Source organism: Cibotium barometz, chromosome 32 (genome assembly GCF_041138505.1).
Source record: "Cibotium barometz isolate CiBa-2024 chromosome 32, ASM4113850v1, whole genome shotgun sequence".
Lineage (NCBI taxonomy): Eukaryota > Viridiplantae > Streptophyta > Polypodiopsida > Cyatheales > Cibotiaceae > Cibotium > Cibotium barometz.
In genome coordinates, this window is record NC_141077.1 from 43,477,568 (window position 1) to 43,621,746 (window position 144,179).

At 42.4% G+C, this 144,179-nt stretch overlaps 1 protein-coding gene across 3 annotated transcripts; it reads right to left on the reverse strand.

Moving 5' to 3' along the window:
• Positions 1-30,782: 30,782 nt before the first annotated feature.
• On the reverse strand, positions 30,783-101,462 carry LOC147620227 (RAD3-like DNA-binding helicase protein). Of its 3 annotated transcripts, none has more exons than XM_086772422.1 (26): positions 101,306-101,462; positions 100,984-101,222; positions 100,681-100,820; positions 81,716-81,797; positions 81,361-81,511; positions 81,039-81,201; positions 80,763-80,936; positions 80,557-80,681; positions 80,417-80,471; positions 80,109-80,250; positions 79,863-80,017; positions 79,656-79,747; positions 79,301-79,405; positions 78,985-79,053; positions 78,811-78,897; positions 78,675-78,734; positions 78,463-78,578; positions 69,931-69,988; positions 66,835-66,931; positions 38,412-38,510; positions 33,178-33,254; positions 32,094-32,636; positions 31,819-31,964; positions 31,601-31,686; positions 31,207-31,513; positions 30,783-31,113 (listed from the first exon to the last, which is right to left on the reverse strand). In XM_086772422.1, the coding sequence occupies exons 1-25, from the start codon at positions 101,405-101,407 to the stop codon at positions 31,395-31,397; spliced, it is 3,282 nt and encodes a 1,093-aa protein (XP_086628548.1). In that variant the 5' UTR covers positions 101,408-101,462; the 3' UTR covers positions 30,783-31,113; positions 31,207-31,394. The 3 variants fall into 3 exon arrangements, with proteins under 3 accessions (XP_086628548.1, XP_086628546.1, XP_086628549.1); XM_086772420.1 differs by having other exon boundaries at positions 66,835-66,964; XM_086772423.1 differs by having other exon boundaries at positions 66,835-66,964; positions 100,681-100,848; positions 101,306-101,428.
• Between the last annotated feature and the right edge of the window lie 42,717 nt (positions 101,463-144,179).

Sequence of the window (144,179 nt, forward strand, 5' to 3'; positions counted from 1 at the left end):
ATGTGTAGATAGATTCCATCTACCTCAGCTCATGCACACATTAGGCACCAATGTAAGAGTCCTTCTTTTGTTTTCTAAAGCTTATCTTGATACTTTTCCTCCTACAAATACATTAAAGACATATTTATCTTCCCAATCGAACCCTTGTATAGTTTGTTTGATGATGTTGTCTTTCTTTCTAATCAGCATAGTTGCAATAGTTATTCCGATTGTTGCATCGAAACAAATTCCATGATTACAAATTTGAGCGCTGAAGTAGAAGTAATGCTCATTAGTCTAGTTAGTAGTCTTTAAAGTTCTCACAATTATAGCTTATGTTCTGTGCTCCATGTTGCATCCACAACCACAAGGCCAATTACCATGGGTTCTTGTTGATAGATAGACATTATAAATGAAATCTATGACCTCCATGTTAAGCCCCACCTAATCGACACTCCATGGATAGCTCCCATAGCATTGGCTTGTGCATTCTTTCTAACCCATTATCCACTTAATGTTTTACAACAATGGATCCTATCTCTTTATGTGCAAGTTTTTTCTTTATCCATATTTCATAGCAACCAAAAATCTTTTGACATATAAATTTGGTGTGATGTGGTATTATTCTTCACACGATTTCCAAGTCTTATTCTCTCCATCATTTGAATTGGCATCAATAAATTGCTAAAACTCTTCTTGCAACACTTTGTCTTCTTTAATTTGTTTTGCCTTTTCTACCATGTCAAAGTTATCATGGTCCATCTTATGTTTCATCAACATAAGATGTACCCTTTTATAGCAATGGACCCTATGTCTTTGTGTGCAAGTTTTTTCTTTATCCATATTTCATAGCAACCAACAATCTTCTAATATAAATTTGGTGTGATGTGGTGGTATTCTTCACATTATTTCTAAGTCTCATCTTCTCCATCATTTGATTTGGCATTGATAAATTGTTGAAGCTCTTCTTACAACACCTTGTCTTCCTTAATTTGTTTTTCCTTGTCTACCGCGTCAAAGTTACTGTCCGGACCTTAAGACACTTGGGGAAACTCTAATTTCTCAACACAAAAATTAGAGCATAACATATACTTGCACTTATTTCAAAATATCTTTTCTTTAATCATGCGGGACCTTGAGGTTAAAATAGAATAATTCTAAGTAAAACTTGCCCACCGTCTCCACCAAAAGATGTGACACAAAGTTAGGGTTTTGACTTCGGTCACTTCTTAGAATCAAAACACACTTGTATGAAACCTCACAGCCTCCTCACCTCCCTTTCTCTCCCTAAGTTAAGATAAAGATATACACATCAAAGGTGAGATCATAATTCATGGAAGGAAAGATGAAAGGCTACGGAGAAGTAAGAATTTCTGCCAGTCTTGCAGCTCCAAACAAGAGGGCAATTCTTTGTTGGAAGAAAATCTTTCGACTCAGAATTATGTGAACGAAAACATACGGGGAATGTTGGTAAGGTTCATCCGTTCGAATTGGGCGATTTGGACGGAACATATTAAAGCAAAAGAATATAGCAATCACTTGTAAGAGGAGAAGACACATGGGATTCGCTTTTTGATAAGAGATTAAGAGGAATTAATCATTATTAAGAAGAAAGAATGGCCACCAAAAGTCTATAAAAATAGAGATACACAGAGAATTACAGTTTTAAATCCATATAGACTGTGCAAAATAGGATTACATAGGTGCGTAGAGCTTGAAGAGAGCTTCACGTCTATATAAAAACTTTCAAAAACGGGCAACCGAGCGAAAAGTTATGAGCATTTTACTACAAGACTATAAAACTGCCAAAATTCGCCTAAAAGTTAGCAACTTTGGGAGAACTTCTGATCATCAATGAAGTAAAGGATTAAGAAATTAGTTACATGATTAGAAAGAGCAGATAAAGATCTTCCTAGACATATGATCAATTTTAGAAACCAATACCCGAGTGATGAGTAATTACCGATTGAAATTTGGATATTGGACCACAAAAACTGCACTTCCCTCTCTTTGCATGAAACCTCAATTTTCACATAGCCTCTTGCCTCTCATCTCCTTCATGATTCAAGCTAGAGGGTAAGGGTTAACATTGCTCACAGACAATCGTAAAGATTTACCTATGGTCCCCGAAGTCTTTCCACATGCTCATTACCGCTAAAACCATTGGTACCTCCAAAGGAGGGCGGCAATAAGGCAAGGGCTACCTTGAGAAGTCACAGGCCCGCCAAGATAATAACTCCTTATCCCACTTATCATGAATCATCAAAGAGGTCCAAAATTGGGTTAAACGCATGAGGAGCTAATGCTAAATGAGACATTCACATGTAAAGAGAGTGTTTGAATAGGGGTTTGAAAGATAAGAGAATGGCAATGACATAAAATGCTCAATTGAGGAGGCTCATTTCTTGATTTGAAAGGGAGAGGAGGGCTCCTTTTATAGGTGGAGAATCACCCTCTCTTCCATTGTTACAAATGACAACATAAAAATCTTCAACCCTTCAATGACATAAGGGTAGATGTCACCATCAATTGTCCTCTTAGGCCAAGTCTTCTAGTGATTATTAAATTAAAGACTTTTTGACTTTGAAAAGTGTGATGAGATAATAGCCAAGTCTAAGTGGCATGTAGGTGGAGATCCCACTTACACATGGCAGAATTCTCCTCTTCCATGTAGGCATTCTAGAAGAATCTTTCCCAATTATGCACCTACACACACTCCTCCACATGCCTTCCACACTCCCCAACTTGTAGCCTTATGGTGAATACTATATTAATAATATAATTAAAATCCATGTGAGCATGAAGGCCCACTTTTATTTTCCACATCACTAGCCTATCTACCATACCAAAGTATTTATGAAGAATACTTGACACATTTACAATGTGTGCACCCTAAATCAAGTAAAACCATTATATTTGAAGATAGAATGCTGTTATCGGGGTAGCTGCCAAGCCGCCGCATCACCACACCGTTATTCCATTGTGGGCGCCGCAATCTTCTTGGACAAGCTTCCACCTTATTACCATTGAGAAATCGTCAAAATACGTACAAAATTGAAAATGAAAGATATCAATTTTTCATGTCACAGTAGCGTTCATAGCATCTCCTTCTTCATAGTACTTCCTAACCACACTAGACTGGTATATCCTTAAATGTTTGTCATGGGTTATCTTTTTCATCTTGGTCGATCTCCTCAATTTCTTTGACTAGTTTAAGCTTTTCTTTCATCCATTGATGGACTTCATCCCAAGCTTCCAATTTGCATGCCAAGTATTTGGCCATGGTTAAGTAACTAGGGATGAGGATTACTCTCAAGGCTCCCATTTCTCATTTTGGTACAAGTCTTAGAGATGGGAACCATCATCGACTTACCATCCATACCCATGTAAGATGGTGTAGTTGGTAATGACCTAGGCTTAGATTTATGAGATACTACCCATTCCCATTCTAATGGTTGTCTTTCGGTGTATCCTCCCATTATAGGGATTATATTACGGCATATTGTCTCTCTTAGTTGAGCCTTTCTTTTATGATGTTCTCATGGAGAAACCTCATATTCGCTATTTACAGTTGTAGGTTTATGCAGGCACTGATTAAGTGATCTATGCTACATGTAATACACCATCTATCCAAAGGTGGCAGATTTGTTCATGGTACATTCTACTACTCTGTGGGGTCCTTGACATCTAAAACAAGCAAGAGTATCTCTTTTTGATCCATGGCCTACTGATGCTATTTGCATTAAGGTAGTCAAATATTGCATATCCCACATCATTGGTCCTGTTATCCTAAATGGTTTTTACTTTTGGATGGGCTCCCTAGGATTGAATCTAGAAAGTCAACTTAGAATTATGGCATGCTATAGGGGGTTCATCTAGAATGTGTTTAGTATCAATAACTAGTCTCGTCGGCATAATTTTTGGTAGCATTTAGCTATAAGGGTTTCTTATGAATGTAGGTTTTATTTCTACATGAGTAGAATTTGAGCTAACTACAGGTGGGGCTAGTAAAGCTAATGGCTACCACCATTCATTGTACATGGTAGAAAAGGTAGATGATTCATGATTTCCATGCCTCTTGTAATACCCACACCATTGGTTCCCTCTTGCTCTCCAAACTTGGAACTCATGCATTGTGTGATTGCATTTGCAAACTACACACCAAGCCAATTTTTTGTCCTAGAGATAAATGAAGATGTCATGTCTTCCTAGGAGAGGCTTTCCACACTTCTTCTAACACTTTCATCACTACCTTAGCAATGTATTTTGCTCTCTTGGGCTCTTCCATTTTTTTAGTGTCCTGGCTTTTGACACTAGGTTCCATTTTGAATAATGTGTTTGGTCTTCTACACTCTGTCCTGTTAAAGGAATTCTGTAAAGTTATCGTCAAAATCTATCGCATCTCGACAACACTCCAGTAACATCGTCTACCTTCTATATACATGCATCACACAATTGGTTGCTTCTTAAAACCTATAAGAACAATGCAATTAGCCTAGTTTGGTCTGGTGTTTCCTCAATAGGGCATCTACTATTCAAGTTCATAAGGCGGTTGTGATAAAATATCTTGCCAACTCGTGTTCAAGATACTTGATACAATTGTGTAACAAAACTGTGCTTGACACCAGTCTTCAAAGAAACCCATACTAAATGCTAGCTCGAGATCTTCCATGGTTTCCTTTTGTAAATCTTCCATATTTGAAACCATAACAAAACATTACCTTATAAGGTCAATCCGAAGGCATTGATCTTAGTTCTGGGATTAGTTACTCTCTTTGCCGTACAAATTTGTCTAAATGCAGGTAGGTGACTCTAGGGATCCCTTAATCTATCAAACTTTGACACTAGCTTAGATATATGTGAGGGTGGTATAATCCTTGGATGGCATATTTGTCTCTCATTCTTGTAGGTGGTTTGACCATCATGGAACAACATCTAGTGCTCTTCTCATTTTGTTGGGAAACCAAGATTGCCTTACATGCCATTAACCATGGAATTTAGAGGAGAAGCTTCCCTTTCAATGCCTCACACCAGACCTTACCAAATTCTGCCAAACTCTCCAGCCTTGACGCATGGACAAGAAATAGGTCATGGGCAAGAAATGGGTACAAAACCCTTGTCAAAGAGGGGTGCCACATAAGCATCTTGATCTTGATTCCCTAAGAAGAGGGTACAAAACTATGTGAGCATCTTGATCTTGGTTCTCCAAGAAATGGATGATGGGAAAAAGGTCAATTAAAGAGATAAGAGAGTCGACGAAAGAAAGAGTGTTATGAGAAATTATTAAAAGAAAACAATTGTGCAAAAGAATGTGCTCGAGAAGTCCACAGGTCAAGAGAAAATATTCCCCCTCCAATGGTGGATAAAGGGATAATATAAATATTGAGAAACTAAGGAAGAGAGTCATTCAAGAGGAAATTATCATTGTACAATGAATTTTGTGTGTAAAGTATAATGAGCCTTGGCCACGACTCAAACAGCATGCCATTTATTATCCCCACTAGTTTTGTTGTGTTGAGAGTCTCAGTCTTGAGACCAGACTTGTTTCCATCTCTTCTATAAGAGGAATTCTCATTGTATCATGAGTTATGGTAACCACATATTGGTTAACACATTCCTATGACAACTATGTCTACACACTTATGTAACGGGTGCCCGTGCTATATTATAAATCCTGTCATTTGATGAGGGAAATGCCCTAAAGACACTCCCAAGTATTGAGATTCAAAGGACAGACAAGGGGATCTTGGTCAGTTAGCCAAACCATAGAGAAAATCCTTGTAACTATGTTTTGGGCACCCCAGGTCACTTATTCTCGAGCACGGCCTAGTGGGAAAAGTCTTGGAACTGTAAAAGCCAATTTCTCTTGTTTGTAACTCATTCTCCCATTTGTGCAATAGAAGTGGAGTGTTCTCTCTCTCCCTCTCTCTTGCAACTCTAATCTAGCGTGTGTGGTATGCTTAGGGTTAGGGTTTGGGAGTGATTAGTGCTAATCACTTGTTCTCTCTCTCTCTCTCTCTCTCTCTCTCTCTCTCTCTCTCTCTCTCTCTCTCTCTCTCTCTCTCTCTCTCTCTCTCTCGTGAATAGACTAACCAATGCGATCCTCTTTCGTAGAGTCCCACATGATCTTTGCGAGATAGCTTGCATCACCCATTGGATTAGAGTAACCGCCTTGGTGTGACAATGAGTGCGGGAGGACGGCGATGGTGACAAGTGGCTATGGTGGAGCTCTTGAGCCATGCTCGAGCTCGGCGGCGGATAGGAAACTTCCCACGATACGGTTAGGGTATGGTTTCCTTAACATCTTTGGCACCACTACCGGGGAGCACCATCTGCTACTTGTCTATGCCATTTTTGATTCAAATCTGATGGAGCCTCCATAGCCCGGTTGGCATGTTTTTTCTTTGTATTTCCATGTTTTTCTTGGTTGTTTTAGATGTTTTTGTGAACATTCATGTATAGCTTTATATTTAGAGTAGGATTACTACTTGTTTGAGTAAAAAAACTTGTGATTTGGTTGATTAGAGAGCCTAATCTCAAGAGGGTTTTGCTTAAACCTAAACTATTTTTCTTAATTTTTAGCTCAATCCTTTTTCTTTTGCTTAATCTCTTTACATAGGTAGGTTAGCATCACTAGATAGAACACTAATCAAACAAAAAAAAACCAAAAAAAAACCATAAACTATATCTTAATTTTTGCTAATTATCACTAACCTACTGTGGTTAGTGTGATTAGTGAACTTAAAGAGAGCAAAAAACTAAAAAATTGAGCCTAATTTCTTGTAATTAGACTAATTAGATGGCATTAGTGTGCTAAACACTTGCCTTGACTCAAATCTTTGCTTAGTTCACTCCAATTAGGCCTTAATTAGCAAGAATTAGCACTAATTTAGTCTCTTTTGTCTATTTTTTCCTCTTTTGAGTTGATTTAATTAGTGAAATTATTTTGGGATAATCACATCTTTGGATTAGCATAAACATTACTAATCCACTTATCAAATCCCCATGCTTAAACTCATCACCAAATTAGAAGTAATTTAAGGACAAAGAAAAGGATTAAGGAGTGATTAACAATGAGATTAAGAGAATTAATCTTTAGTTAAGCTATAGTGCCTTTAAATTAGTCAAATTCCACTAATTTAGAGATAGCCTCTAACTTTAGCCCTTTCCCACCTACCTAGCATTAATGAGGGGGTCTTAGTTGTCTCCCACTCACTTCCCTCCAATTTGAAATTGAAATGCAAATTCCAAATTTCAAATTCAAACTCAAATTCCAACTTGCCACGGCCATTCCACATTTGCCCACGGCTGTTCCACCCTAAAGCCACGGGCGTACGCTTATAAGCGTATGGCCGTATACCAAAAAAAATTCAAAAAAATTACGTATGGCCGTTCCACACTTGCCACCCACCGTTCCATACTAGCGGGCACACATATAAGCGTACGGTCATACCAAAAAAAAACTTTTCTTAAAAATAATTTACAAAAAATTCCGTACGGTCATTCCATACTTGCCGCTAGCCGTTCCATACTAAATTCACTGTTAATCCAATTCTAGGATTAACAAAAGCTACCACCATTATTTTACATCAAGGAGTCATAGTAGATACACCAAAGGGTCATACATTCAAGATATGAAGCAATAGTGTCCAAAGATACAACTTGGATGGGCGCCCGTAAAATGGTGTGATGGAGTATTTATGGTGATTCCCGCTTCAAGAGCATGGGGTAGCAAGTTAGTCATTGTAATAGCATTAGGCCTCTTATGAGACTAAAGTGCCCGACCGGCCACAATGAACACTTATGGCCATGTATATAAGTGAATTTCTCTCATAATACAACATACTCTCCCATTGTGCAATTGAGTCTTGCTCTTGCTAATCTCTCTCCCTAATGCATGCTAGTGAGTGTGTGTGAGTGAAGTGAGGTGAGAGGAGAGACGAGGACCCATAGTGTAACGTGGCGGTGTGACAACACTCGCAGCGAGAGACGTGATGGAATTGCTTCTCAAGAAGTTGTAGAGCTTGGAGACCTCAAGGGTTACGAGCTCAGCCATTGGAAAGATCATCACGATAGTTGTGGTTCACCAAGTAACCTCTTTTTGGATGTGTTTCAAGGAGGGTTAGGGTGAGCCATAACATTTTTGGTGCCGCTGCTGGGGGAGCCATCCCCTGGCTTTTTCCATCGTTTTGCCTCTAATCTACGCATAACCCATTGCCATTATTGAGTCTAATTAATCTCTTATTTTAGATTAATTTAGACAATTATTGATGCACAAAGATTACCATTTCCTTGCTCTATCCAATGATGTGCTCAATTGTGTGAATTAATTAGAGATTAGTGGTTAATTAGAGTCCTTGATTAGTGTAAAAAAATAGAAAAAGATTAGTGAAAGAATTAATCTTGGATTAATCCTTAATCACTTTTTTACATAACTCATTAAGGCTAATGAGTAGATACTCATGAGTTGTTAAAATTGTCCATTTTGGGGGTCATTTATGAAGCATGTAAGGGGTGTCATTAAAAAGGTGGACTTTTTTGATTCCCACTTACCTTTTTAAGAAAATGCCCATACCCCTTTCATTTTAAATTCAAAAAATATTCCCCCCCAAAAAGGGAAATTCGTATTTCCCACTAGACTATAAATATATATAAAACCGGCCGCGTGAAAGAAATTCTGGCAAAAAAAATTCGGCCATCAAAGAAATTTCGGTGAAAAAAATCCGACCGTAAAAGAAATTTCGACGAAAAAAATTCCGATCGCTCGTGAAAGAAATTCGGACGAAAACATTCTAGCCAAGAAAGACATTCCAGCGAAAAAATATCGGCTGTTAAAAGAAATTCTGATGAAAAAATTCTGGTTGTGAAAGAAAATTCCAGCAAAACATTTTTAGTCGTGAGAAATTTCGATGAAAAATTATGGCTGTGAAAGAAATTCCGGCGAAAAACAATCCAGCCGTAAAAGAAATTCTGTCGAAAAAATTACGCTCGTGAAAGAAAATTCGGACCGTGAAATTCCAATGAAAAAAATCCGACCGTGAAAGAAAATTCCGGCCGTAAAAAAATTCCAACCATGAAAATTTTTTTCCAGCCGTGAAAAATCAGGCATGAAAAAAAATTGAATTTTACATGAAGTCAGTTCACAACGTGAAAATTTAAAGTTTCACCACGTCAAACTTTGGAGGCTCGTATCTCCTAAACCGTATATCCAATGAAGGCGCTCAAGGACTCATCGAAAAGCTGACATCGAGCTCTTCGACTTTGGACCCGGTCGTCCAAAGTCAAAATCGACCATTTTGGTCTTCGACTCAAAAATCAAGGCAAAAAATGGACCAAAAACCACAAAAATCGTAAAAAATAGTGCGAAAACAACAACGAGCCATATTAGGGCTAATTTTTGAGGGTCTAAACGATAACATTACGGATGACTCAGGGAAACAAAGTTGCAGTACTCCAAAAATCCTATAACTCCCTCACACAGTACACCCTCAAAAACATACTGCGAAATAGGAAAAATTTCTCCAAAAAAAATTCGTCTTGAGATAGTGATGGAAAATAGGTTTTAGGACCTCCTCTTCCATCTAGGAAGTTCCTAGCATACGCTTGTTCCGAAAAAATATCTCTAAGAGGTTCACATGCGTATAGCGCCTAAGCTAATTAGAGCAAACGAACACCCGTTTGATCCAATGAAGAGTACGCCAAGCCTCTTGAGGCTGTAACGAGTTGTGGGAAAGTATAAAAAATAAAAAAAAATGTGATTGCTCATTAAGGAGCATTTAAGCACTTTGACATGGCCACGATAGAGGGATTGCTAGGGATCACACAAGAACTCAACCCAATGGTTGACATCTTCGAGCCATTGAGATCTATGCCACAAATTCACCTCCCAATGCCATTGGCCATGCCTATAACAAGCATGTCATCGGGTTTTACACCCCCTATCACCTCCATCCCACCAAGCTTTGGCCCCTTGCCTAACATTCCTGTAAATCCTATAAGTACCAACCCTTTCCTGGATGCCCACACCTTGGACATATTGATGAGTCTAGGAAGGGGGTGGCCCAAGGACTTACTGAGTCTCTTCCAACAAGAGCACTCATATACGGCCTCAGACTCATACAGAAATATGGCCGTACAAATTTCTAAAATTATAGGCAAATATGACGAAACAACAGACCCTGTTCAATTTATTCAAATGTTTGAACAGAGATGTGAAGCCTTTGGAAATCCCAATTGCCCCACAAAGGTACATGCATTGAACTTATGCTTAGAGGGAAAAGCTAGTCGATGGTTCATCGCATTGATGCTGATAATCAAGACCAACTTCAAAACCTTGAAATCATCCTTTATACATGGCTTTTCCAGACAAGGTGATCGATGGAGTGCAATAACATAACTCTATTCAATCGAGCGTCAACCAAATGAATCCATTAGAGATTTTATCCTTAGGATAAAACTCTTCGTTGTGAGTCATGGGAAAAATTAAACAATGTTTAATTGAAGAGATGTTTCATGATGGGCTTGAAGAATAATAGCTTACACAACTTGATCATTATATCCAATATGGAAACATTCGATCAATGTTGCAAAGAAGAAATACGTTTAGATAACATGCTAGAAGATGATCATGCTACGAGGTGTTCCTCATCTAAACCAAGTGAAGCAATGGCAAAAGAAAGATCGATCTCGGAATTGACATTATGAGAATTTTATGCAGCCTTGCTTAAAACCTTACGGCCAACATCTCTATAAGAGGATGAAAACCTTCAAAACCAGACATCCTTGATGCCTCTAAAAGTTAGGAACAAAATGCCTTATGTTAAGTTATCACTACGACCATCCCAATCCTCATTGTGCATATAAGGCACTTGTTATTCTATACTGCATATATTGTAAAACCTTTGACCATGATACTAAAAAATGTCCCGCTTCATCCACAATGTACTCAAAACCTCTATCTCTCGTGCACCAAACAGAAATAGTCCAAAGGGTAGAAACTACTCATGAGGCAGTTAATCGAACACTTCAGTGTTTCTATTGCCGTGGACCTCACAAGGTGGGAGACTGCACAGTTTGAAATACTTCCATGCCCATAGTCACTGACACCTTGCAACCAATGTGTGAACGATGTGGCATTGATCACATGTTCCAAGATTGCCCAAGACGAGTTGCTTCAATGCAACTTGTCTCACAAAATACAACTCTTAACATCTTAAGTGTACAAAACGGGCAATTGTCCATGATGCCCTTGAATGTGCTTACACGCTTACAAGCCAAGGCACGAGAAACACTCAAAAGAGATGCAAATGACAATACCTCAACATGGGTAGAAGAACATGCTTCAGAATAGAACCCAAAAGATAAAACACAATCTTCTAAAACCAAGAAAAATAAAGGACAACAAACCATCGAAACCAAGGTCGAATTAAAAAACATTGGAAAGGAGCCTGTAGAGGACATAAACACAAAAGAGCCAAAAGCTATACATGATGCAGAAGCATTCACCTCAAAGACCACCACATAAACCTCGACACCCATACGTGCGACACAGGATACAAAAACCCAAAAGAAAATTCAATCTCGTTGCATGGGTAAACATAATGAAAAACTGACAAACCAAAGGAAGTTAGAGAATGAAACAAGTTCTAGAACATCACTAAGTGAGGATGAAACAAGTTCTTACTCCTTCACTCATCAGTGCACCACATAGACCAATCAAGAAACTAGAACCCACCCAACCACCCCAAATGGATAATAATGATCACATGACATATGCAAAACGCAAAAAGCAAGCTCAGGCAAGCATGCTTAGCTTGGTTGAATGTCTTACAGGGTCACCGATTGTGATTGAGCCTCATAATGCCAAACCTAAAACAACAACCAAGATACAAAGCCTAGAGGAGTACCACTTTCCCTTTCAAAAGAAAGACATACTCTCTACAGAAGAGTCATTTGGAACAGATTGTACAAACTATACGCTTGAGAAAGCACGTGAGGAATTCGATAGTTCCCTTACAAGATTAATACAGTCTCTCAAAATCTCATTTGGAGGAATGCTCTTCCCTCATGATAAAGCCAGCACTTGCACCTTTAAGGGCTCAACCTAAGTTATACAAGGACATAACGAACTCCATAAAACAAGACTATGAGAATTCGGCAAGTTTCCAAACAGACCTCATTTAAGAATTATCAAAGGGCCAAGTGTGCTAGTGTACGCAGCATTGGCTACTCTTGAAAAAATAGAAAGCAAAAAAGAGGAGGATGAAAGTGAATGGGAGTATGAAACAGAAACGGGATCTGAAGCCAAAACAATAATCGAAACACCCATGGTTACTTTGGAAGATTCTATCGTGGTATGGTTGGATTTTCCTACAGGCAATGATGTTAAGCGCAAACGCATATTGATTAGCCCTCGAGCTAGTCACATGACATCATGACAATAGACACTTGGGTGTCATTGTGGGACAACCTAAACTCATCCCTACAAGCAATAGTCTTGCAAAAGGAGCCAATGGATAAAATATTGAAGTTCCATGTTACTTTAGATACACTACTCAAACAATCGATGGCGATATGGAATTTACATTCCATGTTACCCTAGATTTCCTTGAGTATGATGTTGTCCTTTGGCGGAACTTGGATGATAGGTGAATCGTTGTATTCAATAGATGAATCCTTGCAAACAGTCACCTTGAACACTCTTGTAAACAATGTAAAATTACTATTACGGGAGGAAAAGACCTTGCAAGAGCTTGAACTTCCAAAATATCTTATTGAAAAGATCCCTAGGATTTTGGTGGGATTGGAAATTTCAAATAAAATCACCACAGCTCAAGCACAGCTTTATCCAACACGAGAACATAATCTCATGGCTCTCGATCTATGGGATTTATTAGGTCAACTAACACTCACGACACATCTTGAAAGGAATACCTTTATACAAGACTTCAACATGCCATGTTTGGGGTACTTTGAACATACAATGTATATTGAAACTAACCCCCTCACTTGCAAGTTTTGTGGTTGAGTATGTGTTAGAAGTAGATTTGATCTTGGGGCATAAATGGACTATTGTTGCCCAAGCACCATTGTGCTTAGCTAGCAATAGAGTCATCATGATGGTCAAAGATAAAAAGTTGACAATACCATACTGCAAGGAAGAGGATCCAACCTTAATGGATATCTATGATGCTGAACGCAAAAGGATACAAGCCTCTTCCACAAAAATCCCCTCTACACAATGACCTACCATCTGCGTCAATGACCGACTCCAATAAAGCCTCTACTCCTTCAACCCCATCCTCAACTACGAAGTTCGATGCCAAAACCTCGCAATCAGCCTATTCCTGAAGAAGTTCCCACAGCCAAACCAGCTCTCTCTAACAAGGAACTCAAAGGAAAAACCCCGGAGCCTATACATCTTCATCGACAAACCTCAACAAAGGAGACAACCACATGCTCAAAGGCCTCGTCTCATCGACAACCACTCCACAAGAGACTCTGGCCTCATCATCAACAACAATGCCATGAGTCTCACACCTATACAGCCTCTGCGCTAAGCAACCAAAGTCAAGGAGAGCACAACACCTTCCACATCAACCCAAATGAGCAAATACAAGGGTTTAAATGTCAAACAATCCTTACCTTCCTACCCTGCACATTAAAGCAAGCATTATTGATTCCCTCAAATCCCAAAATGGGTAGGTGATCACGGACGTTCAAAAGGCTCCAATGCTGACTTTCTTGGACAATCTCTACCCCCACATTAGGTAGGCCGATGGAGAGATATATAGGCTCTACAACCTCCTCTTGAGCTTGTAAGGGTATCCATGAACCATTCTTCCTCATTCACCACTCGTAAGAGAAACGAGTACACAAAGTGGTACGAACTCAAGAATCTAAAGGAGACACTAGAATGCACTACATTGCCCCTGAAATTCTCTCCTTTGTGCTCCCCCTCCACAATGTCCCACCCTTGGCCCAAGAAAATTGACAATCTCTTCAAAGTCTATCACCTTGCACATGTACATATTTGGTGTTCGTGTGCAAGTAATGGCCCGAAACATGTGGGCAAACACATGCATAGGGCATGCCCAGCTAAGACTAGCCCGATCTTGAGACCTTTGTGTACTTCAAGAAGAATGTATATCATTGGTGGCCATCTTTGCTTTAAGAGCAACAATAGTCCAAACATCAGGCATTGGCCATTCAGCACTAGAGAGGGAAGGAGAAGGGACTTCTTCAAGCTGACCAAACCCATTGACCTGTGTCGGGACTACATATTTGTGGGTGTAGAAAAAAATCTTTCGATTAACAAGGTTTAAAGGGGCGTTGTCATAGAATACACCATCCCCAATGTGCGCGTGTACAACATCGAATGTTCCTATTAGGCTCCTTATGGACTGCTCCTCAATGATGTTGGAAGGGAAAATATCTGGAAATGAGGAAACTGTCAAATAAAGTTGAAAAGAACAGTTCACATACCATGTACACTAATGTACTAAAGTGAAATCATACAGTTGCAAGGAAAACGAGGACTATGATGATGTAGGCTCAAAGAAATTTCCGATGGTGGTGAATACACATGTTGCACTAGGGACACCAATCCATCATGCTTTGTTTCCTTGAATCCTAGTAGACGCCCCTTCCAATGGTATTGTGACGTGAAAAATTGATATCTTTCATTGTCAATTTTGTGCATATTTTGATGGTTTCTCAATGGTAATAAGGTGGAAGCTTGTCCAAGAAGATTGCGGTGCCCACAATGGAATAACGGCGTGGTGATGCGGCGGCTTGGTGGCTACCCTGATAACAGCATTCTACTTTCAAATATAATGGTTTTACTTGATTTAGGGTGCACACATTATAAATGCCACAAGTATGCTTGATAAATACTTTGGTATGGTAGATAGGCTAGTGATTTGGAAAATAAAAGTGGGCCTTCATGCTCACATGGATTTTTATTGTATTATTAATATGGTATTCACCATAAGGCTACAAGTTGGGGAGTATGGAAGGCATGTGGAGGAGTGTGTGTAGGTGCATAATTGGGAAAGATTCTTCTAGAATGCCTACATGGAAGAGGAGAATTCCGCCATATGTAAGTGGGATCTCCACCTACATGCCACTTAGGCTTGGCTATTATCTCATCACACTCTCAAAGTCAAAAAGTCTTCAATTTAATAATCAATAGAAGACTTAGCCTAAGAGGACAATTGATGGTGACATCTACCCTTATGTCACTGAAGGGTTAAAGATTTTTATGTTGTAATTTGTAACAATGGAAGAGAGGGTGATTCTCCACCTATAAAAGGAGCCCTCCTCTCCCTTTCAAATCAAGGAATGAGCCTCCTCAATTGAGCATTTTGTGTCATTGCCATTCTCTTATCTTCAAACCCTTATTCAAACACTCTCTTTACATGTGAATGTCTCATTTAGCATTAGCTCCTCTCATGCTTAACCCAATTTTGGACCTCTTTGATGATTCATGATAAGTGGGATAAGGAGTTATTATCTTGGCGGGCCTGTGACTTCTCAAGGTAGCCCTTGCCTTATTGCCGCCCTCCTTTGGAGGTACCAATGGTTTTAGCGGTAATGAGCATGTGGAAAGACTTTGGGAACCATAGGTAAATCTTTACGATTGTCCGCTGAGCAATGTTAACCCTTACCTTCTAGCTTGAATCATGAAGGAGATGAGAAGCAAGAGGCTATGTGAAAATTGAGGTTTCATGCAAAGAGAGGGAAGTGCAGTTTTGTGGTCCAATATCCAAATTTGAATCGGTAATTACTCATCACTCGGGTGTTGGTTTCTTAAATTGATCATATGCCTAGGAAGCTCTTTCTAGGCTCTTTCCACTCATATAACTAATTTCTTAATCCCTTACTTCATTGATGATTAGAATTTCTCCCAAAGTTGCTAATTTTTAGGCGAATTTTGGCAGTTTTATAATCTTGTAGTAAAATGCTCATAACTTTTCGCTCGATTGTCCGTTTTTGAAAGTTTTTATATGGGCACGAAGCTCTCTTCAAGCTCTACGCAACTATCTAATCCTCTCTTGCACAGCCTATATGGATTTAAAACTGCAATTCTCTGTGTATCTCTGTTTTTATAGAATTTTTATAGTTTTATAGTCTTGTAGTAAAATGCTCATAACTTTTCGCTCGGTTGCCCGTTTTTGAAAGTTTTTATATAGGCGCGAAGCTCTCTTCAAGCTCTACGCATCTATATAATCCTCTTTTACACAGCCTATATGGATTTAAAACTGTAATTCTCTGTGTTTCTCTGTTTTTTTTTTAAACTTTTGGCCATTCTTTCTTCTTAATAATGATTAATTCCTCTTAATCTCTTATCAAAGGCCAATCCCATGTGTCTTATCCTCTTGTAAGTGATTGCTATATTCATTTGTTGTAATATGTTCCGACCAAATCGTCCAATTTCGAATGGATGAACCTTACCAATATTCTCCGTATGTTTCCATTCACATAATCTTGAGTCGGAAGGTTTTCTTCCAACAAAGAATTGCCCTCTTATTTGGAGCTGCAAGACTGGCTGAAATTCTTGCTTCTCCGAAGCCTTCATCTTTCCTTCCATGAATTATGATCTCACCTTTGATGTGTACATCTTTATCTTAATCTAGGGAGAGAAAGGGAGGTGAGGAGACTGTGAGGTTTTATACAAGTGTGTTTTGATTCTGAGGAGTGACCGAAGTCCAAACCCCAACTTCGTGTCACATCTTTTGGTGGAGACAGCGGGCAGGTTTTACTTAGAATTATTCTATTTCAACCTCAAGGTCCCGCATGATTAAAGAAAAGTTATTTTGAAACAAGTAAATTTTCCTTGTTGCTACTCATCTTTTGGTGCAAGATGTTCAACATTCCGGTGTTCCAAGGATCGGAAGGAGAAGACCCGGGGAGTTATCTCCGAGAGTTTAACCGAGCATGCCGCTTGACGGGTTGGTCTATGAAGGAGAGGGCAGAAATACTCCCAGATTTCTTGGAGGGTGTAGCCTTAACTTGGCATGAGGCTTTGCCAGAGGAGTCCAAGAATGATTGAGAAAGGTTGACCAAAGCAATGAAGGAGAGATTTGGGACAGTGGAATCGCCAAATGCTTTACTATTGCAATTGGATCAAATTTTCCAAAAGGATGGAGAGTCAGTTTCTGCCTTTTCAGTGAGGTATGAAGCCTTATTCATCAAATATCAACAAGCTGCTTTACATGTTGTTGCTTCTTCTTCTTCACCTTCTATGGAAGATTCAAAGAGTTATTTAGCAATGGAGCACCTTAAGATGAGCAAGTTTATCAGGGCTTTGGATCCCCGCTTACATGGAAAAGTTCTTAGCAAAGATCCCACTAATTTTAAAGAGGCTCTTCATATAGCTTTGAAGAAGGAGGCCACTCTTCATATTGAGTCCACATTCCAATCTTCTCCAAGTGTGCCAACCCTACCACGAGTAAAGATAGCCTCAACATCTCAGGTACAAGCTCCATCCTTGGATCATAACATTGCACAACTTATGGCAGAATTTGCTGATTTGAAGTTACACTTAGTTAATGCAAGGCCACCTAGGGTTCCACAAGCTGAGGATAAACCTAGGGATAGAAGTAGTGTCACATGCTATGAATGTCAAGAGAAGGGGCACTATCGCACTGAGTGTCCAAAGTTGAGAAAAAGTGAGGATAAAAGTTTAGCACTTTTAGAGGAAATATGCTCAGAAGAAGAGGAAACATTGATGCCATTAATGGCAAAAAGGGGGTCGTAAAACTAGAAGCCAAGAAGAAGAAGAACAAGAAGATAAATCTGAAGAAGAGGAGAAAAATAAGAAGAAGAAGAAGTCGTCTAGGAGAAAAATTAGACAATCTGATTTTCCTCTTGGACAAGGATCTCTTAGTTATGACCTCTTGACAGATCTTAGGGAGAAAACGGCACAAATCACATTTGGACAGCTTTTGGCACTCTCTCCAAAGCTTAGAAAGGAATGGGGTAAGCTGGCTAGCACAAGGGAATCTAAGAAAAAGAAGAAGAGGGATAATGGGACTCCTATGGTTCAAAAAGTGGATATTGATGTAGAAGATGATGTGCCTGTGATGATTGATGTCATCATTGAGGGGCAGACAATTTCTAATGCATACATTGATGGAGGTGCATCAATCAATGTCATGAGTGAAAAAACAATGAAAGATGCTGATTTAAAGTTGTCTTCTACCAACTCTCTCTATCGCATCAAACTTGCTGATAATACTAGGGTGAAAACCTTAGGAATTGTCAAGAATTTGGGAGTGGATGTATGTGGTATTTCTGTGCCTACAACTTTCCAGGTCATTCCTACAAAGCCTGATGCTAGGGCTTACCCATTGATATTGGGTAGGCCATGGCTTCGCCAAGTGAAGGCAATTCAAAAGTGGGAGACAGGTGATCTTATTCTACAAGGTGAGAATAAGAAGGTCCACTACAACATCAAGAGTCGTCGCAAGAAGGTGGTAAGAGGTGAACCTTCAACTTCCGAAAGTTCAGAGTCAGAGTCATCCGATGAAGAAGAGACAAGTGGTAGCTCCGAGGATTCCATCTCAAAAGGAGAGATGGAGGGAGTTGCATTTGGTCTTTCCCTAGGAAGGAATCGAGGGGATGCTGAAGACAATGGAGCCTTGGAAGGGGAAGCTTCTTCAAACATGTGCAAGAAAGGAGATGTGGACCTCACTAGTCTTCACCAACAAAATGAACTTCTTCTTGATGAGTCCATAGCGGGTACTGAAAGGGAGAATTACTTAAAAATGTTGGATGGATTTCCTAACCTTTTTGCAAACAGCTACTCACAAGTACGCCAAGTTACCCTAGTAGAGCACAAGATTGATCTCAAGCCCCAAAGTAAGCCAGTGGTGCAGCGGCTAAGGCGTTTGGGAGTAGTGCAAGCAGAGGTGCTTAAGAAGGAGGTAACTAATTTACTGGAAGCTGGATTTATTTTTCCGGTAGAGAATTCAGAGTGGATTTCCCCAGTTGTAGTCACTCCCAAAAAGGGTGGAAAATGGCGTGTGTGTGTGGACTTTCGCCCTCTGAATGCATGCACAAAGAGGGATTATTATCCTCTACCCTTTCAGGATGAGATTTTGGATCAAGTTGCAGGTCATGAATTGTATTCAGTGTGTGATGGATACTCTGGATACTTTCAAATCCGGATTTGTGAAGAAGATCAAAGGAAAACCTCATTTATCACCGCTTGGGGAGTGTATGCCTATAGGGTGATGCCATTTGGCTTGACCAATACACCAGCAACTTTTCAACGCTTCATGAGTCAGGTATTTGCACCTTACTTGGGAAAGTTTATAAGGGTCTTTCTGGATGATTTTTGCATTTACTCAAGCCGCATGGATCACTTGGAAAAGTTGAGGTTGGCCTTGCAAAGTATTGATGATGCAAAAGGGTGTCTTAATCCTGGAAAATGCCGCTTGGCACGAAGGAAGGTGGTTCTCTTGGGACATGTTATCTCAGAAGAAGGCATAGAGATGGATCCTGAGAAGGTGCAGGCAATTGTGGCCCTCCCACCACCTACCAATGTACAGGAGGTAAGGAGGATTTTGGGTAAAACAAAGTATTACCAACGCTTTGTTAACATGTTCTCTGAGAAGATGTATCCTATAAATCTATTAACAAAGAAGAATGTTTCTTTCCAATGGGGACCCGATCAAATTCAATCTTTTTGTTTGCTCAAGGAATGCATGAGTCAAAGTCCAATTGTGCAGCCTCCTAGGTGGGGGGAGGACTTTTATGTGAACCCAAGTGTCTCATCACATTCAGTGGGTGCTATACTCTTGCAAAAGGGAGAGCAAGGGCGTATGCAACCAGTGTATTATGCAAGCGGACAACTCACTGATGCCGAGGAGAGGTATGGTGAAATGGAGAAAGGTGGTTTGTCTCTTTTTTTTTGCAGTAAAGAAGTTCAGGTTATACTTGTTACCTCGCCCTTTTTTCTTCCTCACATCTCAACCTTATTTACAATTCTTGGTCCGTAAGCCCAATCCTGCAGGAGGGAAGTTTGCAAAGTGGATTTATGAGCTTCAAGAATTCTCTTTCACTTTTATTATAGAAAACACCACTAGGGCCTCTCTTGCAGATTTGCTTACCCAGGAAGGAAGAGGAAGAAGTACATGAAGATTTGGAGACACCACCAACTGCTTTCACTATGCATTTTGATGGAGCCTTTAGCCCTTCCAGGCAATGTGGGGCTGGGGGGATAGTTGTATTTGATCCAGAAGGAAAAGAGGTATGGGCCAAGGGCAGGGAATTTCCAAAGGCTATATCAAATAATGTGGCTGAGTACAATGCATTAATTTGGGGATTAGAAGATTGCATAAAAGATGGAATTGAAGAGGTAGAGGTTAAAGGGGATTCACAATTGGTCATCCGACAAATGAAAGGAGAGTATAAGGCAAGGAGTGCTTACCAGGAAAGCTCATCCTTACACAATTCTAGGGGATGTTCTTTACAAGCAAGGTAAGGATAAGATTCTTAGGAGGGTGGTGAGCCTAGAGGAGTCTAAAAGGATTATGGAATTATGTCATGAATGTTCAGGTCACTTTGCCTCAGCCAGCACAACTCGGAGGATCCTTAACACAGGGTATTATTGGCCTCGACTCAGCAAAGATGTCCATGAGTGGTGCAGAAGCTGTGAAGTATGCCAGGCATATAGGCATAAGCAATTGGTTCCCGGACCCTTAAACCCTATCCCAACATATGGTCCATTTGAAAGGTGGGGATTAGATTTTGCGGGTCCACTTCCTCGTTTCTCACATGGAAAGTATTACATATTGGTAGCCACAGATTATGCAACAAGGTGGGTAGAAGCAAAGACAATGGTCAATAATAAAGCAGTGGCTGTGGCATCCTTTCTTAGGGAATACATATGTGCCCGATTCAGGTGTCCATTGGAAATCCTTACAGATGGGGGGAGGTCTTTCAGGAATGACTTGATTGAAGCTTTGGTGCAGAAATTAACAATAAAGCATGCTATGTCAACTCCCTATTATCCCCAATGTAATGGTTTAGTAGAAAAAACTAATGGACTGCTTTGTGGATCTTTGTCTAAGCTAGTGGATACTATGAAGAGAAAGTGGGATGTGCATTTTCCAGAGGTCCTATGGGCCTATAGGACAACTCACAAACTCTCTCTTGGTTTCACACCTTTTCAGTTAGTTTATGGAATGGAGGCTATTTTGCCAATAGAATTGGAAATCACAAGTCTTCGCACATCTTTTGCACGCTTGAATAATGAAGAAGAAACACATACCCAACGCCTACCACAACTGGAGATCTTGGATGAGAGGCGACTTCAGGCACTTCAAAATTTGGAGGCTGCACAACAACGGCGCAAGGCAAGGCATGACACTCTCACAAAGAAGAAGAAGAAACCAGAACTCAAGCAAGGAAGCTTAGTCATGAGGTATGATGGCCGTGTGGAGAAACGGGTAGATAAGAAGCTTCTTCGACGCTGGGAGGGCCCCTTCAGAATAAAGCAAAAGTTCAAAAATAACACCTATCTTCTAGAGGATGCAAGTGGCCAGGAGGTTCCCGGACGTGCCAATGAGTACCGGCTAAAGATATTCTACCCTCGAGCACCATGGCCAGCAGACCCCCCAGACAAGCATGCAGGATCTGCTGGGGGAGGGAAGATGTGACGTGAAAAATTGATATCTTTCATTGTCAATTTTGTGCATATTTTGATGGTTTCTCAATGGTAATAAGGTGGAAGCTTGTCCAACAAGATTGCGGCGCCCACAATGGAATAACGGCGTGGTGATGCGGCGGCTTGGCGGCTACCCCGATAACAGCATTCTACTTTCAAATATAATGGTTTTACTTGATTTAGGGTGCACACATTATAAATGCCACAAGTATGCTTGATAAATACTTTGGTATGGTAGATAGGCTAGTGATGTGGAAAATAAAAGTGGGCCTTCATGCTCACATGGATTTTTATTGTATTATTAATATGGTATTCACCATAAGGCTACAAGTTGGGGAGTATGGAAGGCATGTGGAGGAGTGTGTGTAGCTGCATAATTGGGAAAGATTCATCTAGAATGCCTACATGGAAGAGGAGAATTCCGCCATGTGTAAGTGGGATCTCCACCTACATGCCACTTAGGCTTGGCTATTATCTCATCACACTCTCAAAGTCAAAAAGTCTTCAATAATAGAAGACAGCCTAAGAGGACAATTGATGGTGACATCTTCTCTTATGTCACTGAAGGGTTGAAGATTTTTATGTTGTAATTTGTAACAATGGAAGAGAGGGTGATTCTCCACCTATAAAAGGAGCCCTCCTCTCCCTTTCAAATCAAGGAATGAGCCTCCTCCATTGAGCATTTTGTATCATTGCCATTCTCTTATCTTCAAACCCTTATTCAAACACTCTCTTTACATGTGAATGTCTCATTTAGCATTAGCTCCTCTCATGCTTAACCCAATTTTGGACCTCTTTGATGATTCATGATAAGTGGGATAAAGAGTTATTATCTTGGTGTGCCTGTGACTTCTCAAGGTAGCCCTTGCCTTATTGCCGCCCTCCTTTGGAGGTACCAATGGTTTTAGCGGTAATGAGCATGTGGAAAGACTTTGGGAACCATAGGTAAATCTTTACGCAATGTTAACCCTTACCTTCTAGCTTGAATCATGAAGGAGATAAGAAGCAAGAGGCTATGTGAAAATTGAGGTTTCATGCAAAGAGAGAGAAGTGCAGTTTTGTGGTCCAATACCCAAATTTGAATCGGTAATTACTCATCCCTCGGGTGTTGGTTTCTTAAATTGATCATATGGCTAGGAAGCTCTTTCTATGCTCTTTCCACTCATATAACTAATTTCTTAATCCCTTACTTCATTGATGATTAGAATTTCTCCCAAAGTTGCTAATTTTTAGGTGAATTTTGGCAGTTTTATAGTCTTGTAGTAAAATGCTCATAACTTTTCGCTCGGTTGTCCGTTTTTGAAAGTTTTTATATGGGCGCGAAGCTCTCTTCAAGGTCTACGCATCTATCTAATCCTCTCTTGCACAGCCTATATGGATTTAAAACTGCAATTCTCTGTGTATCTCTGTTTTTACAGAATTTTTACAGTTTTATAGTCTTGTAGTAAAATGCTCATAACTTTTCGCTCGGTTGCCCGTTTTTGAAAGTTTTTATATAGGCGCGAAGCTCTCTTCAAGCTCTACGCATCTATATAATCCTCTCTTGCATAGCCTATATGGATTTAAAACTGCAATTCTCTGTGTTTCTCTGTTTTTTTTAACTTTTGGCCATTCTTTCTTCTTAATAATGATTAATTTCTCTTAATCTCTTATCAAAGGCCAATCCCATGTGTCTTATCCTCTTGTAAGTGATTGCTATATTCATTTACTTTAATATGTTCCGACCAAATCGTCCAATTCGAACGGATGAACCTTACCAATATTCTCCGTATGTTTCCGTTCACATAATCTTGAGTCGGAAGGTTTTCTTCCAACAAAGAATTGCCCTCTTATTTGGAGCTGCAAGACTGGCTGAAATTCTTGCTTCTCCGGAGCCTTTCATCTTTCCTTCCATGAATTATGATCTCACCTTTGATGTGTATATCTTTATCTTAATCTAGGGAGAGAAAGGGAGGTGAGGAGGCTGAGGTTTTATACAAGTGTGTTTTGATTCTGAGGAGTGACCGAAGTCCAAACCCCAACTTCGTGTCACAGTACTCAACCACATCTCGACGCCGAACTCGATGCAGTCCAGTGGCACTGGGTTGCAAATACACCCAATATCCCTTTTGAAATTGTTTTTCAACCCAAGCACCGTGTTCATCCCTAGTATTGTGCATGAGCAAATCCCCAACCTCATCCCTTGGCCTCGACAAAGATGCACTACCCTCCATGGTGTGTTCTGCTAGAAAGGTTTTAGGAGAGAGAGAGAGAGAGAGAGAGAGAGAGAGAGAGAGAGAGAGAGAGAGAGAGAGAGAGAAGTCTGCACAATACACATTAGAGGTTGTTGGGGAGAGGGAGGTAGATGTGGATGTGAGGAGATTTGAATGTGTGCACGTATTCGTGATAGAGATAGAGAAGGCTGCAAATCTAAGCACAGTAGAGAGAGAGAGAGAGAGAGAGAGAGAGGGAGGGAGGGAGGGTTGCACAGTAGAGAGATAGGTTGAAGATCTACTCACAGTATAGAGAGAGTGAGTGTGTGTGTGTGTGTGTGTGTGTGTGTGTGTGTGTGTGTGTGTGTGTGAGAGAGAGAGAGAGAGAGAGAGAGAGAGAGAGAGAGAAGGTTGCACAGTAGAGAGAGAGAGAGAGAGAGAACCCACAAGATTGATGGGGCTGAAATTGGTGGAGCCTTCTACTTTTTAGAAGCTACCCCCTGCTTTATGGCACCCTCCTACTTTTTGCACTCCACCTCCCTAATTTATGAAGGCCACTCCCTACTTTTTGAACCCCACAAATGTAGTAATGAGGGAGAAAAGCCTAGTTGCCCCCTACTTTTGGAGGAGACCAAATGTACACACTCCTCTCTTCCTATTGGTCCATTGCTAATGAAGGTCATTAGCAAAGGGCCCAAAAGATGTCCAAAGTTTTCCTAATGTCCATAGAGAGATGGAGAACTACTTAAAGTCACACCAATCAAAGGTGTGCAATCCCTATTTGCTAACCAAGGTACTCGGTCATGCAGCTAACCTCCCAATTCCCGATAGCATGTTGAAAGAACAGGTATAACAAGCTGCAGTGCCGCTAGAGCCACCAACCATCACTTCTGAAGAGTTGCAGAAAGGCCAAGCACTCTTAAAGGAGACAAAGGAGATAATGCAGGAGATGAAGAAGGGACAGCGCAAAAAGAGAGACAAAAAGATAAGGGGCATAATATCAACAGTTGCTCTGAGGAGTCCCAGAGCTTGGAAGCAGAACTAGCCAAAGACATTGCATCATATCAACAAGTGGTGGAGTAACAAGAGGCAAGGGGAATAAGCTTTTCTGATGTACTAGTAAGCACAGCTTCGGAATTACCTCTACAAACACCCCCTCCAAGCCCAACACATATGGCATTCAAGAACCTCTCCCCACTCCATGATTATGTTCTTTCAAATCCGCAAACTTCAACGAAGATTGGTGAAGAGAGGGTTCCAATAGAAGTTGTGCCTCAAGAAACTCTTGACAAAAGAAATGAAGAAGCTATATCTGTACGTCCAGAGGCTCCAAAGGAAGGCCAAGAAGCTGAGAAAAAGAAGAGAGTTGATGAACTTCCAAGCCCAAGCAAGAGACAAAGACTGGAAGATGAAGGCCCAGTCACTACAAAATCTTTTTTGCATAACATAGATGCCAACCGGTTCCTACAAGAGACAATGGAAGGTCTTGATAGCCTGCTGCAATTGCCATTCCGCAGATTAGAAGGGCCAGCCTCTACAAGCACTTCTATTTTGGAACAAGAACAAAGGGTTTGGTAATGTCATTTACTTACCACACTCAGTTGCTACATGATAGAAATGCAACCCTATGGAAGCAACTACAGGAAGCGTCAGACCAAGTACAAATGCTCAAGGAACAAATGGTTGCGTTGACGCTACACATAGAGAGGTCATACTCAAAGGTTTGAAGGCTGCAGAAGAACAAGAGGCGAGATACCACGTGTTGGAAGGAAACAACCAAGTACTTAACAAAACCATAGTGCAACGGATCAAAGAGAACACGGAGCTGACAGCACAAGTCGAACAAACTAAAGAGCAGCTTCAAAAGGAGGTGGCAAATGCTCGAGAAAAAGAAGAACAACATACAGAGCAGCTCAAGGAGGCTCATGCACTGTTCCAGGTCAAAGAAGAAGGGTTAAACTAGCAAATCGCCAACCTCACTGAATCCGTCATTGCAGCTCAACAGAAAGTGGTCAATCTTCAAGTCGAAAGGGAACAATTAAACAAAGCACATGCTGAGAAAATTAAAGATTTGAATGAAGTAATCACTGCCAAATCTTTGAAAATAGATCAGATGCTGGCCAGCCATAAAAAAGTGCTTGATCATGTCAATGAGCAGCTAAGAAGCAGTCAATTATTAGCCGAAGAGAAACTAAAGAGTATTGAAGATGCTAATGCATTGAAAGCGTCGGCAAGAAGGACACAAGAAGCAGCTACACGAAGATATGAAGAGTTGGATGCTACACGAATGGTGCGTGAGGCTGCAATATCTGATCTTCTGTCAAAAAAAGACTCAAGGATATAGGAATTGGAGCGCTTGCTGGCAAACAAGGCAACAAACTGAAAGAACGGAGTCTACCAATGAATTGAGACTACTCATTGAACGAGCCTTGGAGATAGGTTTATTGCCGGTAACTTATCGGGCCCCTCCTCGAACCTTAACCCTGTTTTTCTCTACACTAACCCTCTCCCTTCTTTAGTATGAGATAAACTTAACTGACGACCTTAGTTTAGGAGATTTAACACCAAAATACAGAGAGATGCTGACCCAACTATCATTATGGGTATCTTTAGGGGGGACTTAGTACCAACAGATCCAGCTGGTATATTTTTCTATCCTTTACATCCAATCGTGCTTAACCTCCATTGTGTTGGTGCTGGGTGTTACAACAATTTGACATCTTGGATAACAGTGTCGACAAACTTGACATGTTTATGTCAGATGATATACCCACAACACCGGCCAACTACAAGGTGGTTACACATAGTTATCAATGGATCATTAGTCACGGGTGGTTAGAGGTTTATAATACACACCAACATTTAAATCTCTCAGAGTCTACCCTCTATCATCGGTTTGGTATTATAAATCTCTACCATAATATAAATAAACATTTGGAGGCCATGACGACTAATGTGGAATATAACGTTTGATAAAGTACATATAGAATACCATAAAAGATCTCACATAACTCCAAGAGTTCATGAAAATTAACCAACCCACCCATGCCCCCTAGTTCAGGTGAGGGCCAAGGCTAGGCAACAAATGCTGACCTGGATACAAGCATGGCACCATATTCCAAATCTTGCTATCGTGGCAATGGCCAGGTTTCTAAAGTTGATCATTGTGCTTATCGATCAACCAATGGAGCAATATGATGGCTTTGGTGCAGAGCAACTCCTCTTTGACATGAACACAGGGCCTAATGAGAGGGGAATGATGTTGTACTATCATCGCCTCAAGTGTCTTCCAGGATACATGCATATCACCTTTGAAGATATGGTTGACACACAATTCTAGACATTTCACTCAGCATTTAGAAGAACCCTAAAAAAGCTTCAGTCACGCCGCAACTTCTATAAGCATGAGTTCGGGGACTAGGTCTTTAGACCTGGGTAACAAGTTCGGAGGACAGAACTTACACCAACTATAGGAAGGGATGTTAATCCTGTTTTGGATTAATAAATATGCTCCTCCATTTGAAAACATTAATAAGTGTCATGCAAAGGCACTATAAAAGTTGTACATTATGAGATATTGGCTACCCAAGGCCTTAGTAAGTTTTGGGCGTCTAAGTGTGAATAACGACTAATTTTATATAAGGTATTTTCTCATAATGGAAAGACACAATCCCTCTTTGTGCTATGAGAGCTCTTGCTTTGTCTTCTGTGTGTGTGTGTGTGTGTGTGTTTGTGTGTGTGTGTGTGAGAGAGAGAGAGAGAGAGTGTGTGTGTGTGTACTCTACTATATGTTCCTTTTCTATGCATGTATGTGTGGAAGAGTGAGGTAGATTGCCTTGTGTTGTGGTGTGAGCGACTTTACAGTGACAACGTGGAGGTGGAGCTTGGTGGAGTGAAGCTTCCAAAAGCGAGCTTGGAGACCTCAAGGGACGTGAGCTTAAAGCATGGGTAAGTACCCAATGATCGTTGTTGTCTATTGCTTCTTTCGATTATGAATGGTTAGAGTTCTCTCTTGAGAGGTGCGGTAGCCCATAACATGGAAGGAAGAACAAGCTCTCCCAAGTGTGAGTGAGGTTAACTATCTCTCCTTTTAGTTACTTTCATCATTACCATAAGCGTTAGCTTAGATTAATTAGCTAAATTAGTGTATACATGAGGATTTTTTATATTGTTGACCATATTTAGCTTAATTTAGCCATTAATCTTTATACTTGTTATTTTTAGAAACATTGAGTGTAAAATCATATGGCATTAGTGTATTGCTATGCATTACTACTATGGAAAACTCAAAAACACATAGAAAAACCCTTTAAAAAAAGCCAAAATCCTCAAAAAACTATGTTTTTTACTCTCTAAAATTTTCAACACCTCAACCAGATTTCAACTTGTCTAAATCATTGATTTAAACTTCAAATCATTAACCAGAATTGAAAGTGGATACTAAGACAATCTGAGATAAATGATCTTCGTTTCCACACACTTGAGCTTTAATAAAGGAGATTGTCAACGATATAAATTAAGTATTCTCTTATAAAATGTCTAAAGACTCGTTATATTTGGAAAGTGCACAGAGAATGGCACCAAAACTATTATCTTAAATGCACTTTTGGATTGCCTCGATCCTAAATCTGGATCACCGATTTCTCAACTCACAAGTTTGGATCGTCAATTTGACTTTCAAATTATACATATCCAAATCACATGATTCCAAATCTATATCATTTTCTAATTCTGATCGTCAATCCAACTCTTAGATTGTTGTTTAATTATGATCATCAATCCAACTCTAAAGATCGGTTTCGCCCCACTTTTTGGGTTGTCTTTGTTTCAGATTGTTGCAAGTTTATGATGCACCTAAGACTTTTTGTGAATGACGGTGGTCTCACAATAAAACTTGATAAAATCCCCAACTTTCAGATCGTCTATGATTCGATAATGAAAAATAAAAATCATATTTACATTATTTATATGCACCTTGTATATTTCTATTTATTTATCTATGTGTTTAATGTTTTGCAACTGGAAAAATACAAAACAAAACATCAAAAACCATACATACCCATAAAAACTTCAAAAAAAAACCTCATAAAAAGAACCTCAACTGGCAATTCTAGCGCTAGATCAAGTGCTTATACATTTGCGGACAAGCTAAATCATTGTTCAGACCTATTCTAGCCCAACCTACAAATATGGGACTTTGTCTCATGCTCCAACATTAGGGAGTGATACAGGACCAAGCTTAGAGTTGACCTTCCTAATTGCACCAGACTCTCTGAGCTTGGTGTCCATAACTCTACAAGGTTTATAGCCCATAGCACTGATCTAGTCTCTTCTGTTGTGTGAAGGACACCAAGCATATGAGGATGTCCATGGCAACCTCTTCACCATCACCATTATACAGAGGAAACCACAAGTTTATAGACGCACCCTCAGTCACAACAGGTGTTATGATCAAACTACGTATGCCGTTGAGGATACATCCCAAGAATGGACGAAAAAGTGAGGGGTGCAGAAAGGCCTACCCGATTGAGAGTCTACTCATCCAATACAATAGAGCATAGAACTTCGGGGCCAAGAGACTTCTCTTTATGAAATCATTTCAAGACCAAGAAACTCTACAACAGAAGGAAAAAAAAATTTCTATCCCACAAGGAAAACTACCCACAAACCAGAAGCCAAAGTCGAGCTTCCCTCTACATTAGGCCTTGCGATGGAGGTTCATTTAGCTTCCATTGGTATAAGAAATGTTAGGCAAGAAACTACACCTTCAGAAAGAACTACATTGGTCACCCCAGTCAAACCATTAATATCAAGCCATTTAGGATGAGGAGCTGCACAAGTTGAGAGCTAAGAATATAGAGCCTGAAGTGTACCGGTAACTCCTGGAGTACTGGTATATGGATACCTAATGCTACATTCAAGCTTCATACCTCTTGAGCGACCAAGAGAAGCATCTTTTGGAGCACGAGACTATGTTTATGCGAGACCATGCTATACTCAGGTACCTCGTAGAGTTGAACCTAGGCACATGGCAACAATGGCTCCAAAGAACAAAACCAACAAAAAACAGCTCAAATAGCCCATGAAATGAGACGAAATATAGATGTCGTTTCAACATATCAAACCCACAAGGGGGATGAGAGTGAAAGTGGAGTATAGCCATTCTAGGATAAGACCCTCTCATAGCCAAGGTAGTTTCCAAGTTCAACAAAATGGGAGATCCCTGTAACCATTTGACTACTTTCAAGCAAGTCTATGCAGCAAAAAGTGTGACCAATCCTAAAACGAACATAGTTGCTTGTCGCTTGACCTTGGAAAGCTACGCTTTAATTTGGTTTCAAATGCTAGTAGACTCACAGAGAGAAACTATGGAAGACTTAGAGATAACTTTCATCATGGGTTTCTCCAATACAGCTGTTAAGCATAGCTTGAAAATGAAATTGTGAGAGACTGCATAAATCATCTAGAGAACTTGAAGAAAAACCAAGCCAAACTAGGCTAATTTCTTTGTTCTTGGAACAATTGAGAAGCAAGCAACTATATGCTGCATTATATAATAAGAGGCAAGTAAGTGTTGCTTGGATGGATGATTTTATAGACTTGGACTATAACTTTACTGGCATCCCCTCTACAGATAGTCTAAGGTCAAACCCATTAGCCAAAATCAAGCCCAACATTAAAAGCCAAGATTACGATAAGGTTATTGCAGGAACCAAGAGTGCAGAAGACATAGCTGTGATCAAAGGACTTGAAGGTTGGCCATCCTCTAGGCTAATTTATTTATTCTTGGAAGGATTGAGAAGCAAGCAACTACATATGCCAAGAGGCATCGATGATATTTCTCATTTTAACTCCTAAAAGTTATTTTCCAAATTCAAAAAAATCTGCAAAATTTAAGGCATTTTAGAAATTTACAAATTTTCAAGATAATTTCAGTCATAAGTTTTATAATCTGTTGAGAAATATGTTTTTTTGTGAACATTTACATGGCGCATATACAAGAGAAAAAAACGCCAAAACTATATAATCGCGCGGAGGAAGCCAAAACTAATCGTTCTTGTCTATATGATGGTGCATTGTAAAGATCAGTCCCCAAACCTCTAACAAAAACTCCCCCTCTTTCTGCTATATCTTTGCACATTAGTTAGCATTGAGGGATGTCCTGCTGTATAAGCTTATCTGCAACTTTCCTTCAGTTTGTTCTACTACAGTGTTGCATGCAAGTCCGTATGCAATGGCTTTTAATGTTTTGACATGCAAAAGAAACTGCAAACACCAATACAAGACAAAAGCATATTATCAGAGATGTCTGCAGATCAAGACTTAGTCTTTCATCCAGCATGCAGATTGTCTGAATACCTGTTATTCTTGGTGGAGCTACGATGGAGACAGTAAGAGCCAAGACGGCCGAAACATGTACTGGAGCGTCAGCGGCTCTAGATGATTGATTCTGCAGGTAGAGCACCCAGATGTAGATTTTTCAAAGAACTGTCTGATGATGGCTCACACATAAGAAGGCGTCTATGGAATGTTTGGGTTGTGAAAGATCAACAGTTGGAGGCTCCAGGTCTTTTCCGACTTCTAGATGGAAAGCTGTGTAGCCCCCCTGGGCATTGCTGAGGCTCAGCTGCTACATAGGGGACTTTGTCGCCAGCGAATTGTCGACCTGGAACACACACCAGATCTCAAAATCAATCAAAGGACTTGATGATTCCTGCACACTCAAAAATCATCTTCAAAAACTTTCCCGCACCTGACAATTCCTCCACGGCAGCAGATTTTGCAGCCAAGCACGTTTCATAGAGCTCCCGGTGTTGCACAGGAACAAACTCGCCAAACCTACATCAGCTCCCACTTCAATCCCATCTCATGCATCACCTCTCTAGCGCCAGCAGCCTAGTTGCTACACTACAGAGAAATTGCTAGCTTAACTGAGTAGCACGGAAAAACTATCATTGATTGTTACATCACCTGCGTAGCAAGAAGATGCGTTCAGGAGCTGAAAATAAATTTGCAATAGCTTCAACTACTGTCTTGATGTTCATGACTTGCTGTCTCAAGCCTTTCATGCATTCCACAAATCCTTTGTATTCTGGAGCACTCAGACGTGCCTTCACCTGAGAGAAGTACGAATTATCAGTATGTAACAGACACCTAAAGGCAACTGTCAGTGCTCATTATGGAGAACACAGTGCATTGTTATAAGAGCATGTGATTCTGAATAACTCAGATAAGCTGGGATATACCTCTTTTAAAAAGTCTGCTGCATTCCTGCTCTTCTTGTCATCCTTACAAGTGAGATAAGCATTCTTTGAGCTATCTTCAGCTTTCAAAACCTGACCACAGGTTATGTCTGTTTTTCTACTAATATGTGCAGCAATTCCCTGGTCATTGGCATGCTTAATTTTGATGACACCAAAAGCAGAATCCTGCTGACTTTTGCCATTTCCTACAGCTGTCGAAGCCATACTCTTATCAAGATCATTGCCATGTATGTGTTGTTGAAAACGTCCCTGCTTGGTAGATGGAGAGGGAGAAGCAAGGTCAACAACATCACAATCAGAAGCTTCAACAACTTCATGAACTTCCAAACCTCCCTTTCTTTTCAAAGTGGCGTCACAATGGGCTGCACAAACAGTTCCAACTTCACTGCCTATTGCACGATTAGCCCGAGTAATCGCAACTGTAGGTATTTGTTTGCTTGTTGAATCTCCACGGGAGCCGGCAAGAATTGTAGATAAGGACTTGCCTGAAGATACTGCACCTGAAGCGGGACCACAATGCAGGCCCTAAACAAATCTCACCAAAATCAAACACTGCCCAGCATAACTTACCACAATCAATGTATGCTATGTGAAGTCTGGATAAAAGTAAATAATTCAGATCAAATGAGTGTTCTGTCTGTCTTTCTCTAGGAGAATAAAAATCTCATTAAAAAACCCCCCAGAAAGTTACAGAAATCATCACACAAAACAAGGCACATCTAGACTTGAGGTATTTCAACCCAAACCCTCCATGGTACACAATTTCCAGATTGTGATGAGACCAGAGGCAACATTCAGCCAATGCTCATAGAGTCAGGTTCCTCAAAAAGAGATCAAGAACTCGGTACAAAAAGGTCACAGCACAGTGGCAGGCAGAGCCATGACAATGACAGGATTATCCAGTTGCCTAATGAAGTTTTGAAGTTATAAAAACGATTCAATTCAAAAGCAGGACTTGTGCACTAAGACGAGCTGTTATGAAAAAGCTAGTGGAAGCAATGCATACAGAAGCATGCCAGGGCATCTCCTGCATTAATGAAGGTAATAGATGCACAACAGCACTTACAGAAGGTCTGGTGAATTTCTGACCCAATATTCCCAAATTGTGTATGTTCTTGTCTACTTCTGCAGTAGTCCCTTGAGCTGCAGCATAAATTACAAAGAAAAGTTTGAAAAGCATCCTATCAAAGAGAAACAATTATAAAACCAGCACTCAACTCACTCACTGGCAACCATGCAGCAGACTTCCACTAGTGAAGAAAATATGCATCTGATGGCAACCCTCAAAAAAGATAACAAGGTTGCTCCTTTTACAGCTCCTGGAAAGACTACATATGTGGGGGACGTGAAGCCACATCGATGTCCATCCTCGCGTCTGGACAGGAAGGCTCCAATGTTCCAGATGCATGGAACAGCTGCCTGACATTCCTGCATGTGGCCAGGGAGGGTATAGATAAGGCCTGTCTCTTCCTTCACAAGTACACCCACAGACCTCTCATCTTATAAAGCATTGTATTCACTTGCCCATTCACAAGCATTTCCCATTTGCATGTGTTTGGGTTGCCCATTTGGTATGCTCGTCCCAAAATTCGCACCCAGGCCAAAAATCAATCTTGACCATTCCACATGGATACGATCCACCAAACATTCGAACAAGAGGTCATGTCCTGTAGTGTCCCTGCTGGTGACACTTCTTGAGTCAATGAACCTACACATGCCACATCTTCATAGCTGCCCTCGAGTTGGGGGGGCAGCCATCTCTGCACGGATAATATCATGTGGTACAGAGGCCTTGGCCCTAATCATCCGGGAAATCATAGAAACCAAGGGCCTCTCCATATGTCTCCATCCATCAGTGCTACCAGCTCGGCTGTGGTGATCCACCGAGGGTCCCCATATCTCCACTCCATACAGCATGGCTGAAGTGACCAAAGTGTCAATGAGCCAGAGCTTTGTTCGAGGTTCCTGAAACTGAACCTGCGAACACATCCTCTCTAGTCTCCCCAATGCTGCATAAGCTCTGGTCAATCTGGTCTCTGCTGCTCTCCTCAAGGAAAATAGTGGGCCACTGAAAACCACACCAAGGTAAGTATATGCATCTGTATACTCCACTGTCTCCTGACCATATGTAAAGGTGGGTACTGACCTCCTAACCCACTGTGCTGTGGTGTTAAACACCATCACCTTGGTTTTACCAAGGTTAACAGACGATCCACTGTCCTGTACAAACGTGTGCAATGCATCCAAATGACGCTGCATCCCCTCTGGAGAATCTGAGATCAGCACAATATCATCAGCATACAATAACAGCGCAATCCATGTCCTTGCTAGCTGTGCTCCTCTGTCACCCTCCCGCTCTACATAGTCTGAAACCTCATCCACGTACATCCCAAATAAGGTGGGAGAAAGGGGGCAGCCCTGTTTCACCCCAATAGTGGAGTGAACCATCTCAGATATACCCTGAGTAGTACGTACCTGCCCCACAATTGTCCTGTATAAAGCCATGATTCCCCAAATCAGCTCTGTGGGAACTCCCATCTCCTGTAGTCTGCGCATCAGTCTGGCTCTCGGTACTGTGTCAAAAGCTTTGCGGAAATCCACAAAGCAACAATAAATCCTCCTGCCATATAATCTGCCCTCCTCAATAATAGCTCTGAGTGTCAAGATATGGTCAAGAGTGGAGAAACCTCTCCTGAACCCTGCCTGCCCTGATGCACGTATGCCCTCTCTCTCTGCCCATCTACTCAACTCCTGCTCAAGAATAGATGCATATAATCTAGCCAATGTGTGACCAATCATGATGGTACGATAATTCCCAGGAAGCATGGGATCCCCTGACTTGAAGATAGGCACAATCGTGGACATATTCCAAGTCTCACGAAAACCCTCAGACATGGCTCGGTTAAACATCATAGCAATAAGCTCTGCAAGCATATCTCTGGCATGGATAAAGTGCTCTGCTACCAAACCATCATGATCATATGCTCTCCCAGTCCTCATCCTGTCAATAGCTTTCCTTACCATCTCAGCAGTAAAGAAAGCACATGTCTCTGGGCATGGCTCCGATGGGTCTGGCAGGGGCGGCCGTCCTGCTGCTGTGTACAGGGATGCTGCATACTCACCCCAAATCTCTGTGGAGGTAATGGCTAGTGATGGTGAATGCTCATGGAATAGTCTCCATGCCTCGCCTGAGTCCTGACTCATAAATAACTGATACAAATCCCTCTCTAACTGAGCAAGATAAGCCCTCTTCTTCCGTCGCACTAGGTGCCGGAAGGTAATCCGTGACTGTCTGTGAGTGGTAACACCCATGAGCACCTCTCTCTGTAATCTGATCCTCATCTCTCTGCACTCCTCATCATACCAACTGTTCTGGGGCATGTTCCCAGATCGTCTCCGTGTAGGCTGACTATGGGGATATGCCTCTGATGCTGCAGCATGAAGCGTATCTATCAATATCTGAGTGAGCTCATCTAATGGCCGTCCCGACTCCTCGGCACATAAGCGTCTGTATATCTCATCCGTATACATGGTGTCAGTCTCCCTCGTAAAGGTATAACGAGTGCGTGTGGAGACCTGTCCCAATGGAGCGGTGCTGAACTGAAATGTGAAGAGTGAAGGACAAGATAGCATGATCCACTGCTATTCCAACCGGCCTAGTGCCTACCATAAAATCCTGAAAAAGGGAATGAGACTGGGCTGAGCCATAACATAGTCCACTGTACTAGCACCATGCCTATGTGGAAAGCAAGTGAAACCGCCCGATGTCGGGAATCTCTGTAGGCCATTCAAGATGGCCAATCCATGTGCAGTCCCCATGTCTATCAAATACCGATGTCGGGAATCTCTGTAGGCTATTCAGGATGGCGCAGTCCCCATGTCTATCAAATACCGCCCATACACTGTAGGTTCCTCATCCTGTGAGAGTCTAGATAGGCCCATATCCCTAACATCAAGCTCCCTCAACATCTCTGAGGTATCATAAAATACTGTCTGGTTATGGGGGGTCCTGGCATTGAAGTCCCCCAGGAGAATGATGTCACCATCCCTGGAGAACTCCCAAATGTCATCATCCAAAATAGAAAAGGGAGACTGCCCGCTAGGTGATGCATACACTGATGTACTAGGAGCAAAATAGCATATAGCAATGTAGAGATATCTGCCCGTCTCTGCCCTCAGTCTAACCCACATGTACCTAGCCTGCTCATCTCTGCGGACTATATGTATCAGTGGCTGTAGCTCCTCTCTAAACAATACTGCCACTCCTCCTGAGCCCCGTCCTCTATGCTCTGAACGAGTCTCCTGTCTACAAGCTGTCTCCCATCGGTATCCACTAACATGTGGCATGGACTGTCCAGGAGCCTGATGCGTCTCACAGTAGAAGATGATGTCCCTCCCAGTGAAACTATCCTCAAAAGCCCCTGCATCAAGACGTAGAGATCCATTAAAATTCCAAGTAGCAACTTTGAGTGTAGTCCCATAGGCCTTGCGCCATCATGAAGAGCGCCTCTCCATAATCACCACTCTACCATCTCTATAGAAGGCCACTTTCCCTTTCTCTCGGGCTGCCCTTATCTCTGGCATAACTTCTTTCATGTGGGCAAGTTGCGAGAGTGTGAGGTCATCTCCAAGAAATATTCCCGTCTTCTTGAGTGTAGGACGTCTCTTCAAGAAGTCCTTCGCTTCCATGGAAGTGGTTAATCTCTCTTCCTTCCCTACAACTCGAGGGCTGGAAATCTTTCCCCAAGAGATTCCCTGTGACCAGGGAATTTTACCCATATAGAAATCTTTTTGGGCCAAGGTTTCTCAACGTCTAACCCAAGAAACCATTGAAAAACAGAAACAGGTTGGTGGGATCTATCCCGACAGCAAGAGAGAGAGAGCTCCATGCGCCTGCTGCCCAGCTCCTTCGATCTTTGTCCCGCCCCGCCCCATGAAACCCACCCCCCCCCACACCTTGCACCTCCTGCAGCCCCCATCCTCATGCCCTCCTGCCCGCCTCCCCCCCTCCTGTATGCTCCTCCCTGTGGCACCCATCCTGCTGGCACGTCTCCTCGCCCTTCTCAGGGTGCGAGACCCCCCACAAGGCTGCTTCATACATCAACGCTTCGGTCACAAGGGTATCAGAAAGCCAACCCTCCGTCTTGGGCTCCTAGAAATGTGCCTAGAAGCACTTCCACTCAAGTAAGCTCAAGGCTGCATATCACCGCGTCACTCTAGCATGTGCTATGGGTCTAACCCAAGAAACCATTGAAAAACAGATGCAGGTTGGTAGGATCTATCCCGACAGCAAGAGAGAGAGGGAAAATAAAGTGGGAGGGTGGAGAACTCGGGAAAAGGGGAAACGCAGGAGAAAAAGATAAGGGGAGGAAGAAAGAAAGATATATTAAGCATCTAGTAAAGACCCAATGGGCCTATGAACCAAGTGGAAACTCGAATATACCATACTCCAGGTTGGCCCTCAAGTGCTAGTTGTCTCGAGGACTCCAAGGCAAGCCTCGGGTACCTGTGGAGATCTATGTGACTCATGCGATGGAGGTCTGTGACTGTCTCGAAAGAGTGCATCCACCAACATCGGGGCTGCAGCAAACTCTGCCTAGATAATCTAGTGTGGGAAGATGGGATCAAAGGAGGTTTGGGTGTGAGAGATTTTTTAGCTGAGATGAGGAGACAAATTGCAATGAGGAAGATGAGGGTGGGAGTGTTTCAATTTCTTCCTCGAAGTGGGAGTGTTTCCCCGCTCTAATTGGTTACTATTTTACAATCTCCTTCCCATCAAAGATGGGATCAAAGGAGGTTTGGGTGTGAGAGATTTTTTAGCTGAGATGAGGAGACAAATTGCAATGAGGAAGATGAGGGTGGGAGTGTTTCAATTTCTTCCTCGGAGTGGGAGTGTTTCCCCGCTCTAATTGGTTACTATTTTACAATCTCCTTCCCATCAAACGTTGTAATTCACCTCTGCAGCTCTCTACTTTCATGCATCCATTCCAGCTGTCCTGGAATGGAAGGTCTGTAATTCTTATAAATACTTTGCCCCTGGGGCCTGAAAATCAAACCTGTTGCAGAACACACGAAGCAAACCTACTCACCATAAAGGCAAGCCAAATGTATGTAAATTCCATACCCTGCATTGTTAGACCATTCACATTGTTTGCACCCCTTACACATTCATGTAGCCAAAATTCTACTCATGTAAAGTTCAACGCTTATGCAGAGTATTTGAATAACATTGTACCCATGATTTTTATTCCCTATATCAACTTTAAACAAATAAGAAGCCTAGGTGGAAACCAAACTTGCCTTGAATGCTCAAATAAATCGTTCCTAAACTCTTCTCACCACACAAACTTGTAGAAGCCCCCCCCATAACTGACTCTCTAGATGGTTCATTCGTAACTCCTGTAAAATTTGAAGGCACAACACATTAGAAATGATAAAGCAATAACATTAACTCGATAAAAGACAGCAACTTGGAACAACCACCTACAAGCAAGACCATGCCATTATGGGATCATGTACTACACAATTACAGCCTACAGGCAACAAAATGTATTTCAAAAAAAGGGATCACGTAGCCCACCAGACTGCCCTGCCAAGGTTCAGCTGACAAGTGTTCGGCTGACAAGTGTCCAGCTAACAGGTGTTCAGATGACAAGTCAAAGTGGCATCCAGCACCCACTTGCAGCCCTGCTACCTACTTTTGGTACTTTTACTGGGATCAGCAGCGCATTCCAGCAATTTACGTGGATGGTGCCACCAGATTGGCAATAAGCGGCAACCGTGCAGTAACCATGCCTTACTCCTTGCCGAATGGTGCACCTACCATGGGATGACTACTTGTATAAACATGTAACTCGGGGATTGCCAGAGATACTTTTTAAATGAAAGTTTTAGTGTTTCGCACTGCATGTTCTGTACTATCTCTTGAGTCATCTTGCTGATTGTCTATCTCTGATGTCACTGTCTAGTATTGGGCACATGATAAGCATAGTGTCTTGTCAAATCTGTGAGTGCGTAGTGGAGCGGGGCAGTGTAGCTGCACGTTTCCCTTGTCAAGTAGCAACTCCTGAAGGCATACTGCTGTAGAGTGAACCCATACCACAGACTAGTGTCACAAACCCTAGTGTGCCTGGCAGCAAGGTCTGCTCTACATGTACGCTAAAATGCCCATGGTTATTTGCATGTGGCGGTGTGCAAAAGCGAAGGGCTGGATAGGATGTGGTACTCTTCCCTTCCATCTTGCAAGGGTCGGCCGACAAATGGTTCAATCAGGTTCAGGTGAACCATTTTGCCAACTGGACAATCCTGTGTGACACCTTCTCCGAGACATTCCGTCCAAGTAATCCTGAGGAGAAGGTGTTGCACAAACTCCACGACTTGAAGCAGCTTCCCAGTGAAACAGTCTCAGAGCTCATGACACGGGCGACTGTCCTGGTGGCCCTTTTGCCCACCCATCCAAGTGATTTCATGGTGCACCAGTGGGTGGACCACACACTTCCACAAACCACTCAACAAAAGATCCTAGAGAGTATCAGGCCAGGTGCAACCTTGCATGAGTTTCAAGAACTTGCCGATCAACTTGAAACTGCAAGCCTCTTGTTCAACAGCGATGGCAACATGAGGGCCGAGCACTCTGAGGTCCACTGCGATTGCCAATGACCTGGTGACCAAACTCAAAATGGACTTAGAAGCGCGTAGGCCCACAATTAAGAAGATCATCTCAAGGAGCTAGAAGCTCTTAAGCTCCAAAAGCTCAGCAAGAAGAAGGTAGTCTTGCCCAGCTCAAGACCGAGATGGAAGAGCTCAAGGCTCAACGGGAAACCAAAAGAACAGTTTGGTGTGCCATCCGTCAAGTCGCCGACCACACTCCACAGGAGTATCAAAAGAAGGAGATAACTGCAACTCCTGTGAGAGTGTGTCATGAGGACAAAGACTCCTATTACTTGAAGGGGTTTTCAATTACATCAACAACAGCCGTTTTCACCAACAATCACAACTGGTCAGCTAGCTGTCAGTCACTTGGCAGGCCCCAAGCCCCTCCCTCACTATCAACTCTTCCACCAGCTGCCAATTACATCAACAACAGCCGTTTTCACCAACAACCACAACTGGTCAGCTAGCTGTCAGTCACTTGGCAGGCCCCAAGCCCCTCCCTCACTATCAACTCTTCCACCAGCTGCCACCCTGGCCGGAACCCCCATAGCTCAACCACCTCGTCTGCTTATGGTAGCAACAGTGCGGGGATGGGCCAACATAGTAAAACAGGAAGCGGAGAAGGAGTAGACAGCAGTGGTCAAGAAACATCAAGCCTCCACCCCACCCATCATCGTGGAAGAGAAGAGGAACATTATGCGCAAGACACTCGAAAAAGAGAAGCGGAGGAAGACTAAGGCCTTACACATTCGCGTCACAGGAATAGCAGAGAGTAGCTTACCCAAGGCAGATATGCCTTGGAGCTATGCAAGAAGCTGAAGGTGGAAAGTTCCCCATTTGTGGACAGTGGATGTATGGAGAGCAGGAAAGGATACAACCCAACCACGGCCACTTGTCCTCTGTTTCCCGGACTTAGGGAGTACCAGGGTAGCCTTGAAGGGGAGAAAATCTACTTGGACGTGGCACACAGGAAGGCCTCAATGGAGAAGGTCGTAGCAGCCTGTAAGGAAGGGAAGTGGGCAGTATATCAAGATGGGAAAGTCATCATTACAGAGAGGCGCCCCACCCCTAAATAGGGGCAAGGAGTCTATGATAATACACGCATCAAGATGGCAGCCTGGAACTGTAATGGGACTCTGTGGTCAAATGTGGGAGGCTTCCGGGAGACATTTACACGACGAGATATTGTCTTCTATACGGAGACACACCAAAGCTCGGAGAGGGGATTGCCTCATGTCGCCGGATACCAGTGGGAGTCGGCTTACCATGGGCATACCCAACAGGACAGGTGGAGTACGGGGGTCATGAGAAGTAGCAGTCCTATTTAGGTCGCACCTTCAAGGTCTGATCAGCATAGTCAGGTGGGATGAGGATGCCAGATACATGTGGCGGTTTGCTACTTGGCACCAGATACATACATGTGGCGGTTTGCTACTTGGCACCAGATACTTCGCGATATGCTATACAGGATAGTCAGGACAGCCTAACTACTCAGCCAGAGGAGAGGAAGGAGTCCCCTTGTGCATCACTGTCTGATGAGATCTCAGCAATGTTGGGACTAGGTGATGTTCTCCTCATTGGGGACTTCAACACTAGGACCTAAAGTGAGCAGTCTCAGTTATATAGCTTTGAGGACCCTATCAGACTACATGCACTTGACCAAGACGGCACAGGATTGCAGCGGGCTTCTCAGGACCTTGGAACTATCACTAGATAGGGACTAGGTGATGTTCTCCTCATTGGGGACTTCAACACTAGAACCAAAAGTGAGCAGTCTCAGTTATATAGCTTTGAGGACCCTATCAGACTACAGGCACTTGACCAAGAGGGCACAGGATTGCAGCGGGCTTCTCAGGACCTTGAAGCTATCACTAGTTATGGGAGGCACCTCCTGGAGTTGGGTTCTCGGCATGGTCTCGTTATTTATAACAGGATGGCACAGCGGCCTCTATCCGGCAGACTCACAAGCTTTCCATATAGTGGAGGATCGAGCACAGTGGATTATATTATGGGACCCCCTGAGCTTGCTTCACTCATCTCCAAGTTCACTATCCCTGCATGCCCTCTTGGAGCCAACCACACCTACCTCTCCTCCTCCATTGCTTGTACACCACCCAGCCCACCGCCGGCCCCATCCAACTCCCACTATACCAAAATCCACTTCACACTCGAATGTGACCACAAATATGCCAACATTGATCGTGGTTTGGTAGATATGGACCCATCAGTTGAATTCAGTTCACCTTACCACCCTCACCGACACCATACATTCCGCAGACATAGCCAACTTTCCATACACCCCCCGCTCCAATGCTAAGCCTTGGACAAGTACCATGCCCCAAAGTGGTTAGTATGATGACGAGTGCCGCACCACACATGCTCATCTCAAACGAAAGGAGGTAGTGACTGGTCAAATCCTCAAGCGTGATGCTCAAAGGATTAACCGCTCTCTCACTCGCCCGCAAAAAATGAGCATATTTGCTTCAGCAATACTGGGAGATATACCAACTCTTCTTGAGCGGCAACTCTGAGGAGGCCTAGCATAGGTTGAGGGAACGATGCCCACCCACAACCATCACAGATCCTCGCATCTGGCACTCATGCACACTCAATTTACCATGTTCCCAATCAGCCTCCACTCCCACACCCACCCAAACCTTGCCCCACTACATCCACTTTCTTCACATGAACCATGGTGGAAAAGGCCATCCGGAAACTCCAAAACGGCCGCTCCCAAAATCATGAGGGGATTAGATCGGAGCATCTATCACATGCAGCTGATACCCTTGCACCCCTCTTGGCTTACATGTTTAACAGGGCACTGGCGGAAGGCTTTCCCCACACTTGGTCATCACACATCATCTCACCCATACACAAATCTAGGGACACTATGGAGCCCAATAACTACAGGGTCATCTCGATCGGCCATACCTTGGCCAAGCTATATCGATCCGTGCTGGAGACAGAGCTCAGCTCATTGGCAGAGAGAGAGGAGCATAGAGCATGAGCCCACGCAAGGTTCAGGCGGACCTTCTCCACCCTGGATCACATCTTCACACTCAAGAGCCTCATTGAGCAGGCCAAGGCTGATGGCCCCCACGCCTCTACTATTGCTTTATGAAATTCTGCAAAGCCTTTGATACGGTGCCACATGATCACCTACTACAGCACCTACAGATCCTTGGGGTTCCATCAGACATGATTTGGGGCATTATTACTTTATATGAGTCAGTGGTTGGGAGGGTGAGATGCCCTGGAGGACTCTCAGAGGAGGTATCTAGTACTATTGGGGTGAAACAGGGCTGCCCATTATCCCCCACCCTCTTCGGGCACTATACATTGACGAGATCTTAGACTTTATTGACATAGCGGGAGGTGGAGAGACATCCCTACTAGTAGGCATAATTGTGTCTATTGTCTTATATCCTAATGATATAGTGCTTGTTGCAGACTCACAAGAGGGACTACAAAAGCAGATGGATGCCCTACAGGACTTCTGTTTGCAGAGGGGCTTGTCAGTTAACCTTGGGAAGACCAAGGTCATGGTCTTCTATACTTCCCCTAGTGTGAGGAAACATACAGAGATCACCAACATGGGCAGCCGGGTGGAGGTAGCAAACTCATGTCTACTTGGGGGTCACTTTCACGATGCTTCTCCATGAGACAGGCATCATAGGATAGATTGACTAGGGGATACGCTGCAATTGCCCTCCTAGAAAGACAGTGCCACTCGACACACTTCCAGGAGCCCAGGGCAAAGCGCTGGCTTTACAACACAATAGTGACTCCCGCAGTGATGTATGCATCCCAATTCTAGGCACCAACCTTATCAGCAGCAGATTGGCAGCGCATAGAGCGTCCACAGATTTTGATAGTGTTGTCTTGGACTCTTCCTTTTGGAGATCCAATGACACAGACAGTTACTATTCAGAGATACTCGACCCCAGCACCCATCTCAATCTACCATCACCAGTTTTTTCCGCCCACAAGAGGACACTCGGGCGGATGAGGCCACCACGGTACCGAAGAGGGGCCCACCACTTTGCTCCTCGACTGGAGTCACCCTGCCTCATGCCACGGCACTTCAGAGAACCAGATGGCCTCACCCTCCTGGACCTCGAGCACCCCAAGCACACCAACCCCAGATTGATGAGATCCTCACCCGCCACCACCAAGCATCTGTAGCTGCTACCTTATCGCAACTTCACCTCGGCCTTGCAGATCTAGGGGCCCTCCACACCCCCTTGCCGATGCTGGACATCCTTTATGGACCCCTACCACACATCAATGGATAGCTCCCTCTCCACACTCACCCCCCCATATAATCAACACCCACTTTGTATCCACGATAATGAGGATGGTGATCCTCCATGATGAGGATGACGATGATGATCCATACATATCTACATTTACAGAGGGATTAGCGTTAGTTCTTTTTGTTATGTTGTCTTTTTTTCCATGATGAGATTCCATGGACACATTGTACACCTTTTGTCTTATAGACCCATTGGGTCTTTTGCAAGACGTTAATATATCTTCTTCTTCTTCTTTTGATACCTTGTTGCTTTATCCATGATGAGATTCCATGGACACATTGTACACCTTTTGTCTTATAGACCCATTGGGTCTTTTGCAAGACGTTAATATATCTTCTTCTTCTTCTTTTGATACCTTGTTGTTTTAGTATTTGTCAAATTTCCATAACATATACTCTCCTCCATATCACTTCTCAAGATTTTGATCTTGATACCACTTTGCTTTTCCACTTATGCTTTGAATTGTTGAAACTTATTAAAAGCTTTGCTTTTATCTTTCAAAAAATATATCCAAACATTCCTTGAATAGTCATCAATGAAGGTTATGTAAAATCTTGTTCCTCCAATGCTTTGTGTTTGTGTTAGACTCCATAGATCCATGTGTATAAGCTCCAAAGGCTTTTGATTAATATATCCTTCTTTGTTGCAGGGCTTTCTTGATGACTTTGCTTTTTCAAATGGTTCACATAATCCAAACAATGATTGTCCTTTGAAGTGGCAATCCCTTTACCAAACTTTTGTAAACTATCTCCTTCAATCGAGAGATACTTATGTGACCAAGTCTCTTGTGCCAAAGCTCAACCTTTGACATAGATGAGCTTCTTGTATATGCACATGCCTTTGACGTAGGCATGGCATCCAAAATAAACATCCTTCCAAATTTTTCACCTCCTTCGGGAATCCCCAAACGTATACTCCCAATGTGAATGGCAAGATGTGGTGTATCATCTCTAGTGGATACACTTGTCTTCTTAGTGACTTCTCGTTTTGATGCAAACAAGTCTTCTCTTCTAGACATGTGATTTGTATATGCGGAATCTATGTACCATTTGTCTTTCTCCAAAGACTCTACCACTAACTGATGATGCAAACAAGTTATGTTTGTCTTCTTCTTTTCTCTCTCCTTTTGCCGAGGCATAATTCCCTTGCTTCAAAGTGCCATTCCTAGTACCTCTATGCGTTCAATAGCAATCTCGAGCCCAATGTCTCATCTTGCCACAATAGTTGCAAGCATCTTTGTTGTTTTGTCGTCTTCTGCCATTATAGCCTCCTCAATTTGAGGATTGTCTTCCAGCTCGTACACTTTGAGTGTAGCCCCATTAAAGGTTTCCTACTAGGCACTGAGCCTTGGAGAGGTTGTCCAGATTTTTGGGTCTCAGTGCATTAGTACTATATGGGGTGATATCATCCATACTCTTATGGCTACTTGGGCTCGCATTCAAGGGCCCTCTCGTTCTGCGCAAGCGAAGCATGTGATATTTATGCGGGAGGACCATGGCATCTTCTTTTCCTCTAGTACAACAAGTCTTACATGGCATCATGATGCTCCTCAGTGGTTGAAATCACCTTACATATTGGGGTGATTCTATTCTTTTCCGGCTTAATAGATTGTATGTTTTTTTCATACTTAATAGAAGTCTCTTTCTTTTAAAAAAAATAATAAAAATAAAAATAAAATAAAAAAACCTCGTCCACCCCTACCTCTTCCTCCCCTATCACCAAATACCTCATCTTTTTCTGCATCTCACAATCCCATGTCCCAAGCGGCTGGCCAACCTGAGGCCCTGGCCACTATGTTGGGCAGAGTCAATGTCAAACTACCCACCTTCAAAGGGTCCTCCACAAAAGATGCTGATGATCACATCCAACGATTTCTCGCGATGTGTCGGAGCAGAGGTTTAGTCCAAGAGGATGCCTACTTGGCCCTATTCCCGTCTACTCTCGAAGGCTCCGCCGACAACTGGTATAGCCAATTCGAGGCCGACCATTTTCTGACATGGGCAGCCCTTCGCACCAACTTCTGCACCATGTTCCAACCCAGCAGAGCTCATGACACGCACCCAAGTGCTTGTCAGTCGTCTCACAGCATCTCCAAGTGACTTCATGATCCGGAAATGGGTCGAGAAGGCACTTCCTCGCACTACCCAACAGAAGCTGCGAGAAAGCCTTAAACCAAATGCCACCTTGGAAGAGTTCAAAGCTATGGCCACTCAATTAGAAGATGCTCGCCTACTCTTTGTAGAGAGTGGTGATAGCCCTGCTAACCCCATCCAGCCTGATGATCCAGTTGCCTCCCTCAAGAAAGAGCTGGATGCCCTCAAAAGTCCGGAGGGCTGCTACGAGGAGGCGCAACTCAAGGAGGAGCTAGAACCCCTCAAACTTAACAAGCCTAGCCCAGAGGTCGACACCTTTTCTCAGCTTCACAAAGAAATCAACAATCTAAAAGCTACCCAAGACGCCAGACGGCACCTTTGGTGTAGTCTTTGTCAATCTGCAGGCCACACGGCTCCCACATGCCCTCAGCGAAACTACTGTAGCTTCTGTCAACAAGCCGGCCACGCTGATGCAGATTGCTACTATTTGAAGGGCTTTCGGAAACTACACCAACAGCAGCAGCAAGCTGGCCACACTTCAGCTCCCACCTCATCCCACTCGGCTTCACCTTGTCTTTCCCCTACAGGGTACACCTTGAGCCAGTCCCAATCCTTTCCCCCTCTCATCTCCACACCACCCGGGAATCCTCTCACCTTCTTAGCCAGCCCCTCCTCCACAAACCCACACCCCAATAGACCCCCTCTCAATCAACCCAATCGGCCTATCATGTGCTATCGTTGTGACAAATATGGCCATTTCCAAGGCAGATGCTCACCTCCATGCCGTCACTGCCCTGAGGCTAAGGACCACTATAGCAGAGACTGTTCTAAGCAAAGGGCCAGCACCTCGGCTAATCCGGTCTCCGACTTCACCTTCCCCACCACCAACTTCATCTCGGTGAAGCTTCCTCAAGCTCCCTCCCCCTCTTCCAATACAGTGATTCCAAAAGTGGCTTCCTCGCCCAATCCCACTGGGCGTCCTTACTCGCGCCCAACGTGCCACCTCCAATCTACCTTTGGGTCCCATTCCATCCCCTGTAGAGGATTCTGTACCAACTTCACCCTCTGCTATTGACCAGGCTTTCCAAGATGCCGTCGCAGAGCTCCAACGCCAAGCTCCAGCCCATCCCAATACCCCTGGGGGTTCTCATCTGTCCATGAAGGCTCTCCTACAAACCACTCATTACAACATCTCTCTCTATGATCTACTCTCTTAGCCCCCAGGCCAGAGCTGAGACTGAAGCTCTTCTGCATTCTTTACCCCCCCGTGCTAGCTGGCGGTGGTCGGTCCCTCCAACATCCACTAGCCAGCGATGACCAACCACTCTAGGGTCTAGCTACTCCATCTGCATGTCTGGAGATTCAGGCCACCTCTTCCTTAACTGCCAACAAGAGCACTCACCTTACTGTAAAAATCAAAGGAACCTCTCTCTGTGGTGTTATCGTCGACGGTGGCTCAAGTGCCAACATCATGCCGGAGTACACTCTGCAAGCTCTAGGCCTCCACCTGAGCAGACCAGCCAACTACTCCATCACCTTGGCCGACCAACGAGCTGTGACTCTCCTCAGGATTGTGGAAGGAGTCTTGGTCGAAATGCAAGATCTGCTTCAAAATGGATTTCGTGGTCATTCGCCTTCCAGAGACTCAAGGCAGCTATTCCCTTCTCATCGGCCAGCCATTGTTAAGGTATGCACGTGTTGTTCATGATTGGGGTTCTGGTACACTTTGGCTTTCTCTTCCTGAACAGGCCAAGAGGGAACTCATTCTCGAAGCTGGGCCTGACCAAAATGCGGGCTCCTCATTCACCATCTCGTCTCTCTCTCATACCCTCACTATAGCGTTCTCTCACACTGAAGATGCCGACGTCCTGGATTGCATAGACACCACAGCTACCCTCTCTTGCTACATGGTAGTGCTCTCAAAGGTCGCTCAAATTGAAAGTAGAGAGTCAACCCTTCCAGATGACACTATCCAGGTCATCAGTCTCGGAGAACCTATCAAAGATCGTCGCCGTTGGATTTAGGGACTACTCCCTTCTCCAACTTCATCTCAGCATCAGGAGTCTTCGGTCGCAGTTCAGCGGCCACCTCCTTTGCCAAAGGCTAAGCACACCTTTGGCAACCCGGCATTGCCTCTGGATGATTTTCCCTCTGGATGGTGGGATGAGAAATATGGGGACTTTCCCATTGCTCAAAAGCCCACTCATGATCCATCTACCCTCCAACACTCAGCCAGCACTTGCGATCCCATTACCCTTCCCTCCTATTACCCTTGCCTCCTGCCAAGACCCTGTCCGTGAGGTGCCTCTAGGGGACCCAGATGATCCTCAACCCATCCCTATTGCTTCCTCGCTCTGGGATCACCCTTCTCTCCTCAAGCAGACCATTTCATTCTTCCGCTCCTATCGTGACGTGTTCGCCGTTTCAAAGAAACAAAGACACACACACACACACACACAAAGATGGTAGACAGCAGCAAGCTCTCAAGAGAGTCAAAGAGATGGTGATTGCTACTCAAAGTAGATAGATACAAGATGTGTGGAGCAAGGGAGTTGACTTCACAATATCATAATACAATAAAATAAGTGTGGTGTCCTTTCACACCTAATATCCAAGGGGAAAAACCCAAAGGGAGAAAAGTGCCTTGGTTCGCCCATGTTCACATGTGGCACTACTCATAGCATATATGCCAATAAACCACCCCTTAGAAGAGTAAGCCTAAAGCTTTGCGAAAAGCTTCAAACTTCTCTCGAGGCAACGACTTCATGAATAGATCTCCAACATTGTCCTGTGTAGAGCAATAACATAATGTGATCTACCTTGCATGAATCCTCTCTCTGACATACTGATAATGAATCTCTATGTGCTTAGTGCGCTGGGTTTTGTGCCACGGCTATAGCACTCTGAGTGTCAATGAGTATGCTGGTGGGTGTCTGCTGACACTCACGAAGATCAGTCATCAATCTCCTCAGCCATACACAATCTACTGTGGCTGTAAAGGCTGCCCTGTACTTAGCCTCACAAGTAGATGTGGCAACACTGGGCTACTTTTTGCTCAGCCATGATATGCATGAATGCCCCAAAAAGAAACAATTCCCACTAGTGGACCGCCGTGTATCATTGTCACCAGCCCAGTCTGAATCACTGTAAGCATGTAACTGCAAGCTGCCTCCCCGAGATATACCAACGCAAGATCCAAGGAGCCCTGAAGATAGCGGAAGATCCGCTTCACTCCTTGCCAATGCTTTGTACCTCGGCTGTGCATAAATTTGCTATAGTGGGAAACCCCAAACTGAATATCTAGGCGTGTGTTGCATAAATATATGAGGCAGCCAACTGTGTATGACTCGCGCTCGCTGAAGCTCTCGCCTCCCCCCCTGCTCGCGCCTTCGTCCTGCCTGCTCGCGCCGTCGTCCCCGTGCTTGAGACTGGTCCCACAACAGCTTCAGTGGTGGCTAGAGCAGCGGGCCTGCCTTCGACCAGAGTTTTGGTTCCTGACATCTCCTCCCTTCCGAAGGTCATTCAGTTACCTAGGATGGGGGGGGGGGGGGATGGATCGATCAAAGAGTGGAGTTTTCAGGGCTCCCGAACCAGTGTTTTATATGCAGGCAGGTCGGCCACCTGGCCAAAGCCTGCCCTCGCAGGAGACCCCGACCTTCACCGCAGCAGCAGACCTCCGATGGCCTGTCCACAGATGCGGCTCGGCAGGCAGCCTCTGGGACACCTGCTCAGCCCACAGAGACCTCTGATTGGCAGCCTGGACAGGGGCGCCGTAGAGGGAGACAGCCATAGCAGCATGCCCCGAGACCGACGCAGCAGCAGACACAACCTCAGCATCATTGGGTTCCAGTGAGGAACAGCTTTGCTCCCCTCCAGGAGGAGACCCCAACGCAGACTGAGGATCAGGAGATGCCAGCGCCCTCCGCTTCACCTCCACCCCCCCCCCTCCCCCGTCCCCCCCTCCCGCCTCGCTTCCACCCTCGCCTCCTCCCGTTCCTGCTCCCGCATTTTCAAGGTCTCCTTCCCCACCACCTCCTCCCCCCCTCCTCCCCCTCCGCTCGCCTCAGCTCCCCGGGAGGCACTGGCAGTGCCCTGGCGCTCACCTGCAGTCCGGCGAGCACTGAGCACCAACCTTGCTCGTGTACCGCAGAGGAGACCTACCATGCCGATTCGTGCTTCACGGATATCCTCTATCCACAGTCGGCTGAGTAGTCTCGACACTAAACAGCGCTCGGAGGCTTTCGACTACTCCTTTACACGCCTATTTGGAGCGGAGGGCCCCCATGAGCCACCACCTATCAAAGTTCATGTGGTGATACTTCCGGCCCGAGGGGAGGAGGCACTTGATTAGGCGGTGGCCTTCTCCTTCCCTCTTTGCGGCACTAGCGACGGAGAGTGGACTCTGGATCTTGCGATTAGTATTTTGCAGACACAAGCAATTGAGTTTTCTCACCATGTGAGCGATTTGGAGATTATAGACATGGTAGGCCGACTCTGGGAATTGGCACATTTCTTTGATACCGGAAGTGCGGATGCCTCCAGGAATCGACACTTGGTGGTTCGCATAGTGGCAGACCTAGCGCGAGACCTTGGCTATGTATGCATACATGAGGATTCTTTCTCCGAGCAAGAGGCAGTCGCTATGGGACACAGCCACTGGTGCCTAGTCCGAGACTCTTGTAGCACACCGGGTGGGCAGATTCGTAGTCGCTCGGATGGGGATTACTCCCCATCCAAGCCGCTTGCGAAGGCCCGTCGTATGGCTGAGACAGCCTCCACCTCAACAGGTCATCCATGAGGATCATCTCATGGAATGTACAGGGCCTTGGCGGCGCACACTAGGTACGTTATCGTGGTTGCTTGAGGCAGGAGCTTCAAAGATGCCTGGTTGGGGGCAGTATTGATATTTTGATGATGCAGGAGCACCATTTGAGTGAGAGCAGAATTCGGAGATATGGTTCGGTGATGCCTAGTAGATGGGACAATTTTTGGTCTGCAGGTTTTGGCCCCTTGGGAGGGCAGCAGGGCAGGGAGGAGTATGTATGGTCATTGCGGATGCATGGCGGCAGGCCATTGTGGATCGCGGGGTCATTGTGCCTGGTAGAGCGTAGTATGTTATTCTGAGGATGCACGATGAGCACATCGGTGTGCTCAATGTCTATGCGCCCAATCATGCTAGTGCCAGAGCAGAGTTGTGGACCCTTGTTACAGATGCATTGCCCGAGGCCGCACATTGGTGTGTTGGGGGAGACTTCAACATGCTTGAGGACCTGGCCGATAGGGTGGGAGGCAGTCATGTTATAGTGCACGGCACGCAGCTTGCAGCTTGGGAGCGATTTTGTATGACACTGCGGATCACTGATGCATGGCAACATGAGGCTTTCTCCCGTTCTCAGGACAGTCTTAGTTTTTCTCGGTCGGATCGCCGACAAGGAGGGACTAATTTATCACGGATTGATCGCTTCTATGTGGACGACAGGGTCGGGGAGCGTGGTGGCTCCGTTGGCATTCTCGCTGAGACCTCTTTCACAGACCATGCGCCAATTATTTTGACTCTTGAGGAGAGGACACGGGAGACCAGCTTGCAGTTGAGGATCCCAGAGAGGAAACTTACAGACCCAGTCTTTTTGAGGACATTGAGAGGATATGGCACGATAGCCAGAGCTCTGACCTGGATGCAGCACGTCAGTGTGCCTAGGGGCTCATCGAGCTCAGCTCTTTTTTGCACGCCACAGCCTTGACACGGCTAGGAGAGACACGAGAGCGGGAGCACCGCTTGAGACGTAGCCTTGCTTTGCTCCAACGCCTTCAGGAGTAGCAGCCCACATGTGAGTGGGTGGCGTCCCAGCTGAGCTAGGCACGTCAGGAGGTTCGAGAGGCAGAGGAGCAGAGACACGAGTTTTACTATCATCGCCAGGCCTCTCAGTGGACTCAGCTTGGTGATAGAGTGACTGGGGAGTTTTTTGAGATCACCGGACCCCGCCATGCTCAAGCAGGAGTACGCTAGCTTAGGAGGCAGGACGGATCGTTAGCCACTGAGCCCGAGGAGAATAGAGCTATTGCCACTGAGTTCTACAGAGGCCTGCTTTCAGCGGAGCCAACCACAGAGGCACGTGATGCTTGCAGACAGACTGTGTGGACCCATGTGCAGAGGAGGGTCACAAATCGTATGCGCATAGCTTTGGGTGCACCCCTTTCAGAGGATGAGCTTGTTGAGGCTTTGAGGGCCCTCCCGCGTCATAGTTGCCCTGGGGAGGACAGTTTGACGCCTGCCTTTTTTATGCGCTATTGGGACCTTTTGGGGCCAGGCCTCCGCAGGGGTTTTCAGCATGTTTTGGACACTGGGGTGATGCCACAAAGTTTTTCAGAGGGCTTGATCTTTCTTATCCCCAAGCGGGAGGGAGTGTCAGATGATATTCGGCAGTGGAGGCCTATTACGATCCTCAATACTGTTTACAAGGTCCTAGCCAAGGCCTTGAGTTTGAGGATCCAGCCCTTCCTTGGGGATTTGATTCATGCTACCCAGACAGGCTTTGTCAGGCTTTGTCATGCTACCCAGACAGGCTTTGTCAAGGTGGCTTTTTGGATCAGTAGCGCTCCCACTCCGGCATGGAGCCCAGACCCGGGTTTTAGATGGATTCCTCCTGGCACATCAATGCGGTATCTGGGATGCCAGATTGGACTTGATTTGTCACCTGAGCAGCAGATCGCCCCGCTTCTTCTGAGCATTCGAAAGAAGCTTCTATATTGGAGTACAGCTCGGCTTTCCTTGGCTGGGAGGGTGGTGGTGACAAATCAGGTGCTTTTAGCGACTATGTGGTATATCACTTATTGCTAGATTTTCTCGAGCTCTTGCATCAGCCAGGTACAGAGGCTAATCAGGAACTTTCTTTGGTCAGGGCGAGATGGTCAACCGGCCCGAGCAAAGGTTGCTTGGGCAGTTATTACTCTTCCGCTGGCCCAAGGGAGCTTGGGCATTATAGATCCAGCTGATCAGAGTAGAGCCTTGTTGGGGAAGCTTATTGTTCGGGGGCTGCTTCCAGGCGTTGAGCCTTGGAAGGAGCTTCTTTTTCAACCGCTGCAGGCTAGAGCTCCCCCAGCAAGGGGCACTTGGGCACCAGAGATACGGTGGATCTTCATAGAGATGAGGAGGACAGGTCTCAGTAGAGGATGGGAGGACAGATTTGCCTTGAGCATCCTGCGAGCTTGGGAGTTGCTGAGATCGGGGCTTTCTCAGAGACCTCCCACTTGTGATGAGGAGCGGGCCAGACAGCCGCTCATCTGGAGCCCCGCGGTACGCACAGAGCAGGGTCATATGCTGGGTTCTCGGCCTCGTCTAGCCCGGGGACCATTTGGCGGCAAGCCCAGCATGCAGTTTTGGAGATTGGCAGGCCTTTTGCAGTCTCCCGAAGGAGATCCAGGCAAAGAGGCTGAGTCACTTCAGAGGGGGGCTGATTATGAGGGATGACATTCAGGAGGCACTCACTGAGGAGTGGTTCACGCCTTTCAAGCCAACAGCCCCACGGTGGATGGGAGCCTTTACATAGTTGGAGATCCTGATTGCTGTCAGAGCTTGCACTGAGGATGGTAGATGCCTCTACTATGAAATACAGGATGAGGGCAGACTTCAGAGAGTGGAGGCGGAGTCGCCTTTGGTTGCAGAGTGCATCTTTCAGAGGATACGGGTAGTGGCCGCCGCTTCTCGGAAGTGGCATATTGACCCAGACCCTGCAGATGTGGACTCTGATTGGCGCATATGGGCATATGCTGCGCGCCCCTTGGCCCGGCTCCACCAGTGGGACCCTGGCGAGTACGAGTGGCATGAGACTTATGCGTCCCCCGAGGCCACAGAGGGGAGGCATATTTTGACTGCATCGGAGCATTGGCGGCTACAGGGACTCTCACAGGAGTTCCTGGAGGATTTTTGGACCAGGCTCTGGGCTAGCAGACAGGCACGCAGGATCTCGGCTTTCCAGTGGTGGCTGGTTGCCCACAGGGGCTCTGCAGTTGGCACCTGGCTTGTCTACAGTGGCCTTCCGTCGGCCTGTGTCCGATACGGCCACCCATTGGAGACACAGCGACATTGCCTATGGGACTGTCCACACAGGCGCAGCAGATTTGGTTGAGGATTCTGCGCATTTTGGCCCCCCTCTCTCCAGAGGGAATGTATACGTGGGGAGCCGCTGCTTGGTCGACCTTGTCAGGGCTAGCTATGGGATACGAGACGGAGCAAGCCAGCCATGCCATCAGATTCATTGGGGGCCAGCCTCGCCTTGTTCCTTCACCGGATTTCTCGACAACCGGCTGGACACAGGAGAGGGATTTACGATGGGAGCTCCTCAGCAGCCTCACCATATGGTTCACCTGGAGAGCCCGTTGTTTCGGGGCTTTTGAGGGGAGACTGGAGCCACCAGCAGAGACTGTTCGGGCTATCTGGCAGGAGTTGATTCACACCCTGCGAGTACAGTATGACCGCATCTGGGGCAACTCGGATCGAGCGATCTTGCAACGCCAGGCTTTCTACACCACTTGGCGCAGCGGCCCTTTCTATCCTCTACACGCGGGTACCCCCGCTGGCACTACAGGCCACCTCTTTGGATTTTCCCCCCTCCTATTGTATGATATAGCCTCTCAGTTTATTTGTACCTTTCTGCACCTAGGGAGAGTCTCCCTAGCTGCCTTGATTGGTCTCTGCTCTGCCTTCTTATGAGCAAGAGAGGGTTTGTAGTCCATTGGGCTTTTTTATAACTAATGAAAGGATCTTTTCATGGAAAAAAATATATATATGAGGCAGCCCACTGCTTGGCTATAAACACTCATATCAAAAGGCTCTCCAACATCATACATGCTCAATTTCAACCCTGGCTCCATCGGAGTAGAGATGGACTTACAATCTTGAAACCCAAATTTATGCAATAGCTTTTGAATGTACTTTGATTGGTGCACATAAATCCCAACATTTGTCAACACAAATTGTATGGCCAAATAATAATGCAACAATCCCAAATCTGTCATCTCAAATGATGATTGCAATTCAGCTTTGAATGCTGAAATTTTATCCTTATCATTCCCAGTTAGCAACATGTCATCCAAATAAAGAATGAGCATAATCAAAGTGTCATGATCCTCTTTCACATAGAGAGTACTCTCCATTGGACTATTGCAAAATCCATGCGTGGTCAAGTAAGTATGTATCTTCTCATACCAAGCTCGAGGAGCTTGTTTGCGACCATAAAGTGCTTTTCGAAGCTTGCATACTTTGTTTTCTTGACCATGCAACACAAAACCAATGGGCTGATTTACACACTCTTCTTTCTGCAAATCTCCATTGAGAAAAGCTGATTTTATGTCCAATTAATGCACTTTCCATCCATGATGGACAACCAATGCAACAACACATCTAACTGTGGCCATACACATGGTTGCATTCCATACCCGTACTCATCCGATGAGTACCTTCAATACTTTCCGTACCACTCCCCTCGTATGGATAAGGTCTTCGTACCAAATATGAGGTTCAATGTACAACACTTATTTCGCCCGTTTTTTTAACTATTTTAGTCAGTGGTCATTTGCTTAGTAGTTAATAGATTAGTTTTCATTGCAGTATCACCATTGTCTTTCATGCTATTTTTGTGTGGATGCTAGATATTTCTTATTTTACATACATACATAGTAAAAAACGTGAACGTACTTAAAGTACTTATCTTGATGCGTACTTTACGTACTCATACCGTACACGTAACATACCGCACCGTACCTAAAGTACTCAACCACTATGGCCATACGAGAAGTGGGTGCGAAAGTCTCATCATAATCAATGCCATTTTGCTTGGCATATCCTTTGGCTACTAGCCTAGCCTTGTACCTATCAATGGTACCATCATACTTTCTTTTTAACTTGTAAACCCACTTTGTGCCAATGGACTTCTTGCCAGCAAGCAAGTCTACCAAATCCCAAGTGCTGTTTTTATGGATAGAATCCATCTCATTTTGCATAGCTTGCATCCGATGCTCATCCTTATGAGCCTCTTCAAATGAATCTGGCTCATCTGCAACACAAAGTGAGCAACATCTACGTGTTCTCTTGCATTACGTGAACCAGCCCATGTCCTGCTACCAAGTGGAGCTGAAAGTTTGCTCTCCTCTAAAGTACAGAGCAGCCAACGAGGCACAACTCTAGCCTCCTCCGTTGCTGTCCGCTCTTGCTCCACTGCTTCCTCCACATTTTGAGGTGTATTGAGCTCATTCATGGGCTGATTTGGAGCACCCAAATGCTGTCCGTTGGGCAAAGTTGATGGCTGATCTGTAGAGCCATCAATTCCCAAAAAGAGAAATCCTTCAAACATGTTATGTGGGCCCGAAGGTGGCTGTCCAAAAAATTCAGGCAATGGCCAGTCTGAATTTTCAACAAATACATCTCTGCTGCCCAAAATCCTTTGTGTGGAAGGATTAAACAGACGGTAGCCTTTACTGCCATTGCTACAACCCACAAATATGCACTTAGTAGCTTTGTCATCAAGCTTACCTGTCAACTGCTGAGGTACATGTGCATATGCTATACATCCAAAAACTCTAAAGTGATCAACTTTAGGTTTCCTTTCATGCCAGGCCTCATATGGAGTGATGGTTTTCAATGCTTTGGTAGGGCATCTATTCAACACATGTGTAACACACATTATTGCCTCCATCCAGAATTTGTGAGGCAATCCTTTGCCTCTAACCATGCATCTAGCCATTTCCATCAAAGACCTACTCTTTCTCTCAGCAACACCATTTTACTGAGGAGAATATAGCATCGTGTGTTGATGCTTTATGCCTTTCTCTGCCATAGATGGAGCAAGGAAGAAAAGGATTCGTACAACAAAGTAAGTAACATAAACTTTCATTATGCACTCAGTTATTTAAACAAAATAGTTATGATTTGTGTTCTGCCAGGAATTTTTTGCAAGAGGTGTGTGGTTCTAACAAGGATTTAGTCAAAGCCATTTTGAATACCAAGGATATTCTCTCAATTATTACTGACCCTCATCATCCTAAAATACACCAAGCTGTTGTCATCAATGTGGTGAGCGAAATTACCACCTCCATCGATTCTTCATTAATTCAACATGCTTGTGATGCGGTTGGAATCATGAAAGGGTACCAAGCAATCCGTCAGGTTGTAAAAGATGCATAGCTAAGACAAGGAATCACTGGCACTTTATTTCCTACACTCAAGGTGATTCACAATGTCAAGCGTATCAATAAATGCTTTGAAAGCAATGGACATGTATTCCCCCCTTGATTTGTATGGAGGGTCTGCACTTTGCAACCAGTTTGATTTTCAGCTTGTGCCACAAAATGTTGAAAACATGCAAATACTTCAGATTGGGCCTTCAAGGGATACACCCATGCAAATCTAGAGCAGTCATCGATAAAGGTTACAAAGTATAGATGCTTTCCAAAAGACGGTGTGCGCATAGTACCATACACATCACTGTGCACAAGCTGTAATTTCCGGACAGCCCTTGTTGATCCATCTTTCGGGAATGCATTTCTATGCATCTTACCCAATATGCACCCTTCACATACATGTTTTGGTGGCAACTCTACATGAGGCATATCTTGTACCATATTATGACTTTGCAATAGCATCAGATTGCCATAATTCACATGCCCAAGCCTAGCATGCCACAATTCTACCTCGTGCATGGCAGGTGTCAAAGTGGTAACCGCATGAACATCACGCTCTCTCTTGTCAAACCTGTCAAGATGATATAATCCATGGTACAACGTGCAGGAAGTGACCAATGCATAGCCACCTTCACGGTCTTTCACTGTGCATCTGTCGTCCTCAAAGTTCACTACATATCCTCTTTTAGCAAAAGAGGAGACGGACAGCAAGTTCTTTATTCCTGGCACATACAATACATCTGGAAGACATAAGTCTACACTATCTGCTGTTGTGAGGATCACCTGCTTGCCTTCTAGGGAGCAACCATAAGCTTCATAAACAAATCCCTCGGTGAGGTGATGTGTTTAGAAGCACCACTGTCAAAATACCATGTGTCGTGTGTTTCATTGACACTAAGAGACATATACTCCAAAGATGCATCATAACTGCAAGCGATGAAAGTCCACTCATCCTACACAAGATTTACTGATGCATCATCTTTCCCTGCAAGTGATGAAGAAGAATCTACAACCATGTCGCTTTCCTTTTTCTTCTCCTTTGCAAGCCTCTTTCTACACTCTTTCAAGTAATGACCTGGCTTCTTGCAGTACTGACATTTGCCCTTCTTTTTGGGCTTGCCTGCATCATTTTTAGCCTTTTGTGAAGGCTGTCCTAAATCAGCCTTTGGCTGAAAACTGTGTTTGGCTTTTCCTTTGCCCTTGTCTTGGGCACAAAAAGCTCCATCACCACGCATATTGAAAGATTTGTTCTTCCGATTCTACTCCTCCTGTAGCAACAAACCAACCAAGTCTTCAAACAAGATTGCTTCAGGGTTACCCCGCATAGATAGAGTGAACGATGTGTGCAAATTCAAGTAGGTTTCTGGCAAAGATGATAGTGTCCTGGAAACCAACTCCTTTTCGAAAATGACCTCATCAATGTTGCGCAACTGCTCCCGAAGATCCTAGATCTTCGTAAGATGATCAACCATACTATCACCTTCATTCATGTCCAAGTTCTCAAGCTCTTTCTTGAGAAATGCAACCATGGCCTCATTCTTTGCCTAATACATGGTTTCAAGTGCATCCCAAGCTCGCCGTGAGGTCCTGCAAGATCGAATATGCGGTATGATTTATCGCTTCACTGACAAAGCAACCAAAGCCATCGCTTGGGCATCTCGAATATCCCATCTTTTCTGCTCCTGTAAAGGAGGAGTGGGTACTGCTACTTGTTGAGCACCATGGCCAAGCGTGTTAGGTGCTATGTCAACAGGACGTACATCTTCACCTGACACATAACCCCATAATCCTTTGGCCACAAGAAGGTTTCGGACCATGAAACTCCACAAGGAGTAATTACAACCATCCAGTTTGTCCTCTTGGGACAATACCCCTAATATATCGATCGTATTTCCAGCCATTTGCTCAATAATCTTCACCAAGAGCAACCAAATATGCTGTAAAAAGCACCTGTAGGCAAAATCCAAAATGCACTGGAGTGCAATGCAAGGCAACCACAATGTCTTGTGCAAACGCTTAGTCCCAAATTTCAGGCTGCAATGCTAAAAATCCCAATATTTCTGAGCACCAATGGGCTAATTTATGTGTCAATTGCCCATAATTGACAAAAGGCCCAAAAATATGTACCAATGAGCTTCAATTTTGTGAATAAGCAATGTCTTCACAAAAGCCCTAATTTTCTCTGCAAGGCAACCACAATGTCTTGTGCAAACGCTTAGTCCCAAATTTCAGGCTGCAATGCTAAAAATCCCAATATTTATGAGCACCAATGGGCTAATTTATGTGTCAATTGCACATAATTGACAAAAGGCCCAAAAATATGTACCAATGAGCTTCAATTTTGTGAATAAGCAATGTCTTCACAAAAGCCCCAATTTTCTATGCAAGGCAACCACAATGTCTTGTCCCAAATTTCAGGCTGCAGTGCTAAAAATCCCAATATTTATGAGCACCAATGGGCTAATTTATGTGTCGATTGCACATAATTGACAAAAGGCCCAAAAATATGTACCAATGACAAAAGCCCCAATTTTCTCTGTGTCCTGTAAATGCAATTGTGCAATTTCTGAAAAAATCCTGAAATTCTGAAAATCCCCAGAATCTGACAAATCCCAAATTTTTCTTGAATCTTGCACGCTAATGCTGCCTTGTACTGATTTTGAGAGGTTGTTGCAGGCTGTGCAGACGGACTGCTTTGTGGACTGCAGCTGGCAGGAGCTTCTACACACAGAAGCTTGTGGGCTGGTTCGCCTGTCTACACACAGAAGGTGGAGGTGGACAGGATGGCATGTTGCTGGAGGGGACCACGACGAGAGTTGCTGCTGGAGGCAACCAAGATGCAAGCGCAAGTGACGGGAGCGAGACAGGCGCATGGGAAAGCACCGGATGGAATGAAGCGACGACGGCCACGGGCACGTCACGGATGGGCGACGAAAAACCGACCCTACTTTTGGTCAAAAGCCGGGATTTGCCACGTAAGGCCAAAAGAGGGCTGAGCTCCGCCTTGGGCAGCCTCAGGAGCTTCGAGCGCCGCCAACGGGCAGGACGGTGGTGGAGCCCTCCCCACTAGCTCCGCCGCTTTTGGAGGCTAAAGCGGGTGGCGGCAGGGAAAAGGCCGGAAAGTCAGATGTGATGACGAAACTGCGGACAGACTGAAATGTGCAAGCGGCCAACGGAGCGCGCAAGAGTCGCCCAAAATTCACAAGAAGTCGGGGGACAAGAACTGCACCAGCAGGGGGCTGCAATCTGGCTCTGATACCATTGTTGGGGATTAGGGTTTCAGAGAAACAAAGACGCATACACACACAAAGATGGTACACAGTAGCAAGCTCTCAAGAGAGTGAGAGAGATGGTGATTGCTACTCAAAGTAGATAGATACAAGATGTGTGGAGCAAGGGAGTTGACTCCACAATATCATAATACAATAAAATAAGTGTGGTGTCCTTTCACACCTAATATACAAGGGGAAAAACCCAAAGGGAGAAAAGTGGCCTTGGTTAGCCCATGTTCACATGTGGCACTACTCATAGCATATATGCCAATATGGTTCCCTTCCACCTCCAATGCCTTTTCTTATCTCAAACGTCGTCTCACAGAAGCCCCTATCCTAGTGTCCCCAGATTGGTCCCTCATTTTTTATGTACACACCGATGCTAGCCTAACAGCTTTGGGTGCTATACTCGCTCAGCCAGACAAGGAGCACAATTTGGATCGCCCCATCTACTATGCTAGTCGCCTTCTCACTTCAGTAGAACAAAACTACAGCACTACAAAGAGAGGACTAACAATAGTCTATGCGCTTCAAAAGTTTCGCCATTATCTCTTGGGCGTCCATTTCATTGTCATCACTGACCACCATGCCCGGAGGTATCTCCTCAACAAACCTCAAGTCGTTGGCAACGTATGGTGTTGGCCCCTTCTCTTCCAGGAGTTCGACTTCAACATCCTTCTGCGCCGCCTGGGGAAACATCATGTCATGGCTGACTATCTTTCACGCATCAACTCCGGTGAACCTACTTCAGGTATTTTTGATGATCTTCGAGATAGTGTCTTATTTAAGGTAGATGCTGCCCCCAATTGGTATGGGGATGTTCTTCAATTGGTAGCTATAGGCTCCTACCTATCCATGGCTAAACAGCGAGATAAACGCCACCTCCTGATCAAGAGTAGGTCCTTTCAACTCATAAGAGGACAACTCTACAAAGCCGGCGCAAACAGTGTTCTGAGACGCTGTGTTAGTCCACATGAAGTTCCCTCCATCTTGGAGGATGCACATGCAAGCCCATCTAGCGGTCACTATCTTGGTCACATCACTACACACCGAATCTTCCAAAGCGGCCTCTGGTAGCCATTTATGTTCAGAGATGCCAATCTACATGTCCAACACTGTGACATTTGCCAAAGGTGTGGCCAAAAACCCTCTCGCCAAGTGAATCGACCCCTCCACGTCTCATTAGCCTGGCTTCCCTTCAAGCAGTGGGGCATCAATTTTGTGGGGCCTATAGAGCCAATGGCACGTCCCTCTCAAGCAAAATATCTCCTAGTCCCCTCTCAAGCAAAATATCTCCTAGTCGCCACAGACTACGTCACCAAGTGGGCTGAGGTCCAAGCAACTAGGGACAACATAACAGCTACAATGGCCAAATTTCTCTATGAGCACATCTTCAGCAAGTACAGGTGTCCTCTTGAAATCACCAGCGATCGGGGTTCCCACTTCGTCAACGAAATGCTCTCTCATCTCTTCACTCACTACAAAGTCTTTCACTAGAAATCTTGTGCTTACTACCCTAGGGCCAATGGAAGGCCGAAAGCACCAACAAGGTCTTGGGCACTCTTCTCCGAAAAACTTGTCACTCTCACCCGCACACATGGGGCCAAGCGATCTATGGCACTCTGGGCTTATCGCCTGCTTTCAAGGCTACAATACAACACACCCCTTTCCAGCTAGCTTATGGTCTCGAAGCAATCTCACCATTCGAATTTAACACAAGCTCTACTCGTGTTGGCATCACAAAGCTCCCTGGCTTTGCTGCCGCATGTACTACTGCAGTATCCCGCTTAACACGCCTAGAAGAGACTAGACTCTTGGCAGCCCAAGCTCTCAGTGCTAAGTAACATCACCGCAAAGCCTGGGATGATCATAACCTTCACAGACCGCAGTTCCAAGAGAGATACCAAGTACTCCTGTACCAGGCCAAGTTTCTAAAAAGGGCCAAGAAGCTAGTTCCGGCTTGGCGAGGGCCATACATTGTCAAAGAGATTCTTCCACAAGGTGCTGTTCAACTCACCCATCTTGATGGAAACCTGCTCCCTTTGATCAACGGCTCCCGCATCAAGAAGTATGGTTCTCACCCCAATTAATCCTTTTCTTTTCTCTGCTTTTCTCTATCTCTATCAATTTGCACAAATATATAATTTCTCTATTCTTACTTTTTCTATTCTTTACGGTCACCGAAGCCTCTCTTGGTCGCTCGTTCAAACTCCACCGCCTGCCATTGCCAAGTCTATCACCTGCACACGTATTGCCCTCTCTTCTCTTATTGCAGCTCTTCCACACAACTTATTGCCTCCCACTCCATGTGTCGTCCCCTCCTACCACCTATCCTCCCACGCCCAGCCCACTACCCAACTAACTGGGTTTTTCCTGCTCACCTCCACCCTTTATGCGCATCGCCCGCCCCCTTCCTCGCCAATAAAAGCTTTACAACCACTTTAGTTTAAGTTTTCTCGATCCTCATCGTACGCGCCCCTGGAAAAACACAGCTGCCCAGGCGTGAACACAACTCATGGCTTCCTCGTCAGCACAACCTCCTTCTGCTAGCCATTCCTCCTCAACCTCCGACTCTTACCTCCTCCTCTGGCGATTGTTTCTCCTCCGACGAGGCCTATCACCCAAGTCATGGAGGCCGCTCCAGTTCTTCATCAACATCCAATTCATCTGCACCTGAGAAGGCTCCCTCCGAGAGCCAACCCAAATCTCCTAGTAAGTTTTCTTGAATCACTTTCGCATCTCCGTCTCTTCTACGCACATCCGTTCCCACGTTCACAATTCAAATTTCAGACCTTTCTCCCCGTCCCTCGTTCACTTCTATATTTTCTCCTCTTGAAACCACTACCCTAAATTGTCAAGCCCTTGCCTCTCTAGCCTTTCCTACCGCTAATGAACCCCTTCTCTATGCCTATATTCATCAGTTTCCTCCCCTCTCTGTGGACCGTCAGTTACATTACCCCTGATAGTCTTGCTCATGCTTTACACTTTCCCTCTGTTCCTCAACCTATGACACCTTCCTTATGTGGTTTACCATTGACTACCTTGATGGATCAGTGCAAGGCTTACCTTGATCCCCGACGTTAAAAATATTCTCGCTTTCATCAAATCTTCCGTCTTTTTCATTATTTCTTTCTTCATAGAGAACCATCCATCCCCAACCCCATTCTCGCTGATGCTTTTCTATGCCTTTGCCTAGTCAAACCCTATCCCTTTCCCAAACTCATATACACCAACCTTCAGGATCGAAGCAAGCGCTTCACTACCCAATTCAAAAAGTCGGCCGCTTCTCACTTTACGCTCCGTTCTGCTCTATTCATCACCTTTCTCCTTTGTCTTCCCGGAGCTTCGGCACCGCAGGGCACACTCTTATCGCACCCACCCCCCCACCACTTCTACACACTCTCACCCGGCTTTGTCAGCACCCACTCCCCCAGCTTCGTCAGCACCCCCTTCCCCGGCTTCTTCGTCAGCACCCTCCACCCACCCTGCCACCACTGCTACACCGTCTACACCAGCTTCTTCATCAGCACCCACTTCTACACCCTCTGCACCAGCCTCTTCGTCAGCATCCTCTGCCCGTCACAACAAGTGCTCCAGGGTGGTTCAGGACACCCCTCAACGGCTCGCCCAACTCCCTCTATACGAGCGCCATTTTCATCTCATCGGGAGGAGGTCCGCACCTTTGCCCCCCTCCTATCTCTGCTCCAAACCTCTCCTATGCTACAGCTCCTATCCCATCCGCCTTGACGACTACGCCACCCACTGCCCCAGTATCTTTTGCAAGCTCTCCACCTTCGTCTCTTCATCCCTCTTCGTCAGCACCCCACCCTCGCCCTCGGTCCACCGTCTTGATAGGGCCACCTGGGTCTCCTGATTCAAACCGCGGGTTTCCATGAGCTGAGATGGCAGCTACCAAATTCAATGCAGCTATTACCAACCTGGTTCAGGGTTTTCTTAGGCTCACCAAATCCTACAACACAACCATTCAAGCCCTCCGCGACCTTCACAAGAATCTTCGCCTCGCTCTTGTCGACATCGACTCCCAAGACACTATCATCCGTTCACAGATTGCTTCCATGACCACTCAACAGCATGACGCAGCTGCTAGTGAAGCTACCATCTCTGAGCTTCGCTCTCATATCACTACTTCGGAAGCACGACTTCAAGTAGCAGAAGCCACTGTTACCAGGAAAGAGCCGAAGCTGATCAACTTCGCCAGTGGAAAGACAGCTCGGCCGCTCTACTTCAACCTCTCCCACCAACCTCCTTGAGCACCTTCTACCTCTGCTGACCTACACCATCCTCCACCAATCATCACTCCACTCCCACCACCACTCCTCCCCCTTGACCTCTCATCATCCACCACTTTTTCCCATTGTATATACCATCTTTTCAAATTACTTCAATTTCTTTTGTCTTTTACATATCAGCATGTTTTTTCTCATTGCTCTCACCGTGGACGGTGAGTTCTCTAGTTGCGGGCGACCTGTAGTCAGCACCCTTATCATGGGAAGGGCTCCAGATGACATGGCAAAAAGGGGAGGTGACTTGAAGTGACGTGGACTTGGTGATAGCCGGCCATGGGACAGCTGGCAGATGCCGACTTGGACTTGGCAGGTAGTCGGCCATTGATGGCGATAGTAAGTTGGCCATTGATGGCGTTAGACCATCTACCCATGGACTACTGGCGTGGGTTACCCACCTACCATAGGCTATTTTGATCGACCTCTACCAAGGGCTACTACACGGCTACTGCACGCGTTCTTGGTGGAGGCAGCTATATAGCACATCCTCATCATCAGTTTTGTATCTCATCCTGGAGCACTTAGCCCCTTCGTTTTCCTCTGTAGCTGCACTGTTTTCTCTTACAGTAGTCTAGCTTGGTGCACTCCCTATGCATCCCTTGGTTTCACCTCGGCCACTGGTCTAGATGCTGGTTTGGGAGACAATGGCCACTCCTGTACTCTTCGGGATATATAGTGGATTGTCCTGGCTTGGCTATTCTCACTTCTTGCTACTCTTCATGGTTGTTTGAATTCACTGTTGTTTTAGTACTTGTGCACTTATGTTCACTCGTGTTCACTGAGCACTTGCACGTGAGCACCTTGTATCTCTCTCTTCATCACAGGCTTCTTAGCACTTTGTAGGTATTTGAGCAGTTCTGGTGAGTAGACTCCCTGGCTCGACATACTGTCATCTGAGAGAGAGTCCACCGTCAGTAGGGGACCTAAACCACACAGGCTGGCTACAAATACTCTAATCTTCTTCTGATGAGCTTCCCCTATGTATTCGTTCCTCAAGAATCATATTTGCCACATGTTCCTCAAAGTTTGGCAACCAATCTTGAGACAAGATAGATGTTATGAACATCTTGAAGTCTCTTCCAAGACCTCTAATGCCTATCTCTACCATCTCTTCGTCTTCAACTGGCTCACCAATCATGGCCAATTGATCACAAATACCTCTAATTTTTACAACATAGTCAAACACTAACAAATTCTTCTCGTCAATCGTATGCAACTCTCCTTTGAGTTGTATCTTGCGAGACTTTCACACACCTTCAAACATGCTAGTGTCTCCCACATATCAATAGATGATTCACAATGTTCGATGTGTGGAATCATTGCTTGACTCACTATCTGAGCAATAATACTCATCACCTTCTTCTCCTTGCTTTGACATCAATTTCATATTGCCTTCATGGATTTTGTTGAGTCGCATGAAATTGATCATCTCTTTCTTCAGCTTCTCTTCTACTACCTTCTAGTAGCTCTAGAGGCATGTTTGACGTTGCGTCGGCTCCAAATGGGCTAGCCAAGCTGATCAAGCCTTGAAAGCTTGTCAACATAGCCACACAAAGTGCTTACACGCAGAATATCAAGCATGCAGCACTGCATCACAGTACGCTGCACACATAGTACTTCCCCTGTGGTTGTCGACCCCGTCCAACAATGTAAAGGCCATATCTTGCACATCGGAGCTGCAATTGAGATGCCATCTTGACCACCGGGCTTGTCCTTCCGTCGTTCACCTAATCCACCCTCGTATGACACCAAACAAAGGTGCGATTCCTGCTCATTAGTCCACACCCCCTTCCATAGCAAAAAGTTCACACACTACTATTACATGTCCACAGCTTAAGGCAAACTTAAAGAGTGGGAAGAGGAGGAAGAAATTTGAAGAATGAATTCAAAAAGAGACTAATCATTCTTACTTTGCTCCACAATCTTCCTTGTGGCAGACTTGGAACTGGTTTTGTCTCGAAAAAATCTCATCAGAGTGAATGTAGCATCGCCAAACTTTGAGTAACACTGATCCAAGACATTTGCAAAAAAATAAGATCCCTACAGAGTGCAGGAGAAGCATGTAGCCATGCATCAGATCATAACAAATAAAGTTCCTGCCATATTGTGAAACACAAGCAACATTCATAGAGTAACAAATGTAGATCATGCTCCTGCCTTTCAACATCATCCATATGATGCATGCAAAAAACATGAGATGAACAGCTAGCAGGCAGGGTGCGATCATGTGGTAAACCATGATCCAATTTGTGAGCTTAGGGTGGGTTCCAGACTTCCAGTCTCTACCAGAAAGATTTACATAGCCAAGAAACTGAATCTGAAATTAGGCATGACTAGGCAAAAGAGGAAAAATCGTTGTTACAAAAGAGCTGGTCCCAAAACACCCCCCCCCCCCCCCGCCCATGCGGGGGCCCCCAGGAGGGATTTTCTTCACACTTCTTCTATGTTGCTCGCTAAGTTAGAATTGTACTTCACTAGGAAGCTGTAGGTGATTTCTAATTCCCCCTGTTTCTGGAGGACTCCATAGCAGATGCTCCACTTTCCCTGAACGAGGCCACCGAGGAATTGTTGATTTTCTGAAATGGACCTCTACTTCCTGTCCACCTCCATGGCCCCATTGGAAGCCAACAAATTGGTTTGCAAATTTGTCCACTGCAAACCTCCACGCAAACAGATTTGAAACCTCCTGCAAGCCGCTCTTGTTGGCGACAGGATAGACACATCATCAACATCCAGTTCCTAGGGAACAGTTGAACCCACATCATAGTCACATGAAATGCATTTTGTCCCTTCGAAATGGGACAAAACGTTTCTATCATGAAACGTTCCGAAACATCACGAAACTTCGTGGCCAAAACAGTGTATAGCCCAAAAGTCATTTTTTTGGGGGTTTTAAGGTTTTTTTCCCGAAACTTTAGGTTTGAAGCTTGCATACACATACATAAATGTAGACACACATATACATGTTTGAAATTGAACTCAAATTATGACCATTTCACTTCCAATTATCCTGAGTTCCTCATTTAGCTTTTCAATTTCAAGAATTGCACCCCCAATTGCTGAAATTCTTCACTAGGAGCCTAACTTCTTACCTTTCTCCAATTTTCCACCTCCCAAGTACATGGTCTACGTATTGTGATGGGAATCTGTTGCAGAACTCTTTGCTTTGCTGGCCACGTTGAACCTGGTCGTAGTCACAAGAAATGTTTGGCCGTTCCATCATTTTGAGAGGTTTTGTTTCATTTCGTTTCATCTCTTTGGAAGAAACGGTCAGGTTTCGAATTGACACTTGTTATATAAGCATATTGGTAAGTGGTTGTAGTCACATATAAGTCTATAACATAGAAAGAGAAACATCCAAGACACATTCTCCACAGAATTTGCAGACAATACATTTTATGTCGGAACCGAATCCCATGTTGATTAGGGGAATTGCAAGGAGGCATGATGGAAGAGGGGTTGGGATTTTCTTGTAGAAACGACTCCCTTCCCACTTACAGTCTACCTCCCAGTATCCGCCCCAGGAGTATCACAAGCTTCTCACGGTGATTGGGAGCCCTCTTGGCCAAGTGCTTGATTGAGACCCCCAAGATGGTGGTGGTGATTGAAGCTTAGCCAGAGGAAGGGGGAAAAGAAGGGATAGGGGACGCCACGGAGGGAGGAGGGGGGGGGGGGGGGGGGGGGCGAAGTATTTTGAGTCAACAGGGGCAGTGAGAGGATGCCCGAAGCAGGGCGTAAATTTAAGTGTGCAGACAAGGGAGAGGTTTTAAATTTTAACAAGGGTGGAAGGCATGTGTGTATGAGAGTGTTTGTGTGTGTATGCGTGTGAGTGTATCTCCAAGATTGCATGAGAAACGGTGCCTCATTTGCTTTGGCACTGTCCGTCTTCCCGTGCTCTTCTTGATAGGCTTCTGAATATTTGAAGCCTTGTTTTCCTCGGGGTATCATTTCTCCAAGCAATTCTGCAGACACCCAAATGAATTATCAGACTACTCACAGTTTCTTGCGTGGACAAGATTCTGGGCACTATGGACTCTTTGGCATGATAGAAATCGACGAGTCTTTACCGACTGATCAGTTGATACTTATATCTATTTCAGACTCTCTTTGTGCAAATCTCTCCAGGACTCTTATGCCTCAGGTGAGATCACTACTAGACAATTAGATGTGTTTTTCCACTGTTTCTAGCTTGTCCTTTCTTACAAGCACCTATGCTTGTACCATACCTTGAGTGGTTCAAAGAACAAAAAGAGTGTATCTCTAGGATGGGATGGTCTTACTGTAGATGCCTCTTAGGGCTGGTGGGACACCCAAAGATAAATGCCTTTGGGATTCCCAAAGGCAGAGCAGGTTTAGTGGCCCTATTCACTTTGGACTCATGAACATTCTTAGTTGTCAATTGGGGACCATCGCGGCACTCCTCTACGAGAAGGAAGGTGAGGGATCTCATGCAACAGCTCACTTGCTTCTGGATCACAGCTGCTATCAGTGTCACCGTAGCCCCAATGGTAACATGAACCCCCCAAACCCACATTGACCAGCAGTGCGAGCTCATTTGTAGCATCGCAACCTTGCACATCCGGCGAGCGCTGTGTAATAGAGGGCCATGGAGGACACATTCACCCTGCCAACGGAGACCATCCGCTCTGTCTGGACAAACTTCATTCACACATGCCGCAGACGATTGGAGCCCCTAACGGATGATTCGGAAAGCATGCACCAGGGAGCCTTCTTTCACACTTGATGCATGTGTCCCTTCCTTACTCAAGAGGATGGTAGCACCACTTGGCACATTAGAAGCCCCCTCTTCCCTGCCCCCAAAAAAACCCAACCTCCCCCCTATTCTTCTACTTTGTGGATTTTACATTGTGGATTGTAGTCTCCTTCCAAGTGGAAATTCTGGTTTCTACTAATAGATGGATCTTTTCCTGGAAAGAAAATCCATAAAATCAACAATGAATCCAGAAATTTTGTGATAAAGACATTCAAAAATGGAACTTTCGTACCTTTATATGGGGTCGAAGCCAAAGTGACATCTGATTTTGTGCACTTCCTTGAGCAAACCTGCAACATATCATACTGTTACTTTTTTCCCTTACCAACAAAACAATTCAAGCCTTAAACCGTGGAATCTACTGAACATACTCACTTGGTGTAATCTCTACATCACCCTGCCCCACTACGTGTATTGCACACGCAAAGTTGATGTGCAACTAAAGTTTCATAAAATACATACTGAGCTACGACAGAGGCTTAAATAAAGAACCAAGATTATCAAGAGCATTCATGTCAATTCCCCTTCCATCACAACACTTGTGAAGGAAGACACATGCAATTCAAACAATTTACCATGCTCCATAACAAGTTTTGGTTATTCACAGAGGGAAACTGGCATACTTAAGAAGTATCGTGTCTTGCAATTAAAAACGCATATTCAAAAATGAAAGACCAACGTTAGTCTTTCATCTAGCCCGTTGGTAATATCAAAGCCCTGATTATCTCTCTTGTTTGTATAACCTTCCTTGCAGAAATTTGTGTGGTTGTCAGATTGGTCACGACCAACCCTTCAGCAGATGCTGGCACAGCAAAGGTACAACTCTTGTGCATTTTTTTTGAAATCCACTGTTGTTATCTAAGATGGCAAGTTTATTTTTCTTGAAAGAACTTCTTATGATCATATATTATATGAAAAAGGAAATTACATAGTCTTTCTGAGCATCTGAGTATAATGCTGCCAACCTTCATGAAATCTCATTCAAGCAATCCCCAGGTGATAGTAGTAATTTGCGACCCGCATGTTCCAAAAATGTTTTGTGGACTTCTACTTCTGTTTGCTTCAAGGGCAAGCAAGCAACCACATCACGGCCTCCAACCACTTCTGCCCTCGCTTCCCTCCAAACCCCCATCCTCCCCCGACTCTCCCCATCACACTGGATGTTACTCCTTCTAGAGGAGACAAGCATTGCCTCTTCCTAAGTCTCTAAGCTCAACTCCCGATGCAGCCGGCACCCCCCTCCCCAGCTCATGGGGCATCCAATAGACCACGCCTTCTTCAAGTGGCTCTCTCTTCATGCTAGATCATTTGCGAAGTCTTTTTTTACATTCCCATGCTCTCAAACGTTAGTGTACGACTCTTTTGGTCTCATAGACCCATTGAGTCCTTAGTTGATGTATAATAACCTTTCTTTCTTTCTTTCTCCAAGTTTGTGTCGCCATGCACCACTCCCGCCCTACGCCCATCAATAGATGAGCAACAATGTTCTCTTTCTTTTTAGCATGGTCTCCAAGAGGGAGTGGGATAGCTGGACAACACTCCAAAAACCAGGCCATTGGTTTCTCCAAGCTTCTTAGTGACTTGCAGATCATGGATGCCATTAGCCACACTTCACCAATGGCACAGATGGAGCTCACGGCATTTGACAAGGAGGTGAGGGAGGTGCACCTCTTCATAGGAGAGGATAATCACACAGGTGCCACCAAGGAACGGAACAATGCCAGTGACCCCATCTCACAGTGCGTATTTGTGCCCACCTGGAGCATTTGAGGTTTTGGACGGATTATCGCTATTTCCCATCCAAGCCAGCACCAAAAACCTTCCGAGCCGAGAGGAGCCTTCTAGAGTCGGCAATTTCTTCCTGGCTTGACATGTCACATGCACTCTGCACTCAGTGCATGGTGACAAACCGGCTCATCATCAGTAGTGCAACATTTGTACATTATTAGAACCCAGTAAGATGATATTTGTCGTACGCCGTGACCCCATTGTACATCCTCAGTCCAGGATAAGTCAGGCACGAGCTACGTAGGAGATCATTGAGTTAGTCAAGGACCGCTTGACCAAAGCTCAGGAAGCATATAGCCGACATGCAAATAAGTCTAGACGAGATGTCCACTTCAAGGAAGTGGATTGGGTCTATTTGCGTATCATGAAACAGAGATTGAAACAAGTGGGCAAACGTTGTCCCAAGCTTTCATTATGTAGTTTTGGCCCTTTTCCAATAGTCAAAAAGTTAAGTGATGTCTCCATGAAGTTAAAGTTGCCTACCAGTTGGACAATGCATGATGTTTTCCATGTTTCTTGGCTAAAACCATATGTTGGTCCAAAAGTGTTTGATGTTTCAGATGAACAGCAACCAGACGTGGTAGACGAAGCAGAAGTTATTGAGCCCGAGCAGATCCTTCTTCATTGATGGAAGCATGGTTCCGATCGACGAATACGTCAGTTCTATACGAAATTCCGAGATCGAGGTAGCCACGAAGCCGTATGGCTAGACGAGGAGTTCTTCCAAGATTACCCCCAATTGTTGGCGGACTACTTGGAAGCCATGAGCCTGCCGCCAAGCTAAGCAGGAGGGAATGTCACATGCACTGTGCACTCAGTGCATGGTGACAAACTGGCTCATCATCAGAGCAGTGCAACATTTGTACATTATTAGAACCCAGTAGGATGATATTTGTCGTACGCCGTGACCCCATTGTACATCCTCAGTCCAGGATAAGTCATGCACGAGCTACGTAGGTCATTCCTCAGCCTTGGCAGTCAATCAATCAGTCAAGTCCCTTAACCCACTTGGAGAGAATCATTCATGCATGTAGAGTCAGTAGAAGCCTTAGCGTTTGCATCAGAAAGCACTCTGCATCCTACATAATATGCATTCATATGCCTGTGCATCATTTAGAACATCCCAAAAACCTTAGGGAATTTACTAGGATTTATCTGGTATTTTTTCCATATTTTATGGTATTTAGTTAGCATTTATTGACATTTATAAATATAAACTTTATTAAATAAATGACCAGCCAACTTGACCAGCCCCTATCTAGTATAAATAGGCTTGCATAGGGCTTAGTTCTTCATTCAGTCTTCAGTGTGCTAAGAGCTTTCCTCCTCAGCCCTAGGAGTACCCTTGCCTTCAGCACTAGACTAGTCTCATCCAACCCTTGGAGTACTTCAGTTTTTGCTTCAACCAGCCCTGGTTCTCCAACGCATGCAATTCAGCAATCCGTACAGCCATAGGCGCAGCCATATAGTACATCCACAGGCCCAAATCAACAAACACACCTGCGTTTTTTGCACATAAACCAGCCGCCTGCAATTCAGTCCTCTACAGCCCTGCATTTACAGATCTACAGCAACCCTACAGTCTGCGTTTCAGTCCAGCATCAGCCCTACAGTCTGCGTTTCAGTCCAGCATCAGTCCTACACCAATAATCAGCCCTACAGACCTGCATTTGCAGATTCCCAACAGTTTCTGCCTTGATTCATCAGTCTACATCAGTATCCAGCATTCACTGCATCATCCAGGCATACACCACTCATCTGGTAAAGGTATTCTATCATTCATAAGCATTTACAGCATTCCAACATAGCTTAGAACAGTCCACCGCCTTCTTTTCTCAATCTCTCTCTCATCTCTTTAAAGTTTGAAGTATTAAAGTGGATTGCTAAACTCACAAAACTCAGGATACAGAAGACGGTGTGAGCATTTGTGTGACAGGATCTTCCAATACAAAGACTTCCGCTGCATATCACGTGACATTCCTTGGGCAATCTTCGGCATTTGGAAGGACGACTCCTGTTAGATTTTATAGCTGGTAGCCATGGACAGCTAGATCCCAGCACTGCACTCTCAGAGAAGGACTATCCAGCCCCCCTTAGCGGGTGAGGATAATTGGCTTCTATGACTGCAGGTGGCACATTGATCTCTCCCTTGTTGAGGTTGCAGATGACCCATCCTGAAGTCTCTCGTCTGGCTATGAGAGAACTGCCCTCTTACCTAGCTATAGTGGGATCTAGGAGAGTGGTGTAACTTGGTTGAACACAATGCTAATCAATACACTTAAATACACTAAGATTTGATGGACACTTGTTCAAATACAAGAAGTAATTTGCTGAATTGACAAGAGACATACAATGAGCCGGAACGGCCGACCCCTCCCTCAAATAAAGTATATTGATCTTGGGAGAATCAAGTACATAGTGTCATGGGCATTTCTGACTAGATTTCCATACCAATACATATGACTACAGTATTGCAAACAAGAGGTTGTCAATGTAGACTTGCAATCCACACTACCCTCTCAAGTGCCCATGTTCCCTACCATCTGCTCTCTATTGTTCCACCAACACATGGTAGCAACAATCTGCAAGAGAGCACCTAGGACAAGAGAACACTACACAAGGTATGTGATCTTATAATCCGGTTCCTCCCTCCTGCTACTTGCTTCCATATTTAAGCTTTAAAGCTTACCAATTGCAAGTAGAGTCGATGACAGCGGAAGTCTTCGCGATGGAAGTCCTTGGAGTGAAGAGATCTTCGATTTGTCGCATTTCTTCGTGACAAAAGTCTTCAATAGGATGAAGGGAACCTTGAGAAAGCTTCCCCTATGGTTCAACTTGAGAAAGGAGGGCTGAAATTAGGGTTTTCAGCAAAAAGACCAAAAATTACAGCAATAAAGAGAGCTATTGAATTTCAATCATTGGGAGTGTGTAGGAGGGTAATTAGCATCCGGAAACACTCTTGGAAGCTTGAGAAACACCTAGCAAGCTTGGAAATAGAGTTGGGAAAGAGAAAGTGCAGAAAATGCAGCCCAACAGTCCTCATGAAGGAGGCGCCAATCTCTAGAGAGAGGAGGAGTGAAGTGGTGAGTTGTCCGTGTAGGTGGCAGGCAGGTGCTTTGTGGAGCAAGCTAGAGTGGACACATGGCTGGTTACTCCCTTTGTACAAAGGGGATAAGGTCTGGGTGGTGAACATTGGGTTATGTCCACCTCGGGACCTCAGTGTGTGTGAACACCAAGCTGGTCATAATTTATAAGTGAGTTTTGGTCGCCCAAAACTTAATGAAGTGTGTACACACTCAATTATAAATTAGTGCTAACTCCTAAGGCTAGGTTTATGACCAATACTTACCACCTGTCACATGCCACATAACCATGTCAGCAAACAGTTTCACACGCACTGTTCGCGAGCGGGCGTCCCCTTTCCCGAAACTACACATTGGTCAAGCAAGCATGAAAACAGCATGCAATTTCAATTGCAAGCAAGCACATAAAGATGCTATGCAATGCAGCATTGGTATGGACAATCCCCGTTCATGAGACTATACCAAAATAGACGTGCTCCAAGCAAGTACACGAGGTACCAGACCTAATGGAACACCAATCCACCAAGCATTTCCGGGCATGTACACAGAGGCACAAGTCCCAACAGAAAGCCAAGTCCAGAGTATCACATGAGTGGCATCAATCCCCGGCATATACAACTGCCATGGACACCAGTCCAATGCACATACATATGATGAGAAAGCACGGGTGGACCAATTGGGTGGCCAAATGGTGACAAGTGGCAATGGACGGGGCCCACCATCAATCTGGAGCCCCCAAGCATCCACTCCTTCCAATACTCGGCCCATTTGGGGCGTTGGAGCAATGTAGGCCTCATTTGCAGCTTGGAAGCGCCAAGGGTTCTTGTAATTCCCTCCGCATAGGCTCCACCACCATTGGCAAACGCTAAGTCCAGCGCCTCTCCATGTCCACAAGAGGCAAGCAGAGACCTTTTCATGTGAGCTATTAATCGAGTTAGCAATCTCAGCTGAAGGCAAAGAAAGACACTTTGTTAAGATATTATAAGCCCTGCCCAGGAGAGTAATGGGTCATTAGTGGCAAATCTGATGACAATGTCCTCCCAACTTCAAGATACGGTGAATAACCCCCTTGACAACCGCTACGGCATCACTCCCATCTGCTTGAAGATCCAAGGAAGCCCGTAGGCCAACCCAACTCACTCCTAGTATTTGTGAAAGAAGACCACTGATAAGCTATACTCTCTTGGCCACTTGCCTTTTGAGAGTGCATAGAACAGCTCAGCTAACTAATCCTCCTAAAACAGCAGGGTGCAGGGAATTTTTAGGGACACATGAACAACTACTATTTATGCAGGTAAGCTGCTACATCTATTGTGTGCTGAGTGCCTGATGTCAAAGTCAGGTTTTGAATTGAGTGTCCTACAGAAATCTGAAGCAATCTCCCTCAGTCTAAGTATTCCAACTCAAGGATTCCCTCCGAAACCTTGGGTGGTAGCAAAGACACCATTGGTGAGTCCATCCCCTGCCTGTGTCCCAAAAGACACACCAGCATGATAGCAAACTCAGCTTGGGACTCCTCAAATGAATCCCAGGCACCAAACCATGTAATATTGTGCCTCCACCTCTGGAGACTGCTCTGGCAAGCATTATAATGAAAAATCAGCTTATGTTGTGCTTCTTTTCTTTATAGGTGGTTAGACAGGCCGCCATGGCTGCCTCCTAAAGGAAACCGCTAATAATTGAAAGAGGCTCATCCAAAGGACAAATGCATAGGACAGAAGGCGTCAATCGCACGTCAGTATGCGAGTCAGCTCCTCAGGCTACTGTGCCATGGAATATCTAGGCAGAACATCTCAGGCCCATGATCATAGAAGGTGGTGCCAGCTAGCATGGAATAGCTGGCACAATGTTGATGGCCCACTAACCAACACAGAATCTGTAAATCCTGGAGAGGTTCAGCTGAGGCATCTGTGTGATAAAGGCAGGTGCCAAAATTTCTCCAGGTGTCAAGCATCTTGTGAAATGTCTTGCACAAGCACATCAACTCCAAATAATGTGAGGCTTACGCAGGATCTTAAGAACTGCCACATCAAGACCCAAGAACACACACTTCTTATTTGCTCCGAAAACACACCATCAGACAGTAAATTCAACACATTTTGGAGAGGTTTGTTATGTAGGAGGATACAACACACGGTATATACAAGAGAGAACACTCACAGAAAGGAGGATCTTTCACAGCACAAAACTTTTGCACAATAATAGAGATAGAGAGGAAAACTGTGCACGATAATAGAGATAGAGAAGAATACTATATTACTGAAGTGATACAAGAGATGGCAACGCCCCACATCCGTGTGCTCTTGTAAAGGGAGCTTTGATGGCTGATATGGAACGTCTAAGACGGAGGTTGTATGCTAGTAGAAGCTAGGTAGTAAACTCACAGTGATGATTGATGAACTATGTGGAGAAGGGGTTGGCTGTGTATTTATATAAGCCTGTATACGCAGGACGGCCATGACATGATTGTCTACACTCATAGTGGGTGCCACCACCGCCCGCAGCCCATTAAAATGAGCTACAAAATGCTACACAAATTCCCCACCTCACGGCCAACCGGGCTCATCTTGGGCCCCGCAATGTCATGACAGGGTGTCCAAGAGTAAAGTCCACCTACTTGATGTGTGGACCATGATGAGATAACAGTCTAGTGTAGCATGTAGCCTATTTGGCAGTGTTCCAAATCTAATCCAAGCCAAGTGTCCAAAGAGTAAAGTCTACCTACTCTATGTCTCGAGACCGTAATGAGATAACGGTCTAGTGTAGCATGTAGCCTATTTTGCAGTGTGCCAAATCTAACCCAAGCCGTCTCTAAACCATATGGCCTCCTAGGCCAACTTCCCATGTGAATACGGGGATGCCAGGTGCCCGGGCTGCTCAACAATGGCTACTCTTCAGAATGGGGGCCGTACAAACATGAGCTAACCTAGTTGGTGCCTGGGCACTACAATATGAAGGTGAAGCATTGATATCCAACATGTTAGTCCGCCAAATTAGCTTCGTCCCAAACAAAACATGACATCTATGATCCTTGTTCACATGTTTGATCATTAAGACTGCTTAGCCACAGCTTAGAACAGTTGGGACACTTGATTAGCCACGCATACAAACACATAGCTTGTGCACACTACACGCCATGTGCATTGCACTTCTTTTATCCTTTTTAAGATGCTGCACAGATTTCATACACCATGGTTTGGTCTCTAGAGTACAATAACACAATCATAACATCATCAGTCGAGACGTGATAATAAAAAGAGGAAAAAAAACATCCAGCCTCTACCTACACTAATAGTGCCATTTTTGTGTCACCGTATGCTTTTTGAAATGCATCACATTTCCTTTCTCCTTCGTCAAGTCCCTTTTCTCAAGACAATTCAGCAATATTGGATAGTTCATGGGTAGTGACCTCGAATAGGGGACCACTAGGAATGGGCTCCTTCCATAATACGATCATCATCGTCATCACTGTCTTGTCTCTGCAATACTAGGAATGGGCTCCTTTGAAGGAGCCGCACTCTAGCCCCTGTAAAGGAGCAGACTCCTAGGGCGCCTCAATCGTATTAAAGTCACCACCTACAAACCAAGAGTCTACCTGCAGTAGACCATAGTGAACTCGCCAGTGTTTCTTCAGCCTTACCTCTACATAAGCCCCTGGGTTGGAAGACATGACAAAACTCCACACCAGAACTGATGCTGATCAAAAGTTAGAAGTTGTAGTTCAAATCTACTCTAAGACGTGATGTTTTTAGTCTTGAAAATCGTGTATAATGGATGTGTACACTGGATCTCACTTTAACACATGGGCTTTAAAATTATTTCACTGCACTGGAGTAGATTAAGAAAAATAGGGTTCCAAAGCAAACCGTTGCCTTAGATGAGGGATAGCATACCTTTCATCACAAAGTATGATTGCACCATAATCATCTCTATGGCGTATGACACGACCAACAGCCTGATTCACAGCCCTGGATGCTTGTTGCACATACCATTCCTCCCCTGTTAAAGCCTGCCATGATTCGTATAAATTTCCCATCAACCATACGTTGGAGTAAATGATATCACAACAAACTCAAGAAAAATCATTAATGAGGCCTCAAGGTACCTTCCTTTTGTTAGTCTGAAGTCGAGATTGCTCATCCAAATATTCACGTTTCAGTCTGACCTGCAAAAGAAGAATTCTCTTCATTTTATTTTTCTGAGAAGTTGCGTGTTTACTTGCTTCAAGTATAATTAAGCACCTTGGGATCGGTCTTCATTGCATATGGTATTCCAGTTATTACAACAGCCCGCCCAGCTTTGTCAGCAAAGTCCAGGCCCTCACTAACCTGAAAAACTTTCATGTTATACCTCACGGTTATCGAATATGATATTTTTGTTTATTTTTAGTGGCTTCTAGTTACATGAATACTGACCTTGCCTCTGCAGACTGCAAAGAAAACAGCACCAGTGGAGGTGGCATCATTCAACTTGGTGATGAAATCCTGAGTAGCATCCCAACAATTCGAATCTAAGTAAAAGTCTTACTCTGTTGCTTTTAAAAGCTTAAGTAGACAAACTCGTCCCTTAAAAGTATGGAAAATTGGAAACTATGTACCAAATTGCTATGGTTTAGTCTGAGATGTAGGGAAAAATAAGCAAAACAAAAACCCCAGATGAATATATTTAAGTGTGAAGGTAACGTGTCTGATACTTCTGGAGCAGCCAGAAGAAAGATAATGAAATAAGCACCTCATTAGCATGGTTGAAAAGAGCTGATTCTTTGGGCTCTATGACAGGTTGTTTATGCTTGCATATTCTCTCCCAAACTGTGCTTGATGTCAGTGCTCCCACATTCTGAATCACTTTTAAACAGTACTTTTAGCATTAATATATGATTCAATCTCAATAATTACATAAAAAACCAAAAATAGGCCAAGCAGGTGTCAAATAAATCTTTAGCATCAAGCAAAATCTCTGCTTTGCTCTTAATGGATTAATTGATAACAAGAAATAGCTCAAATTTTCAGTCAATCGGCCCTTTACAGACTTTTTTAAATTGATTATGGTAAATTTTCACTCAAGTTGACAAGAATCCAGCACGAACCGGTGTCTGCCATGCTTCAACACACTGATTCAAAAGGTAGTAGGATGGGAAAAAAACAAGGAGGCCATCTGGAACGATACGTGCAAAATTTACTGCACTCCAATAAATTGAGTTATTTTACAGTTTCGACCACCACTAGAATAATAATAGTACGCAAGAAAAGAACAATATTCTTGATCTTAACAAAGAATTTATTTCAGCCTTTACCAATCGTGTTTCCAAGATCAAGCTTGTACTCTAAGGAGTCTCGCATTCGATATGAAGAGTTTAAAGGCCGTCCAGATGGTCCTGTAGACACCACTCCAACCCATATCTGGTCTGGTCCAACCACATGGGGGTTTTCCAAACGTATGTTGAAAGGCCTACTCACAAGACAATGTTGATGTATGTTAATGTATCACATATACTTTCAATTGACCAGCCAAAGGCTTCTTTAGTACATCAAATGCATACAATTTCAGCTCAAGAGCAAACGAATCAAGAGGGGCCAAAGTTCCAGATGTTAATATGACAGAGCAGACACCAAGTTGTGAAAACTCCTCCATAGCAAGTCCTGGATTGAAACACCACCAGCTTAACGTGCGACCTTTAGGCCCTGCATTATTTGTTTGATTTAGACTACTTGGACATGGGTATTGATGATCATTCAGTATACCAAAAAAAAACATGTACACACGTCATATCTTTTGTAATCTGCTTTTTGTGAGCTGTAAGCTGAACATCCAATATTTCAGATCCTTATAAAGAGTTTAGGTGAGAACCTTTGCGTGGACCTTTATCAGCAGCATCCTGACTATAAGGCTCGTGAATGTGAAACTGCAACAGATTATCATGAGTAATTGACAAAAACTAGAGAAGGAATATCAGGAATAAGATTTCCCTTGGACGACTTATAACTGACCCGATAACAAGTTGCATGTGATTTGTCTTTTCCCCGAAATACAACTCTTAATGCATCTCTTAGTGCTTGGAGGCGGTAAGCACTACCAGGCCTTTTGTGTACCTTGACAGACCCCAAATTGGCCTCTGCACAAGAAATATAAAAGTCACAACCGGACCTCCTTCCTCTGTCATGCATCCAATTTGCCACAAGGTCACATAAAATACCATCCTCAAGTAAATTTGTTGCGTGATCAATAGTATCAAGGAGCATAGTCACAGTCTCCTGATTTATCTTTATGTCAGCAAGAAAATCGTATATATGAGGCCCAGGTCTCGTAAAACCAGATTCTGATGTAAAAGGTACATCATTGATTCTTTTCTCCAACTCAAGCAAGAGTGCTGCCAAAAAAAAAAATCCACATTGAACTTGAAAACAGGTTTTAAAAATGCAACCACAAAAGATCAACCGGACACCTGGCCAACGAAAAGGACAATGTTTACCTTTAAGTATGGCAAAATTTTCAGGGTCTACTGATGTTTCAGCTGAATTATCCCTGGTCCTATGGGCTAAAGCAAGATCCACACATTGCTTAGCTTCCACTATGCACACAGATAAGTGTGCTGCAGGCAAGTCAAAGGATGCAGCATCTGCACAGATGCTCTCCTATTGTAAGAAAATGAACAATTGTTAGCAGCCAAATCCACCAACAAAGTCAACTAAGAACAAGCTGCCACTAACCAAGCTCATGCCTGCAACAAGATACGGTGAGAATTTGGCAAGTCCACTGACTGTTGAATGAAAATCTAATAATTGGAGTCTTACCAGGTTGTGAGCTTCATCAAATATGAGCACAGTATTTTCCCAATGGATGCCCGTCAATGAATTTCTGTTTTCTTTTTCGATTAAGTAGTTGTAGGGAGCAAACAGAATATCAGCAGAATTATGAAGCTCGCGTGATAGATAATAAGGACACCTGTGAGTCTTAGATTCACACAAGAAAAAGCCTCTATAAGCTCTTAGTCAAAAAAAACATAAACTAACAAATATTGGGACTGAAGCAGACAAAATTTTTGTGGCACAGACTTAAAGAAGATGCAAGTGACTCAATTAAAAGTCCACAAACATAAGCAAAACTGTTATGATGCCAGTGACATGAATAAGGTCAACTAATACATACGGTCCTTGTGTCCTACCAACGTTGACAAGATCCTCTATATCAAAAGGCTCCTCACCCATGTCAGGATGGGCTTGCAGATATCCTGAAGAAACCCATGACAAGACATCAGCATTACTTAAATCAACTTCATGTTCTACGGGGTGGCAATTCAGTCTGCAATGTGTGTAGCCATGTTGAAATGTTAATGAGTGTTAAGTGTTTGAAGCATTAGCAATTTATTTAGCTATGTTGAAATGTTAATGTAGTGCATAAAGAGTTTGAAGCAAGGCTTGAGAACTCCCCAGATAAAGTGATTACAAAATGCAAAACCTTACCGTAATTTGCATGGCCTTCAATTAAGCACAAAAAATAGCCACTCTAAGATGCTCTTTCCCCCCTAGAGAAGAGCATCGCAGAATTTGTATGGTTCTAATTGCCTATGGCAGTGAAACACATTCAGCTGCAGACTAGATTCCATCCAGACCATTTTTTTAAATAAGGATGCAAGTAGAATTCTCAGAACTTATCTGATGCAGTACTCGTTCTTTATCAGCTATCATACAATTTAGTCATGGACGAGTTCACACCTAGACTCCACACACACATTACTCACAACGCCCAATAGTTTGAGTTTCAGGTTCAAAAGGCCACATTTCAACGAGATTTCATTCTTGTTGGAGATGGCAATTCGCATAGCTATTCTCGAGTTGTCGCTTGACTGGATGTGGTGGATTATCTCATATGTAAGAGCATGGGAAGTCGAAGAGCCATATATAGGGTGTGGTGGCACCCTACCATAGATATCTCCTCCGGCTGGGTTTTTGGGGGGACCAACAACTCAGAGATGGGAGCCCAGCCACTGACGTTTCTCAATGCCCTAGGGTGGTGTGCATGTTGCTGCTGTTGACTTTGACATGGTATCAGAGCTCGGGTCTGTGTGGTCCTGGGCAATCCTAGCCTCTGTTGATTGTCCCATATGCAAGAGCATGGGAAGTAAAAGAGCCATATATAGAGTGTGGTGGCACCTTGTAATAAATATCTCCTCCGGCCAAGTTTTTGAGGGAGCAAAGGCTGGGAGATGGGAGCCCAGACACCACCATTTCTCAGTGCCCTAGGGTGGTGTGCATGCTGCTACTGTGTGACTCTGACAATTCTTTCATCGCTTTCAGGGTGTGACATGATTCTCGACATCCAGTGGTTCCGAGAACATGCGCCCATTCATGATTGGCGGTTTACCTGAGCCCATCATAATTCACGTGGATAGGAGCGTTCCTGGAATCCCACTAATTTCACGTGTCTAGGCCCAACGAGCAATCAAAAAAACAACTAAGTGTGCCTTGATTTATGTCCCCAACCCAACAATCTGTTGTTCAACCAACGACACCCTTGGAGAAAAAGTTGGTAGGTCTCGTTTTGTACGATTCCAAGACATCATGTTGAGGGACAACCTCCCACCCATTCGTCCCAAGGATCATCGCATTGAGTTGGTCCCCGGGACAGAGCCACCTAGTAAGTTCCCCTATTGCCTGTCTAAGGCATTGGCAGGCGAACTAGAGCAACAGCTATCTCAATTACTACGGGCTCAATTTGTCCGCCCATCATCCTCGTCGTTCCTTGCACCCATCTTATTTGTGCAAAAGTAAGACAAGACTGCACATTTATGTGTGGTATATAGGTTACTGAATAAGCTCACCATCCAAAACAAGTTTCCAATTGTAGCCACTAAGTGTGCCCACATTGGAGTATTCCATTGGACCATCCCAGCATGCCCCCACTAGACTGTTCTGTTGGACCATCCTAGGGTGGCACACTAGACCATCCCAGGTTGGCTGCACTAGCTCATTCCAAACCTGGACCATTCCACTGGTGGACCTTCCAAAAAACGAAAGCGCACCACCAACGGATACATGAGAGGTGCATGCACCGGCATAGAGGGCACTGCACTATCACTCGGATGGGCATCTACCAGAGATGGGAGATGCCACCGACTCCACCGCCTCGCAAAGAATCATTTAAAATGGTCCCTCAACTCATCCTTGGGGACAACCTTTTCCATCTAGTCCCGTTCATTAAGTCTTATTCATGGGGTGCTATAGTCACTTGTCATTGCCGTCCATGTGTCGTCCTACTTACTCTGACCACTGTTGGGTGTGCATAGTAGAGTGAAGGGCATGTAAAAGCTTCCTGGGAGTAATGCAAGTAATGTTTACAATGTTCTTGTCATTGTGCTATGCTCATATTATAATATGTCTTAGTATGTCCATCTATACATTGTGTCGTGAGTATTGAGGACTCTAGACATGCTGTCCAAAGGAGAACCATCACTTTAAAGTTTAGTATGCCAAGCATCCAACCCTGCAGGTACACGAAAAATTTGGCATGCTCGGTGGGACACTCGAAACTTGGTGTCATGTTAGCTCACCTCATGTCCATGTGTCCTCTGTATGCCCAATAAACGCACTCGTGCTAGTGTGGTGAGCCCAACCGAGAGAAATTTGGCATGCTCGGTGGGACTCTCGAAACTTGGTGTCATGCTAGCTCACCTCTTGTCCATGTGTCCTCTGTATGCCCAATAAACGCTCTCGTGCTAGTGTGGTGAGCCCAACCGAGAGTCCCCTCTCAATACGTTGCTATAGTTGGAAGAGGTTCAATTACGTACCTCTCAGGGACCCCCTTCCACCCTTCCCCATGGTGGCCAATCTTGGTAATCCCACCTTTGGTAACAATGCTAGAGGCCCAGCCAACCCTCCTAGCCCGGAACCCCTTTCCACAACGTTGTGGTCAGGCAAATGTCAAGCTTCCCACTTTCAAAGATCCACCGTTGAAGATGTAGATGACCACATCCGGTGGTTCATTTCTATGTGCAAGATCTGAGGTCTTGTGAGCTGAAGGATGCCTTCTTGGTACTTTTTCCATCCACCCTAGAAGGCTCTGCAAACAAATGGTTCAACCAGTTCCCAACAACCGACCACTCTGCCGACTGGACCACCCTGAAGAACACCTTCCTCCGCACCTTCCGACCTGGAATCTATGAGGGCCACCTCCTCCAAGAGCTAGGGAAACTACAACTACTACCAGACGAGAGTGTCAGAACTCATGACATGGACCAAAGTGCTGGTGGCCCGCCTGCCAACTTCATGCCATCATGGTGCGTCACCCAACAGAAGATTTGGTAAAGTCAGCCACGACCAACCAGCTTGTTGGAATTCCAGGAGCTAGCCTCCTAGCTAGAAAATGCAGGTCTTATGTTTGAGCATGATGTGGACTCTATACCTCCAATGGCAACTCCACTGGATGACCCAATGGCTGAGCTAAAGCGGGAGCTGGAGGCACTCAAAGTGAGCCAAAAATCTCAAAATGAGGAAAGCACTCTGCTCCAACTCAGGAAGGAGATTGAGGAACTAAAGACCCCAAGAAGGGGTTCTGGTGTGCCATATGCCTCTCTGGGTACAGGAATGACCAAAGAGGAGGTAATGTTCCTTCTGTGAAAAGGGGGGACATGAAGTTAAACACTGTTACTATCTGAAGGGGGGACATAAATTAAATACTGTTACTATCTGAAGGGATTCCGTCAACTTCATCAACAACAAACCCCACACCCCGCCTCAACAACCCCCAACCCCGCCCATTATGCCACTGCTTCTCTTACCATTCCACCAACCTTCCATGCTACTTACTTTTTTATCTGGACTATCCTCCGAGGGTTCTAAGTTTCATCGGGTTCATGCTTATATGACTCAACTCCTTCGGACACTGAACGACTATGGCACTATCGCTATGGTCATCTTCCCTATGACACGCTCTATGAATTGTCTAGAGACCAGCTAGTTGAAGGCATACCATGCCTCAAATTGACAAAGGATGTCTGCCAACCATGTCAAATCGATAAGCAACATTGTACATCGTTCCCACATCATGCTACTCATCGTGCTCAAAGTATACTCAAGTTGATTCATTTCGATTTGAGTGGGCATTCTCTGAAAGAGTGCACAGAGCGGAAGCAAAAGAGCACTAGAGTGTGCTGAATAGAGAGTGCAAGAGAGAGAGAGAGAGAGATATGGAGCAAGTATGCTGAATATACTGAAGCAATAAAGTCCCAAGCAAGAGACTCAAGCAGTCTCATAAGTGAGGGAGCAAAAGACAGACTAGGCAAGATACAAGACTGAGGCCAGGGCCCAGCCCACCTATTTATCGGTGGGGAGTGCTGGCCGACTGGAGCTACTTAAAATAAGGGTGTCATGCAAATGGGACCAAAAGGACACCAAACATGGGCAAAAACTGGGGATGAATGTGCTAACACCCCCTCTCAGCACCAGATGCTGTACACACTCCGAGAAGCCGAAGAAGTCGTCCTCTGTCAAAGACAAAAGAATGCAGCAACAACAGGTACCAGGAAAGCTCCACAAGCAATCTGCACAGCAACTCAACTACAAAAGCAACAGAACAAGTTGCCAGGTACACTACTCCTCTAGAAGAAAACAACCATGTAGGTTGCGTCGTGCTGCTCCAAATATCGGTGCCAAACCCAAATGTAAACACAGTTCCACAGAAATCCCTAGAAGCCTATAGCTCTAAGAAGATAATACCCTCAAAAGAAATAGAGTCCATCTGCTCCAACTCTGTACCAAGGGTAGCCAAATATTGTACAATAGCATCCTCCACGCAGGTCAGCATCGCCAGATATAAGAACTCAACTGCCCCCTCTGAAAACTGATGTCGGGACTCCACAAGCCCAACCAAAACCAAATCCCAATCCTGCAATCCCTGGAAGTACCACTCTCTCATGAGATGACCATATTACATGGTCATTTAACATATTCACATGTAGAAAAAGGAGAGAGGGACGTGATGTCTCCCAAGGCCTTGATCATGATGTCTCCCAAGCCGAGGCCTCACGACCATGTTTCATTGGCACAAGAGGGTCATGATGTGAAGGGCCATGTCCAAGTGTGTCAAGGGCATAGAGCCAAAGCCATTGGGGAAGGGTTTGTGACATCATGACTCCCGTCCCTATACCCAATAGATGATGTAATGGTCATCACATGTTATGGATTGGGACACTTGTTTTTCACGCATGTTCTCATAGAAATTCACGAGTAAGGAGAGGTGCATAGAGCAGACATCATGTGTGTCAGAATGACAAATAGAGCTTTTTGTGGGGCACAGCTCGCATGTCACTGTTATTAGGGTTTTGCTTTCCGTTTAGTTATCGAAACAGGACATGGTGGCCAAGCTTTTTGGGCAAGTTTAAGCAAGAAGCAAGGAAGCATGGACCAGCTAAAACAAGAAGCAAGGGCACATGGTTGGCCAAGCTTTTTGGGCAAGTTTAAGCAAGAAGCAAGGAAGCATGGACCGGTTAAAACAAGAAGCAAGGACACATGGTTGTGAGAGAGTACATACCACGGTGTGCATGGAAGGCAAGGAACATTGAATACAGAGCATAAAACATTGCAAACAAAATATCGTGATAACGAGATGAACCCCCACCTCACTATGAACAAGGGGCGCTTTGGTGAAGGTGTCGAGCAATGGCGGAGCATTGGAGCAAGAAGTGAAGAAGAAGTTTTGAAAAAGATAGCTAAAAGAGGAGGGCGAGCAAGTTTAAATACAAGCAATGAGTGACAAGTATGGGCGATGTGGCCATTTGCTGCTTTTGAAAACTGTTGGAGTTATTGATGTCACCAATCCAAACGTTTCACAGTATGAAAGGAGTCTGGTGAACTCCAGGATGTCTAAATATTTGGAAAGTACAAAACTTTGGGAATGGAGGATTATCCAATACAAAAAAGATCTAGCACATGAAGCTTAGTCTAGGCGCTCGAGATGGTTTCTTGGACACGGAAATGGGCATTGGAGCTCAAGTGTCAAGTGGAAAGCATGTATGGCGAGCTCCCAAGGATTTAGGAGAGATCTAGTATTGAAACATGGTTCTACATAGTGCTCACATACATTTCTAATAAGGTGGAATACAAAGGATCACACTCCTAAAATCTAGAAGGGTTACTATTTTTGGACAATCTCCAATGGAAATTCCATTCGCGCCATTGTGTCTGTAAACAAAGTAAATGGGGAGCCTTCCTGAAGCACCTTTGACAGATTGTCTATGAGTTAAGATATTTTTAGAGATGAAGTTTATGGGTGGAAACCATCTCTTAAATTGGAATGCTTCTCCGAGGGAGTATGAGACCCTCGAAGAATGCATGACTATTTGCTCTTGTCAAAACCCGCCACATTGGATGCATGCTGCAAATTGGCCATCGAATTTGAGGATAACATGTTAGAATTACCCCAGCTTGAGGAAAACAAGACTCCATCTTTAGCTGCGCCATCCCGAGTGTTGAGTCATTGACTCAGACACTAGGGACAGGCAGGTTAAAAAAATGAGTATCGATGAACTAACATCCGCAATTCTTGAAAAGGTCAAGCTAAAAGAGGTAAGGGAACCTCCTAGCAATGCACACCTCTATCTAAGAAGGGAGTTAGTCTAGTGTTCAATATGCAGATAAAATCATACAAGCAATGAATGCCTGCATCTACGACCTAGACCATTGCTCTATTGCGCACATTACAGATGCCTTGGAAATCATGAGACATCCATGTGCAAATATGGTGCTCAACTACTAGCAAAAGTGTCGGTAACGAGACCAACTCTAGCTCTGCTCAACCTCCCAAAATGGTAATACGAGATCTACACCTATGCTAAGACAGCGCATACTGGGGAGATTCATTCTAGACATACAGCGTCACAGAGAGACATCATTACAGGCTCAGACAGCTCCAGAGGAGGGACCACAGACACAGATTACTACATTTTTTCAGAGATCCATCCCACTCCCAGTCCCTACACGGCAGGGAATTACTCTCCAGAGAGCAGAGACACTCAGAGCCCGCAGGAGACAGAGGACACCTGGCTTTCGGACACCACGCCTATACCAAAGAGAGATGACAGAGACCAGAGCTCAGTTTCACAGAGAGGGTGCGGGGCGACTGGCTCGCTTCAGAGCAGAGCCAAGCATGTTCTTCAGGGAGCTGTGGACACCCCCTTCATTGATGTATACCATCTTATACCCCCAGTATGGTACAGGATGGAGCTAGCTAGGTTGCATATCATGATTGTATACTCCATGCATATAGCTTTGCATTCTCCTAGTAGTAGAGCTCCATCCCCTCCCCCACTCACTGTACTTATTGCACACCCAGATTCAGCTTTTTAGTTCAGTGCTTTTTCATTTTGTACACACGAGGAATTTATAGGGTACACAATGTACCCTTACCACCACTTGTCTTACCACCACAACCACCTCCACCAAAGATTACCCCAACCAATAAAGTTTTGGTCGAAGAACCGTTGGAAAGTGAATATTCGCATGAGTCTGAAGTTAATCATGACTATTATGAGGAGCCGAAGAATATTGTGCCCGATTTCTATGTTATGCAAGGAGCAACGCCGGTGCCCATGTTTCCAACCTCTATCCAATGGAAGGGGAGAGACATGAACACAACTCCGAGACCCCCAATACAATGCTTTCATTGTCAAGAACCTCATAGGGTAACAACACAAACTAGGTACCCCTGCTCAATAGCAAGCTCCGCAACAAGCAGAATAGCTCCAACATATATATGTACAAAGCGTGGAGTGGAACCACCTAGTCAAGGACCTACTATACAAAATAAGCGGAGAAGCGACAACTTCCACCAATCCTTCAACAAGCCTTCGCTTGATTAGTATCAGGACGTATTGTAGTACCACAATGTGCTAACACGTGCCCAAACCCACCAGATGAACAAAGACAAGGTGGATGTGTATGCCCAGCGAGGCGTGTAGTGACAGACTCAACCATGTGTCCAAGTGATAAAGAGATTGAGAGAGAGAGGGGGGAGAGAGAGAGAGAGAGAGAGAGAGAAGGGAATAGGGATCTTGCACAATACACCACAATGAGCGAGTAACAGGCCCCACTCCCTTTCAGGAATTTATTCAGGAGCAATCCACAGGCACGGTGACCAGGATCAATACAATCAATGAATACAAAACAAACAGATATGCCGATGTAGAATGTCCGAGTCGATGTCAATGTCGAGGCGCGAGATCTTTGATGCCAAGCACACCACGGGGATGACCCACAAGTATCTCTCATTGTCACATCACTCTACACTCAATGCATGGTGACAAACTGGCTCATCATCAACAGTGCAACATTTGTACATTATTAGAACCCAGTAGGATGATATTTGTCGTACGCCGTGACCCCATTGTACATCCTCAGTCCAGGATAAGTCAGGCACGAGCTACGTAGGTCATTCCTCAGCCTTAGCGGGTCAGTCACTTAGTCAAGTCCCTTAATCCACTTGGAGAGAATCATTCATGCATGTAGAGTCGGTAGAAGCCTTAGGGTTTGCATCAAAAAGCACTCCGAAATTTTGCATAACATGCATTCATATACCTGTGCATCATTTAGAACATCTCAGAAGCCTTAGGAAATTTACTAGGATTTATCTAGTATTTTTTCAATATTTTATGATATTTTATTAGCATTTAATGCCATTTATAAACATAAAGTTTATTAAATTATGACCAACCAACTTGACCAACCCCTATCTAGTATAAATAGGCATGCATGGTTCTTAGAAGACCATTCAAACTTCAGTAAGCTAGGCGCCTTCCTCCTCAGCACTACTAGGAGCATTCCCCGCCTTCAGCCTAGACTAGTCCCTGCCTTTGGAGCTTGTGTTTGTGCTTTCAGCCTTCCTTGCAGCTTAATGCAGCCCCTTCTTGCAGTCTATTCAGCATACCGTAGCCCCACAGTCAGCAGGCGCAGCTATTGTACCTTAACGCAGCCATCTTTGCCAAAACGCAGCAGTTCAGGTCCAGCCATCTGCTCAGCTCTTAGGCGCCTACATACAGCCTTCTGCCAGGCCCCAAGACACCAATTTACATCTTCATTTATGCATCTACCTTGGCCAGCAGCTGTTCAGTCCCCTCCAGTCCTGTGTTTGCAGATCTACAGCCATACACCAGTGCGTTTCAGCCCTACAGTCTGCGTTTCAGTCCAGCATCAGTTCTACAACAGTATTTTGCCTTCTGTGCATCATCCATACATGCAACAGTCATCTGGTGAAGGTAACATATCATTCATAAGCATTTACAGCATAGTTACATAGCTTAGAATAGTCCACCGCAGTCCTTTCTCAGCCTTAGGTGTGCAGCCCTTCCTCATGCCCTTGGGAAGAGTGCATAGGCTTGAGATCAATTCATTGAGGTGTTTCTACAGCCGTGTACAGTTCAGCCAAGCTTCCGATCCTCCGAGATCTTGCGTTTGGCTTATCTACAGTCCACAGTCATTCTCTCTAAAGTAATAAAGCAAATACTATCTCGTTATCCGGATAGGAGGCCCTTCAGTGGGCAATTCGGCACCCAATCTGGTGTACAGTTCTCATATCTCTTTAGAGTTTGAAGTATTAAAGTGGATTGCTAAACTCACGAAACTCAGGATACAGAAGACGGTGTGAGCATTTGTGTGACAGGATCTTCCAATACAAAGACTTCCGCTGCATATTACATTGGTATCAGATTCAGATTGTCCACACACACCGTATCCTAGTGTGGGGGCATCCTTGGATGGTTAGATTGCGTTCTGGCATGACCACCGACTTCGGCATCATGTCTAAGGAAGAGAGTACTCATCAGCCGGAAGACGTCTCCCCCGAAGGAGACCATGTTCTTCCGCCTACAGCAGACACCATAGCTCTTCTTAGAGCTCAAAACCAGCTGCTCATGGAGCGTCTCCAACTCTTGGAGAGCGCAGCAGCACATCCTCCTCCGCCTCCAACAGCACCCTACTACATCTCCCTCTTCTTTCAAATGGAACAACAAAGGAGAGAGAATGAGGCCCAAAGGAAAGAAGAAAAAGTAGAAAGACGGGACTATGAGGAAGCCCAACCCAGGATCGACGAAGACCGGCGTCAAGCTGAACTCGCCGCTCAGGAACACCAACGTGAGCTTGATCGAGAACGTATGTTACTCGAGCACCAACAGGAAAAGGAGGCCATACACTTGAGGTATCAACAGCTCTCCTCAGTCTCCCTCGTCATAGGTGTCACCAGCCAACTGTCCACAGCAGCATCCACCACCATCATTCGCAGTCAACCAAACTTCTGTAAGTATGATGGTAAGTGTGATCATTCATCACTTAATCAATTTATTCATCAGTTTAATGCTCATTTTCCATTAGCTAGGATCACAGACCCAGAAGATAAAGTCCACTTAACGGCTCCCCATCTCACTGGTGAGGCAGTCACTTGGTGGCAGCATTGGTCTAGTATTCATACAGACCAAGCCACAGGTGTCACAGCCTTTGACTGGAACATCTTTGTCCATGACCTAAAGACCGGATTTCTCCCGCCCCAATACATGACCGGTCTAAAAGATGAGTTCTATGGACTCAGACAGAACAGATCCCTAGTGCTTCAATTTTCCGGAAAGGTTATTACTTTAGCACAGTAGTTAGGGCTATCTACACAAAGCCAAGATGGAGCAATTCATTCGTGGATTGGATCCTAACATTCGGTTCACAGTTCGTAATTTTGAACCTAGTACATATGACCGGGCTTTGACTCTCGCTCAGAATGAAGAAATGAAGATGAACGGAGGCATGCCCAAGCAATCATCACAGTCCAGTACCAAACCCCAACAGGGAAAGGGTAATTCATCTTCTAAAGACACTAAGACAGACAACAGTCCTAGCTCTAGTTCAAGGGGTAAGGAATCCAAGCCTAAGAGGACCCCCGAGGAAAAGGCTCAAGCAAGCATCACTGGAGGCTATCTTCCTCCAGAGGAGCAAAGACAGTATCAGTCAAAAAATCGATGTTTTTTATGTCATACCATTGGGCATGGTAAGAAGGATTGTCCAAAGAAGGCAAGACAGTTCATCATCCTTTTTGGCATGGGCAGTTCTAAGGACACCATCTCTCCCCAGTTGGCTACCAACATGAGCTTTATCTTAGTGCCCTATCATTTGGAGGTAGACGGATTTACACCTGGTCTCCGCACCCACATATCTCAACACGCACAGATCTTAGGAATCTAGTGGTTTCGTCAGTATGAACCTATTCCCAATTGGAGGCAGGACACCTTTATCATCTCTAAAGGTTTTCCTGAGCCTATCATGATTCAGGGGGATAGAAGCATTCTTGGCGTTCCTATGATTTCTCATCTCCAGGCACGATGAGCTATGTGCAAGGGAGCAGAAGGAGCATTGATTTATGCTCAGACAGCTTGTCACCAATTGGCCGACCATTTGGTCCATCTCCAGTTTTTGTGTCTCGTTCACTTGAGGCCAGCAGGCCGGTGTCTCATGTGAAGAGGCCAGTATTTTGCTGACATGAACAGGAGCCAGACTGGTGCCACCTGTGTGTTAGCAGGATGGTGTCGTATAAACGGGAGCCAGACTGGTGCCACCCGTGTATGACCTGGACTGTGTTCGACCCATGGGATTGACACGACATGGAAGAGCCGGTATTCGTGCCGTGTTTTGCCTATGGGACTCTCACACCATAGGGAGGCTCGTGCCTGGAACTGTGTCTTACCTATGGGACTGTCACTCCATAGGAAGACCAGGTTTTTATGTTTTACGTCGTGCCATTTTTGTGCCGACAGATATTTTGTACTCGTTCCATGAACGGGAGATATGTCCATGTTACTATTTGCACATGCACACATGATTTGCATGTTTGAAACTATTTTTGCATGACATGTATTTTTGTGTTTGCCTGCTTGACGTGTAACCTACTGAGCGGGGACGCCTGCCAGTGAGTCGTGAAGTCTGCTCTGTCTTCTGACGAGTTTTAGTGCATGTGAACAGGTGGTAAGTATATTGCACATGTTATTTTAATATTTCATATTCTAACCTTTTGTTTTATAAGGTCACTTGTTCGCACTCACTTAAAAGTGGGCACCCACTTAGGGGCCAAGGTGGGGAGCCCCACTTAAAGTGTGTGTGTGGGTGGGTCACCTACCCAACCCACCTTGGAACTGGCCACCCACATGCAAACGTGGGGAGCCAGCCCAAATCTAATGGTTTAACTCCACTTTATTTTTTTATTAAAAAGCCTTCACCTCCATCGTAGTACCACCAGGGCGATTGGCTTCCATCATCTTTCGGCGACCACCTTCTGCGCTTGTTTTCCCAAGCGGCTGGCTGCTCTACCGACTGCGCTAATGCTCACAGGCGGCTGCGCATCAGGCTGCGCCTGTCTACAGTAAACACTTTGGGTGCGCCTCCTCCTCCACTTCAAGAACTCCTGCGCTGCCTCTTCATACAGGCAGCTGTGTGCACTTCTACAGCCAGACGTCTCCTATCTATACAGGCTGCGCATCACCACCTGTAGGCGACTGTGCACAGCATCACCACCTGCAGGCGGCTGTGCACTCCATCTCCAGTAAGGCAGGTGGCTGTGTGCTCTAACTCCAGCGAGCTGCTCATTCTCTCCACGCTGCAGCCAGGCAACTCCTCCCTTGCAAGTGGGTGCTCCTTCTCTCACAGCAGGCGGCTGTGCCCTTTGCGGTGGTACTTGTCTTGGTGGCTTCGCTAAGTTCTCTACGAGGCAGTTGTGCAATCTCAACAAGGTTGCACATCTTCTCCACTGACGACCACAAAAGGACTTCATATCTCCTGGTGGCTACACCTTGTACACAAATACCACGGGTATTAGTCCTCTATCTGCCATCCACAAGTAAGTGAATTTCAGATTTAAGTAAAGTATTTTGTGTTAAATCTGATAAGGGATTCCCGACTCCCTATACGGCCAACACACCCGTTCGGTGTCGGGTAGTCCAAGCTCTATTGGAGAACCTCGGTCCAAAGGTGCCGAGATCGGGAGAGCCAGTCGTTAGTACGAGAGCGCATGTTTGTGCGTGGTCTCGGAACACCAGTGAGGCGCTCTCCGCAGAGTCCAGTGTTAGCACACGACCGTAGAGACTGGACCACGCTTGTGGGTGTCCAACGGAGTCTTCCCACTTGACGGGATCGGTTTGGAGATATGAAGTCCTTTTGTAGTCGTCAGTGGAGAAGACGTGCAACCTTGTTGAGATGGCACAACCGCCTCGTAGAGAACTTAGTGCAGCCACCAAGACAAGTACCACCGCAAAGGGCACAGCCGCCTACTGTGAGAGAAGGAGCACCCACTTGCAAGGGAGGAGTTGCCTGGCTGCAGCGTGGAGAGAACGAGCAGCTCGCTGTAGTTAGAGCGCATAGCCACCTGCCTTACTGGAGATGGAGTGCACAGCCGCCTGCAGGTGGTGATGCTGTGCACAGTCGCCTACAGGTGGTGATGCGCAGCCTGTATAGATAGGAGACGTCTGGCTGTAGAAGTGCACACAGCCGCCTGTATGAAGAGACAGCGCAACAGTTCTTGAAGTGGAGGAGGAGGCGCACCCAAAGTGTCTACTGTAGACAGGCGCAGCCTGATGTGCAGCCGCCTGTGAGCATTAGCGCAGTCGGTAGCCTGGGAAAACAAGCGTAGAAGGTGGTCGCCGAGTTGTTCCCTAACGCAAAAAAAGAAATTGGAAAACTTGAAACAGTAAAATGATTAATTAGAGAAAAAGTGAGCAGAAGCTAAAAAGCAATTAAACCCTTAAGACATTATACCCTTGAGAAGATTTGAGACGAAAAAGGGAATTGAACATTCCAAAGCCAATTCAAGAACAAGGGGACAAGCAAGAACTTGAATCCTTGAATGACTCGAAGAATGACCTCATGAACATAATGTTTGAAATATGGAAGAGGTGTATACTCCTTGATCCGAAAATGGGATCAATAGTAAGGGATAGCAAGGTAGCATACGGACCACATGATGTAGCCAGCCTGATGGCATTCTTGTCATCAGAGGTAAAAATGCATATTGGACCCTTGCTTTGTAGCAGTCCTACCCTGAGGAGGGATATAAAAGAATGGGTTGAAGGAACTTTGGAGCCACGGGTGAAACCAAGACAGGAACCAACAGTCGAAATCTCACAGCACCTTAGGGCATTACTTCAAAAATGATGGCATGAATGCACGCAGCACCATCCCTATCTACCACAAGTATCAAGCAATTGCGATCCTAGATGGTGGAGCAAGTGTGAGCATTATCACCAAGAGATGCAGGGAAAAATGACGTAAATCAGCTCTTGAACGGACGAACCTTATCGTGAAGATGGTCGATGGACCCATGGGAGTTTTGCGACAAACCAAATTGAAAATCTTTTCGTTTTGCTATCATCACACATTTGTAGTAATGAACTTCTTCCGCCAACCAGATTCTCACGATGTCATCCTTGGCAAACCTTTTATGAGGGAGACTAGATTGGTGCATGATTGGGCCTTAGATCAAATCTATTTATGAAAAGACGACCAAGTTCTAAGAGTGGATTTACAATCTTGGAAGACTCACTCTATAGAGGGTAACCTCTTTGGAAATGGGTCTCTCACCATTGATCACACTACGTCAATGCAGATGTATAAACCAAAGGTTATGCCAAACAAGGTTGAGGAGGAGCATTGCTCCCACCTCCAAATTTCAATGAAAACAGGATGCACGTATTGGCAACAATCGATGTATTCCCTAGTCGGGGAACCAAGTTGCATTGTTGTTGGTCCATATTTAAGTGTTGACGAGTTTGTTGTTCACGAGACGGTGCCCAAGAACGTTCACACCTAACCAATGGTATTACATGGGCCTCTAATGCTTGATGTTGGTCTTATCTAAGACCTTCTCTGAGAAAGGAGGGCATCGTACCCATATGCCACATCTCCTGTAAAGCAACAGGGATCTCATCCCCAATGTGGTCCCAAAACTGTATAAAGAAGGACAAGGAGGGACCATCATCCTTTGGGCATTTTCCTTTTGAAAGAGCCTACAATGCATGTCTCAACTCATCCTTTAAGAAGGGGACATCCAATGAGGAACACAAATCTGTGATCAATCTAGGCATGCACTCCCAAATTTTCTGATATGGAACATCTCTCTACGTAGAGGGAGTGCCTCTATAGAAAACAATATCCGATAAAAATATGATGAAATACTCCTCACCTTATCCGTCTTAGTGTGAATCTCTCCCTGAGAATCTTGCAAGTAAATCTCACATCCCCTACTATGGTAGGCCCATGTGCTAAGAAGACGTGTTTGTTGCACCCACCACCCATGTGAACCCAAAAGGCCTTATTCGCATGAAACAAGAACTCAGTCCACTTCCATGGCCATCTACAGCTATGCTCTAACTGTAGAGCAGAGGTCTAGGGTGTGGATGCTTCTCATGTTCCCTCCGAAGCACAACAATCTTGCGCAATATAGCTCTCTGCTTGTCCAAGGCAGCTTGTTTCTTGGCCAAAGCAACACTATGATAGTACTCGTTATACTCTCCAGGGCCAATGCTATGCTCTACCGAGGGTTGGGATCATCACATGACCTCCAAATCTCTCTGACCTCAAGTAAAATCTCTGCATCCAGATAGAGAGAGTCAGGGATATGGACACATGGGGATGCCATCTCAGTCCAAAGCTCCCTCAGGCACAAAATTACTCCACAAAATTACTCGACAATCATCTAACTTCGTGATGAAATGCAAAATAGCAATGGTGCCTCCTCTATACATGCCCCAATCATCCACATAGAACCTATCCAATCGTGCAAAGATACATCCATCCCTGCTTCCACGGGTATGCCTCAAGTGGGCTTCCACGGGTATGCCTCAAGTGGGTGTGTTCTACCCTCACGGCCACCCTTTTTGTCGGAGGGTTGCTCAACCATGTTGAAATCCCCTCTGACTATCCAATGAGCTTGGGGGGGGAAGGGGGGGGGGGGGGGTTTGCGGCCAAGGGTGTGTTAAAATATGTGCATCTCATGTGTTACACGGGAACAGGGTCTTATATAAGGGTTGGCACTTTATTAAAGGCTTCCCTATATAAAGGTCCCTCTCCCCTCTTATTGTATCCATTCATTCTCAACGCATGATTGTCTCCACCCATCTGTTGGCGAGTATTAGCCTTGTGTAAACCTCTTGCTATGATGAAGTTGATCATTGTCTGACATCTCTCTCTTTGCCATCTCTCCCTCTTTTCCTGTGTTTTGCTTCCACATTGTGCAACTCTAACTTCACATGGAGTCAAGGTGCAATCCTGAGGGGGTTGTGTTTTTTGCTTCCCAGAGCAATTTGCTGCTGCTGTGGGTGAACAGTGGGCTGCTTTTACCACCCTAGACAGCAGTTAAAAGAGAGTTCTTTGCATCCGGAGCAGCCTGATAAGCGGCCTCACAACGCGAACCCTTCTACGTTTTGGTAGCTGCATCCTAAGGTGGCTGCATTTCCTTCTTCATGTGCCTTCCCTCACAGCGGTTTGTTCCAGCCGTGCTCCTGCCCTGCAAATCTTCTGCAAGGCGCCAAGGTGCTGTTCTAGTAGGCTGCGTTTTTGCTTCTACGAGAATTTTCAGCAGCCACTGGTGGTGTCACGTGTGGGCTGTTTCTTGCAGCAGCAAGGACAGCAGTGGAAGGTTTTGTTTACGTGTAGTGCTTCTTGATAAGCAGTTTTGGTGATCCTATCTCTTCCCCAACTACCCTTATGACCCGTGGGGTGTTTTCCGGTGCATTTTGTGGATTTACTTGCTGCTGTCCAGTCCCTTTTGTACCTCAGTTTTCTGAGGGGGCTGAAAGGTTCTCATGGTTCGTGTTGTTGGAGAGTGTTGGAGATTGGTCCTGGAGTGCTGAGATTCAGTGAGCTCAAAGGCCTGCTTGCGGAAGGTGGATTTTTTTTTTTGTTGTGGATAATGGATCCCCCCCATATGAACAAGGAGGACAAGCTGGATGGAACTAACTATGCTCATTGGAAGCTAAAAATGCGGGTCTGGTTCATCCTCATCTCACAGGGTAAGGTCAAAGTGTCTCTTAATGGTCAAGATCAAGCACTTGCTACAGTGTAGAAGAAAGTTCGGAGCTGGTGATACTCGTGTTAAGAAAGGTCACTTGGTGAAGGATTTTTTGTCCAAGAAGAAGGACAAAGCCAAGGTCAACGACAAGTCTTCATCAAAGGCGAAAGGCAAGGACAAAGAACAAGAAAGTGACTTCGATTCTTCTACCTTCCAGTGCTCCCAGGGTCCTCCCGGCTCAAGAGGACCTGGACGGTGTGCTTCTCTAGGCATAAGGACAGGTTTCCCCCACGTGCAGCCAGCCAAAGGAGGCTTGTGGGCAGAAGAGGGGGCTATTAACAGTTCCAAATTTTGGTGCATGGGAACTGTAAGTCGGAGTTCCAAGCATATATTATTAAAAAAATCTAGCAAGACAAGGTCAGCTTTGGTAGCTATGGATTGAATGTGTTTCAAATTCATTGCTTGGTGTAGCAGAGATTATGAATTGGATGTGTTCATTGTCCGAGATTTTGCGACATGATGTGTTCACAGTCCACTGTTGGGAGATTATGGGCATGGTATGTCTGTCAACCATCATTCTATACTCGGAGTTCACTGCACACTAATGTGGGAATTCAAAGCCAAGCAGATTTCTTTGTTATTCAGGTTGGCATTATGTTTTGAGGAGACAAGTTCACAGGTGCATCTTCAATATCTATAGTACTAGGGTGTCCATGGTCACGTCTTCATCGGCTTTTCTTCTTCAGACATTTGCTCACTACGGGGTGTTAAAATATGTGCATCTCATGTGTTATGTGGGAATAGGGTCTTATACAAGGGTTGGCAATTTATTAAAGGCCCCTCTCCCCTCTTATTGTATCCATTCATTCTCAACGCATGATTGTCTCCACCCATCTGTTGGCGAGTATAAGCCTTGTGTAAACCTCTTGCTATAATGAAGTTGATCATTGTCTGACATCTCTCTCTCTTTGCCGTCTCTCCCTCTCTCCTGTGTTTTGCTTCCACATTGTGCAACTCCTAACAGTGGGGGGGGGTATGATGGGCCATGATGCTAATCTGAGCAAAAAAGCCAACTTAAACCCTGATGGACAATGTTCTATAATGATGACTACAGGGAAGGAGGGATAGAAGCAAGGAAGGCAAGAAGGAAAAGGCAGGCAGCAGAGGAGCAGAAAGGCAGAGCAAAAGGGGCAGCAGAAGAGGAGGGCGGGCAGCACAGGGAGCAGAGGAAGAGGCAACGCAGGCAGCAGAGGGGGGAAGGGGGGGACAGCACGGGCAACAAAAGCATGGGCAGCGAGGTCAGAGCCGACAAGAGCAGGGCAGAGAAGGAAGCAGTAGAAGAGGGGCAGGCGCAGGTGTGCGAGACGTGGCGAGCATGCAGGTGCGGCAGCTCAGGCACAGGACCTTAGCGATTTTCTTCAATCATGGACTCCGACTTTGAAACAAGTTTTACAGTGGAATGGAAAGGTACGAATGAGAAGAACATATCCACATTGTGGATGTGTTTTAAGGCTGTGGCCATCAAATTTAAAGTGTTGAATTATATTAATGATGAGAGTGTTTAGACAAAAACACGCAGGTGCCACCCAAGTGCATTTCACCCAAACAGTAACTAACAGCACTACGAATGGGACAGCCCGGATGTGCCCAAGTTCCAAGGTTTATTTTGTGTTGTCAAATGAGATTTCTTCCATACAGAGATTCATAATCAACAACTTCATCATGCATGGCTGGGAGAACACGCTTCTACGTCCCTACTCATGTCATAACACTCTGATTATGTGCAGCTTTACACAAAGGCATGTCAGGATTTGTTATCACGTTCTAGTAGCAATGCAAGTATGCTAAATTCTATCATTAGAGAGCAAATTCAGCCAGCTCATGAATCCGATTGAAAATGTAAAGAGCGTACATGGTCAAGGAACAGGTACAGGATTAAAGGATATCACATGAAGTTCTGTGGTAAATTCAAATGTAATGAAAGTGGTACCTCCAGCTTTATTTTTTAAGTTTTGAGATTGGAAAACAATTGTGAAATCGAAAAACGTATTTGGATGTAAACCAGAAAACAAATTCGCAATTATATTACGTACCAGCAACACGGTTTTGATGATGGCAAGATCGTGATTTGCATAAGGTGCGGCAAGCTTGGTTTTGAGCCCGTCCACGCAACAGCTTGACATCAGAGTGTATGCACATCTGCTCTCTGGAGCCGAGCACCACCATCTTAGGCCTGCCTCCAGAAAAACATGGAATGGTGACTGAAAGCCAAAAACACAATTCATCAAAAAGAATGGTGTCCAAATGCAATTAGAAATGTTTTCATAAAGAAAATGGTTACCTACTCCAGTTATCAGAATGAATGATACCGATACAGAGTAAATAAGCAGGATGACCTGTAAGCGGTGGACTTCAATTCTCGGATGACCTGCTGCAGTTGACTGTGAGTCCGGGAAGCATAGATGATGGTGGGGAGCCTCCTCTTGCGAATCTCCTGAGACGAATCTGCATCGCCTGGCGCCTGCGTCGCCTTGAGCGAAGAAGGCTCGAGGCTCTCTCTCCAAGCCAGGGTAGCGCAGAGCAAGCACAGGGTCTTTCCTGTGCCAGTAGGACTCTCCAGCAGGGCATTCCGACCCTGAACCCGCATACAACCATGCAAAAAACTTGCATACATCAATCCATACCTCGAACAAAGCAAGTCAGACATGAGTGGCGTACCTGCTGCAGCGCTTCGATCACGCGCTCCATGTACACAAGCTGACAGTCGTATGCGGAGAAAGGGAAGCTGACATTGATGCCAGCAATCCTGTAGTTGGGCATCGTCGACGGTGTGTTGTGTTCGTTGGCGGGAACGCTACGAAGGTATGCTATAGCTTCAGACTTAACATTTTGGGCTTTTACACTAGTACCTGAATTTAAAGGCTTCAAATGAAACCCAAGGTATGCTATAGACATTTTGGGCTTTTACACCAGTACCTAAATTTGAAGGCTTCAAATGAAACCCCACTATATTCTTATAGGGACTCTTGAATACAGGTATGTTCTTGATAAATTCGAATGTCCAAGGAGAAGAACGGGGGAGACTCCCTAAGATATCCCCCGAAAGTGCACTTTCCCCCTAAAATTCAGGGGTGGTAAAGGGCCTTAGACAATCTCAATAATAGCGATGGTCATTAAAAAAGGCAAAATTGTGTTGTCTGTGTGTTATTATTATTAGCATTATATTAATGTGCGTGTATGTGCCCTTAGAACGTAGGCTCGCCTGAACTTTCCCTAATCTAGTCCCTCCATCCTACGCAACGAAAGAGAAAGGAAACTGAGAAAGAGAGAGAGGGAGCATAGAAGCACCACCTCTTTGAAAAGAACCTCCCAAGGCCATCCTTTTTTTTTTAGGAGGCATGCAGGGTAGATCTCTCCCTCTATCAAATACAATATGAACACATGTTTTCCACATAGATACCCACCAACGTATATAATTTACGAAGAGATGGGCTCTTTAAACAGAACCTTAGAATTGCAACTCAGTTTGCCATGTTGCTTCTCCACATTTTAAAGAAAACTCACACATGACTTATATCGTCTTCCACTAAGATAATATTCTCAACAAATGCTATTCTTAATACATTAAGATTTATAACATTAAGGCAAAACTAACACTTGCTAGCACACCTAGGCTTGATCACATTATTTCTAGCACCCCCACTCGATCAAGCATCCTTACCTGGCAGAGGGTGGGTGTGCTTGACCAATAGACTTACATAGAACTCACACAACAAACTCTCATTTGACTCAACAAAATGAATCACCAAGTATCGATATAGACCAACTTGCTACAAATCCACCAAAATAGGGATAAACATGCCACACACACCAGGTCTTTCTCTTTTATGAATTGTGAGCTCCACGCCTCTAAGGAGCCACTAGTGAAATTGTAAGCAAATGCCACTACTAGTTAGCACACACAGCTACCTTTGCATGGCACAGATGCTTCCACATTACATGACACGCATTCTTGCACCTCTTCATGCTACCATCATCAAAGATTGATTACGTGCAACACATGGCATACATGCCCACAAAGTTATCAATGAAGACACCACCACCGCATAGATGCACAACAAATGCCATGCCCACAAAATATGCAAAATTGAATGCATGTGGACAGTCTCTTACAAAAAATGATTGCATGTGAACAATCTCTTATAGAAGACTATGTTTGAAGCCATCGTTAATAATTAAGGTTTATTAAACCTTTACTTGTCTGACCACATCAAGTTGCTCACCACCGCTTCAACCATCATCGTCAACCATAGGGTAGCCTAATTCAGCCAAAAGCGAACCACAACTGAAGCACACCATCACCAGATCGTCACAATCTACACCGATTTAAGGCACCTCATAACACCATCTAACCCACCTTGCATCACCATAAAGGAGAGTTCATATACCATGTTAAAGAAAAAAAAGGAGTCTTGTACGCTAGGGCTCTCTTTTTCTATCAAAGACAAGATGAACAACAACACATAGTAAACTGTACCCAGCTTCTATTAATTAACACGTATAATTTACAAAGAGATGGGCTCTTTGAATAGAACCTTGTGACTCAGTTTGCATGCAAACTCCACGTTGCTTCTCTACATTTTCTCACTAAAAAAAAACCGCACACAACTTCTATCATCTTGCACTAAGATGAAAATGCTATTCTTAACCACCTAAAGACCATAATTGATTGCCATGATACCATGTTTTTTAAAAAAGGAGGCATGTAGGCTAGAGCTCTCTCTCTATCAAAGACAAGATGAACACATGTTTTTTTCACATACTAAACTGTACCCAAGTTCTATTAATTAACATATGTAATTTACAAAGAGATGAGAACCTTGTAACTCAATTTGCATGCAAACTCCACATTTTCTTACTAATAGAAAACTCATACGCGACTTCTACCATCTTTCACTAAGATGCTATTCTTAACCACCTAAGGTTTACATACTAAGATTTATAACATGAAGGTAAAACTAATACTTGCTAGCACACCTAGGCTTGATCACATTATTTCTAACACCCTTCTCTTTGTTAAGTCACTTCATTCATCCCGGAGGCCTAAACCGGCCTATGGTTCCCTTATGCATAATCGATCATGCTCCATGCACATGAGAGAGAGAGGGAGAGAGGGAGAGAGAGAGAGAGAGAGAGAGACTCTTTTATTAACGTCATCAAAAGACCACTAGGTCCTATGGGACAAAAAGGTGTTACAAAGTATCCAAGTATTACATTGATCCTAGTAAAACAGAAAAATATAACATTGGAAAAAGACTACTCGCTACAAATACAAGTAGCATGCTCAGGAATCAAGGTCCAAGGAACATCAAGCTAGGGTGGGTGGTGGAGAGGTCTCATCATCATCCTCAGGAACTGTGTAAAGGGCATGAATGTCCACAAGTCCTATGTGGGCAGCATCTCTATATTGCCAGAGCTCAGGAATCAAGGTCCAAGGAACATCAAGCTAGGGTGGGTGGTGGAGAGGTCTCATCATCATCCTCAGGAACTGTGTAAAGGGCATGAATGTCCACAAGTCCTATGTGGGCAGCATCTCTATATTGCCAGAGCATCACCTAGACTTGGAGCTGATGGGCAGAGCGCCTATGTGGCCCAATAAGTCTTGGGCGCCTAGCTCACTGCATTTGAACCACCTGGTCTATGGTGGTAACCCCGGCAAAATGGAGAGGCTATCATGTGCACTGCTGACTCGTCTAAGAGGTGGGTGGGTTCCTCTCTCATACAGTGGCGAGAGGCTTCCTAGATGTGGGAGAAAAAGCTCATGATCCAAGGCTGCGAGGTATCTATGCTCCGACACTGTCGGCATGATCCAAGTAGTTGGTCCCTGTGTCTACGCAACTCTAGAAGGTAGAGCCCAAGACAAGGGGAAGAGAGCCTGTACTACCAAGGGGAAAGCTCCAAACTCTGCTAAGTAAACCTGGTGTGGTACTAATGGTCTGCTTCTAATCATCCGCAAGTGCATCATGACATGCAGCCTCTCCACCTTACTCCACTCCATCTGTCGAATATTAGGTCCCTAGAATGCTACTCCATATGCTAGTGTCACCAGAGTGTCAAAGAGCTACTCTTTCGTACTGGGCTCTTGGAAATGGGTCTGAAAACACACTCTCTCTAGTAGGCAGGCTAGGGCTGCATATCCCCTCGTGAGGCAGGCCGAGGTAGGACCTCCTAATGGGCAAGAGCAAGAGGAGAGAAGGTCCATGTGGACATAGGAGACACATGACACGTAGGTACAAGCAAGCTCTTTTCTATGTGTTCTCCTATATGTGTGAGAGAGTAGAAGAAACTGAGAGGCGAGGGGAATTGGAGACGTGGATGCAGGGCAAGTGTTAACAATATTTCTCGCTTTAAATAAACCCTCAAACAAAACCTAAGTAAGAAATAAACCTTGGAATATTTGATATTAATTGATTAATATAAAAAATTTGGTGCCCTGTCCTTATAATTTTAATTGTTAATTTGGTATATTCAATCGATTGTTAATGTGGTATATATTAAGTTTATTGTTAATGTCCTAAGGCTTTTGTGAGCTGTAATGTGGTAATGTCCTAAGGCTCTCATTAATGTGGTATCGCGTGCATTAACTATTAGCCTTACAATGAGGTAAGGTTCAACCTTACCATTAGTAACATGTGAATGTTTCTAAAAGTGTAGATGACTACTATACCCATCTGCAACCCCTCTCCCTTTTTCCAAGGTCCTCCCTCTTAATAGGTAATCTTAATCATAGGCCTTTTTCAATGTGTAGGTGTCTCTTTCTTTCTTTATCTTATTGTAAAGAAAACACAAAAGACATCATATATAAGATGCACTTATTTAAGAGCGAGCATACCTCGCCATGTTGAAATGAGTGATGCTAGAGTGCTAAGTCACCTAGCCAAGTTATCCCACATGAGCTATCATAGCTTTGTTGTACTTTCCTCATATAAAAGGAGGACATTTGAAGCATTGAAATACAAGCACAACATCTCAAGTCTTTTTATGAGTCCAAGTTTCCATCTTATAACCTAAATGAACTTAAGTCTAAATTTAATTAGCACACACTCATCACCATGAGTATTGTTCATTTTTTTCCACCTTAGATTAGTGTTGTCATTAGTATAGGATTAGATCAGGATTAGGATCTAATTAGATAGTTGATTGTCATTAGAGAGCTTGATCCATGAATTTCAACATGGTACCAAAGCTTGGTTTAAGCTCTCCTTTAGCTTAGCTCTAGCATTATTCTTCACTAATCACATCATTAGGAGACTTAATCTCATCTTATCCTTCCTTCCTCTTTGTGGCCCAAATTTCACAAGCTTGCCATTGACCGTTCTCTTCACCATTTTCAAAACCCTTATAGCCAAGTGTTGGCCTCACATAGCTATTCACTCCAACAAGAGGAATCAGACAAATTCGTATGCTGCTGCTCGAAAATCGCCATAAACCGCCGCGACGACTGGTCTTTTGAATCATTCACTCCCTGTACGTCAAATTAGGGCAATCCCTTTTAGCCATGTGTTCTACTTACCTTAAGGCCTCCACACCTCAAATCTTGTGGCTAAAGGCTTAGTCTATGCACCATGAGCATCTATTTTAGCATGCGGCAAAAACAAGCGAAAATCAATCTTTTTGGGCATCTTTGAGCTGATTTTTTTACATGAGCCTTTGACCCTCATCAGGGGCAATAAGTTCATCAAGAAAGCACCATCCAAAAGCTTTCTCATTTTCATAATTTACCCTCCAAAGTTTGCTATTGTTAATCACTGTGATTGGTACGTAATCCCTAGTATTAGCAAGCAATTAGCAAAAATTGAGCTGAACCAAAATCAAAATTGGAAAAATAGAGTGATATTCCATTGTGGAAAACTCTCTGTTGTATCAAAATCCATATTAACCACTTACATTGCTCAACTTAAGTGATTTTTTCACCGCATTGAGTTTATCTCTAGCATATAATTTGCAATCACTTGTAAAAGGGTTAGCCATTGCCTGAGCACTAAAATCAAGGCTCAAGGTAACACCTCCTCCCAATCATGGAGCATATTGAAGTCATCTCAAGATTTAATGATGATGGTTTTTTCACATGGCAAAGTAAGACCATATACTTGCTTATGCGTAAGGGGCCTTGGCACCTTATTGAGAATGAAGAAGTGGAGGTTGAGCCACTTCAAAAAAAGAATGCATTGGGCCTCATTGCTCAAAATCTTGGTGATGATGTGATTAGTCACATTACTGGCATCAAGGATGCCAAGTTGGCGTGGCAAGAACTCAACAAGATTTTCGGCACCGACTTAAAGAGCTCAAAGATTAACCTTCTCATGCAGTTTTACAAGCTCGACAAAAAGGAGACCGAAACCATAGCACAACACATCAGTAACTTCAAAGGTATCAAACAAAAAACTAGGACATTAAAGAAAGTTATTGAGGAAGATGAATCTATTACTGTATTGCTAAAAAGTGTTGACAAAGAACCTTATGAATCAATTGTTGCTACACTTAAAAATGTGCCCAACACTAAACTTCAAGATGTAGAATCATATCTACTTGAACAAGAATCCAAATTCAAACATAAAGAATCATTCAAATCACATTCAAGTGAGCAAGCACTGTATACAAAGGGTGGGAGATTTCAAAGGACAAATCAATCACATCTCAACTTCCAAGATGCTATCCACTGTGGAAAACTTGGTCATACCAAGAATGAATGTTGCAATAAAGATAAACCAAAGCTTGTTTGTGACTATTGTGGAAAAATTGGTCACCTAGAGGAAGATTGCTATCACAAAAAGAAGCAGGCAAGCTACATCGAGGTCAAAGCTGCCCCAACTGAAGACGCACTCTTCTAGAGAAAGAACCATTGTACTTTTCACCCCTCTTATCTCTACAAAAAGTGTGATGTAATCCGCCTCTGAGGCCATATGATGCACTCAAGCTGAAATTCATAGCCAAAGTAGCTGTAATGCCAAAGTAGCATAAAGGCCAAAGCAACCTAGCACAAGGGGAGAGAGAGGAAGAGTGAAAGCCTAAAGATTATACCCAATCTAGCATCATGGGGGGGTGTTGAAATGAGTGATGCTAGAGTGTCAAGTTACCTAGTCAAGTTATCCCACATGAGGTATCATAGCTTTGTTGTACTTTCCTCATATAAAAGGCAAACATATGAAGCATTGAAATACAAGCACAACATCGCAAGTCTTTTTATGAGTACAAGTTTCCATCTTGTAACCTAACTGAACTTGAGTATAAACTTAAATAGCACACACTCATCACCATGAGTATTGTTCATTTTTATCCACCTTAGATTAGTGTTGTCATTAGTTTAGGATTAGATCAAGATTAAGATCTAATTAGATAGTTGATTGTCATGAGGGAGCTTGATCCATGAATTTCAACATGCCACACATCCCCACCCACTATATATAAGATGTGTGGTGAGCACACCTCACCACGCATCCCCACCCATTAAATTTTAATGTAAATTAAATTTTAATTAATTAAATTTATATATGTATGTGTGTGTATATAAAAAATTATTTATATTTATAAATACACATATATATGTATGTAAATATAATAAAACATAATATGATATATAAAATATTATGTATAGGTATATGTGTCTAAATATAATAAAACGTACTATTATATATAATATATATTGCGTGTGTGCGTGTGTGTGTGTGTGTGTGTGTGTGAGAGAGAGAGAGAGAGAGAGTTTCTATGTGTGTGTGTGTGTGTGTGTGTGTGTGTGTGAGAGAGAGAGAGAGAGAGAGAGAGAGAGAGAGTTTCTATGTGTGGGAGAGTGTATACGAGAAGAGAGAGGGAGTGTGTGTTTGTGAGAGGGAGAGAGAGACAAAGAATTTCTCTGTGTGTGAGAGTGTATGTGGAGGAAGGAGAGTATGTGTTTGTATTAGTGCATGTGCCGGTGTGTAAATGTGTGTGTGTGTGTGAGTGTGTGTGTGTGTGAGAGAGAGAGAAAGAGAGAGAGAGGGATTACATGTAAGATGCATTTGTTTGAGAGTGAGCATATCTCACCAAGCATCCCCACCCATTGAAATTTGATCTAATTTAAGGTTTGATTAATTGAAATTATATACATGTGTGTGTGTGTGTGTGTGTATTTTTAAATATGAAAATATAGGTATATATGTTCAAAATTTTCCTCCAAAGTTTGCTATTGTTAATCATTGTAATTAGTACGTAATCCCTAGTATTAGCAAGCAAAATTCGATCTTTTTGGGCATCTTTGAGCTGATTTTTTTACATGAGCCTTTGACCCTCATCAAGGGCAATAAGTTCATCAAGAAAGCCCCATCCAAAAGCTTTCTCATTTTCATAAATTTTCCCTCCAAAGTTTGCTATTGTTAATCATTGTGATTGGTACGTAATCCCTAGTATTAGCAAGCAATTAGCAAAAATTATGCTGAACCAAAATCAAAATTAGAAAATTAGAGTGATATTCCATTGTGGAAAACTCTTTGTTGTATCAAAATCCATCTTAAGCACTTACATTGCTCAACTTAAGTGATTTTTTCACCGCATTGAGTTTATCTCTAGCATATCATTTGCAATCACTTGTAAATGGGTTAGACATTGCCTGAGACATTGCTTGAGCACTAAAATCAAGGCTCAAGGTAAGACCTCCTCCCAATCATGGAGCATGTTGAAGTCATCTCAAGATATAATGATGATGGTTTTTTCACATGGCAAAGCAAGACCATATACTTGCTTATGCATAAGGGGCCTTGGCACCTTATTGAGAATGAAGAAGTGGAGGTTGAGCCACTTCAAAAAAAGAAAGCATTGGGCCTCATCGCTCAAAATCTTGGTGATGATGTGATTAGTCACATTACTGGCATCAAGGATGCCAAGTTGGCATGGCAAGAACAAAACAAGATTTTTGGCACCGACTTAAAGAGCTCAAAGATCAACCTTCTCATGCAGTTTTACAAGCTCGACAAAAAGGAGACCGAAACCATGGCACAACACATCAGTAACTTCAAAGGTATCAAACAACAAATTAGTGCATTAAAGAAAGTTATTGAGGAAGATGAATCTATTACTGTATTGCTAAAAAGTGTTGACAAAGAACCTTGTGAATCAATTGTTGCTACACTTAAAAATACTTCAAGATATAGAATCATCTCTACTTGAACAAGAATCCAAATTCAAACATAAAGAATCATTCAAATCACATTCAAGTGAGCAAGCACTGTATACAAAGGGTGGGAGATTTCAAAGGACAAATCAATCACATCTCAACTTCCAAGATGCTATCCACTGTGGAAAACTTTGTCATACCAAGAAGGAATGTTGTAATAAAGATAAACCAAAGCTTGTTTGTGACTATTGTGGAAAAATTGGTCACGTAGAGGAAGATTGCTATCACAAAAAGAAGTAGGCAAACTACATCGAGGTCAAAGCTGCCCCAACTAAAGACACACTCTTCTAGAGAAAGAACCATTGTACTTTTCACCCCTCTTGTCTCTACAAATAGTCTGATGTAATTAGCCTCTGAGGCCATATGATGCACTCAAGCTGAAATTCATAGCCAAAGTAGCTGTAATGCCAAAGTAGCATAAAGGCCAAAGCAACCTAGCACAAGGGGAGAGAGAGGAAGAGTGAAAGCCTAAAAATTGTACCCAATCTAGCATCAAGGGGGGGGTGTTGAAATGAGTGATGCTAGAGTGCGAAGTTACCTAGCCAAGTTATCCCACATGAGGTATCATAGCTTTGTTGTACTTTCCTCATATTAAAGGCTGACATTTGAAGCATTGAAATACAAGCACAACCTCGCAAGTCTTTTTATGAGTACAAGTTTCCATCTTGTAACCTAACTGAACTTGAGTATAAACTTAAATAGCACACACACTCATCACCATGAGTATTGTTCATTCTTATCCACCTTAGATTAGTGTTGTCAATAGTGTAGAATTAGATCAAGATTAGGATCTAATTAGATAGTTGATTGTCATTAGGGAGCTTGATCCATGAATTTCAACATGCCACACATCCCCACCCACTATATATAAGATGTGTGGTGAGCACACCTCACCACGCATCCCCACCCATTTTAGTTTAATCTAAACTAAATTTTAATTAATTGAATTTTTATATGTATGTGTGTGTATATAGAAACTTATTTATATTTAAAAATACACATATATATGTATGTGAATATAATAAAACATAATATTATATATAAAATATTATGTATAGGTATATGTGTCTAAATAAAATAAAACGTACTATCATATATAATATATATTGCATGTGTGTGTGTGTGTGTGTGTGTGTGTGTGAGAGAGAGAGAGAGAGAGAGAGAGTGAGAGAGAGAGAGAGAGAGAGAGAGAGAGAGAGAGAGTTTTATGTGTGGGAGAGTGTATACGAGAAGAGAGAGGGAGTGTGTGTATGTGAGAGGGAGAGAGAGACATAGAATTTCTATGTGTGAGAGAGTGTATGTGGAGGAAGGAGAGTATGTGTTTGTATTAGTGCATGTGCCGGTGTGTACATGTGTGTGTGTGTGTGTGTGTGTGAGAGAGAGAGAGAGAGAGAGAGAGAGAGAGAGAGAGAGAGAGAGAGAGAGGGATTACATGTAACATGCATTTGTTTGAGAGTGAGCATATCTCACCAAGCATCCCCACCCATTGAAATTTAATCTAAATTAAGGTTTGATTAATTGAAATCATATGCATGTGTGTATACGTGTGTGTGTGTGTGTGTGTGTGTGTGTGTGTGTGTGTGTGTGTGTGTATTTATAAATATGAAAATATAGGTATATATATGTTTAAACTTTTTCCTCCAAAGTTTGCTAATGTTAATCATTGTGATTAGTACGTAATCCCTAGTACTAGCAAGCAATTAGTAAAAATTAAGCTGAACCAAAATCAAAATTAGAAAATTAGAGTGATATTCCATTGTGGAAAACTCTTTATTGTATCAAAATCCATCTTAACCACTTTTATTACTCAACTTAAGTGATTTTTTCACCGCATTGAGTTTATCTCTAGCTTATATTTGCAATCACTTGTAAAAGTGTTAGACATTGCCTAAGCAGTAAAATCAAGGCTCAAGGTAAGACCTCCTCCCAATCATGGAGCATGTTGAAGTTGTCTCAAGATTTAATGTGATGATGGTTTTTTCACATGGCAAAGCAAGACCATATACCTGCTTATGCGTAAGGGGCCTTGGCACCTTATTGAGAATGAAGAAATGGAGGTTGAGCCACTTCAAAAAAAGAAAGCATTGGGCCTCATTGCTCAAAATCTTGGTGATGATGTGATTAGTCACATTACTGGCATCAAGGATGCCACATTGGCATGGCAAGAACTCAACAAGATTTTCGGCACCAACTTAAAGAGCTCAAAGATCAACCTTCTCATGCAGTTTTACAAGCTCGACAAAAAGGAGACCGAAACCATGGCACAACACATCAATAACTTCAAAGGTATCAAACAACAAATTATTGCATTAAAGAAAGTTATTGAGGAAGATGAATCTATTACTGTATTGCTAAAAAGTGTTGACAAAGAACCTTATGAATCAATTGTTCCTACACTTAAAAATACTTCAAGATGTAGAATCATCTCTACTTGAACAAGAATCCAAATTCAAACATAAAGAATCATTCAAATCACATTCAAGTGAGCAAGCACTGTATACAAAGGGTGGGAGATTTCAAAGGACAAATCAATTACATCTCAACTTCCAAGATGCTATCCATTGTGGAAAACTTGGTCATACTAAGAATGCATGTTGCAATAAAGATAAACCAAAGCTTGTTTGTGACTATTGTGGAAAAATTGGTCACCTAGAGAAAGATTGCTATCACAAAAAGAAGCAGAGGCAAACTACATCGAGGTCAAAGCTGCCCCAACTGAAGACGCACTCTTCTAGAGAAAGAACCATTGTACTTTTCACCCCTCTTCTCTCTATAAATAGTGTGATGTAATCAGCCTCTGAGGCCATATGATGCACTCAAGCTGAAATTCATAGCCAAAGTAGCTGTAATGCCAAAGTAGCATAAAGGCCCAAGCAGCCTAGCACAAGGGGAGAGAGAGGAAGAGTGAAAGTCTAAAAATTGTACCCAATCTAGCATCAAGGGGGGGTGTTGAAATGAGTGATGCTAGAGCACGAAGTTACCTAGCCAAGTTATCTCACATGAGGTATCATAGCTTTGTTGTACTTTCCTCGTATAAAAGGCGGACATTTGAAGCATTGAAATACAAGCACAACATCGCAAGCCTTTTTATGAGTACAAGTTTCCATCTTGTAACCTAACTGAACTTGAGTATAAACTTAAATAGCACACACTCATCCCCATGAGTATTGTTCATTTTTATCCACCTTAGATTAATGTTGTTATTACTGTAGGATTAGATCAAGATTAGGATCTAATTAGATAGTTTATTGTCATTAGGGAGCTTGATCCATGAATTTCAACACGCCACACATCCCCACCCACTATATATAAGATGTGTGGTGAGCACACCTCACCACGCATCCCCACCCATTTTAGTTTAATCTAAACTAAATTTTAATTAATTGAATTTTTATATGTATGTGTGTGTATATAGAAACTTATTTATATTTAAAAATACACATATATATGTATGTAAATATAATAAAACATAATATTATATATCAAATATTATGTATAAGTATATGTGTCTAAATAAAATAAAACGTACTATCATATATAATATATATTGCATGTGTGTGTGTGTGTGTGTGAGAGAGAGAGAGAGAGAGAGAGAGAGAGAGGGAGAGAGAGAGAGAGAGAGAGTTTTATGTGTGGGAGAGTGTATACGAGAAGAGAGAGGGAGTGTGTGTATGTGAGAGGGAGAGAGAGACATAGAATTTCTATGTGTGAGAGAGTGTATGTGGAGGAAGGAGAGTATGTGTTTGTATTAGTGCATGTGCCGGTGTGTACATGTGTGTGTGTGTGTGTGTGTGTGTGTGTGAGAGAGAGAGAGAGAGAGAGAGAGAGAGGGAGAGAGAGAGAGACAGGGATTACATGTAACATGCATTTGTTTGAGAGTGAGCATATCTCACCAAGCATCCCCACCCATTGAAATTTAATCTAAATTAAGATTTGATTAATTGAAATCAAATGCACGTGTGTCTACGTGTGTGTGTGTGTGTGTGTGTGTGTGTGTGTGTGTGTGTATTTATAAATATGAAAATATAGGTATATATGTTTAAACTTTTTTCTCCAAAGTTTGCTAATGTTAATCATTGTGATTAGTACGTAATCCCTAGTACTAGCAAGCAATTAGTAAAAATTAAGCTGAACCAAAATCAAAATTGGAAAATTAGAGTGATATTCCATTGTGGAAAACTCTTTATTGTATCAAAATCCATCTTAACCACTTTTATTACTCAACTTAAGTGATTTTTTCACCGCATTGAGTTTATCTCTAGCTTATATTTGCAATCACTTGTAAAAGGGTTAGACATTGCCTGAGCAGTAAAATCAAGGCTCAAGGTAAGACCTCCTCCCAATCATGGAGCATGTTGAAGTTGTCTCAAGATTTAATGATGATGGTTTTTTCACATGGTAAAGCAAGACCATATACTTGCTTATGCGTAAGGGGCCCTGGCACCTTATTGAGAATGAAGAAGTGGAGGTTGAGCCACTTCAAAAAAAGAAAGCATTGGGCCTCATTGCTCAAAATCTTGGTGATGATGTGATTAGTCACATTACTGGCATCAAGGATGCCACATTGGCATGGCAAGAACTCAACAAGATTTTCGGCACCGACTTAAAGAGCTCAAAGATCAACCTTCTCATGCAATTTTACAAGCTCAACAAAAAGGAGACCGAAACCATGGCACAACACATCAATAACTTCAAAGGTATCAAACAACAAATTAGTGCATTAAAGATAGTTATTGAGGAAGATGAATCTATTATTGTATTGCTAAAAAGTGTTGACAAAGAACCTTATGAATCAATTGTTGCTACACTTAAAAATACTTCAAGATGTAGAATCATCTCTACTTGAACAAGAATCCAAATTCAAACATAAAGAATCATTCAAATCACATTCAAGTGAGCAAGCACTGTATACAAAGGGTGGGAGATTTCAAAGGACAAATCAATCACATCTCAACTTCCAAGATGCTATCCATTGTGGAAAACTTGGTCATACTAAGAATGCATGTTGCAATAAAGATAAACCAAAGCTTGTTTGTGACTATTGTGGAAAAATTGGTCACCTAGAGGAAGATTGCTATCACAAAAAGAAGCAGGCAAACTACATTGAGGTCAAAGCTGCCCCAACTGAAGACACACTCTTCTAGAGAAAGAACCATTGTACTTTTCACCCCTCTTCTCTCTATAAACAGTGTGATGTAATCAGACTATGAGGCCATATGATGCACTCAAGCTGAAATTCATAGCCAAAGTAGTTGTAATGCCAAAGTAGCATAAAGGCCCAAGCAGCCTAGCACAAGGGGAGAGAGAGGAAGAGTGAAAGCCTAAAAATTGTACCCAATCTAGCATCAAGGGGGGGTGTTGAAATGAGTGATGCTAGAGCGCGAAGTTACTTAGCCAAGTTATCTCACATGAGGTATCATAGCTTTATTGTACTTTCCTCATATAAAAGGTGGACATTTGAAGCATTGAAATACAAGCACAACATCGCAAGCCTTTTTATGAGTACAAGTTTCCATCTTGTAACCTAACTGAACTTGAGTATAAACTTAAATAGCACACACTCATCACCATGAGTATTGTTCATTTTTATCCACCTTAGATTAATGTTGTCATTAGTGTAGGATTAGATCAAGATTAGGATCTAATTAGATAGTTTATTGTCATTAGGGAGCTTGATCCATGAATTTCAACACGCCACACATCCCCACCCACTATATATAAGATGTGTGGTGAGCACACCTCACCACGCATCCCCACCCATTTTAGTTTAATCTAAACTAAATTTTAATTAATTGAATTTTTATATGTATGTGTGTGTATATAGAAACTTATTTATATTTAAAAATACACATATATATGTATGTAAATATAATAAAACATAATATTATATATAAAATATTATGTATAGGTATATGTGTCTAAATAAAATAAAACGTACTTTCATATATTATATATATTACATGTGTGTGTGTGTGTGTGTGTGAGAGAGAGAGAGAGAGAGAGAGAGAGAGAGAGAGAGAGAGAGTTTTATGTGTGGGAGAGTGTATACGAGAAGAGAGAGGGATTGTGTGTATGTGAGAGGGAGAGAGAGACATCGAATTTCTATGTGTGAGAGAGTGTATGTGGAGGAAGGAGAGTATGTGTTTGTATTAGTGCATGTGCCGGTGTGTACATGTGTGTGTGTGTGTGAGTGTGTGTGTGTGTGTGAGAGAGAGAGAGAGAGAGAGAGAGAGAGGGATTACATGTAACATGCATTTGTTTGAGAGTGAGCATATCTCACCAAGCATCCCCACCCATTGAAATTTAATCTAAATTAAGGTTTGATTAATTGAAATCATATGCATGTGTGTATACGCGCGCGTGTGTGTGTGTGTGTGTGTGTGTATTTAGAAATATGAAAATATAGGTATATATGTTTAAACTTTTTCCTCCAAAGTTTGCTAATGTTAATCATTGTGATTAGTACGTAATCCCTAGTACTAGCAAGCAATTAGTAAAAATTAAACTGAACCAAAATCAAAATTGGAAAATTAGAGTGATATTCCATTGTGGAAAACTCTTTATTGTATCAAAATCCATCTTAACCACTTTTATTACTCAACTTAAGTGATTTTTTCACCGCATTGAGTTTATCTCTAGCTTAATTTTTGCAATCACTTGTAAAAGGGTTAGACATTGCCTGAGCAGTAAAATCAAGGCTCAAGGTAAGACCTCCTCCCAATCATGGAGCATGTTGAAGTTGTCTCAAGATTTAATGATGATGGTTTTTTCACATGGCAAAGCAAGACCATATACTTGCTTATGCGTAAGGGGCCTTGGCACCTTATTGAGAATGAAGAAGTGGAGGTTGAGCCACTTCAAAAAAAGAAAGCATTGGGCCTCATTGCTCAAAATCTTGGTGATGATGTGATTAGTCACATTACTGGCATCAAGGATGCCACATTGGCATGGCAAGAACTCAACAAGATTTTCGGCACCGACTTAAAGAGCTCAAAGATCAACCTTCTCATGCAGTTTTACAAGCTCGACAAAAAGGAGACCGAAACTATGGCACAACACATCAATAACTTCAAAGGTATCAAACAACAAATTAGTGCATTAAAGAAAGTTATTGAGGAAGATGAATCTATTACTGTATTGCTAAAAAGTGTTGACAAAGAACCTTATGAATCAATTGTTGCTACACTTAAAAATACTTCAAGATGTAGAATCATCTCTACTTGAACAAGAATCCAAATTCAAACATAAAGAATCATTCAAATCACATTCAAGTGAGCAAGCACTGTATACAAAGGATGGGAGATTTCAAAGGACAAATCAATCACATCTCAACTTCCAAGATGCTATCCATTGTGGAAAACTTGGTCATACTAAGAATGCATGTTGCAATAAAGATAAACCAAAGCTTGTTTGTGACTATTGTGGAAAAATTGGTCACCTAGAGGAAGATTGCTATCAAAAAAAGAAGCAGGCAAACTCCATCGAGGTCAAAGCTGCCCCAACTGAAGACGCACTCTTCTAGAGAAAGAACCATTGTACTTTTCACCCCTCTTCTCTCTATAAATAGTGTGATGTAATCAGCCTCTGAGACCATATGATGCACTCAAGCTGAAATTCATAGCCAAAGTAGCTGTAATGCCAAAGTAGCATAAAGGCCCAAGCAGCCTAGCACAAGGGGAGAGAGAGGAAGAGTGAAAGCCTAAAAATTGTACCCAATCTAGCATCAAGGGGGGGTGTTGAAATGAGTGATGCTAGAGCGCGAAGTTACCTAGCCAAGTTATCTCACATGAGGTATCATAGCTTTATTGTACTTTCCTCATATAAAAGGCGGACATTTGAAGCATTGAAATACAAGCACAACATCGCAAGCCTTTTTATGAGTACAAGTTTCCATCTTGTAACCTAACTGAACTTGAGTATAAACTTAAATAGCACACACTCATCACCACGAGTATTGTTCATTTTTATCCACCTTAGATTAATGTTGTCATTAGTGTAGGATTAGATCAAGATTAGGATCTAATTAGATAGTTTATTGTCATTAGGGAGCTTGATCCGTGAATTTCAACACGCCACACATCCCCACCCACTATATATAAGATGTGTGGTGAGCACACCTCACCACGCATCCCCACCCATTTTAGTTTAATCTAAACTAAATTTTAATTAATTGAATTTTTATATGTATGTGTGTGTGTATATAGAAACTTATTTATATTTAGAAATACAGATATATATGTATGTAAATATAATAAAACATAATATTATATATAAAATATTATGTATAGGTATATGTGTCTAAATATAATAAAACATACTATTATATATAATATATATTGCATGTGTGTGTGTGTGTGTGTGTGTGTGTGTGAGAGAGAGAGAGAGAGAGAGAGAGAGAGAGAGAGTTTCTATGTGTAGGAGAGTGTATACGAGAAGAGAGAAGGAGTGTGTGTATGTGAGAGGGAGAGAGAGACATAGAATTTCTATGTGTGAGAGTTTGTGTGGAGGAAGGAGAGTATGTGTTTGTATTAGTGCTTGTGTCGGTGTGTACATGTGTGTGTGTGTGTGTGTGTATGTGAGTGTGTGTGTGTGTGTGTGTGTGAGAGAGAGAGAGGGATTACATGTAAGATGCATTTGTTTGAGAGTGAGCATATCTCACCAAGCATCCCCACCCATTGAAATTTAATCTAAATTAAGGTTTGCTTAATTGAAATTATATGCATGTGTGTATACACGTGTGTGTGTGTGTGTGTGTGTGTGTGTGTGTGAGAGTGTGTGTGTGTGTGTGTGTGTTTATAAATATGAAAATATAGGTATATATGTTTAAATTTTTCCCTCCAAAGTTTGCTATTGTTAATTACTGTGATTAGTACAGAATCCCTAGTATTAGCAAGCAATTAGCAAAAATTGTGCTGAACCAAAATCAAAATTAGAAAATTAGAGTGATATTCCATTGTGGAAAACTCTTTGTTGTATCAAAATCCATCTTAACCACTTACATTGCTCAACGTAAGTGATTTTTTCACCGGATCGAGTTTATCTCTAGCATATAATTCGCAATCACTTGTAAATGGGTTAGACATGAGCACTAAAATCAAGGCTCAAGGTAAGACCTCCTCCCAATCATGGAGCATGTTAAAGTCGTCTCAATATTTAATGATGATGGTTTTTTTTACATGGCAAATCAAGACCATATACTTGCTTATGCGGCGTAAGGGGCCTTGGCACCTTATCGAGAATGAAGAAGTGGAGGTTGAGCCACTTCAAAAAAAGAAAGCATTGGGCCTCATCGCTCAAAATCTTGGTGTGATAAGGTGATTAGTCACATTACTCACATCAAGGATGCCAAGTGGCATGGCAAGAACTCAACAAGATTTTCGGCACCGACTTATTAAAAAGCTCAAAGATCAACCTTCTCATGCAGTTTTACAAGCTTGACAAAAAGGAGACCGAAACCATGGCACAACACATCAGTAACTTCAAAGGTATGAAACAACAAATTAGTGCATTAAAGAAAGTTGTTGAGGAAGATGAATCTATTACCGTATTGCTAAAAAGTGTTGACAACGAACCTTATGAATCAATTATTGCTACACTTAAAAATACTTCAAGATGTAGAATCATCTCTACTTGAACAAGAATCCAAATTCAAACACAAAGTATCATTCAAATCACATTCAAGTGAGCAAGCACTGTATACAAAGGGTGGGAGATTTCAAAGGACAAATCAATCACATCTCAACTTCCAAGATGCTATCCACTGTGGAAAACTTGGTCATACCAAGAATGAATGTTGCAATAAAGATAAACCAAAGCTTGTTTGTGACTATTGTGGAAAAATTGGTCACCTAGAGGAAGATTGCTATCACAAAAAGAAGTAGGCAAGCTACATCGAGGTCAAAGCTGCCCCAACTGAAGACGCACTCCCAAAGTAGCATAAAGGCCAAAGCAGCCTAGCACAAGGGGAGAGAGAGAGGAAGAGTGAAAGCCTAAAAATTGTAACCAATCTAGTATCAAGGGGGGGTGTTGAAATGAGTGATGCTAGAGTGCCAAGTTACCTAGCCAAGTTATCCCACATGAGGTATCATAGCTTTGTTGTCTTTTCCTTATATAAAAGGCGGACATTTGAAGCATTGAAATACAAGCAGAACATCGCAAGTCTTTTTATGAGTACAAGTTTCCATCTTGTAAACTTAAATAGCACACACTATCACCATGAGTATTGTTCATTTTTATCCACCTTAGATTAGTGTTGTCATTAGTGAAAGATTAGATCAAGATAAGGATCTAATTAGATAGTTGATTGTCATTAGGGAGCTTGATCCATGAATTTCAACACGCCACACATCCCCACCCACTATATATAAGATGCGTGGTGAGCACACCTCACCACGAATCCCCACCCATTACAGTTTATTCTAAACTAAATTTTAATTAATTGAATTTATATATGTATGTGTGTGTATATATAAATTTATTTATATTTACAAATACACATATATATGTATGTAAATATAATAAAACATAATATTATATATAAAATATTATGTATAGGTATATGTGTCTAAATAAAATCAAACGTACTATTATATATAATATATATTGCATGTGTGTGTGTGTGTGTGTGTGAGAGAGAGAGAGAGAGAGAGAGAGAGAGAGAGTTTCTATGTGTGGGAGAGTGTATACCAGAAGTGTCTAAATAAAATCAAATGTACTATTATATATAATATATATTGCATGTGTGTGTGTGTGTGTGTGTGTGTGTGTGTGTGAGAGAGAGAGAGAGAGAGAGAGAGAGAGAGAGAGGGAGAGTTTCTATGTGTGGGAGAGTGTATACGAGAAGAGAGAGGGAGTGTGTGTATGTGAAAGGGAGAGAGAGACATAGAATTTCTATGTGTGAGAGAGTGTATGTGGAGGAAGGAGAGTATGTGTTTGTATTAGTGCATGTGCCGGTGTGTACATGTGTGTGTGTGTGTGTGTGTGTGTGTGTGTGTGTGAGAGAGAGAGAGAGAGAGAGAGAGAGTATGTGTTTGTATTAGTGCATATGCCGGTGTGTACATGTGTGTGTGTGTGTGTGTGTGTGTGAGAGAGAGAGAGAGAGAGAGAGAGAGAGAGAGAGGGATTACATGTAAGATGCATTTGTTTGAGAGTGAGCATATCTCACCAAGCATCCCCACCCATTGAAATTTAATCTAAATTAAGGTTTGATTAATTAAAATTATATGCATGTGTCTATACGTATGTGTGTAAGTGTGTGTATTTATAAATATAAAAATATAGGTATATATGTTTAAATTTTTTCCTCCAAAGTTTGCTATTGTTAATCATTGTGATTGGTACGTAATCCCTCGTATTAGCAAGCAATTAGTAAAAATTGTGATGAACCAAAATCAAAATTAGAAAATTAGAGTGAGTCAAAATCTTGGTGATGATGTGATTAGTCACATTTATTGGCATCAAGGATGCCAAGTTGGCATGGCAAGAACTCAACAGGATTTTAGGCACCGACTTATTAAACAGCTCAAAGATCAACCTTCTCATGCAGTTTTACAAGCTCGACAAAAAGGAGACCAAAACCATGGCACAACACATCAGTAACTTCAAAGGTATGAAACAACGAATTAGTGCATTAAAGAAAGTTATTTAGGAAGATGAATCTATTACTGTATTGCTAAAAAGTGTTGACAAAGAACCTTATGAATCAATTGTTGCTACACTGAAATATACTTCAAGATGTAGAATCATCTCTACTTGAACAAGAATCCAAATTCAAACATAAAGAATCATTCAAATCACATTCAAGTGAGCAAGCACTGTATACAAAGGGTGGGAGATTTCAAAGGACAAATCAATCACATCTCTACTTCCAAGATGCTATCCACTATGGAAAACTTTGTCATACCAAGAATGAATGTTGTAATAAAGATAAACCAAAGCTTGTTTGTGACTATTGTGGAAAAATTGGTCACCTAGAGGAAGATTGCTATCACAAAAAGAAGCAAGCAAACTACATCGAGGTCAAAGCTGACCCAACTGAAGATGCACTCTTCTAGAGAAAGAACCATTGTACTTTTCAACCCTCTTATCTCTACAAATAGTGTGATGTAATCAGCCTCTGAGGCCATATGATGCACTCAAGCTGAAATTCGTAGCCAAAAAAGCTGTAATGCCAAAGTAGAATCAAGGCCAAAGCAGCCTAGCACAAGGGGAGAGAGAGAAAGAGTGAAAGCCTAAAAATTGTACCCAATCTAGCATCAAGGGAGGGTGTTGAAATGAGTGATGCTAGAGTGCCAAGTTACCTAGCCAAGTTATCCCACATGAGGTATCATAGCTTTGTTGTACTTTCCTCATATAAAAGGTGGACATTTGAAGCATTGAAATACAAGCACAACATCGCAAGTCTTTTTATGAGTACAAGTTTCCATCTTGTAACCTAACTGAACTTGAGTATAAACTTAAATAGCACACACTCATCACCATGAGTATTGTTCATTTTTATCCACCTTAGATTAGTGTTGTCATTAGTGTAGAATTAGATCAAGATTGGGATATAATTAGATAGTTGATTGTCATTAAGGAGCTTGATTCATGAATTTCAACACGCCACACATCCCCACCCACTATATACAAGATGTGTGGTGAGCACACCTCACCACGCATCCCCTCCCATTACAATTTATTCTAAACTAAATTTTAATTAATTGAATTTATATATGTATAGGTGTGTATATAAAAACTTATTATATTTATAAATACACATATATATGTATGTAAATATAACAAAACATAATATTATATATAAAATATTATGTATAGGTATATGTGTCTAAATAAAATAAAACGTACTATTATATAAAATATATATTGCATCTGTGTGTGTGTGTGTGTGTGTGTGTGTGTGTGTGAGAGAGAGAGAGAGAGAGAGAGAGAGAGAGAGAGAGAGAGAGTTTCTATGTGTGGGAGAGTGTATATGAGAAGAGAGATGGAGTGTGTGTATGTGAGAGGGAGAGAGAGACATAGAATTTCTATGTGTGAGAGAGTGTATGTGGAGGAAGGAGAGTATGTGTTTGTATGTGAGAGGGAGAGAGAGACATAGAATTTCTATGTGTGAGAGAGTGTATGTGGAGGAAGGAGAGTATGTGTTTGTATTAGTGCATGTGCCGGTGTGTACATGTGTGTGTGTGTGTGTGTGTGTGTGTGTGAGTGTGTGTGTGTGTGAGAGAGAGAGAGAGGGAGAGAGAGGGATTACATGTAACATGCATTTGTTTGAGAGTGAGCATATCTCACCAAGCATCCCCACCCATTGAAATTTAATCTAAATAAAGGTTTGATTAATTGCAATTATATGCATGTGTGTATACGTATGTGTATGTGTGTGTGTGTGTGTGTATTTATAAATATGAAAATATAGGTATATATGTTTAAATTTTTCCCTCCAAAGTTTGCTAATGTTAATCACTATGATTAGTACATAATCCCTAGTATTAGAAAGCAATTAGTAAAAATTGAGCTGAACCAAAATCAAAATTAGAAAATTAGAGTGATATTCCATTGTCGAAAACTCTCTATTGTATCAAAATCCATCTTAACCACTTACATTGCTCAACTTAAGTGATTTTTTCATCGCATTGAGTTTATCTCTAGCATATAATTTGCAATCACTTGTAAAAGGGTTAGACATTGCCTGAGCACTAAAATCAAGGCTCAAGGTAAGACCTCATCCCAATCATGGAGTATGTTGAAGTTGTCTCAAGATTTAATGATAATGGTTTTTTCACATGGCAAAGCAAGACCATATACTTGCTTATGCGTAAGGGGCCTTGGCACCTTATGGAGAATGAAGAAGTGGAGGTTGAGCCACTTCAAAAAAAGAAAGCATTGGGCCTCATCGCTCAAAATTTTGATGATGATGTGATTAGTCACATTACTGGCATCAAGGATGCCAAGTTGGCATGGCAAGAGCTCAACAAGATTTTCGGCATCGACTTAAAGAGCTCAAAGATCAACATTCTCATGCAGTTTTACAAGCTTGACAAAAAGGAGACCGAAACCATGGCACAACACATCAGTAACTTCAACAAATTATTGCATTAAAGAAAGTTATTGAGGAAGATGAATCTATTACTATATCGCTAAAGTGTTGACAACGAACCTTATGAATCAATTGTTGCTACACTTAAAAATACTTCAAGATGTAGAATCATCTCTACTTGAACAAGAATCCAAATTCAAACATAAAGAATCATTCAAATCACATTCAAGTGAGCCAGCACTGTATACAAAGGGTGGGAGATTTCAAAGGACAAATCAATCACATCTCAACTTCCAAGATGCTATCCAAACTTGGTCATACCAAGAATGAATGTTGCAATAAAGATAAACCAAAGCTTGTTTGTGACTATTGTGGAAAAATTGGTCACCTAGAGGAAGATTGCTATCACAAAAAGAAGCAAGCAAACTACATCGAGGTCAAAGCTGCCCCAGCTGAAGACACACTCTTCTAGTAGAAAAAAAACCATTGTACTTTTCACCCCTCTTGTCTCTACAAATAGTGTGATGTAATCAACGTCTAAGGCCATATGATGCACTCAAGTTGAAATTCACCCCTCTTGTCTCTACAAATAGTGTGATGTAATCAACGTCTAAGGCCATATGATGCACTCAAGCTGAAATTCATAGCCAAAGTAGCTGTAATGCCAAAGTAGCATAAAGGCCAAAGTAGCCTAGCACAAGGGGAGAGAGAGGAAGAGTGAAAGCCTAAAAATTGTACCCAATCTAGCATCAAGGGGGGGTGTTGAAATGAGTGATGCTAGAGTGCCAAGTTACCTAGCCAAGTTATCCCACATGAGGTATCATAGCTCTGTTGTACTTTCCTCCAAATTCAAACGATAAATTAGTGCATTAAAGAAAGTTATTGAGGAAGATGAATCTATTACTGTATTGCTAAAAAGTGTTGACAAAGAACCTTATGAATCAATTGTTGCTACACTTAAAAATACTTCAAGATGTAGAATCATCCCTACTTGAACAAGAATCCAAATTCAAACATAAAGAATCATTCAAATCACATTCAAGTGAGCAAGCACTGTATACAAAGGGTGGGAGATTTCAAAGGACAAATCAATCACATCTCAACTTCCAAGATGCTATCCACTATGGAAAACTTGCTCATACCAAGACTGAATGTTGCAATAAAGATAAACCAATTCTTGTTTGTGACTATTGTGGAAAAATTGGTCACCTAGAGGAAGATTGCTATCAAAAAAAGAAGCAGGCAAACTATATCGAGGACAAAGCTGCCCCAATTGAAGACGCGCTCTTCTAGAGAAAGAACAATTGAACTTTCACCCCTCTTGTCTATACAAATAGTGTGATGTAATCAGCCTCTGAGGCCATATGATGCACTCAAGCTGAAATTCATAGCCAAAGTAGCTATAATGCCAAAGTAGCAAAAAGGCCAAAGCAGCCTAGCACAAGGGGAGAGAGAGAAAGAGTGAAAGCCTAAAAATTGTACCCAATCTAGCATCAAGGGGGGATGTTGAAATGAGTGATGCTAGAGTGCCAAGTTATCCCACATGAGGTATCATAGCTTTGTTGTACTTTCCTCATATAAAAGGTGGACATTTGAAGCATTGAAATACAAGCACAACATCGCAAGTCTTTTTATGAGTACAAGTTTCCATCTTGTAACCTAACTGAACTTGAGTATAAACTTAAATAGCACACACTCATCACCATGAGTATTGTTCATTTTTATCGCCACCTAAGATTAGTGTTGTCATTAGTGTAGGATTAGATCAAGATTAGGATCTAATTAGATAGTTGATTGTCATTAGGGAGCTTGATCCATGAATTTCAACACACCACACATCCCCACACACTATATATAAGATGTGTGGTGAGCACACCTCACCATGGATCCCCACCCATTACAGTTTAATCTAAACTAAATTTTAATTAATTGAATTTATATATGTATGTGTGTGTATATAAAAATTAATTTATATTTATAAATACACATATATATGTATGTAAATATAATGAAACATAATATTATATATAAAATATTATGTATAGGTATATGTGTCTAAATATAACATATAATTTGCAATCACTTGTAAAAGGGTTAGACGTTGCATGAGCACTAAAATCAAGGCTCAAGGTAAGACCTCCTCCCAATCATGGAGCATGTTGAAGTCGTCTCAAGATTTAATGATGATGGTTTTTTCACATGGCAAAGCAAGACCATATACTTGCTTATACATAAGGGGCCTTGGCACCTTATGGAGAATGAAGAAGTGGAGGTTGAGCCACTTCAAAAAAAGAAAGGATTGGGCCTCATTGCTCAAAATCTTCGTGATGATGTAATTAGTCACATTACTGGCATCAAGGATGCCAAGTTGGCACGGCAAGAACTCAACAAGATTTTCGGCACCAACTTAAAGAGCTCAAAGATTAACCTTCTCATGCAGTTTTACAAGCTCGACAAAAAGGAGACCGAAACCATGGCACAACACATCAGTAACTTCTAAGGTATCAAACAACAAACTAGTGCATTAAAGAAAGTTATTGAGGAAGATGAATCTATTACTGTATTGCTGAAAAGTGTTGACAAAGAACCTTATGAATCAATTGTTGCTACACTTAAAAATACTTCAAGATGTAGAATCATCTCTACTTGAATAAGTGTGTGTGTGTGTGTGTGTGTGTGTGTGTGTGTGTGTGAGAGAGAGAGAGAGAGAGAGAGAGAGAGAGAGAGAGAGAGAGAGAGAGAGAGAGAGAGAGAGGGATTACATGTAAGATGCATTCGTTTGAGAGTGAGCATATCTCACGAAGCATCCCCACCCATTGAAATTTAATGTAAATTAAGGTTTGATCAATTGAAATTATATGCATGTGTGTATACGTGTGTGTGTGTGTGTGTATTTATAAATATGAAAATATAGGTATATATGTTTAAATTTTTCCCTCCAAAGTTTGCTATTGTTAATCATTGTGATTAGTATGTAATCCCTAGTATTAGCAAGCAATTAGCAAAAATTGAGCTGAACCAAAATCAAAATTGGAAAATTAGAGTGATATTCCATTGTGGAAAACTCTCTGTTGTATGAAAATCCATCTTAACCACTTACATTGCTCAACTTAAATGATTTTTTTTTCCGCATTGAGTTTATCTCTAGCATATATTTTACAATCACTTGTAAAAGGGTTAGACATTGCCTGAGCACTAAAATCAAGGCTCAAGGTAAGACCTCCTCCCGATCATGGAGCATGTTGAAGTCAAGATATAGAATCATATCTACTTGAATAAGAATCCAAATTCAAACATAAAGAATCATTTAAATCACATTCAAGTGAGCAAGCACTGTATACAAAGGGTGGGAGATTTCAAAGGACAAATCAATCACATCTCAACTTTCAAGATGCTATCACTATGGAAAACTTGGTCATACCAAGAATGAATGTTGCAAAGATAGTTCAAAGCTTGTTTGTGACTATTGTGGAAAAATTGGTCACCTAGAGGAAGATTGCTATCACAAAAAGAAGCAGGCAAACTACATTGAGGTCAAAGCTGACCCAACTGAAGACGAACTCTTCTAGAGAAAGAAGCATTGTGCTTTTCACTCCTCTTATCTCTACAAATAGTGTTATGTAATCAGCTTCTGAGGCCATATGATGCACTCAAGCTGAAATTCATTGCCAACGTAGCTGTAATGCCAAAGTAGCATAAAGGCCAAAGCAACCTAGCACAAGGGGAGAGAGAGGAAGAGTGAAAGCCTAAAGATTGTACCCAATCTAGCATCAAGGGGGGTGTTGAAATGAGTGATGCTAGAGTGTCAAGTTACCTAGCCAAGTTATCCCACATGAGGTATCCTAGCTTTGTTGTACTTTCATCATATAAAAGGTGGACATTTGAAGCATTGAAATACAAGCACAACATCGCAAGTTTTTTTATGAGTACAAGTTTCCATCTTGTAACCTAACCGAACTTGAGAATAAACTTAAATATCACACACTCATCACCATGAGTATTGTTCATTTTTATCCACCTTAGATTAGTGTTGTCGCTAGTGTAGGATTAGATCAAGATTAGGATCTAATTAGAAAGTTGATTGTCATTAGGGAGCTTGATCCATGAATTTCAACACGCCACACATCCCCACGCACTATATATAAGATGTGTGGTGAGCACACCTCACCACGCATCCCCACCCATTACAGTTTAATCTAAACTAAATTTTAATTAATTAAATTTATATATGTATGTGTTTGTATATATGTATGTGTGTGTATATAAAAATTTATTTATATTTATAAATACACATATATATGTATGTAAATATAATAAAATTTAATATTATATATAAAATATTATGTATAGGTATATGTGTCTAAATATAATAAAACGTACTATTATATATAATATATATTGCATGTGTGTGTGTGTGTGTGTGTGAGAGAGAGAGAGAGAGAGAGAGAGAGAGAGAGAGAGAGAGAGATAGAGTTTTTCTGCGTGGGAGAGTGTATACGAGAAGAGAGAGGGAGTGTGTGTATGTGAGAGGGAGAGAAAGACATAGAATTTCTGTGTGAGAGAGTGTATGTGGAGGAAGGAGAGTATGTGTTTGTATTAGTGCATGTGCCGGTGTGTACCTGTGTGTGTGTGTGAGTGTGTGTGTGTGTGTGTGAGAGAGAGAGAGAGAGAGAGAGAGAGAGAGAGAGAGAGAGAGAGAGGGATTACATGTAAGATGCATTTGTTTGAGAGTGAGCATATCTCACCAAGCATCCCCACCCATTGAAATTTAATCTAAATTAAGGTTTGATTAACTGAAGTTATATGCATGTGTGTATACGTGTGTGTGTGTGTGTGTGTGTGTGTGTGTGTATTTTATAAATATGAAAATATAGGTATATATGTTTAAATTTTTCCCTCCAAAGTTTGCTATTGTTAATAACTGTGATTAGTACGTAATCCCTAGTATTAGCAAGCAATTAGCAAAAATTGAGCTGAATCAAAATCAAAATTGGAAAATTAGAGTGATATTCCATTGTGGAAAACATCTTGTTGTATCAAAATATTGTATCAAAATCCATCTTAACCACTTACATTGCTCAACTTAAGTGATTTTTTCACCGCATTGAGTTTCTCTCTAGCATATAATTTGCAATCACTTGTAAAAGGGTTAGACATTGCATGAGCACTAAAAGCAAGGCTCAAGGTAAGACCTCCTCCCAATCATGGAGCATGTTGAAGTCGTCTCAAGATTTAATGATGATGGTATTTTCACATGGCAAAGCAAGACCATATACTTGCTTATGCGTAAGAGGCCTTGGCACCTTATTGAGAATGAAGAAGTGGAGGTCGAGCCACTTCAAAAAAAGAAAGCATTGGGCCTTATCGCTCAAAATCTTGGTGATAATGTGATTAGTCACATTACTGGCATCAACGATGCCAAGTTGCCATGGCAAGAACTCAACACGATTTTTGGCACCGACTTAAAGAGCTCAAAGATCAACCTTCTCATGCAGTTTTACAAGCTCCACAAAAAGGAGACCGAAACCATGGCACAACACATCTGTGAGATCCCTGTTCCCACCGAGCAACGGATTTAGGATACTGGCAGCGGAAGTAACACATCATGCGTGGGTAGGGGTCTCACACTCAGGGCCTCGCCCACGGATATCCGAACAAGAGACTAATCCGTCGGTTTGTCCAAAACCGAAACCGGAAAAACTTCCTTTACCCGGAAAGCATGGGCGATTCCACCAGGATAACTCTTTACTCTAACGTAGTCAAGATCATTACGGATCAACTGATCTGACTGCACCTTTAACGGTACTTGGTCAAATCGAGGAAGAAACTTGCACTTGGATCATTGGGATCAACGCTTTTTTCCCCATCAAGAGGCACAGTCGTTGATTCCTATCCATAGAACAATTTCTATCCGGGATTTACTTCATCTATCGTAATAATAGAAATTAAATCTCGATTTATGGATCCATCAGTCCAGCCTAACCCCATCCGATCCCATGGGTTAGCCAACCACCCAACCACTGTAGTGATGGGATCCAATTTGGAATTTGGTTAGGTTTTGTCCCGGGTACCAAGGAAAAGAGTTCCAAGGCCCCCTAGCCGGTACATCCACATCCACATCCATACATCCATATCTACATGTATACCTCCATTTTCACATCCTCATTTATACATCCATATCCCATATCTACATTCATACATACACATCCATATCGACATCCATACATCCACATCCACATCCACATTCATATTCACATCCATATATCCACATTTACATGCATACATCCATTATCACGTCCTCATTCATACATCCACATCCACATTCATATCCATATATCCACATCTACATGCATACATCCATTATCACGTCCTCATTCATACATCCACATTCCCATTCACATCTATACATCCACATCCACATCTACATCCACATTCACATACATCCACATCCACATTCCCATTCACATCTATACATCCACATCTACATCCACATACATACATACATCCACATACATACATACACACATTCACATCCACATTCCCATTCACATCTTATGTGAGCATTTACTCATTTTTGGGTATCTTCTTTTACAAATTGGATTTATCTCCTCCCTACACATGGATTGATGCTATTGGCCCATAGGAACCTTAATTGGACCATAATCCAAAAATTTCTGAAAATCTAGACCCTTAGGCTAAGGTCCTTTATACCCATTTCCAATTAATTCCAATTGTACATTGGAAAGTTCTTTTTGAATTTCTGTTTCAGGGGAACTTATTTTAATAAGATGAGTTATTTTTCTATCCAAAAATATTCATAATCTGAATATTCTCTCTCTAGAATATTTTCTCTCTCTAGGTTAAAACAGTTAGAAACAAGGTCTTTATATTTCTGAAGAGGGATTGATTATAGGGGAAGATACTAGACATCAAAAGGGGGTTGGGGGAGGAATCTTACATTCTACCCCACTTAAAAAATGCGAGATGTCCTCATCTCGCAAACTGGGATAATTTCGCAAGATGCACGAATATGAGACTTAGAGAAAATTTTTAATCAAGGTTAACCACCAAGAAAAGTCTTAAAGAGAGCAAGATTCAAAATAAGAACAAGATTTAAACTTTATTCATTCTCGAAACTTATACAGTAAGGATAGAAGAACTCTTTACACTTCCATAAGCCCGTCCATCATATGATCACAAAAGCAGCACTCTCACAAGCTACGCAAGTATAGGGTAACTCATCTATGGGAATGATTCTGCTGGTTATTGCCGCACCTATCTCAGTGGTATGAGGTGATCTAACAAAAGGACCTCTGAGAGGTAAGCCAAAAACGGGGTAAAGGCATATCTTCTCATGAGGAAGAAAACACGCCAGTAAGAAGACCCGCTCAGAAAACCCAAGATGCCTTGATCTCATGACGCAGTAGTATCGGGGACCCAAACCCAAAGCTTCAATAACCATGGCCAAGCGGACATTGTTACGAAAGTGCTGCTGACCCCAGGGTGTTACCCTAGTTATGTCTTGATAGGTCCGCCATTTGGTCTGAGCTACAGAAGTTCCTAGGTGAGGAAAAAGTGAGCGCTCATACTGTTCTATAAAATCCTTCTTCACAGACTCGCTTGCATCTTGAAGGTGAGAAATCATCATGGATAAAACTAATTCTTGTTGCCAAGCCATGAAGGAGATTAAGAAAGAAGGAGATTGATGGGAGTAAGATTACTGTGAGCGACAAGTAAAAGTTACGACTTATATAAAGGAAGGAGCTAGCATAACCTAGAAGCCAACGGCGGTAACTTGCCACTGAAGTTTTACCGTCTTTCCATGATTTGGGTTTGGCACATTTTTCTATAGAAGGCATTAAGAACTTTGAGATGAGGAGATAAAAGAAGCTTGTAGGCTAAGTCACCTACTTTCATTGAATTCAGATAAGGTTCACAATATCTGGGGGATAACTTCTTATACTCCCCAAGAGATAAAGAACTTCTTTTTGGGCCGTACTCGAATGAAAACCAAAACCGTGGTATCCAAAACACCGATTTTCACTTCTGAACTCATTGTTCTGAATCCTTAAAATAGGTAGGACTCCTGAGAAGTATTCTAGGAAAAGGATCTTTTTTTTAACAGAATCTTTCTTTTATTTTAGATAGGGAATAATTATAAGATCAAAAGGGAGATTCTTACTCCTATATACCTCGAAGGTTGGGGAGGAATCTTACATTCTACCCCACTTAAAAAAGTGCGAGATGTCCTCATCTCGCAAGGTAGAGGATAACTCTTTTTCTTAAGATCCAATTTTATTCTGGGGTTCCTTATATTCTGGTCAACCCAACAGAATACTGGGATAAATATCCCTTAGAACTCATCAACAATTCATTCAGATCATATCATTCATATCTTTAACATGATAATGGTCCATTAGACCGAAAAATTTCCTTCTGAACATTCCTCCACGAGAATTTTAGTCAAGTAAGTTCTCAATTTGTCATCCCTTAACTTGATCTAATGGTCAAGTATTAATAGTAGCAATCTGACAGCACAATCCACTAATCTCATAGTGATTTGCTGAAATCATTATCATCATTCCAATTATGAATATCATCACAGGGACTCGTCCCATTCATCCTCATTGAGGTTTCGCTCAGCTTATTACATTTCAACCAAATTTCAAGGATCATCATTTTTCAATCAGAATCCAATTCAATTCATCAATTCTCAAACAGAATTAAAAATCATATCAACCACATTCGAAATCATCCTCTGGATAGCATTAACGCTTATAATTTCAAGTCTTAGATTTACTCGTATATACTGTCAGTAAAGAGCTGCAGTATACTCTCGGTATATACGGGTAGTCACGGCCCTTGGAATTATAAGGTAAATACCATCATGTCTAGGCCTCAAGCAAGTCAGGGATTCTATATAATTGTGGTACTTCCATCTGAAGACCCAATTACCAAATTACGAATTTTAGTTTGAATATCAAATTGTATGACTTATATCACACAATTACAACCTTTTTGTGTTTCTTGATAAATTTTTGACATATTTGTCTTCTCAGTTGATCTTTATTAACCTGGCTCTGATACCAACTGTGAGATCCCTGTTCCCACCGAGCCTACATCGCGAGGTCAAAGCTACCCCAACTGAAGACGCACTCTTCTAGAGAAAGAGCCATTGTACTTTTCACCCCTCTTGTCTCTACAAATAGTGTGATGTAATCAGCCTCTGAGGCCATATGATGCACTCAAGCTGAAATTCATAGCCAAAGTAGCTGTAATGCCAAAGTAGCATAAAGGCCAAAGCAGCCTAGCACAAGGGGAGAGAGAGGAAGAGTGAAAGCCTAAAAATTGTACCCAATCTAGCATCAAAGGGGGGTGTTGAAATGAGTGATGCTAGAGTGCGAAGTTACCTAGCGAAGTTATCCCACATGAGGTATCATAGCTTTGTTGTACTTTCCTCATATAAAAGGCGGACATTTGAAGCATTGAAATACAAGCACAACATCGTAAGTCTTTTTATGAGTACAAGTTTCCATCTTGTAACCTAACTGAACTTGAGTATAAACTTAAATAGCATACACACTCATCACCATGAATATTGTTCATTTTTATCCACCTTAGATTAGTGTTGTCATTAGTGTAGGATTAGATCAAGATAAGGATCTAATTAGATAGTTGATTGTCATTAGGGAGCTTGATCCATGAATTTCAACACGCCACACATCCCCACCCACTATATATAAGATGTGTGGTGAGCACACCTCACCATGCTTCCCCACCCATTATAGTTTAATCTCACCTCACCATGCTTCCCCACCCATTATAGTTTAATCTAAACTTAATTTTAATTAATTAAATTTTTATATGTATGTGTGTGTATATAAAAACTTATTTATATTTATAAATACACATATATATGTATGTAAATATAATAAAACATAATATTATATATAAAATATTATGTATAGATATATGTGTCTAAATATAATAAAACGTACTATTATATATAATATATATTGCATGTGTGTGTGTGTGTGTGTGTGTGTGAGAGAGAGAGAGAGAGAGAGAGAGAGAGAGAGAGAGAGAGAGAGAGAGAGTTTCTATGTGTGGGAGAGAGGGAGTATGTGTATGTGAGAGGGAGAGAGAGACATAGAATTTCTATGTGTGAGAGAGTGTATGTGGAGGAAGGAGAGTATGTGTTTGTATTAGTGCATGTGCCAGTGTGTACATGAGTGTGTGTGTGTGTGTGAGAGAGAGAGAGAGAGAGAGAGAGAGTAAGAGAGAGAGGGATTACATGTAAGATGCATTTTTTTGAGAGTGAGCATATCTCACCACGCATCCCCACCCATTGAAATTTAATCTAAATTAAGGTTTGAATAATTGAAATTATATGCATGTGTGTATACGTGTGTGTGTGTGTGTGTGTGTGTATTTATAAATATAAAAATATAAGTATATATGTTTAAATTTTTCCCTCCAAAGTTTGCTATTGTTAATCACTATGATTAGTACGTAATCCCTAGTATTAGCAAGCAATTAGCAAAAATTATGCTGAACCAAAATCAAAATTAGAAAATTAGAGTGATATTCCATTGTGGAAAAGTCTCTGTTATATCAAAATCCATCTTAACCACTTATATTACTTAATTGATTTTTTCACCGCATTGAGTTTATCTCTAGCATATAATTTGCAATCACTTGTAAAAGGGCTAGACATTGCCTGAGCACTAAAATCAAGGCACGAGGTAAGACCTCCTCCAAATCATGGAGCATGTTGAAGTCGTCTCAAGATTTAATGATGATGGTTTTTTCACATGGCAAAGCAAGACCATTTAACCACTTACATTGCTCAACTTAAGTGGTTTTTTCACCGCATTGAGTTTATCTCTAGCATATAATTTGCAATCACTTGTTGTAAAAGGGCTAGACATTGCACGAGCACTAAAATCAAGGCCCAAGGTAAGACCTCCTCCCAATCATCATGTTGAAGTTGCCTCAACATTTAATGATGATGGTTTCTTCACATGGCAAAGCAAGACCATATACTTGCTTATGCGTAAGGGGCCTTGGAACCTTATTGAGAATGAAGAAGTGGAGGTTGAGCCACTTCAAAAAAAGAAAGCATTGGGCCTCATCGCTCAAAATCTTGGTGATGATGTGATTAGTCACATTACTAGCATCAAGGATGCCAAGTTGGCATGGAAAGAACTCAATAAGATTTTCGGCACCGACTTAAAGAGCTCAAAGATCAACATTCTCATGCAGTTTTACAAGCTCAACAAAAACTAGACCAAAACCATGGCACAAAACACTAGTAACTTCAAAGGTATCAAACAACAAATTAGTGCATTAAAGAAAGTTATTGAGGAAGATGAATCTATTACTGTATTGCTAAAAAGTGTTGACAAAGAACCTTATGAACCAATTGTTGCTAACTTAAAAATACTTCAAGATGTAGAATCATCTCTACTTGAACAAGAATCCAAATTCAAACATAAAGAATCATTCAAATCACATTCAAGTGAGCAAGCACTGTATACAAAGGGTGGGAGATTTCAAAGGACAAATCAATCACATCTCAACTTCCAAGATGCTATCCATTGTGAAAAACTTGGTCATACCATGAATGAATGTTGTAAAAAGGATAAACCAAATTTTGTCTGTGACTATTGTGGAAAAATTGGTCACCTAGAGGAAGAATGTTATCACAAAAAGAAGCAGGCAAACTACATCGAGGTCAAAGCTACCCCAACTGAAGACGCACTCTTCTAGAGAAAGAACCATTGTACTTTTCACCCCTCTTGTCTCTACAAACAGTGTGATGTAATCAGCCCTTGCCTGAGGCCATATGATGCACTCAAGTTGAAATTCAGAGCCAAAGTAGCTGTAATGCCAAAGTAGCATAAAGGCCAAAGCAGCCTAGCACAAGGGGAGAGAGAGGAAGAGTGAAAGCCTAAAAATTGTACCCAATCTAGCATCAAGGGGGGGTGTTGAAATGAGTGATGCTAGAGTGCCAAGTTACCTAGCCAAGTTATCCCACATGAGATATCATAGCTTTGTTGTACTTTCCTCATATAAAAGGCAGACATTTGAAGCATTGAAATACAAGCACAACATCGCAAGTCTTTTTATGAGTACAAGTTAACATGTTGTAACCTAATTGAACTTGAGTATAAACTTAAATAGCACACACTCATCACCATGAGTATTGTTCATTCTTATCCACCTTAGATTAGTGTTGTCATTAGTGTAAGATTAGATAAGGATTAGGATCTAATTAGATAGTTGATTGTCATTAGGGAGCTTGATCCATGAATTTCAACACACCACACATCCCCACCCACTATATATAAGATGTGTGGTGAGCACACCTCACCACGCATCCCCACCCATTACAGTTTATTCTAAACTAAATTTTAATTAATTGAATTTATAAATGTATGTGTGTGTATATAATTTTTTTTATATTTATAAATACACATATATATGTATGTAAATATAATAAAACATAATATTATATATAAAATATTGTATATGTGTCTAAATATAATAAAACGTACTATTATATATAATATATATTGCATGTGTGTGTGTGTGTGTGTGTGAGGGAGAGAGAGAGAGAGAGAGAGAGAGAGAGAGAGTTTCTATGTGTGGGAGAGTGTATACGAGAAGAGAGAGGGAGTGTGTGGGAGAGTGTATACAAGAAGAGAGAGACGAGAAGAGAGAGGGAGTGTGTGTATGTGAGAGGGAGAGAGAGACATAGAATTTCTATGTGTGAGAGAGTGTATGTGGAGGAAGGAGAGTATGTGTTTATATTATTGCATGTGCCGGTGTGTACATGTGTGTGTGTGTGTGTGTGAGTGTGTGTGTGTGTGTGAGAGAGAGAGAGAGAGATTACATGTAAGATGCATTTGTTTGAGAGTGAGCATATCTCACCAAGCATCCCCACCCATTGAAATTTATTCTAAATTAAGGTTTGATTATTTGAATATATATGCATGTGTGTATACGTGTGTGTGTGTATTTATAAATATGAAAATATAGGTATATATGTTTAAATGTTTCCCTCCAAAGTTTGCTATTGTTAATCACTGTGATTAGTACGTAATCCCTAGTATTAGCAAGCAATTAGCAAAAATTGAGCTGAACCAAAATCAAAATTGGAAAATTAGAGTGATATTCCATTGTGGAAAACTCTCTATTGTATCAAAATCCATCTTAACCATTTACATAGCTCAACTTAAGTGATTTTTTCACCGCATTGAGTTTATCTCTAGCATATAATTTGCAATCACTTGTTGTAAAAGGGTTAGACATTGCCTGAGCACTAAAATCAGGGCTCAAGGTAAGACCTCCTCCCAATCATGGAGCATGTTGAAGTCGTCTCAAGATTTAATGATGATGATTTTTTCACATGGCAAAGCAAGACCATATACTTGCTTATGCGTAAGGGGCCTTGGCACCTTATTGAGAATGAAGAAGTGGAGGTTGAGCCACTTCAAAAAAAAGAAAGCATTGGGCCTCATCGCTCAAAATCTTGGTGATGATGTGATCAGTCACATTACTGGCATCAAGGATGCCAAGTTGGCATGGCAAGAACCTAACAAGATTTTCGGCACCGACTTAAAGAGCTCATGCATTTTTACAAGATCGACAAAAAGGAGACCGAAACCATGGCACAACACATCATTAACTTCAAAGGTATCAAACAACAAATTAGTGCATTAAAGAAAGTTATTGAGGAAGATGAATCTATTACTGTATTGCTAAAAAGTGTTGACAAAGAACCTTATGAATCAATTGTTGTTACACTTAAAAATACTTCAAGATGTAGAATCAACTCTACTTGAACAAGAATCCAAATTCAAACATAAAGAATCATTCAAATCACATTCAAGTGATGTATACAAAGGGTGGGAGATTTCAAAGGACAAATCAATCACATCTCAACTTCCAAGATGCTATCTACTCTGGAAAACTTGGTCATACCAAGAATGAATGTTGCAATAAAGATAAACCAAAGCTTGTTTGTGACTATTGTGGAAAAATTGGTCACCTAGAGGAAGATTGCTATCACAAAAAGAAGCAAGCAAACTACATCGAGGTCAAAGCTGCCCCAACTGAAGACGCACTCTTCTTTAGAGAAAGAACCATTGTACTTTTCACCCCTCTTGTCTCTACAAGTAGTGTGATGTAATCAGCCTCTGAGGCCATATGATGCACTCAAGCTAAAATTCATAGCCAAAGTAGCTGTAATGCCAAAGTAGCATAAAGGCCAAAGCAGCCTAGCACAAGGGGAGAGAGAGGAAGAGTGAAAGCCTAAAAATTGTAACCAATCTAGCATCAAGGGGGGGTGTTGAAATGAGTGATGCTAGAGTGCCAACTTACCTAGCCAAGTTATCCCACATGAGGTATCATAGCTTTGTTGTCTTTTCCTCATATAAAAGGCGGACATTTGAAGCATTGAAATACAAGCACAACATCACAAGTCTTTTTATGAGTACAAGTTTCAGTCTTGTAACCTAACTGAACTTGAGTATAAACTTAAATAGCACACACTCATCACCATGAGTATTGTTCATTTTTATCCACCTTAGATTAGTGTTGTCATTAGTGAAAGATTAGATCAAGATAAGGATCTAATTAGATAGTTGATTGTCATTAGGGAGCTTGATCCATGAATTTCAACACGCCACACATCCCCACCCACTATATCTAATTAGATAGTTGATTGTCATTAGGGAGCTTGATCCATGAATTTCAACACGCCACACATCCCCACCCACTATATATAAGATGCGTGGTGAGCACACCTCACCACGAATCCCCACCCATTACAGTTTATTCTAAACTAAATTTTAATTAATTGAATTTATATATGTATGTGTGTGTATATATAAATTTATTTATATTTATAAATACACATATATATGTATGTAAATATAACAAAACATAATATTATATATAAAATATTGTGTATAGGTGTGTGTCTAAATAAAATCAAACGTACTATTATATATAATATATATTGCATGTGTGTGTGTGTGTGTGTGAGAGAGAGAGAGAGAGAGAGAGAGAGAGAGAGAGAGAGAGAGAGTTTCTATGTGTGGGAGAGTGTATACCAGAAGAGAGAGGGAGTGTGTGTATGTGAGAGGGAGAGAGAGACATAGAATTTCTATGTGTGAGAGAGTGTATGTGGAGGAAGGAGAGTATGTGTTTGTATTAGTGCATGTGCCGGTGTGTACGTGTGTGTGTGTGTGTGAGTGTGTGTGTGTGAGAGAGAGAGAGAGAGAGAGGGATTACATGTAAGATGCATTTGTTTGAGAGTGAGCATGTCTCACCAAGCATCCCCACCCATTGAAATTTAATCTAAATTAAGGTTTTATTAATTGAAATTATATGCATGTGTGTATACGCGTGTGTGTGTGTGTGTGTGTGTGTATTTATAAATATGAAAATATAGGTATATATGTTTAAATTTTTCCCTCCAAAGTTTGCTATTGTTAATAACTGTGATTAGTATGTAATCCCTAATATTAGCAAGTAATTAGCAAAAATTGAGCTGAACCAAAATCAAAATTAGAAAATTAGAGTGATATTCCATTGTGGAAAACTCTCTGTTGTATTAAAATCCATCTTAACCACTTACATTGCTCAACTTAAGTGATTTTTTCACCGCATTGAGTTTATCTCTAGCATATAATTTGCAATCACTTGTAAAAAGGTTAGACTGTAAGATTCCTCCCCCACCCCCTTTTTGATGTCTAGTATCTTTCCCTGTAATCAATCCCTCTTCAGAAATATAAAGACCTTGTTTCTATCTGTTTTAGCCTAGAGAGAGAAAAATATTCTAGAGAGAGAATATTCAGATTTTGAATATTTTTAGATAGAAAAATATCTCTTCTAATTCAGATGAGTTCCCCTGAAACAGAAATTCAAAAAGAATTTTCCAATGTGCAATTGGAATTAATTGAAAATAGCTATAAAGAACCTTAGTCTAAGGGTCTAGATTTTCAGAAATCTTTAGACTATGGTCCAATTAAGGTTCCTATGGACCAATAGCATCAATCCATGTGTAGGGAGGAGATAAATCCAACTTGTAAAAAGAAAATACCCAAAAATGAGTAAATGCTCACATGAGGTGAAGAGTTGAAAATGTACAAGGTTTATTAGTAAAAAACTATGAGCAATATTAAAAATATGACATATGTAAGGAAGGGGAATTCTTTAAAGGAGGTGCATATTTCACATAAGATGAAGAGTTGAAAATGTACAAGGTTTATTAGTAAAAAAATTATGAGCAATATTAAAAGTATGACATATGTAAGGAAGAGGAGTTCTTTAAAGGAGGTGCATATTTCACATAAGATGAAGAGTTGAAAATGTACAAGGTTTATTAGTAAAAAAATTATGAGCAATATTAAAAGTATGACATATGTAAGGAAGGGGAGTTCTTTAAAGGAGGTGCATATTTCACATAAGATGAAGAGTTAAAAATGTACAAGGTTTATTAGTAAAAAACTATGAGCAATATTAAAAATATGACATATGTAAGGAAAGGGAGTTCTTTAAAGGAGGTGCATATTTCACATGCTTGAATGAGTTTTAAACTCATAAAAATTGAGATATTTCATCTCTCCTCTCTCCTCATTTAAGTCTAGTTCCAAAAAGTTAGCTTAACTGACCTAAAAATGGTCAAATATTGACCAAACTGATTTAGAAAATTCTAGAATCAGTTTGTTTGGTTAGGAGCTCAATTTTTCCTATAAATAGAAGCCTCCCCCTTGTTGAAAAATATATAGTGTTTATGCATCGTTACTCTACTCCACCTAAGCCAGAAACTGTGAATTCATTTAATAATTCACTAGTTTTTGGAGCTTCCCTCTTTCTTCAATCCCCATTAGTGGCTCCATCAACATACTTAACCAATTGATTGGTTGGGGGCCTCTACCGTGAACAAAGAATCAAGCAAGTTGTAAGGTAATTAGTGAATATTGATCTTTCTATAATTTCTCAATGTTTCTCTCTTCTCAACCCCTCTCAAGCTTGAGAAGTTTAATTGGTATGGTTTTTTTTAAAATGCTATTGAAGTTTGAATAGTAGTGAAGAGTTACATAATTTAATAAATGCTATTGAAGTTAATTTTTATTTATGTTTAAATTCTAATGATTCTTATGTAAATTCTCTCTCTCACTCAAGAAAGGGTCATACTCATGACCCATTCTCAATCTAAATCAAGCTTTTCATAAAGCTTTTCCTTAATCCAAGATTAAGCTATGCTTGAGGCCAAATTAATGGCTTTTTCTTATGCTTTTAGTTTATGTATATTGATGATTCAATCCATTATGGATTAAGGATCCAATTAGAGAATCATTTTAATTATTTCCTTAATGATAAGCTTTATCCCTTAGAAAAATTGAGATTTATCAGTCATAGCAGCGGAGCTATGGCAAAATTTTTATAAAAATTATGCATAAAAAATTTTCATTCAAAGCATAAAAAGAGGACTTCCTACCATATTCTAGGAATCATCATCCTAGATTAATTGAAATAATTTCTTATAATCATGGAGAAATTGAATTTTAATATTATGCATAAAGGATAAATTTTTATATCAAAAGTGTTATTTTTACCATTTTTATTTTCATGCATAGAAGTATGCATAATGGATAAATTTTTATATCAAAAGTGTTACTTTTATCATTTTTACTTTCATGCATAGAAGTATGCATAAAGGATAAATTTTTATATCAAAAGTGTTATTTTTACCATTTTTATTTTCATGCATAGAAGTATGCATAATGGATAAATTTTTATATCAAAAGTGTTACTTTTATCATTTTTAATTTTCATGCATAGAAGTATGCATAAAGGAAAATTTTTATATCAAAAGTGTTACTTTTATCATTTTTAATTTTCATGCATAGAAGTATGCATAATGGATAAATTTTTATATCAAAAGTGTTACTTTTATCATATTGGATTTCATGCATATAGGTATGCATAAAAGATATTCTTTTTATACTAAAAGTATGATTTTCCTCATAAATGGATTTTATGCTTAACTTAGATGCATAAGAGAAATTCTTTTATTCTAAAAGTATAATTCCCTACCAAATTGAAATCATGCATAAGAAGATGCATAAAAGATTGATTTTAATTTCGAAAGTGTTAGTCTCCTTAAATGGAATTTATGTATAAATAAATGTGTAGAGAAATCTTATATCAAATAAAAGAATTCTCTTTAAAAAAAGAAAAAAAAAAGATATGAAATGTGATAAGATGTGATAAGAGGTGTATGAGATGTGATAAGAATTGATAAGATGCGTATGGAAAGTGATAGGATGGTGTGATAAGAGGTGATAAGATGCTTATGAAATAAGTTAGGATGTGATAAGATGAATTAAGATGTGTATGGGGGGATGAGGTAAGAAGTGTATGTGATAGGATAAGATGTATATGGGTTGTGATAGGGCGAGAATGGATGTGATGTAAAAGATTAGATGTGAAGGTATATGGGGTTATATAAATGGGAATGTGAAAATGGATGTATGTATGTGGATGTGTGGATATGGAGATGGGAGTGTGGAAGTATGAACATGAAAATGGATATATGCATGAAGATGTATATGCATAGATGTAAATGTGGATGTAGATGTGGATGTATAGATGTGAATGGATGTGGATGTATAGATGTGAATGGAAATGTGGATGTGGATGTATGTGAATGTGGATGTAGATGTGGATGTATAGATGTGAATGTGGAATGTGGATGTGGATGTATGTATGTATGTGAATGTAGATGTGGATGTATAGATGTGAATGGGAATGGGGATGTGGATGTATGTGAATGTGAATGTAGATGTGGATGTATGTGAATGTGAATGTAGATGTGAATGTGGAATGTGGATATATAGATGTGGATGTATGGGAATGTAGATGTGGATGCATGTATGTGAATGTGAATGTAGATGTGAATGTGGAATGTGGATGTCTAGATGTGGATGTATGGGAATGTGGATGTGGATGTATGTGAATGTGAATGTAGATGTGGATGTATAGATGTGAGTGTGGAATGTGGATGTGGATGTATGTATGTATGTGGATGTAGATGTGGATGTATGGATGTGTATGTATGAATGTGGATATGGGATGTGGATGTATAAATGAGGATGTGAAAATGGAGGTAAGCATGTAGATGTGGATGCATGGATGTGAATGTGGATGTGGATGTGGATGTGGATATGGATGTGTATGTATGAATGTGGATATGGGATGTGGATGTATAAATGAGGATGTGAAAATGGAGATAAGCATGTAGATGTGGATGTATGGATGTGAATGTGGATGTGGATGTGGATGTATGGATGTGGATATGGATGTGAATATATGATATGTGATGTGAAGGAATCTGAAGTGAAGAGATGGAAAAGGAGGTGATTGGATGAGTACACATATACATGGAATGTGGAATAAGTAATGTGGATTAATGAGGGATAATGTGGAAAAATGAGAGTTAATATAGAAACTGTATTTGTAAACTGTTTGTAAATGCTGTTTGTAAATGGCTGTTTTATGTCAAGAATGCTGGGGAAGCATTTTGACCGTCTTGTGATTAAGGTCGTGGAGACCTAACTGATAAAGTTGCAACTGCTGACGGAGAGTCAATGGAGGACGTCTCGCGTAGCAAGGTCGACCGAGGTCTTGACCAGCCTCGGTTCGATTAAAATGGTGAGCTTCCGGTACGGTGGATGAGGGACCAAGGAAGCGGCCTATGAGTGAAGCGCTAGGTCACCTGCGAAGGATCCTAGAGGGTGCTGACCATACGGTGCTCGGGCTCTGGGTCGCCTAGGATACCCACGCGTGCGTCGAGGAAGATATTGGAACAAGGAGTAAGAGTTGTTTTGTGAAACCGGGCATGGATCTGGTTGACTGACCTTGCTGGTCCTCAACGGATGAGTCCATGGCTCTTTTATATGGATCTGTTGGTTGATCTTGCTGATCTTCAACGAGAGTCCATCTTGATAAGTGATTATATTGCCGAGTATTATGGGCTAGGAACTATGGAAACGGCCTCTGTGTGGACAGGTGGTGAGCGTTCTAGTTGCCAATGATGCCATAGATACTCTGATGAAGGAATGATGGGAAATTATGAATCAACTGGATAAATTGGGAGATTGTGATCAGTGGTACTATGGTTTCATTAAAAGATTGTTTTAAAGTTAGCTGATGCTAAGAAAAAGGCAATTTTCATATTGGGTGTGTAAGTGGTGTGGCTAGTTTTATGTTTGCATGAAATTCCGGCTAGGGGGCCTTGGAACTCTTTTCCTTGGTACCCGGGACAAAACCTAACC

Coding starts and splice junctions, on each gene's coding strand:
- LOC147620227 (XM_086772420.1), bottom strand. CDS start 101,407: ATGCCCAACTACAGGATTGCTGGCATCAATGTCAGCTTCCCTTTCTCC. Junction 80,472..80,556: donor CACATGCAACTTGTTATCGG/GTCAGTTATAAG, acceptor AATCTGTTGCAG/TTTCACATTCACGAGCCTTA. Junction 31,965..32,093: donor CAGCAGACTTTTTAAAAGAG/GTATATCCCAGC, acceptor TACTTCTCTCAG/GTGAAGGCACGTCTGAGTGC.